Source organism: Aedes albopictus, chromosome 3, assembly GCF_035046485.1.
Source record: "Aedes albopictus strain Foshan chromosome 3, AalbF5, whole genome shotgun sequence".
NCBI lineage: Eukaryota > Metazoa > Arthropoda > Insecta > Diptera > Culicidae > Aedes > Aedes albopictus.
The window spans coordinates 338,863,866-338,989,262 of NC_085138.1; the positions used below are offsets into that span (position 1 = coordinate 338,863,866).

Sequence of the window (125,397 nt, forward strand, 5' to 3'; positions counted from 1 at the left end):
AAGCGCTTAGATAGATAGATAGATAGATATCGACGACTTGGTTCTTAGGCATTATTCAAGTAACTGTTATGGCAGGGATCAAACACCAAAATATTTTACTAAATTTCAGCGAGCAATTCAATTGCTCGACCGCTTATTCCATCCACCTATTGTTTTCTAGTTCTATCACTTCGCTTAGGGTAACCATCCGTAGTTACCGCGCCAACACATAACATGGCAGTACTTTGTAAATTATTAATGCATGAACGAAAACTACATCGGTCATCAATGTTAATAATAATCATATGCCAATTCCCACCGAGAAAAAGTCTGTTGATATGACGAAAAAATTCATGCCAAACAAGTTCACTGGTACATATAATGCAATAATACGTTGTCTTTTACGTTACGTTTTTTTTTCTCCTTGACCTGATAATAGGTATACAAATGTATCCAACAGGGTGTCGTAACTAATAAAATTACAATTACAATTACAATTACAATTACAAGAAGAAGCGCCACTTCATTTTGAGGTTTTTGTCGTATCGAAAATAACAATTTTAATCCCCTTGCAAAACCATGAATTTAAATCACAATCCAATTATCAACATGGCGCACCTACTTTGCACGCAGGAATTGATTATCGTGATGGAAAATATGGATGCCGTCAAGTTAAATCCTTCATCAAGTTTTGTTTAAGATTGTTTAGGAGCAGGATATCGCGCCACTTGGGCGGTGGCTTCTATATTCGTCTGTTTTCCACTATAACTCAGTCAATCTTGAACCAATTGACTTGAAATGTTGTACACGGGTAGATACTATACCTATCTCACCACATTCCAAAAGTTGTGTCAATTGGTTCAAATTTGACCGAGTTATAGTGGAAAACAGACGAATATAGAAGCCACCGCCCAAGTGGCGCGCAGTCTTGTGCATTATCACCATCATAACACAAAAAAGCCACAACATCAACATTGCCCTTCTTCCTCCATCAACGCTACAGCCGACCGTCTCTATGTTGCTAACGAACACATTCGAGACGACCGCATTGATACGGTGGCTGCCGCCGCCTCGCTCTTTCTCTGCAAATCTCTTGAGTAGCCGAACGCTTCTTAACCGTCGTTCCGACGCAGAGCTATGTCACTCACTGCTTGGTGACTCTCGTCTGAAAATGCCAGGATGAGGGTCAATTTGTTAAGTAGTATTGCATGGCGCAGCAAACACAAACATAGCACGCCCTATGAATAGAATGCAAAGCGTAGAACAAAAACTCACTTCGGTGTTTCATCATGTGGTTCGAAAACAAGAGACGATCGCTGCTGTTGGATGTGGTTGACTCTGCATTGAACGAGGGTTGGCTTGAGTGGCTTTTGCGTGAATCGATTATGTTTTGATGGACTGCGTTTGTCGTATGAAGTGATGGTTAGAGCGAGTGTCATTCGACATTGACCATCCTGAAACTGCACAACCCTGGGCGCGATTCCCCAGTTAGTGTAAACCCGGATAAAAAATTACCATTCTTTACATGGTAAATATTATTAACAAATGACTGGTTTTATTGTTCACAATAAAACACATAGTAGATATATTGTTACTTTTTACAATAGAAATCAAGCCCATATAGTTCGTACAATAAGTGAACATTAGCTTTATTAGTGACTGATTGATTCGATTGTTTTTCAATAGTTCTATAATAATTTAAAGTTACTATCAGTAAAAATTAATTTAAGTTGTTTTTAAATAGTTGCAAAAGTGCCTGCAAAGTTCTCATGGACTTTTTATTAAAAAAGAGTTTATTTCTCAATTATACTTAAAAACAATTTGTAACAAATGAATAACAATAAGTATTATTGTTGCTTGGATCATGTTTGTATAATCAAATACAAAATCACTTGACATATTTTTTATAGTTTTCGTTTTAAATTTGAGTACAGTAGATGTTTCGGTTATCGAATGTTATTCGCTGTAACTGACAGACGTCAAGCCGTGTTGGCAGAGGAAGCTCTCAATGAATAACTGAGGAAGTACTTATAGAAAACTAGCTGAAAAGCAGGTTTAGCCAAGTGAGGATGTTAAGACAAGAAAAAGATGAACAATGATCTTTCTGATGTTTTCCAATAAATTAAAGGAATCTAGTAAATAGTAAACTGCCATTGATAACAATACAAATACAATTAGTTTAATGGGGTCAATTGAACCGATGCTAAAATAAACATGCAATAATATTTGTTGTTATGTAAACAGATTTCGCCTTTGAAAAACCAAAGAATTCATATTTCTTGGTAACATTTTTCTCCAGCATTTACAGATACTAATGGCCACATGAATTGTGAACGATTTATGGTATGGATCATACGACCTGAGGTCTGACTTGTGATATTTGGCAGTTATTTGAAAAGATTGAAGATAGATCTTATTAACAGCTGCCAAGCAATACATACCAGACAGACATCAGAGTGTTTGATTCTTATCATAAAATGTGCATATCATTCTGGCGGACGTTAGTGCTCATAAATGTTGGATATAAATGTTAGCGGGAAATCTCGCGGGAAATATAAAATCTATGGATTTTCAAAAGCGAAAACTGCTTACAAATAACAACAAATATTATTGTATTTTTATTGTAACAACGATTCATTTGACGCCATTCAATTAAATGTATTTGTATTGTAAGAACAATGAAAAAACATTAAGATATATTGTTATCTTTTGAAAATTGCCCTAAAAATGTCTCATAAAAACACAATACATTCTATTGTTTTTCGCGAAAAAGTGTATGAAAATTTTCTCAAAATTTTATGGTTAAGATACATAACGACCACCATTTTTTATTGTAAAAGTGCCATTTACCATTCGCCGAATGGTATAGAACAATAGGGGTGATGGTGAGTGTGTTGTGTAAATTACAATATGTTTAATGGTGAATATTTTTCGAAAAAATGGTGTTGTAACAATAAAATTTATCGTATTTTTATGATACTTTTTATCAGGGAAAGCCTTGGTAAAAGCAACATGTTCTAGAGTTGCTGAAATTTATGAATACGCTGCAAAAACTAGCATACACCTATTTAATCCTAACGCATAAGTATATGCGCTTCTTAAACACTGTTAGGTTTTAAGGAAATGTAGGTTCAGATAGAATGCTCCTAAGAACTCTCCGCTTGGCCGATAGCCGTAGAAAACGTAAACAAACGAAAAACTTTTATATTTTTGTTAGATTTTTAAGGGTGGTGGTGTTTCGTATTTTTGAGGCTGTTTGAGTGGTAGAGTAATCAATCAGGATCTTATTACTCCGGCTGCTGCTGTGAGTAAAACAAGTGTTGCTTTTTTCACTGAAAATTTTCTTTGCTTCGCTGAGCAACATGACGTTTTCTTCCAGCGAAGGCTTACGCGATACAGAAAATCGCTGAATTTCACACTAACACTGCAGAAAATCTGTCAAAAATAACTCAATACACATGCATTTTCAGCGAAAAGATCTATTTGCGTGACAACAATCCACTCACATGACTACCGGGCGGCCGCCGTCAAATATCAGGATTGCCAACTGTCCGGCGACTGCTGTCAGTTTTCTTTGTCGCCGAATCTGGCGCTGGGTCTTCGGCGCGAAAACCCAAAGGTGGGAATAAAATTTTGGGGTTTGCGCGCAATAATTATTCGAGCACAGCTGTAATGCCGGTAACGATGCAATCCCCATCCATCAGGTGCTTCGGAAACCTCGATCACAATCGGACTCTAGAGAAAGAAGCTTAGTGTGGTCACAGACAAACAGACGTAACACTCTTCAAAACGGCTTGGCACATGCATTTAACGATCAATTCGAATTTAATTTGATTTGCGCGATCCTTCCATCAGAGGCGCTAGTGTTCGATCGCTTTGACGTTTGCCAGTGTACACGTTGCTGAATGATGCAAACGAAAATTACAGGCTATTTGTGTAGTAGTGTGCGTGTTATAGCAAATATCAAATCGAAATCCATTATGGCCGACATTGTCACGCGCGGTTATATTTACCAACAAGTGGCAGTGTGCTGATGAAAAAGACACCGCGGAAAAGTTTTCGATGATTTTTCATTAAGAGTTACGTCTGTTTGTCTGTGGTGTTCATTCATTTATTTAGTTAACATCAAATTCATGATAATACTGAATCAACAATTTGCCGCCATAATACTCGATTTGCAGCTGCAGCTCTCCAACGTCAGTCACGCCCAACACTCGCCAGATCACGCTCCACCTCCTCCCATCGTGCTCTCTGCGCTCCACGCCTTCTTGTACCAACCGGATGGTTAGCAAACACCAACTTTGCAGGGTTGTTGTCCGGCATTCTTGCAACATGCCCTGCCCATCGTATCCTTCCGGCTTTGGCCACTTTCTGGATGCTGGGTTCGCCGTAAAGTGCAGCGAGCTCGTGGTTCATCCTTCTCCGCCACACACTGTTCTCCTGCACGCCGCCGAAGATCGCCCTTAGCACCCGTCGCTTGAAAACTCCGAGTGCTTGCAGGTCCTCCTCGAGCATCGTCCATGTCTCGTGTCCGTAGAGAACCACCGGTCGTATTAGCGTCTTGTACATGGTACATTTCTAGGGCCCATATAGCCGAGGCGGTAAACGCACGGGTATTCAGCATGACCATGCTGAGGGTGACGGGTTCGATTCCCGGTCGGTCCAGGATCTTTTCGTAAAGGAAATTTCCTTGACTTCCTTGGGCATAGAGTATATTCGTGCCTGCCACACGATATACGCATGCAAAATGGTCATTGGCAGAGGAAGCTCTCAGTTAAAAACTGTGGAAGTGCTCATTGAACACTAAGCTGAGAAGCAGGCTTTGTCCCAGCGAGGACGTTACGCCAACAAGGGGAGAGGACATGGTACATTTGGTGCGGGGGTGAATCTTTTTTGACCGCAGTTTCTTCTGGAGCCCATAATAGGCACGACTTCCACTGATGATGCGCCTTCGTATTTCACGGCTCACGTTATTGTCAGCCGTTAGCAAGGAACCGAGGTAGACGAATTCTTCTACCACCTCGAAAGTATCCTCGTCTATCGTAACATTGCTGCCAAGGCTTGTCCTGTCTCGCTCAGTCCCACCTACCAGCATGTACTTTGTCTTAGCCGCATTCACCACCAGTCCGACCTTTGCTGCTTCGCGTTTCAGGCGGGTGTACAGTTCTGCCACCGTTCCAAATGTTCTAGCAATAATATCCATGTCATCCGCAAAACAGACAAATTGGCCGGATTTCGTGAAGATCGTACCCCGGCTGTTGAGCCCGGCTCGTCGCATAACACCTTCCAGGGCGATGTTGAATAGTAGGCAGGAAAGTCCGTCACCTTGTCGTAGTCCCCGTCGAGATTCAAATGAACTGGATAGTTCACCCGAAATTCTTATGCTGTTCTGCACACCGTCCATCGTTGCTCTTATCAGTCTAGTCAGCTTCTCGGGAAAGCTGTTCTCGTCCATAATTTTCCATAGCTCTGTGCGGTCGATACTGTCGTATGCCGCTTTGAAGTCGATGAACAGGTGATGCGTTGGGACCTGGTATTCACGGCATTTCTGGAGGATTTGCCGTACGGTGAAGATCTGGTCCGTTGTCGACTGGCCGTCGATGAAACCGGCTTGGTAACTTCCCACGAACTCATTTACTTTAGGTGAAAGACGACGGAAGATGATCTGGGATAGCACTTTGTAGGCGGCATTCAAAATGGTGATCGCTCGAAAGTTCTCATACATTAACTTGTCGCCTTTCTTGTGGATGGGACAGATTATCCCTTCCTTCCACTCTGTCTGTGGTGTGGTGATGGGAAATTAAACCCACCCGAAGTTTTTCTATTGACGTTTGCTTCAATAAGAATGAAGAATAATTATTCCTGATTAATTATCCTTTCGTTTATGTAGCTCATTGAATCTATTGATCAAAAGAAGATCGTATTTCAGTAACATTCTTAAGCTTGCTTTAATGCTTCCATTGGTACAAGGCTAAAGATAATTTTATTACGGATTTAGGTAATTTGACTGGTTTTAAGAGCGATATGATATAATATGCATGAGGCTTTGAAAAAAGTTTTTGGTTCAATTTCTGTATTAAACTTGAATATGTTTTATTCAACGGACTTCTAGGTATCTTCAGTACACACTGTTTTAAAGTTACTTATGTTGTTAATGCTGCTTTGCAACATAAATTTCTTCAGTAAATCTGAAAGAGCTTTCAAATTCCATGATAAAACCTCAATAAATAGTATCTAAAATCAAAAGGCATAGAAATTGTTACTTATATTATATTTGATTCGACTATGCTTAAATAGTTGTTTTCTGCAAAAAAAATACATTTATTTCTTTCTTGAAATACAATTCTACCGAACTGAACTTTTATGAACTTGAAAGTTTGGATACAGTTCCGAGTAGCATCTTAAGCAGCTTTCAAGCTGCTTAAGAGGATAGCAATGGGCCTTGACGGAACTTGTGTGCGAAGTTCCAGCAAGGGTTATCGTTAGCCTCTTAAGCAGGCAGAAAGTTCCATTTGGAACTTTATCTGAACTTCGGGGAACTTGAAAGTGCATTTTGTCATGGGAAGCTGAACTTTTGGTTACTTGGGCAGGAGGGTATAAGAAATAAAGAAATTTATCCATTCCGTGTCGGGAAAAATCTCCATGCGCAATCTTTTAACAAAAGAGTAAGTAAGCGTCTAACATAAAGACTTCCTACTTTTCATATAAAAATTATACACATAAATTTCAAGCGAGGGGCCACAAATCCAGAAGATGCATATTTGCTTCCGCAAGACGTGCATCAGATTTAAAGATAGCAAATATCTTTTTCAGATTTTCAAGCGATCTCCCTTTAAAAGAATTTATCTGGAAGATTCCTAGAAATTCCTCCAGGAATTTGTTTAAAAAAAATTATTAGTAGTTTCACTGTAAATTCATCTGCAAATTCTATCAGGAATTCTTTTTCAAATTCCTCAAGAAGTTTGTTTAAAAAATCCTCCAGGAATTCTTGAGGAATTTCCTTTGGATTTTCTACTATTAATGTGTCTGCACATTCCTAGAAATTTAGCCAGGATTTTTTACGGAAAACGCTTGGGAGTTTCACTGGGAATTCCTAAGGAGTTTTTCTAAGAATTCGTCCAGAAATTCCTGTGGAAATTTCTTCAGAAACTCCTTCGAATTTTCTTCCACAAATACTGCAGATTCCTACAGAAACGTTACCGGGAGTTTATCTAGATTTTTCTGTGAATTCCTCTAGAAATTCTGCCAGAAATTCTTATTAAAATTTAAATTGAAACTCCTTATAGGGAAATGCTCTAAAACCTTCTCTGAAAATACCCTGTTCTAGATGTTGCTTTGGAAATTGTACCAGTTATTTCTCTAGAAATACCACCACGAATTGTTTGGAAGTTTTTTAGGTACAGTAGATGTTCGATAACTGCAACATGTTTACATTCCACTTAGCGAACGAAAATCCGATACACGGAGACAAATTTCGTTCGTTTGAAACAAAAATATTCATGTTTATTCGGTAAACTGATAAAATATTTAAAACTTAAATATTAATTTTTAAAACAAACTCAATTACATATTGATTTCTACAATATCCATTGAAGAGCCCCCCGTTCCGCCGTCGAGAACATAAACAAAACTCTCAAGTTCCAGCTGCATCACCAAACAAGATTTCCTCTTGCAAAAAAGGCAAGTTTCACCAAAAGTTTTCACGAAATCCCATTGATTTCGGGAGCGTATGTTATCTACATGATGTTGGCATTGAAAGTGCCACGCGGGAAGTGGATTTTCCTAGAGAAGGAAATAATTTTGTAAATTTAATTGGAAAACAAATATTTCCGTAGGGCCGACCTGCCACAAAAAAAAACAAAAAAAATTACATTTGTTTCTAACATAACCAGTCAGAAGATACATGTTTGTTTCAAAAATGGATTGAATTTGCTTCAAATGTGACGTTTGATTTGCTCCAAACAGTTTTATTTTTGTTGCCAGAACAAATTGACAATTTATTTGAGTTTACCTGAAATATTTTTGATTTTACCATGCTTTTTTCTGCGTGATAGCTGCTACGCCTGACAGTGTCATCAAACCATCAACTGACGTAAAATGAACATGAACTTCATCCGACTGTTCATTTGGGCTAATTAACATGGTGCACCATTCTGACATTTGGCGGTGCGATAACTGCAAATTGGGAAATTCTCCTGAAAATCCTCCAGTTTCTCTGAATTTTTTTTTCCAACAAATATGTTGGAAATTGCTCCACGGAAGTCCTTTAATAATTCCTCCAGGAATAATTCTTCCATTCATTTTGAAATTTCTCCAGGAATTCGAACAGTAAATTTCTCCGAGAATTCTCCAACACTCTGGAAGTTCTACCCAGGAATTGTTTTGAAATTCCCTCAAGAGTTCCTTCAAAATAACCTGTTGAATTTCCATCCTCTGGAATCACCTCCTGGGTTTCCTGGGTATATTCTTACAGATATTTTGGAAGAGTTTCTTTAGATTTTATTCTACAATTTCCTCAATTCCTCAGCACACACCTCCAAAAACTGCTCTGAGAATAACTTCCTCTCGAATTTCCTCTGCAAACTCCTACAATTTGTTTCAGGAATTCATCTGGAAATTTCTCTAAAAATTCATCTCAAAATTCTTTCATGTTTTTTTTTTTTTTTTTTTATAGTGCTTCAGGGGTCTCTCTGAAGTTTCCTTCAAACATTCATCTGGAAAATCTACCAAGAATTATTTTGAAAATGCCTTACCCTCTGCTTCCCATGGTTGCTCTAGAGCACCCATCGATTTTCGACAAACTCGAGACAAACGAAATCAGGTGAGAGTTAGATGGATATGATACAATACTTCTAAAATTAGTACCTCAACTACTATCTACTTGTTTCAATAGTGGACCTATTGATAAAAATCAAAAACCTATTGATTTACAACAAAAAAGATTTCAAACAATTTTAGCAATTTTGCAATAATTTTTGTTCAAGCACTTTTTTGGAAACGCTTTTTTGGCATAGAAATAGTCGTTCAAAGTAGTGAATAAGTAGTATTCTTTTACAAATTCCTGTGGTAATTCCTTCAGGAACTCCTTTGATTTTTCCTCCACGAATTCCTCTCTAAATTTTCCCAGGAATTTGTTTGGAAATTTTCCAGTAATTCTTATAACATTTATCCAGGAATTCGAATTTAGAGGATCCTCTGAAAATGCTCTGAAGATTCCTCTGGAAATTTTGCCAGGAATTTATTTTAAAATGTCTGAGTGAGTTGTGAACTATACCGATACGCGGGATTCTTCCAACTTATAAAGAACTATAAAACACCAGTTCATCAGTTGATGTTCAAAATACTTCTGATCTATTTCCTCGATTGCGATACAATTTATACACTGAAACTTGTACATATCTTTAGCTCAAATCTCCGAAAGAGATAAACTCTCATTTCACCGAACTCAATGCAGAGGTTCTCAACTAGACATTACAACTTCTTCACCCTTTGAAAAAAGATAAAACCTAACAGTTTAAATACATGGATAAAATCTGACAGCAACGCTATCTATGCCCGTCTGCATTAGTTCTCTTTTTTTATTATACTTTTACATGCTTGAAGTTCATAGTGTTAAAGCTAATAATATAAATAATCCACTTTTCTTCGTTTCTTAATTTTTCTCTTGGTACTCCTGACTGGTTTCACTGAAGTTGAAGAACTTTCACGAAAAGCATCTTCGAATGCAGGAAATTGTTCGAAAATCAATGAATCCGCTGCGTATCCGTAAAAGTCGGAGTCCGAATCCGTTTCTCCGTTGTCCTCTTCTCTTTTCCTTTTGTGGAGCGCTTGTTCCCCCTTCGAACTCGTTGCTGGAGCCAAATCTTCTCCAAACAAAAAGGAGTCGGCTGCAAAACCGAGGTACTCCAAATCTGCTGCATCCTTCGCTTGTTCTTGGCCTTCTGGACTACTGTTGTTGTTGCTGTCAAAAGCCTGTACTGAGGCATCCGGAGTGTTCTCGTGGAAAACCAATCGGGTACTACATTTTCCACGAGTGCTTACCGGCACTTTAACTTGACGCCTGTGCGCCGAAAGGACACGACCACCAAGCGATATGCTTTATCTCTTCCATCGTTGCTTCCTCCGATAAGGCATTCACGTGTTGTCTGTGTACCGATGAACCAGTAAATGTGCTCCTCCAACCGTTATAGAAATGATCCAACCATGTTCGGCCCATGAGTGGGATGAAATCCTTTCCGCATCGCAACACCACCAAGAACAACTCCATCGTCATGCCATTCAGCTCCGCTACTACCTTTATTTTGCCTAGAACATCTAACTTGTTTCCGTCTATAACGAACAACCTTTTCCTGCATGATTCAATCGGGCATCTTCTAAAATGTCGCTGATAGAAATCCTCTGATATAACGCTCTCCGCGGAACCGCAATCTACCTCCATTGAAATTCTATGCTTCTCAACTACCACATCAGCATAACATGGCTCATTGACCCTATGTTTTGAGGAAATCATCATGCACGATGATTCTTCATCTTCCGAATCCGCACTCATTTCGTCCTTTAATCTTTTGAAAAGGCCAGATGTGTGCGCAACAATTGCAGGCTTTTGTGAGTCAATGAATTTTACATCGTGGTAGTTTTTTCGAATGCTTTTCCTTTTTAGTCTATAACAAAAATTTTTTGTATGCCCTTTTTTATTGCAATAGGAGCAAACAAAAACTTTACTGGAACTTCTATCACGACTCTTGCTTCTAGGAGAAAATGACCGATTGTGATCCCAATTCCTACTCCTACTTCTATTTCTGAAACTCGTCCTAACCGGTGAACGCACTTCCCTTCGACCCAATCTGGCAATCACGCTGTTTTTTCGCTCATCATCACGATCTATAATCCTTGTCCTGACAGAAAATAACTCTTGATTTACGATCAGCTTCTCTGCTCTTTCCGATGTCAATTCTTCCTCATCAAAAAGTTTCCTTTGTAGCTGACGATCATACACACCAATTACCAGAGCGTCACGAATGGCTCGCTCCTTAAAGGCACCAAAATCACAACGTTCAGCAAGCTGTTTTACCGAAAGCACAAAATCCTCAGATTTCTCGCTCTGAGCTTGCCTACGCGTCCAAAATTTGTAGGTATGGATCACATCAGAATCCTTTTTATCAAAGCGCTTTTTCAGCGCATCAGTTAATTGCTTGTAAGATAAGTCCTTGAAATCGCTCCGATGGAACAGAAGTTTGAGCTGAGTAAACACCTCAGTCCCACAAACAGCCAGAAAAGAAGTTTTATAACGATCAGCATTGTAATTATTGTGTAGAAACTGCCATTCTAGTTGTTCCAGGTATTGTGAAAACGGTATTGTACTCGGAACAAAAGTTTCTGTGGTGGTGGCCATCGCCATTTTCACTGATCAATATAAAGCACAAAACAAAAAAAAAACAATAAAATCAAAAAAAATGGATTCTCAACCAAATTCGTCTACACAGCTTTGAAAAAAAAATGATCGAAACAGAAAAATATAAACGTACCTTGTTGATCACAGCGGTGAAACAAAAATCGCTCTTCAATCCGGTCGCTAGTCCAAAATTACGGCCAAACAGCACAATATCCAACCGGCAGCAACAACAACAGCAACGGACACCGTCACAACAGCAGCAACACTTCAGAAATCCTCGCCTCCAGGGTTTTCTTCACTACCCAGGTCGCCAGCAGCAGCAGCAGCAGTAAATTCAAGCACTCCGCCAAGCTCCTTGTTTTGCTTCGAGGGCAATGACCCAAACAGTCAACACTTTTCTTCTACCACTATTTACGTAACGGCAAGGCGGCGGCTCAACTCAAGCTGACAAAAACAAATCACTTAATATCTTCTTCCTATTTTTTTATCGTGCGACAGCACAAGAATGTCAGATTTTCGGCTGCCACCAACACAAAGCCAAAACGGTATCTTCTATTTTACCGCCTTTAACCACAGTTGACTGTGATGTCGTCAAAAAAATGGCCACACTGAACGGTGCTTGCGTTGGTTAACAAAAGAAAATGCTGAACAAAGCACAAACCAAATGCAAACTCTTTTGAAATGCGAATTTGCATATGGCGTTTGAAGCAACTAATTTGTTTCACTTTTCTTTTTCTCCGCAGGGTATAGAAAGCACCTTCACGGTAACAATCAAAATCGGAAAAAAGATTTTCTTTTGAAAATCCGTTCCGACACTGTACTAAACGACACCTATTGTTACATAAAAGGAACAAATTCACTGCTTTGCACGCTTGCTAAAGGTTTCACAATTGTTTAACACCACTTACGCCGAAAAAATCTCGCCAAATGGCAATTTGTAACCGCGGTCGCGACAAAGTGAAATGGTGATGAACAAAACTACTAATATCACTTTTATCCTCGTACGTCACTGAACTATACCGATACGCGGGATTCTTCCAACTTATAAAGAACTATAAAACACCAGTTCATCAGTTGATGTTCAAAATACTTCTGATCTATTTCCTCGATTGCGATACAATTTATACACTGAAACTTGTACATATCTTTAGCTCAAATCTCCGAAAGAGATAAACTCTCATTTCACCGAACTCAATGCAGAGGTTCTCAACTAGACATTACAAGTTGCTTCAAAAAATCTTCAAGAAATTCTTTCGGGAGATGTGCTGAAACATTGGAAAGGAGTTGCTCTGAGAATTCTTTCATTTTTTCCAAAAAAATCATTCGTAAATTTATCTGTTAATTTCTCTATATCCTGTTCTAGATAATACTCCATGCATTCCCCCACGAATTTGTTGTGGAAATTCCATTAGAATTTCCACTGAGAATTCCTCTGAAAATCCGTAAGTTCCTATGACATTTTTTCCAAGAAAACTTTTGAGTCTCATTCCTATAGAAACATTTCTGGAAATCATCTAACTCTTCCAGGCATTCTTTAGAAATTCTTCAGTGCATTCCTTGGGAAATTCCTCTAAAAATTCTACAAATTCGTCCTGCAAATTCTAACAGAAATTCTTTTGAAAATACCCTTATGAGCTCCATTAAAAATTCTCTGGAAATTCCTTGCACGAGTTTCTCTGGAATCTCTTTCAGGAATTTCTCTACAAATTCTTACAGATATTTTGGTGGGGTTTCTCTAGATTTTTTTTTAGAAATTAACTCAGGAAGCTCCTCCAAAAATTGCTCTCTGGAATTTCCCACAGAAACTCCTGCAAATTCCTAAAATTTTTCAAGTAATTTGTCATGAAATTTCTGTAAGAATTCCTCAATAAATTCCTCAAGGGATTCATTCGGAAAATGCATGGGAAATTCTTCCAAAAATTCAAAGGAACTTCTTTGGAAATTCATATATCCCTAATTTTTTTTGTAAAAATTCCTTCGGAAAATCTTCCGGAAATTACTCCTGGAGTTTCTCTAGGGGTTCCTTTAGAATTTCCTTCAGGAATTCTATAAATTCCTGCATATTTTTGCTGTGCATTTATTTTCCGGTAGTGAATTTAATTCACCGGTGCACTCGTCTACAGGTTTGAACGCTATTTCTTAGCAGTGAGTTACTGTTTTGAGTTACTTCTCCAAAGACAGTTTGTTGTGTAAATGTTGTACAATGAAACACTACTTACTCGAATCCTTGTCGGACATCTGCGACGTTTGCATCTGCAGCACGCTCCTGGTGTCGGAGTGCTTCTCGTGATCGTGCTCCAGCCCACTGCCGGCATTGGCCAGCTGCACCTCGTACACCTCCCGCCAGATGGCGAGCATCTGCTGGACCGTTTCCAGCGCCGTTTCGACGTCTTTCAGATATAGTTCGAGGTGAGCTTTGACGTGCAGCAGATTCAGATTGTCCGGGAATTCTTCGGTCGCGTCCTGGACGACGGCTAGGGCCTCTTTGGGACGACGGTTGGCCGTTAGGAGAAGGCCAAACAGGTGCAAACTGGAGGCGTGTTCCGCCCGGAGGGACAATGCGTTTGTGATGTGGAGCAGAGCTTCGGTGATGTTATAGTTGAAGGCATGCTGACATGCCAGGTAGTATTCTGCCAGGTGATCATGGGGATCCAGGAAAACCGCTTTCTCTAGTGCTTCGAAGGCAAGCTTGTTATAACGATCTTTTTCTGAGACCAGAGTCGAAGAAACCGCCACCTGTTGCAGACCGATTCCTACGTAGAGCTGAGCACGAGAACGCCTCAATGCTTTAACCTCTTTGGCCAGTGCTTGTTCGGCAAAGGCCAGCCCTTCCTTGATTTGATCCAGATGTTCATAGCACAGTCGGGCAGCCATCAGGCAACTCAAGCTGTCCATCGGTTCCAGCTTGGAATGTTCCTTCAAGGCACAAACCGCGTGCTTGTACCGACCCATGGAAATCAAACAGACGGCGTACTGCTTCCAGACGTGGCTCTCCCCGAAGGCGAATTTCAATGCTTTTTCCAAGGAGTCATGCAGCAACCCGACCTGATTCCAGCGCACCGTGGCCAATGTCATTAGATCATAGATTGCCGTTGCGTTGCCCAGCGAATGGATTCTTGCTTCCTTGAACTCCGGACTCTGTGACAGGACAGCGTCTCTCACGGCCAGCGCTTCCGCAATCAGAAGCAACAGTATCGTCTCCTCGTGCTGGTTCCTCGGAATGAATTGCTGCCGGGCCAAGTACTTCTTCGGCTCCCACAAGCTCTTGTTCTTGTTTCCGCCTTTACCGGACCCCAACCCGGTCGGAGGAGTATAGATCGTTCCGGACACTCCCCTCAGCAGCACTTCGGCCAACTGCCTGGCCAGCGTCAGTCTCAGCGTCTGGGTTGCCTTCGTCTCCACTGCATTCAGCATAACCCTGTACCGATCGATCGCATTCTGCAGCTTTCCCGTCTTGATAAGGACAATTGGCGCCCGCTGCAGCCCCGTCTCCAGCACGGCACCCACCTGACGGACCTCCACCTGACTGCCGCCACTGTCCTGCTGTTGTAGCTGTTGTTGTTGTTGCTGCTGCTGTTGTTGCTGTTGCTGACCTTGCAGATATAAAATTCCCAAATCAGCCGCCCGCTCAAAACACGTGATCATCTCCGCTTCCTGTTCCGCTTGCTTGAATTTGGACGGTGCTTTGGCGCCTTTCTTCTCCAGGCACATGCCCTTGATGGCGTAGGATTCCGCCAGGATTCGAATGCTTCGTCTGAAATTGGATGCAAAAGATTAAACTTTCGTAGAAACTGTTCACTAAAATCCCACAATACTCACGGCGACAGATGCTTCTCCGACAGCGTATTCAACTCGGCCAGGACAAAGCTCTGCAGCGACTCGTCGTACTGGCCGCAGGCAAAGAACAGCTTCGCCAGCAACAGATGCGCATCCAGAGCAATCCCAGCCTTCTTTCCGCTTTCGCCAATCACCGAATTCAGATACCGTTTGGCGTCCGTCAGCCCCAGTCTCGCCTTCAGCACATTGTCCTCAATCGGCGGATGTTCCTCCAGATAGCTTTCCAGCTTACCTTCCCCCATTAGGAAGTTGGCCAAACTCTCTGAAAGAAGCGAAAACCATCATAAACTTTCATCTTGGTAAATATTCCAAATCGACCGTCGTCGTCGTGACTCACCAACTTGCGGGTAGCCCGATTTGAGCTCGTCGGCCAGTTCGATGACCCGGGACCATTTGCCTTCGCCGCGGCACTGCTCGATGGTGGTTTCGAGCTTCGTCACCTGGTTCCGATTCCGCCCGGTCATGATTTGCTCTTAATGCTGATTAAATTTTCGTGGAATATTGATTTTCGTTTTAGGTACGAGGTGTTTACGACTGAAAATTTTGATGGGATTACAAAACACTCTTTGGTGTTTTACTTTTAGCGATTTTTATCGACCTTTTGTTTTGTTTCACTGATTCGCTGGGTTGACATGTAAGGGGATTGGCCATGACTGGGCCAATGAACTTGTCCACGATGACGTCACACGCCAACTGACAGCATGCTGTGAAACGGTAACTGCGGGTCGTGTTTTACTAAACCCAACTAACAATTGCAAGTCACAAACAAGCAAGCTTGGGGAAGATTCTAGGGAAGATTCAAATATTACATCCATCATTTTTCATGATTTCTAGACCCCCCCTCCCCCCTCTGTCACGCTATTTTCCTCAACCTTATACACGTACTGTCACACTTTCGTAGACCCCCCCCCCCTGAATTGTTGCTTAATAATGGTAATGATAGCTGAACTAAAATTATGCTCTACACATTACTGTTTAAATGATTTTTCAATTGAGAAAATATTCAATGTTCGACTTTTCTCATCGGTATCAACAATGATAAATTAAAACACTTTTCAAAAGTTTAACAACAAATTTATTCGACAAGCATTGATTCCTTAACAAAAGAGTTTAACAAAACATTTGTCTGCATCTTATTAAGCTGATGTATCGATAAGCATATGCTCCTGAACAATGTGCTTTTCACTTGTCAAATAAACGCCTTCAGCCCGTCATAGTTTGACTCGGAACTTTGTTCGGATTAAGGGATAAATCATGGACAAAACTGTTTAGACAACCAAGTTATTCAAAAACCAAAATATTAAACGAATCACATAAAATAAAACAGAATAGAATTATGTAGTCAGAGCCGTAGCGTGGGGTTGGTCAGGTTGGCCCCCGCCAAGGGCGCCAGCATCTAAGGGGCGCCGAAAAGGTCTAAGGCTAGAAGGAATATTATGATGCTATTGTTTTCTTGTACCAAGACTTCAAAATATCTAAGATTGAACGAGAGTTTTTTACATCACGTTATTCTCAAAAATTCGTTCTCTAGATTATTTATCATGATGTTACCTGGGAATTTAGCTTGTTTTTTTTTAATTTGGGAAGTTTAGTTGTTTTTTAACGAGTAAAGCAAAATCAATAAGTTTTCAAAATTCTAGTGAAAATTTTTCTCTGAAAATTACTGGAAACTTATTTATTGACATATTTTAGAGTGTTTATAACAAGTATTTTAAATGAAAAATATTCAGACGATGCTGTTCATTCCCTTCAAACAAATGAAATATTTCGGAAATTTCTTCATAAGTTTCACCAGGTATTTCTTCGGATTTTTTGCTGGGCTTCTTTAAGAAAAACTTTCAAAAATTATTTCAGAAATTCCTCAAGGGATTTCTTTTAAAAAAATTCAATGAATTTCTCCAGAAATTCTCTTAAAATCATACATATATTAGAAATTATTAAAAACAAAAACAAATGAATAATTCTTCTGGAGATTCTTACTAAAAATTCTCGAAGTATCCCTTTAGAAATGCCTTCAGGGAGGTTTTCAAGAAGTTATCTAGGAATTTATTCAGAAATTAGTCAAAGGATTCCTCTCGACATTTCTACATGGATATTTAACAATTTCCTTCAATGGATTCCTGCAAAAACTGTCTATAAGGATTACTAAATAACCCTTCAATAGATTTCTTCAGTAATTCCTCCATGGATTCCTATGAAAAATCCTGTAGAGATTCCATTAGAAATCATTCCAGGGATTCCTTCAGAAGTCCCTCTGAGAATGAATTCTTTCAGAAATTCTTCTAGGGATTTTTGAAATAAAATTTTATATTAAACTGTACCGTGCTCACTAGGGATTGATCCATAAAATTCTGCTAGAATTTCACTAGAAAACTTTTCATGAATGTCTTCATAAATTCCTCCATAAAATTATAAATTTTGAATTAATTCAGAAAGTTCTACAGGTTTTCCGTTAGAAAATCTGCCATTGACTTCATCCAAGAAACATTCCTTAAGAAACTTTTTTCAGAGATTCCTTCAAAAATTCTGCCAAGTTTTTGTTTTAACTCTTCTAATGGTCCTCTACAAACTATTACGGGCATTTCATCAGGCATTTCTTAACGAATTGCTCCATTAATTTCTACTAAAAGTACTTCATGAATTCCATTTAGAATGCTTACTTAAATTTCTTGAAGATTTTAATCATTTATTCCTCCGGACAAATGCAGGAATTCCTTCACAATCTCTTTCCTAATTTCATTCAATGAATCCAGCAAAAATTCTTCCAGAGATTTCAACAAAAACTCATATAGAGATTCCTTCAGGAATTTCTCCTGGTATTACTTCATTTCCATTTTTGTCCAATGATTTCTGAAAATTTTCTAAGAAATATTTTGATTGAACTTCAGAAGAAACTTTTGGTGAAGTTATTAGAAAATTCTGGTAAAACCAGTTGAGGCTATAGCCATGAAATAGTAAAAACGTTTGAGGAAAAAAACGTTTTGAAATGCAAAATGTGTTCGTACTTCCCGCATAGAAAAATACTATTCATGGCATCGTTCATATTATACGATTTCCATTGGTGCAATAATAACTATACAAGGAGTAATCGTTTTATGATAATATGATACGGGTTGAAAAATTTCAACAATTCAGAATCGTTCAAGTATCATTGAACATATAATAATGATACGTTTAATAATATTTGAATAATATTTAATAATAGGATTTACCAAAATTGCAGCGACAAAAATAATGTTTTTAACTTTTTTTTTCACTATATTTAGTATTTAACGGTTAAAATAAGTGGCCATCACGTTAGTCTGCATTGTTGTCTGATTTTCAATGCCGTTGTTTGGCATTTTTGGCACAAAAAATGGGTTTACCACTTTGCATCTACCACCACCGACCACGAGCGGAACCTCAAAACAAAAGCCCCTGCGGTTGCATGATCCAGTTACTTTCGAATTAAATGCCACTTGCAAAGTATTTTGAAGTTTTGGGCGAGACATAGGAGAACGAAATCCGGCATTTATAAGCACAAAAAACTCAACTGTATAGTGTAGACCTTCTTCCGGCTCTTGTTACGACGGTTGGTGACTGCTGCACTGCTGCCTTAACGTTTCCAGCGAGCAGTTGCATCCAGCTAATCACTGCAGGTCACTTGAAAACTTACCTTCCGATGTGGTCAATACCAGTGGTCAAGGAAGATGTTCCTCGAATTCGACAGGGTTTCCACTTTTAGAACCATTACCACTTTTAATCACTCGCGACCGACGATTCAATTTGGTCCAGTACGGAGACACCGCGCGAGAAGGAGCAAGCGTATCAATAACACGGTTCGATTCCCGATCCTGCCTCAGATCCGGCAAACTGTTAAAAAAATCACCACAATGTAAACAACGATTCATATAATGATACAAAAACTTGACAGTGCCCAGCGAATGCTCGCAGGGGTGTATTTTTTCGAGTCGATGAAAAAACATTTCATGAAATATTTCCGTCTTGTTTTAATTATTCACTGTATCATAAAAAATACGATAAAGCGATTATAATATGAATAATATGGCTAAAATTTTGTTCGAGAAAATTGGCATTTTTGAATGGTAACGATACTTAACAACCCATTCGGTCTATCATTAAAACTCCATAAATGATAACAGGTAGCATCGATATGATTGATTGTATCATCGATTTATAATCCAGTTTATGATAACACGAATGATATGAAAATGATATCTCGTATGGCTTATGTATGATACCGTTTTATTCGGGTTATACTCTTTGAAAACTTCGAAAACGTACTCATAACTTTGAATAAACAAATTTAGCAAAATAATAATGTCTAATTGCCGTGGGGCGCCAATCTGGATGCTTGCCAAGGGCGCCGTGGGACCACGCTACGGCGCTACGGCTCTGTATGTAGTTTAACATTGAGTGCCAAGAGACGTAATCAACGTAAAAATGAGGCATTTATTTATTATTATTAGTCTGTAACAAGATATCTTGTACCTTAATTATTATATTTTTTATCTTCCGCAGCAGTTCGATTGTACGAGACGCTTGGATCAATGCATTTGACATTTCATTGCTGTCGTATTCGATACAAGTTTTCTCACTGTGCGATAAAAATACTGACAGCGAAACCAGAATGGAAAACACCTGAGACGAGACTCGCGAAGAGGAAAAAAAGCAACGTCAAGTGTAGCTCAACTGAGCTGTCAGTTGTAGCCCGTTTGATTACGTTACCTAAAATGAGGAAAGTATTGCTATACGAGATAAATTCTGAAGCCAAAATTCACTCCGAGCAGCATTTTTATCTCCTGCAGTGTCAAAAATAAATTGAAAACAAAATATTCCAATGATTACTTTGCTTGGCGATTGTTGGCGATGCAAAATTTCACCTCAACATGATTTTGTGCGTGAATGGAATTCAGTCACACTGCATGTGAGGTGATGCGGTCACGTACGTGTTTGAACCACCAGCCCAAAACATGATGTCAACACAAATAGGAAGAAGAAAAAAAATAACAAACTGGAGAAAAAGAAGACCGTCTTCGCGAGTCTCGTCTCAGGAAAACACGTGTTTTGGGCTGAACAGCTGTTGAGTATAAGGCGTTGTTCAATTGATTACCACGTGTTGTGCTAATTCACCACTGCTGAACACAAGTTCAGGAGTGATCATTATTGAGTCATGGGAAGATTATGTTTTGCTTGGGGTGCTGCATCTCACCATCTCTACGATGGCGCAGATAGGAAGGCATGCGGCTGGTAATCTACAGGTCTCGAGTTCTAATCCGGATTTAGGTAATTTTATATGTAATTCTTATTTCATAATAGGTGTTCTCAACATGAGAGCAAATAATTACTCTCGTGAGAGTTCAACATTTTTGCATTTTATTTATTTTCAGTCATTTTTGCCAAAGCTTAATAACAACTTTCTTGTCATTTGTAAAACGCTTTGAACAACAAAAAATTAAGTTGGTGCACAACATGATGCTTTATAACTTCTCCAAATTTGTGTGAACAAAACCCGAACATAGGTTGTAGGTGAAAATAATTCAAATGTTATTCAACATTATGCTGAATTAATTCGTCATAATGGTGCCTGTTAAATGAGTGATTGTTAGTTGGGAAATCACTGCTCACATCTTGCATCCGGCGAGATCCGGTGAACATTCAATGAACTTTCAGTCGCTGGATGTTCATGAATATGTCATTTTTTGTAAACAGTGCCCGCAGTTGCAGAAGAAAAGAAGAAGCAATCCAGTGGAAAAAGAAGACCGTAGATAAGTCCATGGATTTCTGCACGAATTTGTGCTGGCCTGCTTAAGGGTACGGCCAGAGTGGACGCATCATGCGACGCGACGCGGTTTTCCCATACGATTTGACAGCTCCTTGTACCTTATCGAGAAAAACATGTTAAATTTAAATTTATACGTTCAATAGTCCGTCCAAAGTCTAACGCTAACACTGTACATCAAACCGTTTTTAATTAGATTTTGTTTTAGATTTTATAGAGGCATTTTAAAATCTTCCCCTCTCGCTTCCCCTGTGTTATAGGGATAGGATTTTTTCAAAACACCATCGTTCTTCTTCTTCTTCTTCATGCAACATCAAATCACCAATAGAATTCTGCAAGGTGACGTCACGAATGAACGTTCGGTTCATTCTCGTTCGTCCCTTCCTTTTCCCTCTCACGCGAATTTTGACAATTTACGGTGGTTTGTTTTGATTCCCATTCGTTGCCGTTCTTTTCTCTCTCGGAGAGAAAATTGAGGTTAAATTTCGATGCAGCTTTGTTGGTGTAATGAAGAATTGGGTTGTTTAGTGAAAAAAAAAAATATTGCTATTTTCTATATCATAATCGAAAGCGCTCATTTTTCTGAGTATAACGCTTGGGGCAAGACATTGTGCTAGAGAGTACATTTCCCTTCACAGAGTTGTTTACAATTTCTCCAGATTGCTCCCGTTTTTGCTTGGGTGTTGCCTGATTCATCGCAAAATCAAAACAAGATTGCCCGGTATCCCGCTTTTCTTGCAGTTTTAGGGGTGTTCTTCGACAAATTTCGTCGATCATTGGTAAAAAGAGTTACTCAGAATTTCTCAGAGTTACACTCGTTTGCACAGTGTCTTGCCCCTAGCCCGCATAAATATTTGCCGTATTTGATACTGTGCGTACCATATCATGGAAATATGTACTATTGTTACCCATTGTGGCTATATTCGCAATACATTCCGGTACAAATGGTAGAACTACACTAGAAACTTCAATTATTAAGGTTACTATAGCAAATATGGTTAAAAAACAATTTATACCATAAGACTGTTACGTCACCGTAAGCAAATATTACCCAACCATTTTGATTGTGGTACCCTGTCTGATTGAGCTTGAAATTGTAAACATGGTTGCCGAAGTTGGAGCGTCGTGATCACGGTCGAGATTTTCGTGTGAAAACAGTTCTCCTCGGGATAAAAATACTCACGATTGGATTGAAAATAGTGACGGTAAGTTTTTTTGCTTGAGCATACTAAAAATGTGTCAGATAAAACAAAGAAATACAGCACGGAGAAGAATTGATGTAGTTTGAAACAACTAACACGCCTGTTGAATTTCAAACTAAATAATTAGTTGTTTTGAAATGAAATTTTGTTGCAATAAACCAGAAAATGTCGTTTGTAACAAACAGGCTAGTTGGTTGTTTTTACTTTCAGAAACTACCACAAAACAACAAACTTAGCCGGTTGATTTCAACCCAAAATTTGTTATTTCGAACTAACACTTCAGTATACATCTACTAAAGTTCGGGTTGTTTCGATGTCGAAAACAAATCAAAATACTAGTTTGATTCAACAAACTCGGTAGTAGATTCAAACTAATATATTATTTGGAGAAAAAACAACAACCAAATTGGTTTGAAAACAAACTGCAATTTTAGTTTGTTCCATTTTCTGCTTCACCATCACAAAGTCTACCATTCTCCGGTATTCAAAACATTTCTGGCGGGACGGAACAGATTTGCTCCGTGTGTTGGAAGTACTTTTAGTAACTTAAAAGTTCAAAATGTGCCTAAACTACACAGAAAAAAATGTTGTGTAATATTACATCTGAACTGCTGCAACCCGATCAATCCGTCGGTTGCATGAATATTACATAGGACGATGTACACATAAGAACAAAAGAATTTACATCAAAACGATGTAATAGTACATAGGAATCGTGATTACATTGATTATTTAGTACATCGGGATGGGTTACATCGGGCGGGTTGCATTTATTTTTTGCTGTGTATTAAATCAAGGTAAGTGGAATATATTTTGCATGCTACAGATCATGCTTTAAGGGTCGAAGATGGTTATTCCTATATATTTTTCAGATATTCATTGCTATCCCGTAAACACCTATTTTCGGCGGACTCACTGTCTTGGAGGATTCCAGGATTCACCCACAGGGCCGAATGAAAAATCACCAACGACGCTGCTCTTCACATGTGCAGAAAAACTGGTGCTGCGCACACGAAACTAAAGGGCCATGCATTTTTTGCGGTCCTTCCATACCACTAAACCCAGGAACCCACCGCCACCACGACACCAGCAGTGCTAGAAGAATCTCGAAAAAGTTCGCCGGCAAATCAAAGACCACATGATTCATTTGATCAGCCTTCCTGAACGACACCGCAGCGCAGTTGGTGATTTTGTGTGACTTGCATAAATAAAAGATGTTTCAAAAAATTACAAATTAGTTTATTAATATTTCGCAATAATTGTTTTAAAGAAAATTTCAGGAACACCAAAGAGGGAAGCGGGAGTGGTGAAGAGGGGGGGGGGGGGGTGAATGGTTTGTAATTTCAACTTAGTATTTGGGTTGTTCTAAACGGACATGACGAGTTAAATCAAACCAAAGTTTATTCAAAACAAACTGTAAGTGGCAGTTGAAAACAACAAACAAAACGTTTGTTTTTTCGACTGTCAAAATGAAACAACCGATGGAATGGTATTTTCAAACGGATGTTTGTAGAATTTAACGGCTGGATTGTCAGATAAACAACCCATAATGTTAGTTAGAAACAATTGCCCAAGGTAGTAAAATCAAACCAATGTTTTGTTTGTGTCTAATTCAACATAAGAATCCGGTTAAATCAAACTGAAATTTGTTTGTGTTTACTAATTATTTTTCTCCGTGAGTAAGGACCCGATTTTGTCAGCCCCATTTTGCGATGAACGTTTTATTAATATTTATCATCAAACTACAGCTAAGATGCAGAACATAGAGGAATAAAAAGTTTGAAAAACTGTTTAAGTTTTTGAAGAGAGCAAAATATGTGTTCCGAAAAGGGGCTGACAAAATCGGGTCACTTATGTATGTACATTTTGACGGTTAGTCACGGCTACGCAGCGGAAAAGTCAGCGAATGGATTCGGGAGAGAAAGTAAATCAAGGCACTCGCGATTACTTGAACGTGAACTTTTATTAATCAAAGAAATACAAAGTTTGTAGAAACACTTGTCGGTCGCACTACGATGGCGGTTGGAATGACTCGGTTCGATCGTCTTCGGTTGGTAGCACTGCGCGAGGGATCGCCAGCGCGCAGGGGTCACGGGTGTGGAAAAGCAAGGTGCTTAAGGTGGAACGGGTGTGCATTGCTCCTCTCCACACTCCTCCTCAATGGACTACCGGTTCACTTGCGTTTCCAAGTCCCAGCAATCCACAGAACAGCTTATGCTTCTTCGGCCCGAGGGGCTTCGTCATGACATCAGCTATCATCCGATCTGTCGGACAATAGACCAGCTTGATCTCCTGCTTCTCGCACAAATCCTTAACGAAATTCTCCCTCGTGTCGATATGTTTTGAGCGTCGGCTAGAGCGCTCCGTCTTCACAAATGCGAGACAACCTTGATTGTCCTCATGTAGCACTGTCGGGATCTTCTGTTCTTCGCCGAAGTCACGTAGGAGCTGCCTCAGCCATACGACCTCTTGACAGGCCTCGCTTAGGGCCACGTACTCCGCCTCCATAGACGAGAGTGTGACGGAAGCTTGACGACGGCTGGCCCAAGAGATTACGCCTCCACCAAACAGGAACACAGCGCCGGAAGTTGACTTTCGGCTGCCGACGTCGCCGGCCCAATCAGAATCAGAATAGCCGGTCAACGCCTGATTCGGTTCTCCTCCTAGTCGCAGACTGTATTCGGATGTTGCCTTCAAATATCTCAATATGCGCTTCGCCGCTGTCCAGTCGGCTTCTCCCGGAGCACTGAACTTGCGGCCGAGGATTGCAGTAGATGCCGCAATGTCCGGCCGAGCGTTTACGGCCAGGTACAATAGTCCTCCTACCAGGCTTCGATACTTCGTCGCATCCTCAAGAGCTTCTCCAGATTCAACCAATTTCAGGAACCCAGGGTCCATGGGAGACTTCGCCATTTTCGCCTGCTCCATCCCGAAATTCTCGATCAGCTTCTCAATGTACTTCTGTAGCCGGATGCTGTACACTCCACCTTCTCGCTGCACTTCAATACCGAGGAAGTGTCGGACTTCCCCGAGCGACGTCAGCTCGAACTCTTCCTTCAGCGACTCGAATATCTGCTTCACCTCTCGTTCATCCGTTGATCCGATCAGCATGTCATCGACATAAACAAGCAGGAATACCTTGACCTTGCCTACGCTGCGAATGTACAGGCACGGATCTGCAGCAGAGGGCTTGAACTCCAGTTTCGCCAACACTTCGTTGAGTCTACGGTGCCAGCAGCGCGCCGACTGCCGCAGTCCGTAAATACTCCGCTTGAGCCGACAGACATACTCCTCCTTGCCGGGTGTCGCGTATCCAGGGGGCTGACGCATCAGGATCTCCTCGTCCAACGATCCGTATAAATACGCGGTCTTTACGTCTAGGTGCCGCACGACCATGTTGAGCTTCGAAGCCACCGCGAGAAACGTCCTCAAAGTAGCTTGGCGTGTTACCGGTGCGAACACCTGATCGTAGTCGACTCCTTGCTGTTGGCTGTACCCCTGGGCGACAATTCTGGCTTTCAGCTTGACAACTTCGTTTTGCTCGTTGCGCTTGACCTTGAATACCCACCTAGACCCAACAGGTTTACATCCTTTGGGTGGTGGAACGAGCTCCCAGGTCTGCAGCCGCCGATGGGAGGCTAGCTCATCCTCCATCGCGCTCTTCCACTCCGGTTTCTTCAGGGCTTCTCGAAAGTTCGATGGTTCCTCGACAGCGCATGCCGCGATGCCGACAGCATAATCCAAGACAAAATCATCGTAACGTTTGGGTATCGCTCCACGATTTGGCCGATCCGATCGCCGGTTTGCCTCAGGAACCTCTTCATCCGGGACTTCGTGGTACTCCTCGCTTCCAGAATCTTCGTCCGGTGACTCAGCATCGCTTTCTTCCTTCTTCTCCACGAAAGGTCGCAGCTCAAATTCGTCTTCTTCATCCCGCTCAGGAACGGCTTCAACAGGGAAATCCATGGAGTTCGATCCGTTGCCGAGTTCAATGAACCTGGCGTCTCGGCTCACGGTTACTTGATCCGTTTCCCGGTCCACGAAGCGGAAGCCCTTATGCTCCATAGAATAGCCTACGAACGTAAGCTTACGCGCCTTCCCTTCCATTTTTCCTCGTTTGACCGCTGGAATGTGCACATACGCCTCGCTGCCGAACACTTTCAAGTGGCCGAGCTCCGGTTTTCGGCCCCACCAAAGCTCGTAAGGCGTCTTCGGGACAGATCTCGATGGTAGCCGGTTTTGCAGGTACGTTGCGGTAAGCGTCGCCTCACCCCAGTATCGCTGCTCGAGGCCCGAGTCCAGCAGCATACAGGTTGCCATTTCGGTGAGCGACCTGTTTTTGCGCTCAGCCACACCATTTTGCTGTGGTGTGTACGGGGTGGTAAATTGTGGTTTGATGCCTTCCGCTCGATAGAAGTTTCGCAGCTCTCTGTTATCGAATTCGCCTCCGCCGTCGGAGCGGATCACCTTCGGCTTGCGGTTGAACAGATTCTGCGCCCACCGCACATACTCCTTGATGGATTCAGCTGCTTCCCATTTGTTCTTGAGGAGATACGTCACCGTGAATCGACTAAAATCATCGATGATGTTCAGGACATATCGGTTACCGCTCGGGGTGGCGGTCTTCATCGGGCCACACAGGTCAGTGTGCACGATGTCAAGAATCCCAGTCGATTTTCGTTCGGCAACAGCAGGGAAGGGAGGCCGAGACGATTTCCCCTCCAAGCAACACTCACACACGACACGCATACCACAATCGCTTACCTTCATACCTGTGGCTAGGTTTTCCTTCAGCAGGCGCTCGCTGGCGGCCCAGTCGCGGTGGCCCAGGCGCCGATGCCATTGGTGCTGGCAGTTCTCCCGATGCTGTCCGGTGGTTACCTTCAGTGAAGTTTCAGCAAGCCTCAGACGGTACAGGCCGCCGTAACGACATCCAGTCGCCACAACGAGGCCTTTCGGATCGAGAATCCGACACTCATCTTCGTCGAAACACACTTGAAATTTCTTCTGTGCTAGCTTAGCAACCGAAATCAGATTGGTCGACAGACCAGGCACAAACTTCACTTCACTTATGTCAATCTTCATCACATCATCTTCACCGTCAATGCCATAGAGAACACCACTACCTTCACCTTTGATCTGCGTCTTCTTGCCGTCTGCCAGAGTTATCCAGCCACCGGCGAACTCCTTCAGCGCCGTGAAGAACGAGCGATCGTTCGTCATGTGGGCGCTGGCCCCGCTGTCGATAATCCAGCAGGCCGTCTCACCACCGACCGTGAAAGCAACTCCTTTGGTGTCACTTTGAGCGGCTTTCGCCTTCGCACTTTCTTCTTTTCGGAAACGCGGCGCACTATGACTTTCTTTCTTCGACGACAGGAACTTTCGGCAGTTCCGTCGAATATGCCCGGGCTTCTTACAGAAGTGGCATACTCGCTTCTCACTTTGTCCGTTTTCCGCGGAACGCATCGCTTTCTCACTTTTCGCGGCACCCCCACCGTCCCGTTCCAGCCGCCGATGGTATTCATCCATCAGCCTGGACTTGACAACATCCATCGAGATGTCATCATCTGAACGACTGTCGAGAGCCGTAACGAGATTGTCGAAAGACGGGGGAAGGCTTCGCAGTAACATACAAATCTTCGTATCAATGTCCAGTTCGGTGCCGGCATCATCGAGCCGATCAAAAAGCTCATCCACTTCACGCAAATGTTGTTCAAGGTCACCCCGTTCCGGCATATTCATCGCGCACAGTTTCTTTAAGAGAGACACTCGAACAGAACGCGTTGTTTTCTGGTGGTATTCTTTCAATGCCTCAAACGCGTCGCGGGCGTGCACACACTGCTTCACGAGTGACAGCTGGTTGTCCTCCAGCATCAGCATCAGCGTCGCCTTTGCACGGCGGTCGGCCGTCTTCCACTTTTCACTCATGTCATCCGGAATATCTTCGGCAATCGTGTGCCACACATCTTCACGGGAAAGCAGATTCTCAAGGCGGACTTTCCACGTCTGCCAGTTCGTGCCGTTTAATTTGGCAATCGCGAAACGCGGATCCATCTTCGCACCGACGAAACAGTTCACTTTTCCGACCCGATCGACTTTGTTTATGTTCGCTCACACCGATCACACACGGGGCCGTTCGCGGTTATGCTCTTCTTCTTCTTCACCTCTTCCTCACTCTCGGGGGGGCACACGAGGCGGAACACCGAACAAAATGGCTCTTCGACGCCAATTGTTTCCAGCACTTTTTCACTCCGATCCGGCTGGGCCCATCACCTGACGGTTAGTCACGGCTACGCAGCGGAAAAGTCAGCGAATGGATTCGGGAGAGAAAGTAAATCAAGGCACTCGCGATTACTTGAACGTGAACTTTTATTAATCAAAGAAATACAAAGTTTGTAGAAACACTTGTCGGTCGCACTACGATGGCGGTTGGAATGACTCGGTTCGATCGTCTTCGGTTGGTAGCACTGCGCGAGGGATCGCCAGCGCGCAGGGGTCACGGGTGTGGAAAAGCAAGGTGCTTAAGGTGGAACGGGTGTGCATTGCTCCTCTCCACACATTTCAGCAGTGCTAAACAGTTCCCCAGGAAACTATCCGCAGCGGCAATCATGGCGTTTACGAACTGCTGAAAATCCTACATCATTCATGCATTCATGCTACCGGCAGACCTAGCGGCGGACGTTTTAAGGGATATTTTGAACCAGGAATTCGCTGAGGATGAAATACATCAGCTGCCCGACCAGCCGTTTGGATAGTTTAAAACATTGAATTGTTCACATCTCATACAGTGTGCGATTCGTCCCAGCGCATAGGCCCGGATATAGAACCGGATGACGGTGATGGTTTTCGAGGTGAATTCAGTGATTGAGCTTGGGTGTCTTTTCTAAGTGCAGCAATATTATGTGATAGATATTGTCAGATTTCTTGAAACGTAAACACCGCGCGGTCGTTGAAATGTTTCAAAAAGGGGCTTTGCACAAAAGTTCACGCGGTCTATCGTTTTCGAAAGGAACAGCCGCACCGTAGGAAACGCCGCAATGTTATTTCCCATAAGGATGAAGTAAACAGGGAGTGAAAACCGCGGCTGTACCTTTCAGAAGCGATAGGCCGCGTGCACTTTTGTGCAAATCCCTCAATAAGACTTTTAAATAAACGAACATAATAAGAGACAACTGTTGAATTTAATTTTTTTATTGATATTAATACAAGAAAATTGGGATTCAAACCATACTCCCTACTGTATCATGATATTGTAGAACTATACCCGCACCATTTGGTCGTTTCACAGCAATGGATTTTTCAACCGTAATAAATATGGTTTCGTTATGTTCGTCTTACAAATTTTGTATGAGAAAAAATCGATTTTGGTACGGTAAACATTCTTAACGACCCGTTGTGGGTATGGTCGGATCTCCAAAAACATTAACCATTACTTTCGAAACTTTATCCAGATATGGTGCGATTATGGTCGAAGGTACTATAGGTACTATATATATTGGATATGGTTAGAAATGGAATGTACACCATATTGCTTGATGTTTTGTTGTGGTTCGGATCTATGCGGGAGGTATAACGTGATTTTATTGCGATCCAATTTATTGGTTTTGATGGTTAAATTAACAAAACAGTTTTAAGTTTTGTGGATAGAATGACAGTTCAATCGATAAAATGACAGTTTGACCCGAACAAAAAATTTTTTAGCTTAGCTTAGACTGACCCGAACAAAAAAATTTTTCCATACAAACTTTAAATGCACTTTAAAAATAGTTCCCGGACTCCAAAAATTGTGAAATTTTGAATTTTGACTAATTCTAGATTGAGTTTAAATAAGGGCGAAAGTAACATGAGAGAGTTCTCTTCATCGACTCTCTCTTCTTCAAATTAAAGTGACAAGATGCAAGTATGATTGCACTTTTTGGGCATAAATCGGTAGGTTGTGATGCAATCTAGCGTCTAAGTGTAAAAAAGTTCGATTGAATTTGCATCTTGTCACTTCAATTTGCAGAAGAGAGAGTCGATGAAGAGAACTCTCTCATGTTACTTTCGCCCTTATTTAAACTCAATCTAGAATTTTTGGACGGAGAATCCGATTATGGAATAAGGGAAGATTCAAATATTACGTCCATCGTTTTTCGGGTTTTCCAGACCCCCCCTCCCCCCTCTGTCACGCTATTTTCCTATACCCAATACACATACTGTCACACTTTTCTAGACCCCCCCCCCCCTCCCCCAAATGTTGGACGTAATTTTTGAACGTTCCCTAATCTGTATACCTCCAAAGAACCCAATTATTATTGCTTCAAATTTGATTGCGATTATCTAATGCGGCTCAGTAGTGTCCGAATCCCATGCGCTCTTCTTTATCGACGAGATAGCTGTTTCTCAACGAATTCCGGGAGCAAAACAAAACAGGAAAAATCAAAATAAAAGTTTGACAGTAAAGTTCCACCACGTTGCGTGTTGTGCAGTTTTTTTTCGAGTTTTCTGGTAAAATATTTCAATTTTGAAATATTTCAAGCATAATTTTTCAAATCGACGTATCTAACTTTTTCACTGATCTGAGTAAATTCATGGTCAATGTTGACGACCATTTCACTAAAATAGTTTTTTTATAAAAAGACTTTTCATAAGTTTTTTCGTGCTTAACATCACCAGGGATATAGCACGCATTAGGTAAGAAACAAAACCTACTCATTCCATACCATTTTCACAATGAATTTTGATAAAAATACACATACACCGGGTTGATAAGAGATACGTCATGCCAGATACGTCGCTTTTGTATGGTGCCAGTTTGGTGTATCTGTTACTTTTGATTTTGGCTAGATACGTCGTTTGGTTTTCTCATATATCAAAACGGTGTATCTATCAGTAAAGTTGTAAACATCAAAATGGTTAGATACGTCGTTTCGAATAATATGCTTAGTTAAACAAATTAAGCAATAAATCATCAAACAGTGATATGGATTCTTCAATTTGCTTTATGAATCATGCATGCATCAGTTAACCCGGATTTGTTTACATTCTCGAGTTACGTCGGATTGAAAAGTTATGCTTGATTTAGTTATTACCGAGCGTCTTTAACTACAACTTTTCCGATTCCAGCCGTTCCTGAATGCTGCACACCCGCTGCGCCCGGGTAGTTAGTTTAGTTTTCAACGGATCCTCGTTAATCAATCGTCGCTTGCCACCCGGCAGAATGAGTGCCCTCGAGCGGGTCATTTCCAACAACCAGGCCGCCGAAGAGTTGCTCCGGTCGCTCCAGGAGGAATTCAAAGCCCTTAAGAATGAGAAAGCTATCCGGAGGATTGAAGAGCTGAAGGTAGAAAACGATGCCCTGCGGAAACAGGTGGAAGCTGCCCGGCAGAAGTTGATCGCACTGGAAACCAAGAATGGAAAGAAGCAGATTCCGGTTCCGGGGCAGAAGGATGCGGTTGACGTCAGTCCAGTGGTTGTGAAAGTGGAGAAGGTTGAACAGCCGGCTGCGCCACAGAAAGCAGAAGGAAAACCGCAAAAGGAGAAGAAGCCCAAGAAGGAGAAGCCTGCTGCGGAGGGGAAGGCAGCAGCTGCCCCTGCGGGAGGCGCACCGGCAGCCGAGGAACCTCCGATCGACGTTGGTCGGTTGGATATGCGCGTGGGAAAGATTGTCGAGGTTTCTCGCCATCCAGACGCAGATGCTCTGTATCTGGAGAAGATCGACGTCGGAGAGCCGAACCCGCGGACCATCATTTCCGGCCTGGTACGGTTTGTCCCCATTGAGGAGATGCAGAACCGCATGGTGGTGGTCCTGTGCAATCTGAAACCGGCCAAGATGCGAGGCATTCTGTCCGAGGGAATGGTCATGTGTGCTTCCACTCCGGAGAAGGTGGAAGTGCTGGCACCGCCGGCCGGTTCCGTCCCGGGAGATTTGGTCCATGTCGAGGGATACCCTCGCGTTCCGGACGCGGTGATGAACCCCAAGAAGAAGATCTTTGAAACAGTGGCGCCCGATTTGCACACCGACGGGCAGTTGGTGGCGTGCTACAAGGAGGGCGCCTTCGTTGTCCCCGGTAAGGGACAAGTATTGAGCCAAACGTTGAAGAATGTTGCCGTCAAGTAATCGGATAGGTAAGATTTAAATTGTGTTTCAGTGAGGTATTCGTAGAGGACAATATACGCATTTTTGTAAATTAATCGAAGCTTCCTTCATGTGCCGAACATTTCTTAGTTTCAATTTTCAAACTGCATAGCAACTCATCATGGATCATCAGGAGAAACCTGAATTACATTTACATAGTTTTGCAACTGCAGCTCTCCAACGTCGCTCACACCCAACGCTCGCCAGATCACGGGGTACCTGGTCCGCCCATCGTGTTCTCTGCGTTCTACGCCTTCCAGTACCAACCGAATCTGTCGCCGAAGATCGTCCTTAGCACGCGTCACTCGAAAACTCCGAGTGCTTGCAGGTCCTCCTCGAGCATGGTCCGGTCCATGTCCGTGTCCGTAGATGACCACTGGTCTTATTAGCGTCTTGTACATGGTACATTTGGAGCGGAGGTAAATCTTTTTTGACCGCAATTTCTTCTGGGGCCCGTAACAGACATGACTAGCAATGATGGATGCGCCTTCGTTTTTCACGGCTCACTTTATTGTCAGCAGTAGTATAAGGAACCGAGATAGACTAGTTCTTCTACCAGACCACTTTTGCTGCTTCACGTTTAAGACGGGTGTGCAGTTCTGCCATCGTTCCAAATGATCTATCAATCATATCCATGTCATCATGAAGATCGGATAACCAACCCCGGTGGGCACTTTGGTCGTAGGCTGAGACGTCGTAGGCTGACAGGGAAGGGGGGGGGGGGGGGGGGTGGGCTTGCTTCGGCAAACCTGAGCGTCTGTTCTCCAGGAGGAGCGGCTCACAACAGCGTCTGATCTCCATGTTAGGGGCGGCTGATCTACATTCGAATGCCAGGGAAGGACACTAAGCTCAACTGTGCACTATGGTACTCCGGAAAGTAGGGGCTTGGTGTCAGGCCCTACGAGCCAGCCGTAATAAACCATTGTAACGGAAAATCAGCAACAGAATAATACGAACCGAGACCAACGGCAACGGATCCCGCGAACAAAAAGGACTTGCGATTGGAAACTCGGTACGTGGAACTGCCGTTCTCTCAACTTCATTGGGAGCACCCGCATACTCGCCGATCTACTGAAGGACCGCGGGTTCGGCATCGTAGCGCTGCAGGAGGTGTGTTGGACAGGATCCATGGTGCGAACGTTTAGAGGTAATCATACCATCTACCAGAGCTGCGGCAACACACGCGAGCTGGGAACAGCTTTCATCGTGATAGGTGATATGCAGAGGCGCGTGATCGGTTGGTGGTCGATCGACGAAAGAATGTGCAGGTTGAGGATCAAGGGCCGATTCTTCAACTTCAGCATAATAAACGTGCACAGCCCATACTCCGGCAGCACTGATGATGACAAGGACGCATTCTACGCGCAGCTCGAACGCGAGTACGACCCCTGCCTAAGCCACGACGTCAAGATTATCATAGGAGATTTAAACGCTCAGGTAGGTCAGGAGGAGGAATTCAGACCGACGATTGGTAAGTTCAGCGCCCACCAGCAGACGAACGAAAACGACTCATTGATTTCGCCGCCGTATGGCCATACGTAGCACCTTTTTCCAACACAGCCTCCCTTATCGTTACACCTGGTAGGTACCTGGAGATCACTACAGCAGACGGAATCTCAAATCGACCACGTTCTGATTGACGGACGGCACTTCTCCGACATTATCGACGTCAGGACCTATTGTGGCGCCAACACCGACTCCGACCACTATCTGGTGATGGTCAAACTGCACCCAAAACTCTCCGTCATCAACAATGTACGGTACCGGCGACCGCCACGGTACAACCTAGAGTGACTGAAACAACCGGATGTCGCCTCAGCATACGCGCAGAATCTCGAGGCCGCGTTGCCAGATGAAGGCGAGCTCGATGAGCAGCCATCAACGACGCAGCCGAGAGCACCGGAACGGAATCGACGGAACGAATGGTTCGACGAAGAGTGCAGAACGGTTTTGGAGGAGAAGAACGCAGCGAGGGCGGTAATGCTGCAGCAAAAGACTCGACAGAACGTGGAACGTTACAAAAAGAAGCAGAAACAGCAGACCCGCCTCTTTCGTGAGAAAGAAGAAGCGGAGTGTGAAGAAATGGAACTGCTGTGCACAAGAAACACGGAAGTTCTATCAGAAGCTCAACGCATCCCGCAACGGCTTCGTGCCGCGAGCCGAAATATGCAGGGATAAAGATGGAGGCCTCTCGACGGACGGACGTGAGGTGATCGAAAGGTGGAAGCAGCACTTCGATCAGCACCTGAACGGCGTGGAGAACGTAGGCACGGGAGTCCACGGCAACGGAGGAAACGACGACGCCAGTGCAGTGGAGGACGGAAATGAACCAACTCCCTCGCTGAGGGAAGTTAAGGATGCCATTCACCAGCTCAAAACCAATAAAGCAGCTGGTAAGGATGGTATCGCAGCAGAACTCATCAAGATGGGCCCAGAACAGTTAGCCACCTATCTGCATCGGCTGATAGTCAGGATATGGGAAACCGAACAGCCACCGGAGGAGTGAAAGGAAGGGGTAATCTGCCCCATTCACATGAAAGGCGACCATTTGGAATGTGAGAACTTCAGGGCGATCACTATTTTGAATGCTGCCTACAAAGTGCTATCCCAGATCATCTTCCGTCGTCTGTCACCTAGAACGAATGAGTTCGTGGGAATTTATCAAGTCGGCTTCATCGACGGCCGGTCGACAACGGACCAGATCTTTACCGTACGGCAAATCCTCCAAAAATGCCGTTAATACCAGGTCCCAACGCATCACATGTTCATCGACTTCAAAGCGGCATACGATAGTATCGGCCGCGCAGAGCTACGGAGAATCATGGACGAAAACGGCTTTTCTGGGAAGCTGACTAGACTGATTAAAGCAATTTCCATGGCTCTGCGCGGTCGATACTGTCGTATGCCGCTTTGAAGTCGATGAACAGATCATGCGTTGGGACCTGGTATTCACGGCGTTTTTAGAGGATTTGCTGTACGGTGAAGATCTGGTCCGTTGTCGACCGGTCGCCAACAAGCCGGCCACGAACTCAATAGTTTTAAGTAAAAGAACGGAAGATGATCTGGGATAGCACTTTGTAAGCGGCATTCAAGATGCTCGTCGAAGTGCTGCGTCCACCTTTCGATCACCTCACGTCCGTCCGTCAAGAGACTCAAGAGACCTCCGGCATCATCCTCGCGGCACGAAGCCGTTGCGGAGTGCGTTGAGCTGCTCGTAGAACTTCCGTGTTTCATGGGAACGGCATCGCACTTCGCTTTTTCCTCCGAAAGTGGCGGAGGACCTAACGTTGTATGTCCAAAAAGTGCAACCATACTTGCATCTTGTCACTTTATTTTTGAATAAGAGAGAGTCGATGAAGAGAAATCGTTACTTTCGCCCTTATTTAAATAAACTCAATAAATCTGGCGTTCGATTTGAATAAGTCGTATGTTTGCTGTGATTCCACGGTTCCTCGTATCTGCATAGGAATCACAGCAAACATACGACCTAGTTAATGACTTGCTTGTAATCTACATTTTGTAATTTGCCTACTCACTTTTGTATTGTCTTCTTCTTCTTGCTTCTGTGTGCTCTTTGTATTAACAAAGAGCGAAAAATGGCGCAGCGTACTAGCGCTATATTGCCAGTTAATTTTTGGTTTATACTCAATTAGAGTTTACTTTCTGGTGAGCACGCCGCGAACACGACCGAGCGTGTCGATCGCTGCAGTCGTACTGTTTTGTATTGTCAAACTCGTAATTCTGTTAATTTATTACTCTGTCACAATGTTTTAATATCCAAACTGCAATTTCCTTGACCTTACACAGTAAAACCGCTCAGCACTAAAATGTGTAAGCCCTACTCATAAGTGCATAATTTCCAGACCACACAAAAATGTGTTACAGTTACACATTCTCAAAAACAGCTCGTACACTCGCCTATAGATGCGAAATGTCGATATTTTTTTTTGTTTTCCAAGGTCACTAGTAAACCTAGCTAGATTGCTATACAATTTTTTTTTGCGAATTTAACGATTTTGCGACACAGGAGCTGATTTTGTGAATGTGCAAGGGTTACACATTTTTGGTGTAGTCTGGAAATAATGCACTTTAGTGCTGAGCGGCGTTAGCGTGTATATACACAGCAAAAAATAAATGCAACCCGCCCGATGTTATTCATTCCGATGTACAAATTAATCGATGTAATCACGATTCCTATGTACGATTACATCGTTTCGATGTAAAATCTTTTGTTCTTATGCGTGCATTGTCCTGTGTAATATTCATGCAACCGACGTATTGATCGGGTTGCAGCAGTTCAGATGTAATATTACACAACAGTTTTTTCTGTATGGTACACCCAATAGGTTATCGTTATGAATAAATAAAACAATTACAATTACGACCTATTCAAATCGAACGTTTGAAATATAGATTCACCTTAAAATGGCGCACAGCTCTTTCTATTTTGATTACCGCGGTTGCAAAATCTGCCACCGAGCCAAAGTATCTAAATACCAGCCACGATCAGCGATCTGTCACTTCAGTGTCAGAAAAAGCGAAAAAGACCCTCCCGCAGAGAAAAAGAAGAAGGAAGTGAAAAACCAACACTCGCCTTTCTCGGTTCGTCGGTCGATTTGATTCGATTCGGTTGGAGAAAAACATTTTCCTCGTAGCCGTGGTCTGCTTCGGACGGTCAGCAGTTGTTATTCGGAACGTGAATCATCCAGCAAACCGCGAGTGCGAAACGTCGTCGTCGAGGACAAGATGTAATCTGGGTGCGATCCGCGCGTATTGAGTGTTCCAGTAAAATTGAAACCATCGAAGGAACTCCTCCGTCTGACTTTTTTCGGATTCGTCGCCATCGTCATCGTCGGAATTCCGTCTATTTTCGCTAATGAACTCGCACACGACGGAGAGTGTCAAGCAGATTCCAATCTCTCGCTAATGTTGGTTGTGTAAAGAAAAAACTCGGTCGACGACTGGTTCCAGTGAAATCCGCATAGTGCCTGTCCCGGTCGAGACGGGATTCCTGCAGCGTAGCTAACAAGGGGGCCCTGAGTGGAGAAGGTGTGGTAAAAAAAACAGTGCGTAGTTTTTGTTGTGAAATGGAGCTCAAGTGTGCTGGAAGCAGTAGCCAGTCGGAATAGTTTCCGCAATCGAAGAAAGTCATCCCCGTGCCATTCGAGTCTCGGGTCTCGAAATGGAAGCAATCTATTGACCTTCGTCGCCGAAATACCACCAACTCGCAAGAAATTTTCTCAGTTTCGGTGTTTGTGTGCAAGGCAATCCGCGAAGGCGAATCTGACCCACGACGGTTCGGTTGTAGAAGAGGATGGTTCTCCCTTCTCGATCATTCAGTCGTCATCAGCAGCACAGTTGTTGGACGGAGAGGACAAGTGAAGAAGGGTGAGACGGGGTAGGAGAGTGCGGAGGTTGTTAGTTTCACAGTCAGCACAGCAGACGGAGGAACACCAGCAGGTCTAGAGATTGCAAACGTACATACAAAGGTATTGACTTGCATCTTTTGGGTTGGGGTTTGACAATGCACTGGCTGCTTGCTGCTGTTGAGGTCAGAGGTGAATCTAGGGTAGTGAGATAAAAAAGGGTGTACCAAAAGCGGCTACATCTGTGTAATAAAGCTCCGCTGGCTTAGCAGTGTTTTTGTATGAACAATTGAATAACTGTCTTGTTCCTGATCGTTTCTGATCAATTAATTTTGTTTTTAATTTAAATATGTACATTTTACCTCGATTTTATGTACATTTTTAAATGGATTTTTTTTAAATATTCAATCAGTTTAAAACTTTACAGTTCGTAGTATGATGACTTATAATGCAGGGGTGTTCAGCCTTTTGGCGGATGCATGCAAACTGCTAATTCGCCAGACTTTTCCTCAAAGCTTTCCAACAAACTTCTTTTGAAATTTCATAACTTCCTCACCGAAAATTGTAATATATTCCAGATATTTTAGTTAGTTAAGGGCCCATATAGCCGAGGCGGTAAACCGCACGGGTATTCAGCATGACCATGCTGAGGGTGACGGGTTCGATTCCCGGTCGGTCCAGGATCTTTTCGTAAAGGAAATTTCCTTGACTTCCTTGGGCATAGAGTATCTTCGTGCCTGCCACACGATATACGCATGCAAAATGGTCATTGGCAGAGGAAGCTCTCAGTTAATAACTGTGGAAGTGCTCATAGAACACTAAGCTGAGAAGCAGGCTTTGTCCCAGGAGGACGTTACGCCAAGAAGAGAGAGAGAGATATTTTAGTTAGATGCCTTATACTATCGTGGCGTGTAGCAAAACCCATAAAAATTTGTGATAAATGGAGATTTGTGATAAATTATTTCCAGTGCTGTCATGTTAAAATAAGAACTAATAAGTCAAGGTTCCCCAATTTCAGCGCCCCTTCGCTGGTACATTTCCATGGATAATTTCATGGAGGAATCTCTGAAGGAACCGCTTGAGCAATTTCTGAAGGAACTACTAGAACAACTTCTAAAAGAACTCATGGAACAACTTTTGAAGAAATCCCAAACATTTTTTTAAGGAATTTCTGGAGGAATCCATATAGAAAATCCAAGAGGTACGCTTGGAGAAATGCTGGAGTAATTTCTCAGAAAATTCATAGCGGAATACCCGGCAGAATTTATGATGAAATCTCTGTGTGAATTTCTGCCGAAATCTCTGCAAGAATATCTTCCAGCCTTTCCGTAAAAATCCTTATGAGAATCTGCAAGAATCTTTACAAACATTTCTGAAGGAGTCCTGGAGGATTTTGTAAGACCTTCTTAAGAAATTCTTAGAGCAATTTCTGGAAGAGAAATGTCTTGAAGGATTATTTAAAAGAATGTGAAAAAATCTTGAAAATTTCCTTAAAAATCTCTTGTACAATTTCCAAAGACATTTTTGAAAAAAAATCTTGAAAAAGGTTCTGAAAAAAAATTGAAGGACTTCTGAAGTTCGGAACATGGAGTATTTTTTGAGATAGTTCATGAAAGGTTTTCTAAGATGAATGCTTTGAAAAATGGCTGACTCCTCCATGAAAAAACAATCTGGAGAAGTTCGTGGATAAATTTCTGGAACAATCTATGCATGAATTTTTTAACAAAATTCATATTTCAAGAACCCAGGAAGGAATCCATGCAACATTTTTGAAAGCTATCCGTGCACAACTTTCTTAATGAGTTCATGGAGAAATTTCTGGAGGAGAATGAGCATGAGCGTTGGTGATCGTACACTTCGTAGTTGCTACTCCGTGATTGACCTGAGCTAGCGAAATTGCACAAAGAACCAATAGGCTTGGGGCTTGGGATTTGCCACCATCCTCAATGCAAACGTTTCGAGAACTCAAACTTTATTGGGTCAATAACGGCGCTGGCCACGTCCTTACGGTCTACCGGGGAAGGAAAGAAATGTTAGTTCCGTTAGTTCGACAACCGTTGCAACTAGGGGTTGTATGTACTACTGGACCCCCCACAGTTGTCACGGGATGGAGTTTTGTTAGTAGGGAGAGATTGATAGTTGCATAGATCAAGGATACACTTTGGTAAGAGATGCGGTTTATGAAACCTTACAGTATACACACAAATGTGACACCTCACAATTTGGAAAAATGGTGAGACCATTAAAATTTATGGAATGAACAAGATTTTGCGTCACCTCGGAATTGGGAGGACTGGTGAACCAATATGCTACTTGCCATGAAATCGATATATTGAAACAAAACAATGTGCCGACACTAACAAAAATACAGGAGAATTTATTTAAAATAAAACACAATTATACGAATATTGCTGAAAAACTATCATAATATGTTATTTGACAGTGAACTTTTTAAATTTTCACAGTAAAAAGTAGTATGAAACGAGCTCACCTATTTATTTGCCTCCATTTATCTCTCCATCGCTGGTTGTCTGGATTTCTTGCCGTCGGACGAAGCACAGCTGCGTAAGCAAAATTCAAAACAACCGACTGAGCAGCAGCAGCCTGGCGTCAGCACCTACGAGCGAAGCCGCTATCGGCAATAATTTCTTTTTCCTTCTATCACGCGAAACGAATACACACTCTCGGAGAAATTTCTGGAAGACATTCTGAAGTCTAAAAGAATCCCTAGAAGATTTTGTGAACAAAATCCTGACTGAATTTCTTCAGGATTTCCTGGAGGATTTAAAAAAAATCTCCTAGGTATTTCTAAAGGAATCCCTTACAGAATTTCTTTAGGAATCCCTGGGAATCCTTAGAGAACTTTATAGAGAAATCTCAGGAGAAAAATCTGAAAATATTTCTGAAGAAATAACTAGTCGAATTTATTTATAATAAAAGCCAAGGGTGATTTTCCCTGTCCAAGAGTGATGGGTTTGACGATGGCTTATCAAGCGTCGTCATATAGTGAAAATGTGTTTAAATATTTTCAATTTTAGTCTTTTATGATTATAGATTAGCTAAATTAAATATAGTAACGAAAATTAATGAAATAGTAAATGGAATAGTATTTGAAAGTAACTAGGTTTTGAATTAAAGCATTTCTTTACAAAATTAAACTAAAATAGAATCTGAATAATCATACCATTGCTTTATTGACTTTAATTTAAACGCTTGATTTGTCATGCCTCCAGCATACGCTTAATCGCTGTCGCATGATCTAACAACAGTTGATTACGCGCAGTGCTGGGGGGACCGACAGGGCTTATTACCAGTCTATACTAACCCTCTAACTACTAACAAGACTGGGAAGCCAACGATCACTCATTGCACTTTTGATAGTAGTATTAGTAGTAGTAGTTAGTAGTAGTAGTAAGAGTAGTAGTAATAGTAATAGTAGCAGCATTTTATTAACAAGTAGATTCGTACTATTCTTTTTCACTTCTTCGAAATTATTTTTATAGCAACTATAAACTCAGGAGTGGATAGCATAACGACATTGATTGCAGCAGGGTCCAACCTTATTATGTAATGCAAGAGTGCATGTGGGATGTCTCTGCATTACTTATATCTTCTACTTAAGACAGGGCAGGGTGATAAGAAAATCGCATTAGTGAATGAACAATTTAGAATCTAAATTTTAGATGTTGAATGCTGTTCACTCAAGAAGTTCACTGGTGCAGGTAGAAAAAAAACTTTTGAATCTCTCTATTTCTTAGCATAGTAACAAGAAACTATATTTAAAACTGAATATAAATTATGCTCTCTATGATGCTCAACAATGCTATAAACAGAATACTAAAATTTCCGGGCCGCCATTTTGTGGAGTTTGGCGGCCCACTGTCGTCTTGTCATTTCAGGTTTATTTTCTATAACGCGTGGCTACAAAGAGTGAACAATACCATCGCCTAGGGGGCATTTTGGAGCTAAATTCGGTGAGTCGGTTCCATAATATTTACGCTGTCATTATTTTCACCATGGATAGTTGCGGCCTTTTTTTACATGCATATTGTTATGCATCTGTTTGTGCACATTTGTTGTTACCCATCTTTCGTGTATTTACTCAACTAGCACTGTAAAGTTCGTCACTTCGAGTGTCGGCCTAAACTCTTAGTATTCATTTCATTAAAACTACTATTGTTGTACAGTCCACATATTTGATGTTGCCACTATGGGAGAGCACGTTGAGCACCGGTTTGTCCACATCTGCTACAGCTTTTGGCTGGGAGTGGGTCTGGTTTGCAGGTTTAGCGGGGGCCTACCACAATTTGGGAGTGTGAGGGGGGGGGGGGGTATCTCTGCATTGAACTCACTACTCATCAATTCCGTGGGGTATCTAGAAGACAATTGACGATAAGATTGGAAAAAAAGCTTGCAGTTGGGAACTAGACTAAAATAGTGGCCGATAGAAAACAACGCGCTAGACAGCATTATCACAGACAAACAGACGTAACACCTTGAACGATTTTCATGAAAATCCATCGCCCAGTTCACACTACCATCACCTGGTGGAAAAGTTGCACGAATCACTGTGTTGTGCAATATCGTCAACAGAAGGCGCTAGTGTGAAACGTCAAACGCTTAGAAAAACGAAGCGCGCGCCTCTAGTTGTGAAAGCCCAACTATGAAAATTTAAAATGATCGTTAAAAGCGTGGTCGATGGATATTTCGCAAGTGTTTCGTCTGTTTATCTGTGGCATTATTATTCATTTTTTTAATATTTACCCATAGGCTTTTCGCCGGTTGGCAGTATTTAGCTGTGTACGAAGATACGGATTAGTTGGTGTACAGATGACAGGGTTCTCACGGGAAGTGCTTCAAGCGAGGCTTACATAACAACTGACAATAAAGAAACCTATTTTCCTTGACTTTCTACGCAATGGACATCTGACCAAACACACGTGTTTTCGTTAATCTCCTAGGCATTATTAGTGCATGACGGAACAACTAGCAGGACACAGTTCCAGACGTCTCTTTTTAATAACGATATTCAGCATATTTCCAATAAAACTACACTTCAATAAAGCAAAGACTAAAGCTGCTATGATAGAACAGATCAGAATGACTTAATTGACTTATTGACTACATATTGGAGATCTACTTCGAATAACTGACAAATTGACAAGAACCTAACTAAATACATGGACCATACTACAAAAAAAAAACAATTGACAAAAAGAAAAAAGGGGAAACTTTTATTAAAACTATTTTTGTTCAACGCAGGCCAAACAGTGTCGACTTGGGCCACGATATGCCTACGTACTTCTGTGTGTTGAAACAAAAATAGAGGCTCATAGAAGCAAACGTAGGGAAAGGGTGCGGTGTTAGAACATAAGCACAGTGTGCTACCGCCGTAATCACTATGAAAAAAAAAAAAATAAATAAAAGCCAAGGGTGATTTTATGAAAGAATCTCTCGGAAAAAAAATGTAGGAATCCCTAGGGCAGTTTCTATAGGAATCCCTGCAGAAAATTCTCTGGAACACTGGATTGGGTTCTGAAGGCATTGCTGAAAAAAATATTGAAGGAATCTTTGTAGAAATTTCTGAATAAATGTCTAAAGAAATCTAAAATCTAAAGAATCTGAACAAGTTTTTGAAAGAATCCATGGAGGAATTTCAGGTCAAATTCATAAATATTTTTTTTGAAAAAAATGAGCAATTTCCGAATAAATCCATGGAAGGTTTTTTGAAATAATCAGTGAGGAAGTTTTTGGTTGAATACTCGGGAAAATTTCCGACAGATTTTTTTAGAAGAATTTCTGAAGAAATTGTTGCTAGATTTTTTAAAGATATCTCCAATAGATAAAACGAATGCCTAGAGAAATTTCTGAATAAATATCCAGAGGAATTTCTGAAGTAATTCCTGTGAGAATTTCTCGAACAATCACAGATTTTTCTTGTGAATAATTATGGAGGAATTGGTGAAGCAATTCATGCCGAAATTCGTAAAAGAATTCTTTGTGACACTTCTAGAAGAACACCTGGTAGATTTTTTGAAATAATCTGTAACATGATGATTTGATTTGGGAAGGATTCTTCGGAGACTTACTTTCATTTAACGCCGCAGAATTGCAGCGACCAAGCAGATAGCGGTACAAACCTATACTACTGGTACAGAAAGTTCGCTCGGCAAATACAGCACAACCAGTAATCTCGCTCTATCAAGTGCATGTCACGAAAAACTTTACGCGAAGTTTAGAAATCCACGACAAATAACTGACAACTTGAGAAGAACAACAAATAAAATGGACATTAATACAAAAAAACTGTTTTTCCAACTCCTCCCGTAACCTTCTGGATCTGGTTTGCAAAAGTAAATAAATTAATGATTACACACTTTTCAATAAATAAAAGACTAAAACTGTTATGGCAGAACAGATCCACATAACACAATTGACTCTTTTCGGACATCTACGTTCAATAATTGTTAAATTGACAAGAACCTAACAAAGTTGCACAAAAAAGGGGAAACTTCTATTTTCATTCAACGCAGGACAAAACAGTATCAACTTGCGCCACACACACCTACATACTTTTGCCTATATACAGGGGGTGGCCAAAATGTTTGGGATAGGCAACTTTTTTTCTTTCACAAAAAAAGTTCAACATGCTCTAGCTTATCATAGAGTACATCAAACATTCTCAAATTTTGACTGTTTGTTGACCTATTATATGTGCATTACTGGTACAGAATTGAGCCCAAACATTATTTTTAGACAACTAATTTTTGAACTGTCATATTTCAGAAACCATTGAACCGATTTGAATGAAATTTTGAACTTTTAACAACAACATATTGATACTTGATACGACCACAGACAAACAGACATACTACTCAAATCGAAATCATCGCACGATTTAACGGTCCTTTTGAAAATATAGTGTGGTTCGGACTGTGCTCGCAAGTGTCATGGAGGCGCTGCTGTGCCACCGTCACCTCTCAATTTTGGAGAGAAATGAACGCGACGCCGATCAATGTTTACATAAAATGACTCAATCATGAACCTTCATTCATGTTTTATGAATGGATGACGCCTGGGAGCCGTCACCTGCAAAATTGTTACATCGAGCCGAGGGAAACAACACCTGCAAATGAATGCTTCGGATTGAGCATTATAGAGGGTGCTAGTGAGATGCCAAACGATGTATTTGAAGCAATTTTCTTCTAAGTAATGTGTCTGTTTGTCTGTGATACGACCTTATGATTTTTTTTTTGTTCACGACGGATAAAGTTATACCGGTTTGACATTTTCGCCCATATAGAGGAAAATGAGTAAAAATTACAATACCACACAAAAGTTATCAAATGTGTTTTTCCGTTAATCCAAATAGGGTCTAATATATCTTATTAGAGATATTTTGAGAATAGAAGTAGAACATGTTTGGATATCAAAACTAAAATTTAATGTCATTGGTTTTAAAATATTACACCACAGAGAAACAGACGTCACACTCCGCTTGCTTCCCATCGATCACTGTTTTAACGGTTGATTCAAATATTCGGTAGTAGGTCGATTGACCACTCGCTGCGATGGCGTCGTTTCTGCTCCTGTTTGACGTTTGCTCACTACCACCACCTAGTGATGGCCCGGCCAAGCGCAGTACGTTTAGCATTGGGCGGTTATGTTTTGGTGACGATGTTTTTCAAAAAAAAAAAATGTTCTAAGAGTTACGTCTGTTTCTCTGTGATTACACTTTTTCGAGAAAAACCCTAAAAGTGTCAATGCATGATCACTTTTTTCACCGTTCAAAAAGTATCTATATTTAAAAGACTTGTGAAGCATTAATATATTGTTGATAAACGTTCAAAATTTCATTCAATTCGGTTCACTGACTTCGGAGATATAATTGTCTCAATACACAAGGTCAAATATTTGTCCAAGCAGAAATCAATGCTAAAACATCTTGTTTTACTCGATCGAATTTTCATTAATATCGAACAGATGTTGTTTCTTAAGTTCTTTCCTTGTCAAATATTTGACCCAGTGTACTTCAGGCCTTTGTCGGTGGCTTGGTCATATCAGCTTCGATATTTGGCTGCACATCTAGTTTGACGGCTCGAACATCACTGGACTTCTTCACCTCTTGTTCGTATGTCATCAGTACTTTCAGTTACCCGGATCAAAATTTTCAGCATACGGGAATTATTGCTCATTGAATTTAACATTTCGGGCAATAACGATTTGCCTCGTTATACCCAGATTCCGCGAGGGTTAGATTTCTTGGAAACGTTGCAGCCGGACTCCGGCTCATATTGGTCATGCCCGTCAAAAAGCCTCTCCGCAGGGTGACTTCCGATTGAATTGCTCCGCTACTCCGTTTAATTGCGGAGTATAGGCAACCGTATGTTCGATCTGAATTTCTTTGACTTCGTAGATTTTTCTTGGCTTCCAGAACTATACAGGCATCTTTCGTTCGTTGCACTAAGCTTTTTGCCCAGTTAGTGAAAGACTAAGGTTATAAGTACACAGGGTCAAATATTTGACGAGGAAAAAATTGAAGAAACAACGCCTGTTTGACACTAATGAAAATTCGATCGAGTCAAACAAGATGTTTACGAATTGGTTTCTTTTTGGACAAATATTTGACCTTGTGTAACAATTTAGATCTTGGGCTTGGCCCTGGGCTGAGTTTTTAGCTGTCAAATAACCTCCAACTATAGAAACTCAGCCTCCTCGACAATTCGTGTTTCACGCAAATTGTTGTTCTTTTCTGCGAGCCGTTGAAAGAATCTCTGCAGTGCTTACCGTGGACACAAACCTCACAAAAGTATAATTTCTGCGGTTGAACTTCACACCAGCCGCAAGATCTTCTCGAGCTAGTGACGTCATGCTTCCTTTATTTAGATGTTCGAGGTCGTGGTGCCACAACTTGATGTTTTCCACCATTCGGATGTTCATCGAAGTGCTGCCTTCACCTTTCTATCACCTGACGTCCGTCCGCCATGAGGCTCCCGTCTTATCCCTGCATATATTGGCTGGCGGCACCAAGCTGTTGCGGAATGCATTGAGTTTCTGGTAAAACTTTCGTTTTTTTGAAAACGACACAGCACTTTCATTTCCCTGAACTCCTCTTCTTTCAGACAGCGTTTCTTCTTCCTAATGAGGCGACTCTCTACTGTTTCTGTTTCTGTTGTGTAGTTCCTCGTTCTGCCGGATTCCTTGCTGCAGCATTACCGCTCGCACTACATTATTTTCCTCCAAAATTGCTATGCACTCCTCGTTGAACCATTCGTTTCGTCGACTTCGTTTCACGTGCCCAACGGTACTATCGGCTGCGTCGTTGATGACTGATTTTACTGTACTCCAGCACAAAAAGTTCGCCCTCGTTTGGCAACGCTGCCTCAAGAGGCTCTAAATAAGCGATCACCGGTACCATACATTGTCGATGACCAAGAGTTTTGGGCGCTGATTGACCTTCAACAAATAGTCATCTGTCTAGTTTATCATAACCCCTTGTCAAATGTCCAGAGAGACGCCTATGGCAACGAACGGCAGCCACCAACGTCATCTGATTTTTTGATTTTATTTTAAGCTTTAACTTTAATCCCATGCCTGGTAACTGACTGGAAGAGAGATGACGAAGTAGAAAACAACAGCCCAGAGGTATGAAGTTGAGAAAAAATGCCATGCACGTCAAGTTGTGAGAAAATGCAAACGAGAAAACACCAGGAAGGTTGGCTTGCTGGATAGTTTGCAAGCTTGAAGCTAAACGCGACGGACACCTCTTGCACCTGCACCTCTCTGCTAGCCCAGCAGCAATGTGATGGTTTATGTAAGGCAACCGTACGAGCCAGTGCAAGCGCAGCGAAAGGGACGACTATCGTAGTCGCGAGTACATTTGCAAATTTTTTACCTTACCCCCAGCTGAAGAAGCAGAAAGAAGGGACATCTGTTTCAGTCTACTAAATGGTCTGGTGATAGGTTAGTGAGCTTGATTTAAAAATGTTGTGTTTGGTTAGAGATAGAATACACCACACAACGATCCGCGAGCGAACGGAAGATTGCGTGGGTGGAATAAATAACAATCATCAGACGGACAACACAAAGCGCAGTAGTGTCGGATTACTGCGAGATTGTTTGTGTGACTTGTTATAGTAGCAGTAGGATTGTGTAAATAGTAAACAGGCGGTGTCGTATTCGTTCTGCATCTGCGACGCACGAGGAACATGCAATCTCAATGGGAAGTTATCAACGCTCAATGTGGGTTCGGGTTCTCTTTGTTTGAATTCTGATGAGTTTTCGTTTCTATTCTGAAATCAATTTTGAACACATTGTGGTCAAGTAGGTATTGATAGACAAACTGCAGACGTGCTTCATCCGAGGTGTCGAATGTTGCTTGCGGAGATAACGTGAGATTACTCATGCATCGGAGTAGATAAAGAAACACTTGTTTAACTGATAGTGACTGAGTGATAACGTGGAAGTGCAATTGCTTGAGATAATAACAATGAACTCTGGTTCGCTTGACCTTCTATAGGTATTTTTTTTTTAATAATGATGATCCTCCTGGAGTTACTTCTGGGAATTCTCCTTGAAGTACTTATAGGAATCCTCTAGGAGTTCCTTTTGGGAACTCTACAGGAAATTATCTAGATTTTTTTTGAGTTTATCCACAGATTCCTCCAAAAGTTTCTTCTGGAATTCTTGCAGGAGTTTTTGCTGGGAAGTTCGTTTCGGAAAAGTTTTATTCCACTCTATAAAAAATGGTCGTCAATTTTGTGAAACTTTCCAAACAACTAATCCATGCATCAATACCTTCCTCCAAAATTTTCCTATATCGACCAGGAGTTGCTTCTGGGGTTTATCCAAGAGCTCCTTCAAAGATTCCTCCTTCTGGGAATTTCAAATGTGATCTCTTTCGGTATTCCGGTTCTCTTTCCTTTTACAATTTCCTCAAGAGCCTTCTGGGATTTTTCAAGGAATTTCTTTTGAGATTCCGGAGTTTTTTTTTCCTGAGATTCCTAAAAAGGATCCATCTGGAATGCAATTAGAAGTAACAGGAATCCTCCAGCAATTATACTTGTGAATCTTCTGGGATTTTCATCTGAGATATATATAAAGGCTTAAGAGAATGGGGTTTCTTTTCGAATGTCTTTAGAACTACTTTTTCCGATATTCCCAGAAGGAATTCCTGGAGAAATGTAATCTAAGTAGGAGCTTTTGAGGGAAATCCAGATTGGGCATCTGGTGTAATTTAACTAAAACTGCTGGAGGAAAAATAATTCCGGAATAAGTTTCAGAAGGAATCCCTCAAGAATTTATTCCTGGATGAAACCAAGAAAGAATTCATGGAATTTCTGAAGCAATGCCTGGAAGGAACTTCTTAAGCAATTCCGGGATGAACTTCTGGAGGAAAGCTGGAAAATAGCGTAAAATTCCTGATGGGATCCCACAAGGAATTTCTGGTGTAATCTTCGGAGAAAATCCTGAAGGAATCCCAGAAGAAAGTTTGGGAGACTTTCATGTGTGTGTGGTCCAACTTATCCTCACTGTCCGGCAGTGATATTATGGAAGAAAGATTTCTGCAATACCATTTTAATGTTACTGCAGAAAGCTTTAATCCGGGAGTTAGAAGGTGAAGTATGGGGGACTTTCATGAAGAAATTCTAAAAGGTGTTCCTGGAGAAGTCCCGATAAGAGTTGATGAAAAAAAAAACCGCAAGAATTTCTTGGCGGAATCCAGAAAACGTCTCCTACTCCTACATCAATCCAAAAAAGAATTCAGAAGGAGCTTTTTAAGAAATCACAGAAAGAAACTCTTAGTGGAATCCAGGAAAGTATTTCTAGAAGAATCCTGGAAACAAATCCTGGAGAAATCTTGGAACTTTCAAAAAGAGGGATCAGAAAAAACTTCTTTAAAAATCCCAGAAGACTCTTAAAGAAATCCCTAAAAAGAAGAAGTGAATTTCGGAAGGAACTTTTGGAAGAATCATTCCTGAAGGAAAATCTTGGAAGGTGTTTCTGGAGAAGAAACCCAAGAAACTCCTGGCGAAATCTCAGAAAAAACTCCTCCAAAAAAGCTGCTGGAGGAATTATCAAAAAAAGAAATTCTAAAAGGAACTTCTTGACGAACTCAAGAAGAAACTTTTTGAGGGTTACCACAATTAATTCCTGGGGAAACACCAGAAAAAATCTTTGAGTTATTTGAAATTCATATTTCAGGGTCAGGGTTGCAAAAAAAAAAACGAAAGCATGCAACGAAGGTGAGTTTTTGTTTTTGTCTTTTCACCACACCGCTTCTGACGTTGAAGCCTCTTTCCTTCACGGAGGCGGGTGAGAAGAGAATAAAAATTCTCTCGTCGCTCACATCGTGGCGACGGTGAGGTTCAATAACAACATTTTCCTTGTCATTGGCACTCAAAAGAGAAAATTCACCACGCTTGCTTATGGGCCAGTCGCATTCATGCGGCCGTTGTTGACATCAAGCATCCATCAGCGCAGAGCGTGTGTTGATGAGTCATTACGTCCACAAAGTAGTTGAGTTTTTCTGAGTTCACTTTCAAGTATCTCACAGCGGAGCTGAAAATGAATGCCAAATTCAGCACAATTTCATTCAATTGAATGTGATTTTTTCAACCCTGGGTATTACCAAAAATTTGCACTTTGAGTGAGTCGTTTTCGAGCATCTACCTCTACGTAGTTATCCGTCGTATCAAACAGAATGCGAACGACGCGTTTGATCGCCTTCCAGGTAGCAATTGTTCTTCCTCTACAAGTGGTTGGGGAAGCGGTGCCTGTACGTTAGGCAAACAGTTTCGAACAATAAACCAATCGCTTTCGCTCTTCGTACATATGTACAACAGAGATGGTTATATTTGCGGTTTAGGAGAAGGTGATATAGATCGTTGAGATTAGAATTGAACCTTATGACAACTAAGTTACCGGGCCATTAATTGGCTCGGTAGCTTAGTTGGTAAAGCTATGTCTAGCGAATAAGGGTCGTGAGTTCAAATCTCACCTGAGCTGTGGATTTTTTTCCCAATTTAAGCTAAGTTTCCTGTTGCCAAGTAGAGCGCTCAAGTAAAATTTCACCTTTTTCCGTAAGTAATTTTGACAGTTGTTTAACTGACAGCATTTTGTCGAAATGATGCTGTAAGAAGGATGTGAAGAAAAGGGCACCAGGTTGTTTACGATTTGGACTTAGAGAAATTTCGTTCTTTTCCTCAGGAAATGTTATTGAAATTTAAATGTACTATTTCGCGCGCGTGTAGGGAAAATGATTCAATTTAAAACTTTTGAGTGGGCTTCTGGGGAAAATCCAGATAGTGAGATTCTAACGGAGTTGTAAACCTTTCAGGGAAAATACTGATTAGAGACATTGCGCTGGAATTCTGGGGGAACTTTTGATGGTATTACAGAGAGAACTAAGGTTAGATACTCATTAAAAATTCTGCAATTTAGGCGTTCGGACTACGATGGAAGGAATTCTGCTGGGACTCTGGCGGTTACTTTATGGAGTTGTTGAAGAAATACTGGGACAAAGCTTCACGGGAAATTTTATGAAGATTCACGAAGGATTCTTTGTGATGAATCTTCTGGCATTCCGTACGAAGGGTTTTCTCTGGGATTTCGCAGAGAAAATCCTTCCTTCAGCAACTTCTTCCAGGATTCCTCCAGAACCTCCTTCTAGATCTCCTCTAGGAGTAAATTTTTGGGTTCCTCCTATAGTTTCTTCTGGTATTACTCCAGGATTTTCTTTAAAGATTACACCAGGAGTGGCATCAGTGAGATTTCTCCAATAATTCCTCTAAAGATTCCTCCTGAAATTCCTCCGAAGATTCCTCCAGGTATCCATTCAGGGATTCCTCCGGAGATTCCTCCAGAAATCGCTCCAAAAATTCATCCGGAGATTCTTTCGGAATTCCTCCGGAGGTCCAGGAATTCCTCCGAGGATTCCTCGGAAGAATCTCTGGGAGGAATTCCTGAAGGAATCTCCGAAGTAATTCCTGGAGGAACCTCCAGAATTGGGGGAATTCCGGGAGGAATCTCCGGAGAAATTGCAGGAAGAATCCCCGGAGGTATTCCTTGATGAGGAATTCCTGGAAGAATTTCTGGAGGGATTCCTGGAGGAATCCCCGGAGGAATTTCTGGAGGAATCTCCGGAGAAATTTCCGGAGGAATCTCTGGAAGAATTCCCGAAGGAATCTCCAGAGGATTTTCCGAAGATATCTCTGGAGGAATTCCCGGAGAAATGTCTGGAAGAATTTCCGGAGGAATCACCGAAAGAATTTCCGTAGGAATCTCCGGAGGATTTTTTAGAAGAATCTCCGAAGGAATTATTGGAGAAATCTCAGAAGGAATTTCTGGAGATTTGCTCCAGAAGATGCTCTGATGATTGCTTGTAGGAATTCAGAAGGAATTTCAGAGGAACTCCCGGAAAATTCCTGGTGGAATTATTGGTGAACTTCTGGTGGAATTCCCGAGGTAATTTGAGATGAGTTCGTGGGAAACTCCTGGAGGAATTTCTTGGAAACTCATTGGGTGATTCCAAGGGAATTTCTGCAGGATATCCCTGGGAACTCCTACAAGAATTCACGGGGAACTCCTGGATATATTCACGGCAAACACCTGAAGGAATTAACGGGGAACTTCTGGAGGCATTCCCGGGGAACTCCCGGAAGTTTTATTGGGGGTTTCCTGGAAGTGGAACCTAATAATTTTTGGATGATTTCCCGGGGGAATCCCTGGAGGAATTTCCGGAACACTCCTTGAGGAATTCCTGGGGAACTCCTGGAGGAATTTCCGGGGAACTCCCACGAAAATATCCGGGAAAATCCGGAAGAATTCCTGATAATATCCTGGGGGAGAACTTCTAGAAGAATTTCCGTGAACTTCTGGGGGACATGCTAGTCCCAAACTTTTAGGAGGTATCGCCCCCTTAGAGCTTTAAAAATGCATTTTCGCCCCCTAGGTGGGATTTAATTTTCCTATAAAAGATGGCTGGAACTGTGCTTAGCTAAAACCCTTAAAAGCGCTAGTGTGGCAAAGCTAGTAGTGACTTTTATTGTATTGTATGCTAGTATTGAGCATTGCTTAATTCAAATATAACGGACATCTATGAACACTCGCTATTCTCAATCAAATGTTTTACCAGTAGTACTCTAAAAGGGACTCAATTAAGACTGATGGAGAACAATAAAAAATCCATGTTATGTATAAAAAGTTGAACTCAGAAAAATATTGATATATTTTCAAATGTAGTTGCTTTTCCCAGTAATAGAAAAAGCCAGTAATCCAAATCGATGTGCTTCGTATAAATTTGAATGCTTCCTGTGTTTTAATTAAATTGTCAAATAAGCTAAAACTGTAGCATTCTTGGTAAAAATTTGATGAAATTTGACTCTGAATTTTGAGAAAGTTTTCAAATTAACTCCTAGTAACGTTTGAAATTCCTCCGAGAATCTTCTCTAAAATATTGCCAGACACTATTTGAAGAATTTCATTAGAAAAGTGTTATAAAACTCGTCTGAACCACATGTTTTTGATTGACAATTCTATGAAGAAATCCACCTACGGATTACAAACTATGCTCATCCATTCGTGAAAAAAAAAACTCTGTTACTTTCATAATTTTGACTAAAATTTATCATGATAGACGAATAGTGAATATAATTCCTAATATATTTTTGAGATTTCCAGAATTTAAGAAATCCTTCACAAATACGTGTATCATTCATACTTGTTTTTTTTTTTAAACAATTTCACCAAAGAGTCCACATAAACACTAATAATTCTAATCAAGTCGATGTTTAAGTATGCTAATAACAACATTTTTTCAAAAATTCTAGAAAAAATCTTAAAATGTCAACTTTAATGTCAGGGAGTTTTTATGATTCAGTTGACATTCTCGACTTTCGTATTTTATAGAAGATTTCCAACCATTAAAAAATCGTCCCCTTTTTATAATTTTCGCTCCCCAATTTTTATTTTCCGAATTTTCGCCCCCCTGGGCTTGATTTTCGCCCCCAGGGGGGCGATTTCGCCCACTTTGGGAATCACAGTGCTAGACGAAATATCGAGAAACTTCTGAGAGAATTTTTTTTAGGAATTTTCGAGAACTAGAAAACCTCAGATTTCTTTTGATAGAGCAAAACAGAGCAAGAGCAATGCTGCAGATTCTCACATAATTCCTTTCTTCCAGGAAACAAACATATCCACCGAGCTGGAGTTGTTCTGAAATTAACCGCAGGATATCCGTGCTCATTGTGTTTCGCCGCGCATACGCGCCAACTTGTGACGTAGTTGGGGGGCAAGGACTTTCAAAACCAATCGAATGCGGAAAATATCGATGCAATTCATCTTATTCAGGCTTATTCAGGCATATCCACGTGAAAACTAGTGCATTGGACTGAAAAATGTTGAATTTTGTCCAATTTTGGAGAGCTTCGACCCCCCAACTACGTCACAAGTTGGCGCCTATGCCGCAGCGGCATACTTGCAGATTTTTTTAGTACGTACCGCAGTGCTTCCGCATTCCATTACCGAACCCATTGCGTTTTCCACAATCAAATAAATAAATAAAATATTTGACGCTGTGTACTACATGCCTAAGGCCCCTGTGTACTAACAGCTTAATGCACCCTGATGTCTTTGGTGCGAAAGAAGAAACAAAAACGAAAGAGAAATGCCACTTTAACTCACGGAATAATACATCGACATATTATTCCGTACGGAAAATTAACAACATGACTGACAGCATCGCATGACAGTGCCATCTGTTGGCAAATCTTTCTGGCTGCAAATTACTTATCAACTGCGAACGCTTAAGTAATTTTGATTGCAAAAGTTTTACGTGACCATTACTTGTCCTATCTTTTTACACAGTACTTACCAGGTGGAAACTAGCCATTAACCAATAATTTACCCATCTGTACATATGTACGTTGAGGTATTTGAAATTCAGAAAAAAATCTGTTGAAGTAATTTCAGTAGGAACTCCTGGTGGGCCCTCGAAGGAACCTCTGCAGAAATCTTAGAATGAACTCTTACCTAGATCAATCTCTGAAGGCACTCCTGGGGGAATTCCAGAAGAAACTCCTGAATGAGTCTCAGAAAGAACTCTAGAAGGAATCTGAGAAGAAACTTCCGTAGGAAAATCAGGAACAATTTTTGGAGGAATTCATAAGGAACGTAGCCGACGGTGGAGAAATTTGCTGAAAATTCGGAAAACCGTTTACTGGTTTTAAACAAAAACAATTTTGGGTTTATCAGTAAAAAATTCCCAAAAGGAACTCCGAGTGAATTCCTATAAGTACCTCAAGGAGAATTCTTGAAAAGTACCTCCAGGATTCCCCGAATATCTGGAGGATTCGATGAACACCTTGACGAGAAATTCTGGGGAAATTGTAAAGACGATTCTTAAGTCAACCTAGAAGAAACTCTTGAAAAAATACTAGAACGAATTTTATGACAAATTTAAGAAGAAATTCCTGCAGGAATTCCAAAAGAACTTGCCGGAATACAAGCAGAGTGCAGGAACTCCAGAAGGAACTTTTGGAGGAACAAATAAACTCCTGAAATTCCTGGAGAATTCCCATTTTTATCCTTTAAGAAATTTCTGGAGGAATCCCAGAAGTATCTCGAGACAGATTCCCAAAACAACTAGAGGATTCCATAAACACCTGAAGGATTACATAAAGCAAATCCTCGAGAAATTTGAATGACGATTCTGGAGGGAATTAAGCAGAAGCTCTTGGAAAAATTATATAACGAATTTATGCACAAATTCTTGAAGAAATTCCTGCTGGTATTCCAAAAAAAACTCCCGTGGAAATTCTCATAGGTACTTCCCAGAAGTACCTCCACGAAGATACCCAGATTACCTGGAGGTTCCAAAAAAACCTGAAGAATTCCCTAAAAGAACCTGGAAAATTTCTAAAAATGATTTGAAGAGGGAATCTAGCAGAAATCCCAAGCAGGAACTCTTCAAGGAATTACTGAAGAAACTACATACTACAGGATCTTAAAAAGTAACTTGTGGAAGAATCCCTAAAGAAATTTCTAGAGGAATGCCTTGAAAAAATAACAGAACTTCATCGTTTTTTCGGTCTTGCTGTCTTCGGTGCGCAATTCCAGAAGAACTTCCTAATGAAACTTTTTGAAGAATCTTAGAAGTAGTCCTTGGAGCAATCAATGAAGAAATTTTTGGAGAAATATAAAATTAAAAATTCCCGGAGAGATTTCAGGAGGAAAATGAATTTCTTGAATAATTCTAATTCCTGGTAGACTTTCTGAAGGAATTCCTGCAGGAACACCGGGAGAAATTTAAATAGGAGCATCTGGTTGTTTCTCAAAAGAAACTTGTGAAGAGTTTCTAGTGATTAGCAACAGTTTAGGTATCCAAACAATAAACAATAATTCTTATTCAATTTCAAGAGATAACCAAACTAAATCGTACGAGCAGATGTCTATAGGAATCCCATAAGGAATTCGTAACGGACACCTTAGAATAGTTCTGAAGAAAGTCCAAGATGTTACATTGAAAAAACGAACGTGCTCCTAAACGAATCTCAGAAGGAACTTGTGGATTAATATCTTCTCATGGACTTTAGAGACGAACCAGCCAAGGGCTGATAGTCTCTATAATAAAGACAAATCAATCAATCTTTTCATGGAAATCCCAATGGAATCGCTTGTAGTGAAAATCTCAAAAAAACAACTACGGGAGAATCCCCGAAGGAACTTATGATGGATTTTTCGCATGAACTTCTGCGGTATCTCAAAAAAGCCTTCTCAAAAAAAAAACCCACTTTTGACACTTTTGAAAGAATTTTCATTTTATGGCAGGCAAAGGAGCTCTTCAATCAGCTACTGTGGAAGTGCAGCAAGAATACTAAATTGAAGAGTGGCAGGTCATGTTCCAGCGGAAATGTAGAGCCAAGAAATAAGAAGAAATAGCAGAAATAAATGGTTTTGCAACCTCAGAAGCGTGTTCAATGGAATTGATGATGCATTCACTCGCCCATTGCAGACCGTATATGCAAAGAGCAATTTATTTTCAAGTTTCTATCTTTTAATTAGGAAATCTCTATCGGCTCCCCCTCATTACACATAGCTTGCTCACCTCATTACAACCGGTCTACCACGGTCTATATTGATAAACCAAAGAACAAATGACCTGGCGGCGGTGAAATTGAAACTCGGCAGCAAGTGCTTCCAGAGTGTTATCGCTCCCGTCCGACCCACTACTGGCAAGCGATAAACTTACGACGATTATTCACAGCATAGCAAACCATAATGCAAATTTTGTTCTAGTTGCACGCGCCATCATCCCATATGACAGCGACAGGCGAGCTAGCGAAGCAATGCAGTTAATTGAAGCCCCAGTCAGTGTTGCGATGCCTCCAGACAAAAAATAAAAGTAAAAATAACAGAGAAAGAAGAGAGCATATAGAAACAAAAGCGCGGAGTGGAGTAGAGCGCGCAGCTTTAATTAAATCCGAATCGCGCGCGCGCGTTCGCGAATGGGAAAAGTAGGTGCATGTGAGGCGCACAGTACAGCGGGAAAATAAATGTAGTGAAAAGCCGTGTTCCATTGTGTTGTATGGACGTATGGTGGTACCTCTAGCTTTGTCTGTTGGTTGGTGGACAGTTTGGCACTATGGTTGTGTTATAGGGGAGTTATGAAACCTAGCGTAACATGTGGGGAGGGTTCTGAAATGATTCTATAGAATCAATCTTGAAAAACGTGAAGAGTTTGAGCACAATCATGAGCATTAGGCTGGTCCAACTTTATACGAAATACCTTAACTTAAAAAAAACTCAGGAGTTCCTTTCCTTGAAAAAACAATAGATGTTTTACTCGGATTAACCTGAAGGCCATATTGTCGGCACCTACCCTCAACTACTTGAAAAGCGCTCTGAATCAGGTCGAAAAGGGTGGTGATGCACATACCAACTAACAATTTTAGCTAGTCGTCGGCAAAACCATAAGTAGAGATGCTTCAATAGCGTATCTGCTACACGATTCCACAGAAGCGGTGACAAGACTCCCCCTTGGGGGCATCCACAAACACTCAATTTCCTAATCGCTGCTTGACGCAATGTCGAGAAGAGATATCGTTTTTTTAGCATTTGATGAATCCAATTGGAAATCATTGGAGATATACCATGACTCTGTGCGGCTTCCAATATGGCATCGAAAGGCACATTGTCAAAGGCACCCTCGATATCTAAGAAAACACCCAAACAAGATTGCTTTTGAGTGAATGATTTCGCGATACCGTAAACAATCTTGTGAAAAGAGTCACAGTGGACTTACCAGATTGGTGGTTCACATGAAGAGGCACGTTGGCCAGATGAACATCACGGATGTGATGATCAACAATGCGTTCTAAACATTTCAGAAGAAAGGAGATCAAACTGATAGGTCTGAAACTCTTTGCTTTTTCATACGACGCACGACCCACTTTCGGAATAAACTTCACAGTAATATTTCGCCAGGATTTGGGAATATACCCTGTAGCAAAACTGCAAACAATTTTTTTTTTCAAAACATGTTTGAAATGATCAAATCCCTTCTGAAGCAAACTAGGATAAATCCCATCTGGCCCAGGAGCAAAGCCATTAAGTGCCCACTCAATCGATTCTATAGTTACAATGCTCCGAGCCGAAGTCAGGGAATCGTAACTACAAGAAAAGACATCAGGTTCATCCGAAGATGTAATATCCACACATCCAGGGAAGTGTGTGCTGAACAAGCATTCCAGAACTTCCTCATCAGAGGAAGTCAGATCGCCATTTGGCAAACGAAGTTCGATCTCTCGGAAATTCTTAGATTTAGCAAGGATTTTATTTAACCGACTGACTTCACTCAAACTGAAAACATTTGTACAAAGGTTTATCCAGTCGGATCGTTCAGCAGACCGAAGAGCTTTCCTGTAGGCCTTGCGAGCCGACCTGAAAGCCTCCGAACCAGCCAAACCTCGTCTGTTCCAACTTTTTCTACATTGTTTCCCGAGTTTCGCCAGATCAGAGTTCCACCAAGGGGTTCCTCTGTGATCTTCACAGACCGTAGAGGGCATGCTTCTTCAAAAGCTTCCATGATAAAGGTCGTTGTAGTATCAACGGCATCTTCTAAATCACTTGGAGTGTCAATGGATGGTGAGTATCCATGAAATTTGGCCGCAACCAAATCAGTAAAAAGATCAGAGTCAAATCCCAGTATGTTGACCGGGAATTCCTGAAACGCAATGTTTATGAAGTAACATTTAAATGTTCAAAAAAGATGTAGCGATGGTCAGATAAAGATTCTTCATCTGACACATGCCAATTGGTCAGCTCGTGACTAATTCTACTAGAGCAAAGCGTTATGTCTAACACTTCGTCTCTAGCAGATACCATGAAGGTTGAGCGGTTGCCTATGTTAAGTAATGCAAGATCTGTACTGTACTATCTGTACATCAAATTGGAGCCTCTCAAGTTAATGTTTGAGCTGCCCCAGATGATATGGTGAGCATTAGCATCACTGCCAACAATTAGCGGAAGGCCTTTTGAAATACAGTATGCTATGACTTGTTTGAAAACATTCGTAAGAAATGGTTCATCACGCGGTAGATAAACCGAACAATAGACGTATTTCCTTTAGGGGATTCCAACAGATACAGCAATTGTGACAACACATATACATCTCTGGTGATTAGTTCAGAGATCAGCACGGCAACGATTGCGTTGTTGTCAAGCACACATGCTCGAGGCATGACACACGAGTTTACCATTTCATTTTTACTGAAAGTATCCGGGTTTAGAAAGTTTCCTAGATAGAAATTTCCCTTACGAATATAAGATTCTTGGACTAAAGCCACTTCCAGAAATTCTTGGTTTGTTTCTTGTAGGTATTTTGCTAGTGTTTCTCTAAGAATTCCGCCGGAAATTATTCAAGGATATGTTCCGGGGATTCCATAACGATCCATTTAGATCTTTCCCTTTAAGATGTTTCCAACCATTCCTTCAGAAGCTTTTCTTGAGATTCTTTCAGGAATTGCTGCTGGGATTCATCCAAAAAATCATGCTGGTATTACTGCAGGACTTTTTTATTCAAAAAATTCTACATGAACTCCCTTAGTGATGTATCCAGGGGTTTATCTTAGGACCTCCAAAGAGCAGAGCTGAGAGCAGAGTGGAGCCGGTCGAGTGCGATACGGCCTCTTCGGGAAATAATGTATTTCTGCTGGTTTTCTATATATTTAAATAGTTTTCATTTTTCTTTAAAAAGTGTTAGTGCTTAATCTTGCAAATGAACAAATGTTTTGTAGATTATAGTGTCAAAATAGTGAAACAACGTTGATTTTTATGGGTCGGTTGGCGTCAGATTGCAAGGTGTATGCTATCTTCGCAGGCTGTTAACAGAGGTGAAACCTATATGTATGTGTGGCATTCAATTGCTTTCATATTATGAATCTCTAATGGTAAGGAAATTCACAGTTAAGTGCCTATTGCAACATGCAGAGCCGTAATTAAACCGTAAGTACAAATTCGTTTCTTTTAATAGAAAGTCCATTATATTCAATGCCGTGTTATTTGCACTGTTGGAAAGTTGCAGTGCCAATGTTCTCTTTTTTGTATTCCGTCACACCGATATCCATCATTAATTGTTTGTACATACAGTACTCATTTGATTTTGGCAACGCAAAATTTTTACTTTGCTTTAATTCGTTTTAACCATTATTGAATAAAACAATTTACATATGTCTATGACTTACAATTCAATTGAAACAAACAATTGCTTAGCAATATATTGCCTCAGCAGGCCATTTGATATCAGTTACAGTTTAAATGTTTCTGAAATCGAACAAGTTCTGTATATCGCATACCGATGCGCATTTCTGTATACCCATACTGCTATACACATTACTACACAATACACAAACAATTCCTCTGCTGCCTCGGAGGACAATACTTTCCTATTCGATCGATATCACACATTGCCGCTAATCCCTTGCTTGGCATTGTTTCGTCCAGTCAATTGTGTTTGACTCGTTTTCAAATCCATTGCTTTTGTCATAGTCCACACGTTCTTCGGTTCGGTGCCACGTTTTGTCGTCCTCGTGAAGGAGCTTTTGCATTAAGCATCTTATCTGCGAAACTGAACCCTTTTATGGATACTCCCGTCGGCGCAATTCAAATTATGGACATCAATTACGACACCGATGGACTGCTTGCATCAAGCGGTGATGAAGCTATTACAATAGCTTCCACGTCGCAATCCACAGTAACTTCTGTGCTCCCTGTGACCAACGTACCGCCGTTGGACAACAATATGAAAAACATACCTTCAACATCTAACGCCAGAATCATCGTCAATGACGGCAACGTACAACGTAACGGAAAACGGGCCGCAACCAGTTCGAAGATCAGCAAGGAAAAAAAGACCAAAAATGAAGGAAACCTCCGTCTTTTGGTCTGTCGCAATTCAGCGATTGATCAGGATTTCATGGACTTTCTGATGAGCGAGCTGGCCACTCTGCAAGACCTGATTCCTCCCAACACAGACCAGGCCAAATTTGTTGGGTTTGGGTTCTCCGGTGGCGATCTGTGGATCGAGGCGGCGGACACCTTCAGCCTGGAATGGTTGACGTGCTCGTTAAATCAACTGAGCTCAGCTTCGTTCAAGTTTAAGTTCACCGTGAAGAACTTTGTATCTCCTCCAGCACTCCAACGGTTTGTTGGAATTTTCCCTCGCTACATAAGGGAACGTCTACGTCCTGATGACGTACTGAGAAACATCGCTCGTCTTAATCCCGGGTTAAACACTCAGTTTTGGAGAATTTTTTCTCTTAATCGGGAACGATCCGATGGTCGTAGATTTATTGTCTTCGGGATAGATGATAATTCATCGCAATTATTAAGCAAAAGTGATTTCAAAATTTTCTACCGCTTCACACAAATTACACTGAAACTCTCAGAGCCTAAGAAAAAGGATTGTTAAAATAACATGCCAAATTTTCCACAAAATTGAATTGAATAAATAATGAACTATTACAAGCATTAAAACCGTATTATTATTATTATTATTATTCCCTTTTCCGTTCTGCTGGACATTGGATCTTCGTCTTCTCGATGATATCAGTTGTAAGCTTCTTTTCGTGGTTGTAAACCACGTCTCAAATCAATCTTGATTTGCATTGCAACACTCGTTGAATAACATTTTATATGTTTAACCTTAGTGGTTTTTTTGGTGTTGGCGTAACCCTGACAGCTATGCAGTACATAAACTGCATCAGCGTAATGCGTCTGATGTGACGCCTATAGAAAAGTGAAACTCATATCACTATTTCTTGTTGCTCTATGCTGCGGCAGGCAAAGCTGCTAATGCTTTAAAAAGCTGTTCAATCTGAATGAACTGATTTGCGTAGAATCATTTTTCTGTTAATATTAATCGGATATTTGACATTCGTGTTTTTAAGAGACGAACCAGCCCCAGGCTGAAAGTCTCTATAATAAAGACAAAAAAAAAAACATTCGTGTTTCTTTACGTCTTGGCGTTTTATGCCTTTCAAGGCTTTTTCCCAATTTCCTTACTTTTCCCTCTTCCCTTTTCCTTCCTCTTCTACTTTCCTTCAGGTAAGTGATGAGACAGGCTTTATATGGTGATGGCACAAATTTCCCATTTGGAGGAGAACGTGCCGCTTGAGCCGATGTTCTGATACCCTATGTCTAACACTTCGTCTCTAGCAGATACCATGAAGGTTGAGCGGTTGCCTATGTTAAGTAATGCAAGATCTGTACTGTACTATCTGTACATCAAATTGGAGCCTCTCAAGTTAATGTTTGAGCTGCCCCAGATGATATGGTGAGCATTAGCATCACTGCCAACAATTAGCGGAAGGCCTTTTGAAATACAGTATGCTATGACTTGTTTGAAAACATTCGTAAGAAATGGTTCATCACGCGGTAGATAAACCGAACAATAGACGTATTTCCTTTAGGGGATTCCAACAGATACAGCAATTGTGACAACACATATACATCTCTGGTGATTAGTTCAGAGATCAGCACGGCAACGATTGCGTTGTTGTCAAGCACACATGCTCGAGGCATGACACACGAGTTTACCATTTCATTTTTACTGAAAGTATCCGGGTTTAGAAAGTTTCCTAGATAGAAATTTCCCTTACGAATATAAGATTCTTGGACTAAAGCCACTTCCAGAAATTCTTGGTTTGTTTCTTGTAGGTATTTTGCTAGTGTTTCTCTAAGAATTCCGCCGGAAATTATTCAAGGATATGTTCCGGGGATTCCATAACGATCCATTTAGATATTTCCCTTTAAGATGTTTCCAACCATTCCTTCAGAAGCTTTTCTTGAGATTCTTTCAGGAATTGCTGCTGGGATTCATCCAAAAAATCATGCTGGTATTACTGCAGGACTTTTTTATTCAAAAAATTCTACATGAACTCCCTTAGTGATGTATCCAGGGGTTTATCTTAGGACCTCCAAAAATTCCTCCTAGAATTGCTACGTGAATTTATCCAGGGATTTTCATAGGGAATCTTTCAAGAAACCCTGCTGGGATTTCTCCATATATATCTGCTTTGATTAATCGAGCAACTTCTGCTGGAGTTCCTCCAAGTTTTTTTTTGGAAATTTCTATAAGAACCCTTTCTAATATTTTCCTAAGAATCGATCATGCATTCTTCCTATGGAATTCCTTCAGTAACTCCTACTGGGATTCCTCCAGAAATTCGCACTGGTATTCCTGCAGAACTTTATGCAGTAATTTCTACAAGAACACCTCTAGTGATGTACCGCCGGGGTGACATTGGGCCTGAAGGGTAACTTTGTTCCGTTTGTTTGTATGTGATCTTATTTAAAAGTGACTAGATACTGATGGTTTATCGCAAGTTTTGATTTGCAAGCGATATTTTCTCACATTGTACTTTTGACGTAGGACTACGTCTCTCTTTTCTATACCGGGTGTCATTCTAAATTTTCAGAAATCAGCCGCGTTACGTTTAAAGTGGAGATTTTGAGCGTTAATAGCTCAGCCATTTCTTGTTGAATTTTCAAAATTTTGGCACCAATCGATTGCAAATGTTTACACCAATTATGTCCAATAATAATATTTGCTGTTTTTCAATAACAAACTATTGAAAAATTGGGAAAAGTGAACCCATGTTTATTCCAGCCAATCACGATCGAGCACATTTTGGAGCACATTTTGGATGCTCCCGTCGAATATAAAAGCTACTGCTTCTTCGCATCTTCCCTCATTTGCCTTTGTCGTCTCGAGGTGAACGCATCGAACGAGAGCTGCCCACTTTCTTCGTTTGCGTTTTCGCTCATTATTCTTTGACGGCCGTGTTGGCTCGGCGTCGGTGGTTGTCGGCAAGGGTGCTGTTGCACATTCGCCTTCTAACCGTCTAACGCGGCAGACGAAGGAAAGAATACGTTTCATCGATTGCTCGGCGGTGGTGGCAGAGGCAGCAAAATCCACAGAAAGATCAGCGACATACGAATTTGCGAGTTGCGTCGCTGTCCTCGGGGCTCGGTCCTTTCGCCGATTGATTGGCGGTGGCGCATTGATGATAGCATCAGGAACATCCAGGGCAACAAGCGGCGGGCCAATTTTCGACGGCGTTCAGCATTCAGCACGGAGGAATCCAACACGCATTGCGTGGCATGATAAATTCATGTCATTTTTTGTCTAAAATCTTTCAATATTCAATCGGTTCTTTTCAGGACCATAGAAAATTATTCATCAAGAGTTGTGAATCAGATAATTATTTCATTCCATCATGGATCGGTAAAAGTGTGGTGCAACCGAAAAGTGAAAGATTGAATGCTTGGTGGCCCCGCAAGAATGATGATGCCGGCCACTAATGGTTCCATCCGGAATTTATCAACCCTATCCGAACCATTTTTCGTGAAACATCGATAAATTATAACGTTGTTCGAGTTAAAATGATCTTAACCTTACAATATTTTGATTACTTTATTCGTTAAATGGAAATTTTCTCATTTCTCGATTGATTAACCGTTTCAAGCGTCTGGTGCATGCGGGGCGGGTCATGCAAATAAAATATACTGAAAAGCCAGCCGAATGGGAGGAGCTTCATCTGCTAATCTAGGGCATAAAAGCTGCTCCCTCTGATTTCTTTCGTCATTTTCGTTGGATCAGTCAAGCAGGGTGGATGTCACCTCCACACCTGAGCACTACCCATCGGCGACTCTCGGCTATCGTGCTGATAGCGTCATGAATCTTATCCACGGCAGAAAGCGGCCTACCAATTTTCGGTGGCATCCTGCAGGATTAGCACGGAGAAAACCAACACGCATTGCGTGGCAAGGCGGTTTCATGCCATTTTCTTCCTGAAAACGTTACTTTATCAAACGGTCCTTATCAGGATCACCAAAAAATGATTCTTCAAGAGTTGTAAATCAGATAATTTTACTCCATCAATCGAGAAAAGTGTGGTTCACCCGAAAAATGAATGATTGAATTCCGGCCACTAATGGTTCCACCCAGAATTCAGCAACGCATTACCCTATCAGAACTATTTTCCGTAAAACATTGTTTAACTCTAACAATTTTCGAATTAAAATGATCTAAATCATCCAATATTTTGTTTACTTTAACGCTTAATGAATTTTTTTTCCATTTCTGGGTTGATTAATCGTTTGAAGCGTCTGAAGCAGGCGGGGCGGGCCATGCAAATGAAATATTCTGGAAAGCCAGCCGAATGGGAGGAGCTGCATCTGCTAATCTAGGGGTATAAAAGCTGTTCCCTCTGATTTCTTTCTGGATTCCGCCAGACTGAAAAAATGTCGAATGTCGGGTTAAAGTCGGGTCAATTTTTATCGAATGTTGGGCCACTGTTGGACCAACATCGATCAACTATTGGGTCTATGTTAGGTTTGGTGGCTAAAATCAAAATAGGTGAATGATAGGTTGATGTCGGGTTTGACGTCATCAACTATGGTAAAAGCTTTAAACCTACAACACCACAAATTTATGCTTCCTAGCTGGGGCTCAATTGAATGATGTGCCTTGACTGAGGCTGGAGCTGAAAATTAGTAAAAGCTCGAGATCAGTCTTACCCAACCAATCACAATCAAGCATAGTTCTGTGAGGCGACACGACGAAACTTATATAAGTGGTGCACACACTCATTTCGATCATTTCATCGGCACACACAGCAGCGGACGGACAGCGCCGAGCGGCAGCAAGATCCCAAAAAAGATCCGCTTCAACGGATGAGCAAGCGGGTGGCACCGCCCTCTGTCCAATGAAGCCTCGATTCTTTTCGGATCCATCGGCAGTGGAGGCAGTAGCGGAAGCAAGATCCAAAGAAAAATCCGCCTCGGCAAACGAAAATTCGATTGGCGTCACTTTTCGTTTGCCGGGGCCCCGATTCTTTCATGGATTGCCGGCGGCAGCAGCAGCGAGATCCCAAAAAGTTGGAGGGGTTGTATACTAGATACGACCGCAAGTCTGACGTTGAATAACGTCCGTTTATGCATTAGTTTCGACTATTGAATGCTGTATTGAAGTTGATATAGACTCTGATACGAAGTTTTGGGGTCCTTTGGTTTGATTGTAGATGTTTATTTATAGACCTTGATGTTAGTTTAGTGAAGGATGCCATGCGAACTCGAAAATCAACTCTTGAGTGGAATTTTCTGTGGCCCTGAAAAGGGCCGTTTGTTGGATTGAAGATGATGATTTATACATTTTGATGTTCATGTAGAATGATTTATCGTCATGTCATGCATCTTGATGCCGATGAAGGTTGAGAAGTTGGTTGAAGTCGGTTGGTGTGGCTGTTTGGAGGAATGTGAAATCATTATTACTGGCTAATCAGAGTTTATCCGGTAAACTACCTGTTTAACACTCAAATAGTGTCAGCATCGGTCGGTGGTGGAGGAAGTACGAATATCATCTCTTAGTCTCACACTTCACATTTCGCGTAAATGTCAGATCCCCTTGCAGTTGTTGCTTGAGCAGGGTCTGACGCCAGATCAAACCGAAGATACTTCTTCATGAAATCCACGAATTCCAAGTTTTCCTTCATGGATATGTCGATCCCAAAGTTATCGGTGACGACCATAGGCACCTCGTCATTGAAAAGAAGAATCAAGTTTCGTGCCAAAAATAGCTTCTTCTGCTTGATTGTGGTGTCTAGTTAAAGAAGCAAAATGTATAATGAGGAAAATAACGGAATGATCATGTTGACTATATACCTTTCGAAATGAAAATACAAATCAGCAACGCAGGACTCCCTTGAATATTTATCTCAACTGCGCAAATGTCGCCGTACTCATCTGCAAGATCCAGTTCTGGATCATAGCTAGCGCAAAGTTTACGCACTGAATACGGAATCGCCATGATAGTAGTTCTCTTCTGGTGAATTGCTACTCCACCTGCACTTAGATTTGGCCGTTTGGATTTTGCGATACAGATGAAATCATGTACTTCCGTAGTAGCTTCCTCCTCCTCACAAGTCTCACAAGTTTTGAAATGTTGACACTTAGGGTTCATTCACATATTACGCTACACAAAATTTGACAATTGCACACCCCCTCCCCCTCCCACGAAACACTTTTTGTATGGGAAATTTTGTTTGGAGCGTAACGCGGCGCTAGACCCCCTCCCTACCCCTTAGCGTTACGAAATATTTAATATTAATATTTAATATAACGAACCCTTACGTGTTTTCACTATCTAGGAGAATTTGCTAATAACTCTTGCAGAAAATTCAGAATTGTAGCCCTCACAAGGACTGTTTAAATTTGATTTCGCGAAACCAAAATATGGTCAACTTTCAGAAGGGATTTGTTCGACGAGGGTTGAAATTTCAATTCACGCGGGACCAGGTTAGCTCCGATGAAGTAAATAATTATTCCCAGTTGCTCCGCTACCGCACTGAGAAAATACGAATGAGCCACCACCACTGCTCGATTGCCAGCGGTGCGTCTACCGCGCTCGACGACGCTTTTGTAGTAGTTTGTTTCAAAATGTCAAGTGCCGACATAGGAAAATTCAGAATTAACTCCTGCAGAAAATTGGATTTCTAGCCCTGTTTAAATTCTAGGGCTGTTTAAATTGATTTTGGCAAAATCAAATCTGCTTGAAATCTTGGAGATCACTTCCTTCGTGCTGGCTCCGTTGTTGGAAGTGCAAATGAGGCGCGCTGCGATGATGAAAATTTGGTGGTTCTTCAATTCCACCGCCGCCGCTATCGCTCGGTTGGCAGTGGTACGTCCGTCCGTCCATCTACCGCGGTCGACAGTGTGGTGAAAGCGAAACGCAAAAGCGCTCTCGCCGACCCCACCGCATCCGACGACGCTTTTGTAGTAGTTGGTTTTAAAATGTCGATACTTGCTAGGAAAATTCTGAATTATCGCCTGCAGAAGATTCGATTTGTAGTCCTCCTAGTCTCCTCTCTTGTGGGATAGTTTAATAGCCCTTAAAAGGACTGCTTGGATTTGCAAAATAATTGCAAGTGCGTTTGGAGATGCAATTCCGTATGTTTCCAAATTCGGAATAGTAGCGGTGATGTTGTTCAATGATGAAAAGTCCTCTAATCTGGTTGGCGACTCCAATTGTCTGCCGCGCACCGTACGACCACACACAAACGTCGACAACCACCGCTGCGGTGGCACCGCGCTCTGCATGACAAAGAATGCAGAGCGAAAATGCAAACAGGGAAACCGAGCTGTGCTCCTCCGTCTCTAATCCGGTTGGCGACTCCACTCGTGCTGCCGCGAAGATGCGCACCGACCACCGCGCTCGGCTTGCAAAAGAACACTAAACGAAAACGCAAACGGAGCAAACTGCACAGCTCTCCGCCGATGCGTTCCCGTCGACGAATTGATGAATAATGAAGGAAGAGGAGAAGAAGATTATCTTTTATACTGCTCGGCGGTCGACGGAAAAATCCAAAACTGTGCTCGAACGTGATTGGCTGGATAAAACATGGGTTCACTTTTCTCAAATTTTCAATAGTTTACTATTGAAAATCAATATTTACCTAGCATGGATTCGACGCGTAAATAAATTTCTGATAGATTCATGCAAAAAGATTGAAAATCCATCAAGAATTGACAAAGTTATTAGCGGTCAAAACCTAACCACTTTTCGTTACATGCTCAAATTTTCTGTTTTCTGAATTGTACCCCCATATCTTGCCGAACGACGTTATTCAACGTCAAAAAGATCCGCTTCAACGGATGAGCAAGCGGGTGGCACCGCCCTCTGTCCAATGAAGCCTCGATTCTTTTCGGATCCATCGGAAGTGGAGGCAGCAGCGGAAGCAACATCCAAAGAAAAATCCGCCTCGGCAAACGAAAATTCGATTGGCGTCACTTTTCGTTTGCCGGGGCCCCGATTCTTTCATGGATTGTCGGTGGCAGCAGCAGCAAGATCCCAAAAAAGATCCGCTTCAACGGATGAGCAAGCGGGTGGCACCGCCCTCTGTCCAATGAAGCCTCGATTCTTTTCGGATCCATCGGCAGTGGAGGCAGTAGCGGAAGTAACATCCAAAGAAAAATCCGCCTCGGCAAACGAAAATTCGATTGGCGTCACTTTTCGTTTGCCGGGGCCCCGATTCTTTCATGGATTGCCGGCGGCAGCAGCAGCGAGATCCCAAAAAAGATCCGCTTCAACGGATGAGCAAGCGGGTGGCACCGCCCTCTGTCCAATGAAGCCTCGATTCTTTTCGGATCCATCGGCAGTGGAGGCAGCAGCGGAAGCAACATCCAAAGAAAAATCCGCCTCGGCAAACGAAAATTCGATTGACGTCACTTTTCGTTTGCCGGGGCCCCGATTCTTTCATGGATTGTAAGCGGCAGCAGCAGCAAGATCCCAAAAAAGATCCGCTTCAACGGATGAGCAAGCGGGTGGCACCGCCCTCTGTCCAATGAAGCCTCGATTCTTTTCGGATCCATCGGCAGTGGAGGCAGTAGCGGAAGCAAGATCCAAAGAAAAATCCGCCTCGGCAAACGAAAATTCGATTGGCGTCACTTTTTGTTTGCCGGGGCCCCGATTCTTTCATGGATTGTCGGTGGCAGCAGCAGCAAGATCCCAAAAAAGATCCGCTTCAACGGATGAGCAAGCGGGTGGCACCGCCCTCTGTCCAATGAAGCCTCGATTCTTTTCGGATCCATCGGCAGTGGAGACAGCAGCGGAAGCAACATCCAAAGAAAAATCCGCCTCGGCAAACGAAAATTCGATTGGCGTCACTTTTTGTTTGCCGGGGCCCCGATTCTTTCATGGATTGTCGGTGGCAGCAGCAGCAAGATCCCAAAAAAGATCCGCTTCAACGGATGAGCAAGCGGGTGGCACCGCCCTCTGTCCAATGAAGCCTCGATTCTTTTCGGATCCATCGGCAGTGGAGGCAGTAGCGGAAGCAAGATCCAAAGAAAAATCCGCCTCGGCAAACGAAAATTCGATTGGCGTCACTTTTTGTTTGCCGGGGCCCCGATTCTTTCATGGATTGTCGGTGGCAGCAGCAGCAAGATCCCAAAAAAGATCCGCTTCAACGGATGAGCAAGCGGGTGGCACCGCCCTCTGTCCAATGAAGCCTCGATTCTTTTCGGATCAATCGGTGGTGGCGGCATGGGTGGCAATGAATTATACCAAAATGGTTCTTTCAAGGGCCCCAAAGCTTCCGAAAGAGTTATTTGGAGCATTATTCAATTATTTCTAGAAATTCAACTAATTCTAATTTTTATAGTTTAGTTTATCGATAAAGTTTAATTTTTATACTAAATATACACCGCTGTATATTTGGTATTTGAAATTCCAAATTTACTGTCAATGTCATTCCAATCGAGTAGGATACCTGTCAAATGCGCTTTAAAGGCATTGCTCGGCAGCATCATCGTCATGATACGGGAATCATCATTACCAGCAACAATCGCCAGATTTTGAGTCTTTAGCATATAGTGATTTTACTCTGGCCGTTATTTTTGCTGAATAGATACACGTTTACTTCATCTGTGAGCCCCAAATTCTTTATTATGCGTTAAAAATTAGTCCTACGTCAACATTGCGGTTATGTCTCAGACATTACACACTCCTAGTTTTTTGTTCGAATTTTGATGTTTTTTGGGGGGTAGAAGGGGTGACATTAGGCCAATTTCAATAGGACAGATCGGTGAAGTACTAGATTTGTAGTAATGAGCTGAATTTTAGTATGGTGAGAAGGTCAATTCTCCGTTTCTGCAATGAAATGGTGCAAAAAGCGTGGGTATTATGATTCCTTGCCTAATTTGATGCTGTTTGAGCAAAACTTTGGGCAACAGTGTTGCTGTTTTCTCCATTTCTTGCAACATAAACAATATAGTTATCCAAAGTTTTGCTCAAACAACATACAATTAGGCAAGGAATCATAATACCCACGCTTTTTGCGCCATTTCTTAGCATAAACGGAGAATTGACCTTCTCACCATACACAAATTCAGCTCATTACTACAAATCTAGTACTACATCGAACGTGCCCCATTAAGCTATATCATTGTCAAAATTAATGTTGAAGAATTTATACTTTGTGGAATAGTTGGACATTTTGCCCGTTGCTGCCGTCAGATAAGGAAACATCGCAACTCTACCGAAACCACCAATTCTAACAGACCAAGCATCAGGAAGAAGCAGTACATTCGAGAAATTGAACGCACGGATGATGGAGCCCATACAATGGATGCAGAAGTGGAAACATTCGATCTTTTCCATCTGGACTCGAAGAAACGGACAGCGACTGTTTGCATCGGTGGAGCTGCCATGAAACTCATCATTGACACTGGAGAAGATTCTTGAAATGTTCCTCTATTAATGCCTTCAGTTATTACTCATATAAAAATTCCTCCAGAGTTTTCACTAGAATTCCTCTATAAGATTTCCCAATTGGACATCCTCTATGGAATTCCCCGGGTTACTCTTGGTATTTTTTCCAGGGTGATCTCTTGGTATTCCTATACGAATATCTTTTGGTATTTATTGCTTCTGAAATTCCTTTAGAAATTCTTTTTAGAAATTCCCCTGGAATTCATGCTAAAATTTATCAACCTATTTCTACTGTGATTCCTCCTAGAACTGCTTCAGATATTTCCCCAGTACTTTTTTCAGGAATTCTTCCATGGATTTCTCAATGAATTTCATCTGATATCCTAACAGAGATTCCTTTAAAGATTGCAATAGAAATTCCTTCAATGATTTTTCAGGAAATGCTTCAGACATTCCTCTAGGGATGCTTCTAGGGATTTCTACGGAGATTGCCAATGCAGGTAGTATGTGTTATGACACACTTGACAATCAAATGTTGGTTCATTTTCATTCGTTAACAGCTAAAGCTAGACGTTATGATTTAAGCTGCGCTAACCAAACCAGTTTCGCTTCCGCTGCCGTCAACTGTCTTCTGTAGGCCACAATTGCTTATAATCTGGTAGGCTGTGTTCTAGTAGGGATGTTATGACAAGAAGAAGAAGAAGAAGTAATAGATTAAACAGTTCTGCTGTAAAATGAAAAATAAACACACTAAACACACATTTATTAGCCAAGGCACTGAAGGTTTACTTTAAAATCCCATCACAAAGCAGACCCTCCCCTCCTAGGCGCTGTTCATAAACTACGTAGACTTTTTTTAGGCTATCTCAGACCCTCCCCTCCCCCCTCTATGGCACAAATTTCCCAAATGAAGGAGAACGTGCCACTAGAGCCGACCTACTGATACCCTCCCCCCTCGTAGACTTTCTTCCATACGAAATTTTCGAAATTTGTATGGAGCGTAGACTTTGGACAGACCCCCCTCCACCCCTTGAAAGTCTACGTAGTGTATGGACAGGCCCCTACCTCCGTAACTCCTCACTTCACTTGCTGCTCTGTCGCTGACGAACTCAGATCATTTTTTCATAAATAAAAAGCCCAAAATCGGGTCCTTACTGTACTACATGACGACCGTAACATGACAACCGGCTGTCCTATTGTATACGATTAATGGTTTTCGAAACGCAAATTACCATTGCCTTACTGATTCTAAAGTGCAAATTTCACATTTTATTAGATTTCCCAAAAGATTGCTTTTAGTAAGAACAAGATACAATATCTAGAATCGTTTATTTTCACAATCCCATCCTCTTATTCTAAGTGATTTTATTTTTGTTTTACGATAGCTTTGTCATAGCACTGCTTACTCTTATTAGTTTTATTAGTTTTATATCATTTAGTTAAAAAAAACTCTTCAAATGTATACTGCACATAAAACTAAGTTTCACACACGATCTTGTGAGCAGTTTTAAGAGACATTTGTAGATATATTCAGAAATATCTTCCTAAGTAAGAGCAAGTACTTTCAGGCGATAAAAGACTAAAAATGTAAATAAACAAATTTTAGTATTTGACGCTCAGACAAAACTTTCACGATTTAAAGTTTTCTATGCATCACAAATCAAAGTTTCTTGCTGCTCCTATTATCTCTGTGGAGCGCACTCCATTCTATTTTTTGAGTTTCAGATGACATATTCACAAAGTTTTTTATGTATTTTGTGCGACAGTTAACAAGCCATAAAGATGTTTAGAATTTCAATGTGAATTTGATAGGAATTTGACATAGTTTTTGATGATGCATGCAGTTTACTTCGATGAAGATTTATTTCAATTTGGTTTTCAGTTTAACAACAGCCAACTGGAACGGATAATTTTCTTATAATACAACTATAAAACCAGTCTTAGAATAGCGTATAAGGTTTTAAGAAATTCTTGTAATCCACTCTTTAATACCGTTACTAGTATGGGCCTCCATAGTCTTATGAAAGGTTTATGGTTGGGTTGTCCTAGTTATGGAGCTTAAATAGTTTTTACTTAGTTTTAAAGGACAGGATATGCTCTTAAAGAACTCTTCAAGAGCATTCCAAAATTAATTTTGCTGCTTGGGATATCTACTTGAAATTTACTCTTAATACCGTTTCCAGCACTTGAGCTCCATTTCACATGCTACGCTAGAAAAGCCATAAGTTTGGCTGCAAGCCTTCCAAAAGCAACAACAACAATAATAAATAATAACGATCATTCCAGCTCGATGTGGCCTGGCGGTTGATAGGAGGATCGGCAGCTAACAAGCAGCAGTGGTGCGAAAAACGCGAGGCGAGAAGTGTCAGTATAGGAGTGATTACGATGGGAAATGTGTAAATTTGATTCGATGGATCCCACCAGCAGTAGCAGCAGCAAGTTGAACGAAGAAGAAGTTACATAGCGAAAAGAACTGCGATAGGCGCACATGGTGCCTCCGGTGGTGGTGGTGGTGCAAAAGTGACGTTGAAGAAACGTGGGTGGCGAACGTGGTGGTGGGTTACCTTCGAAGCATCGACCCCGTGTAGGAAAGTGTCACGTTGTGGTCAACGTTAAGGAGCAAAGAAAAAAGTGGGACCACCCACGCCAGAAGATTTGTAAAAAAAAAAATCTGTACGAAGAAGTAGTGTAAAGAAAATTGGTGAATAATCCCGCAAGAAAGTAGTGCACACAGATCGCCCCCAAAATGAGCTGGCTTCGGTCTAGCCCGCTGCGGCAAAGTTTTAACAAAGCCGGGAGCGGTGCCGGCGCCAGTGGTCGCGGTGGTAGCTCCAGTAACGGAACCGTACGGGCGTTCGACGCGTCCGAGTGTGATCCGAAGGCGTGCTACGATAGTTTCTGCATACACTGGCAGCAGGCGTACGAGATCATTCAGCGGTCGGAGGTAAGATGATTCAGAAAATATATGTATTTTTAATTTATGATTATTGATATTGATAAATTTTGATCGATGAATGTAAGTATCAAAAATCTGATTTTATTTTGATCTCTCAGTTGAGAATTTTCAAAATTTACGTTGAATTTCACTCATTGAAAATGAAAATTTTAAACTCTGATGTAAATGTGTGAAAAAATACCAAATCATGAGCGACCCATATTGGAAGTACCCGCATAACAGTTCCATCATGGATTGTTGTACTCTAACACAAAACTGATAAATTTTGTAGTAAACATAATATTTTGTTATGTATTGAGGTGCAAAGCAATCTGCGAAGGTTTCGAGATGAACGAAATATTTTTTCAATTTTTAACGATTTTTCAAAATTGTTAATGGAATCGAGTTTTTAAACTTCAAATGCAGTTTTCTCAATTCCTACTTTTGTTCAAATGGAGCTGACTGTTATTCGAATAAGGTCAGTAAAGTTTTCTGAACTTTCTGAATTTGCTGATTCTTTCAGTAAACTCTACTGAACTCAAGCATTTTTTTGTTGAAATTCGGAAAATTTTGCTGAAAGTTTAGCATAACATTTTGCTGGACCCTTCAACCGGTAAAATTTAGCTGAAAGCGTCTGGTGTGTAAGAAAGACATCTCAAACTTGCGACGCTGGGGCAGAAATCACTGGTGCAGAGATGCCGAGATTTATATAGGGACTGGATCAAAATATCCAACATGGATATCTGTAGGGTAGTTTCTGCTTCCTCCAGGAATTTCTGCTGGTGTTGCTCCAAGAGTTTCTACTGGTGTTCCTCCAGGAATTCCTCCGAGACTTCATCGGAGAATTCTTAAAGAATCGGTTCAGATATTCCCATGAAGATTTTCTCAGGCATTCCTTCTTTAATACCTTCAGAATTTTTGTTGGGATTTCTTCAGGAACGACTTTTAGCGCGAATTTCTAAAGGAATTCCTCTAGAGATGTATCATGAAATTTCTTTATTGATTTTTTCAATAATTCCGTGTATTAGTTCAGGAATTTATCTAGTGATTCTCTCAAGAATTAAGCCTAAAATTCCTTCAAGAATTTCTGTTTCGATGCTCGAGAAATATCTGAACAAATCCCGGTGAAGTTTTGTGAAAAACTTCGCCGACTTATTGGACAGGTTCTTCGAAAGAACTCCTGATATATCTCGAAAAAAAAAAACTGTTGGAATAATCCCAGGAGGAAATATTAAAAAAAATGAAGGAGAAACTCTGAAAACCTCTAAGAAAAATCTCGGGAGGAAGTACGGACGAAATTCAAATGAAATATCGGAAAACTCTCTGGAAGAAACTGCAAAAATTCCAAGAGCAACTTTTGGAAAAATATCCCGAAACCACTAAGACAAATTCCTGAAAGAACTTTTTTACAAATGTTTGCAGTATCTCCGGGAGCAATCAAGCGAGAAACTATGGAAGAAATCCCGCATACTCTTGCAGAGCCCCCGTGGAAAACTTCTGCTGAAATACTGAGAGGAGGAACTGTGGTAGAAATACCCGGAATAACATTGGGAATAACTATCTGAAATCCCGACAGAACACCGGAAAATCTCATAAGAAACTATTTATAGAAGCAAAAACCTCAGGATATACTTGGGAAAACTAAAGAAAGCCAGGAAAAAAACCTTCTATTATTTAAAGGACGAGCTCGCGGGAAGTCGAGCTTCAATATCAACACTTGAAAAACAATACGCGCACACTTGTTGTTCGTAGGCCGCGAGAGTGCGGGAGATTGGCATTGATTTGATTGATTTGTCTTTATTTAAGAGACTTTCAGTCCTTGGCTGGTTCGTCTCTAGAGATTGCCATCTAAGAACCGAAAGAGAGATAAAGTTGTGAAAAACAGACCCGGTTAGAGTGGTGCTTTGAACCCACTTTGGCTTTCTATTCCGCAGAATTGTAACTTGTTCTGTGGCTTAGTTGGTTAAAGCGCCGGACTAGCGATACGGAGTTGTGGGTTCGAATCCTACCAAAACAAGTGGTAATTTATCTCTCAATTTGTCAATTAAACATACTTTGCCCAAAAATACTTCAAGTTTTTACGTCAGAACTGGGGAGGAATTGCGATTACGACACATTTGAATAGTTGTTGAACTGATATTCTGCCACGCTCTGCAAAACCCCCCCTCCCCCCGAAAAGCGTGACGTGTGCACGGCCCCCTTTTTCTATCTTTTTGAGTTTAGGTTTGAAAGTTTTTTGACATTTAGGGGGGAAGGAGTGGGCACCACTACTTTTCCTGGAGTTTTGTGCTTCGGAATAGGTATTTGTCGTTTACTTAGAAGTCACTACTGAATTGCGTCCGTTTTTTTGCTCGTACATGTACACTATGCGGGGAATTGTCCAGTATATCTCCGCGGATCCCACTAGGGGTTTCTTAAAAAATCTCAGTAGATGCCTTCAGTCATTTCTCCAGGAGTTACCCAAACAGCGTTTTCTTTAGAATTTCTCTATAGATTTTCATATAGGGCTTTTTCTATAGATTCCAAGCGTGTTCCTTTTGAAATTCGTCCAGGATTTCATCTTGATATTTCTACAGGAATATCCCTTGGTATAACTTTAGGCATTTCTCTTGTGATTTCTTCCGGAATTTTCTCAGAGATTGTTTTTAGACGTTTTTGCATGGAATTCGCTTGTAATTCAGAATAATGAAGCTATTTCTACTAGGATTCTTTCTGGAACTGCTCCAGCTACTCCCACGAAAGTTTTTTTTCAGAAATTCCTCCTGGATTCATCTGCCAATGACTATTTTGAATGTGTATTGTATATCGTGTGGCAGGCACAAAAATACTGTATGGCAAGAAAGTCAAGGCAATTTACTTTACGAAAAGATCCTAGATCGACCAGGAATCGAACCTATCACCCGCTGGATACCCAAGCCTTTACAGCTGTGGCTACATATGGGCCCAAGAATAAAAACCCATTCCCCGGTGGTGGAGGAAACACAGGAGAAAATCTTTAAAAAATGAGTATAAATCCCTGCAAAAATTTCTAGTGAAAACATTGTGACAAAAAATCCTGGAGAATGTTTGCAGGGATTCCTGGGGATTCCTGAAGAAAGAATGAATCTATGATGAAATTTTAAACTGATTTTGTGGAAAAACGCTTGAAAGGGCTTCAGTAAGAACATCTTGAAAAAAACTAGGGATGGGTAATGTCTGAGACATAACCGCATTGTTGACGTAGGACAAAGGCTGGAATGAGGTTCCGACTTTTATATATTGAAATGGGCCCTTTAATTTGAAGTCTTAAATCAGCTGATTTTTCGTGTCATTGTTGTCCGACCTTCGTAAATAAATGCATAACGAATTTATCACATAACGTCGGTTTCCTGCAATAGGGGCACAACTCAAAATATGTCATTTTTGAGATTTTGATGGCAAATGATGAAAAACTATGTAAAATTTCATCTCACAAAGACCCGTTCCAAAATTCGATGAGAAACGCGAGATTTGGGCATTTTCACCAATTTTCCGCAGTAAGGGCACAACTCAAAATCAGTCAATTTTTTCAATAGTCGTTGAAAAATAGTTGTCAAAAATTCATGAAACAGATAGTCCTTCAGCCCCTTTCAATGATACAACAATCAAAATTTGTTTACTTTTGTCAAATGATGAGAGAAATAAGTGAATTTGCAGGAGGTGCTTCATGATTGCCAATTTTCAAACGCTTATTCTGAAAATTCACATTTTTTGAGTTGTGCCCCTATTGCAGGAAACCGACGATAAAAGGCCTACACAATGTATGCTGGCAAAATTCAAATCGGCGGAGTGATGTGTTGATTAAAGTTGTTACCTATGTGATCCATTTCACTGAACGCATTCATAAGATGTTAATTAGTTAAACCTTCCGTAACTCGCGCGGTTGGTCATCACTTGAGGGTTGAGTATTATTTTATTTTGAAGATAAATGTTCAACCGTAGTTTGAAAGAATTTTCGTCGAAAGGAAAGAATGATTATAATATTGAAAGGCGTTAAGCCATAGCTTCCCAAACATCATATTGCGATCGCAACAATCATTAAAATAACTAAAATTGCCGCTATGAAATTAACAGATGGAGCCACCGTAGCCATGTGTATTTGACACAACTCAATTGCTAGATTCAACAATACGTTGTATAGTTACGCGAACAACAATTAGAGGCCGGCTATGCTGTTGCTAAGTTTTCAGTCTGTCGCTTTTAATTATCCGATTCATAACTCTGGAGGAATAATTTTCACTGGTCCTGAAAAGAACCTTTTAAATAACAAGAGATTTCGGCAAGACAATTGAAAATTATCCGCACTGAATGCTGGAAGCCATCGAAAACTGCCATCGCTTACTGCCGTGGATGAGATTCCTGGTTCTTCTTCTTCTTCTTCTTGGCGTAACGTCCTCACTGGGACAAAGCCTGCTTCTCAGCTTAGTGTTCTATGAGCACTTCCAAAGTAATTAACTGAGAGCTTCCTCTGCCAATGACCATTTTGCATGTGCATATCGTGTGGCAGGCACGAAGATACTCTATGCCCAAGGAAGTCAAGGAAATTTCCTTTACGAAAAGATCCTGGACCGACCGGGAATCGAACCCGTTACCCTCAGCATGGTCATGCTGAATACCCGTGTGTTTACCGCCTCGGCTATATGGGCCCTGTTCCATATAGCCTGAGATTCCTGGTTCCAGATTCTAGAGATTCCTGGTTCTATCAGCTAAATAGCCGAGAGTCATCGCAGGATTGGTGCGCAGCTGCGGAGGTGACATCCATTCCCTTTGACTGATTCAACGAAAATGACGGAAGAAAACAGAGGTCACTGCTTTTATTCCCCTTGATTAGTAGATTAGGCTCCTCCCATTTGGCTGGCTTTCCAGTTTATTCCGTTTGCATGACCCGCCCCGAATGCTCCAGACGCATCAAGCAACTAACCAACCGAGAAATGAGCAAATTTTCATTGAACGGATTGGATCATTTCGATTCACCACCAGCGGGTAACCAAACGATCAACTTTTAAGCGCAAACCGACATTCGGTTCTTCAGATTTGTGCTCTAGAAAATTCTAGGTGTGGCTTCGTCATATATTCACCTTCGAACATTTTCGAAAAATGTTTAAACTTAATTTTAATTAAACAATGTTTCACGCAAAATAGTTCGGATAGAATAATGCGTTGTTAAATTCCGGGTGGAACCATTAGGCCATTAGTGACCGGCTTCATCATTATTGCTGAGCCACCAAGTATTCAATCTTTCACTTCTCAATTGCACCACACTTTTCTCGTTCGATGGAATGAAATTAGCTGATTCACAAACTCTTAAGGAATAATTTACGGTGGTCCTAAACCGTTTGATTAATTGACGATTTTAGGAACGAAATGTCATGAATTCACCATGTCACGCAATGCGTGTTGGTTTTCTCCGTGCTGAATGATAAACGCCACCGAAAACTGGACCGCCGTGGATTACAATAATGACCAGTTTCACTATTGCTGGCAACGATGCTCTGTCTTTTGCTTTTTGGTTGCACTACATCTCGATCGATGTTGGAAATTATCCAATTAACTCTTGAGGAATCATTTTCGATGGTCCTGAAAAGGACCGGTTTGAATAATGGACGATTTTGATGCATTCACCATGGCATGCAATGCATGTTGGTTTTCGCTGCGGAGTGCGGAGAATGCTGGACGCCGTCGAAAATTGGCCCACCGCCGCTGTCATGGATGCGATTCCAAGTGCTATCATCAGCACGATATCCGAGAGTAGTCGCTGGGTTGTTTTGCTGCTGCCTTGCTGGAGGTGACATCCACCTTCAACCTCCTTGACTGATCCAACGAAAATGACGAAAGAAAACAGAGAACACTGCTTTTATACCCCTAGATTGGCAGATGAAGCTCCTCCCATTCGGCTGGCTTTTCAGTTAATTTCGTTTGCATGACCCGCCCCTTATGCTCCAGACGCATCAAACGATTAATCAACCGAGAAATGAGAAAATTTCCATTGAACGGATAATGTAACCAAAATATTAGATGATTTAGATCATTTTAATTTGGAAAATGTTAGAATTGAAACATTTTTCACGCAAAATGGCCCGGATATGATAATGCGTTGCCAAAGTCCGGGTGGAACAATTAGACGTCATAATTGTTGCTGGCTGAGTCACAGCATTCAAAATCATTCACTTTTCGGTTGTATTACACTTTTCCTGTTCGTTGGAATGGAATTATCCGATTCACAGCTCTTGAAAAATCATTTTCGATGGTCCTTAAATTAGGAGGAAAATTAAATGAATTCACTATGCCACTATGCGTGTTTGTTTTCTCCGCACTAAATGCTGAACGCCACCGAAAACTGGCCCGCCGCTTGCTGCCGTGCATGCGATTAATGACCGGCTTTGCTTTTGCTGAGAAACGCCGCTCTGGCCTTGCTTTGCACTACACCTTTCTCGATCGAGGGTGGAGATTAATCCAATTAACTCTTGAGAAATCTTTTTCGATGGTCCTGAAAAGAACCGTTTGAATAATGGACGATTTTGATGCATTTACAATGCCACGCAATTCGTGTTGGTTTTCTCCGCGCTCAACGCTAGACGCAATCGAAAACTGGCCCGCCGCTTGCTGTTGTGAATGAGATTCCTGGTGCTATCAATACAATAGCCAAGTGTCGTCGCTGAGTCGATGTGCCGCTGCCCAGCTCGAGGTGTCACCTCGACGGTGGTCGAAATGGAACTGACGATCAGCTCTCGCATGATCGCATTCCTTCCTGCATCGTAGTTGCCCCCACGATGCGCACCAATCAGAGAGCGTTGGTATACTGAACGAGAAAATTTGTCCGCTACCCATATTTATAGATTTCAGCGATTTCAATGTCTTACTTTAAAACAACTTTTCAACTATTTATCAATGATTTTCAGGTTCACCGAATATTACAAATTAAACGCGGGAGTTTCATCTCTCGGATAACGGGATTTGTTTATCATTTCGTTCAGTGGGAAAGGTACTGTGAGCGTTTAAAATCTTTCACTCAAACGTAACGCTCTTGGTTTCATAAATTTTGAAATAACACCGGGTATAGAAAACAGAGACGTAGTCCTACGTCAAAAATAACATTGGCCTCCTGGAATTTTTGGATTCCTTTAGGCATTATTTGAAAACTTGTTAAAGTCGTCTTCTCAGAACTCCTCCACAGTCTTCTATTCCAAATTTGTTTGATTATTTTAAGAATCCTTACAATAATTTTGTATTATTATCTCAAAAAAATGTTCCTCGCATGAAAATCAAAGATGTTTTGACTCACCTGGCAATCGTTTGACTCATTTGTATCAAATTTTGTCCATAACCCATAACAGAAGCCTAATATTTAAATATGGCGTTCCCAATTTTGTTGGGTAGTATTTTTTCTACATTTATCACCACCCAAGTAACATTCTTGATTCTATTTGCGTTTAATTGTTTTTATGATAGTTTTATCATACTTGTATCATTGATTTTCATGTAGTTTTTTCTCGAGTCAATTTTACTTTTCCTGCAACATTAAAACTGCAGCAGCAACAAAGGCTGTCAGAAGCAGTCAATTTTATTATCGTTTTATGATACACTCGAAGAGTTCTCGAAGACTAACATAAGATGGGCCTCTTTCGTTTTATGGCGAGTTTATGATTGTTGAAGAACTCTTCAAAAGCAAGATTAAATTAATTTTGTTACTCGGGCAAGGACGTTCCTGCTCTCATATTTTTGGTATGAGATTGATAGTGTTGTGGTACCACCCTGCCCTTCAGTTCAGAGAGGGTTTGGGCAGCGTCCTGCCAACTCGGTCGAGGCAGGATTCTTGGGAGAACAAGTAAGAGGTTGTTGAAAGATTATGTAATGTTATTTATTTTGTGTAATTAAAATCTAATCTTTCCTAAGCATGTTACGTAATATTTGAACAGCTTCATCAACGCTGATATTCTAAAGGGCTAGAATGATGCATTGAGCTTGTAGTGATCCCTTGAAGATGGGATGTAAATCATTATCTCGCGATCGCGTGTTTTCGTACTTTATGGAAAGGGTACATTACATAAACGAACCATTTTAAAAACACATCCGATATGTTACAATATTTAATGATTTGCTATCCATGTCCGTGGAACCATTCTGAATAGCCATTGAGTGAATACACTGGATTGTTATATATTTTCATCTTGCGAATCGACCAGCCATATAGAAACTGAATCCAGTGTATCACCACAGCCTCTCAAACTACTGTACTGAATAACAACTACTAATCATATCCTTTCCTTTCCTTCTTTTCTTTTCCCTTCCTTTTACATGAGCAAAATTACTACTCCGAGTATTTCTATCACCACGCCCGAAGGCAAAACACTATGCATAATAAACAGCGGAATCGAATGAAGAGGAATCGTGAGTAAAAATCATAAAACACTATTCTGTTTCCAACGTATGATTAACCATCAAATAGATTCACTGGTCACGTGTAAGAAGGATTTTTGACACCGGAACGTCGCGACGTGACTAAATTCGACAGAAATGGTTCACTACTTGACTAGGTTGACATCGTAACAGGTTCTATACGTTGACGTTTTCAATGTAGTTGGCATTATAAAAATAAGACAAGTTTGCTTACAGTTGAAGCTTTTATGTTAACATTCAAATTAATTGCTATTGGAAGATTATGAAGAAAATCATTGTTTTAAAATGAGTTAATTTCTCATTTTTATAGAATCCGTTAGGGATGAGTACACCATAGTTGATGAATGATCTGTATTAGTTTTAATTGCTAATACAATAACCAACTAACCGACCTTGCCTTACGACCTTACTTAGACGACATTATGACAATAAAAGCAAAAGAGCAGGAGTTATGTTGCTTTAAACAATGGTGTGATCAGAATTAAAACTTAATCTTGTTCTTTTGTCAGGATCTAGAAACATGGAAAACTGTAGTAATTTGAATGTAATATAAACCATGTTATAATACGGTGGACATAAGGATAATAGGACGCAATCAGTGAAGTACTAGATTGAAAGTAGTGAGCTGGATTTTTGTATGGTGAGATGATCAGTTCTCCATTTCTGCGATGAAAGGGTGCAAACAGCGTGGGTTATATGGTTTCTTTCTTGCCTAATTTGATGCTGTTTGAGCAAAGCTTTGGGTAACTGTGTTGTTGAAGTTGCTAGAAATAAATAATACAACAACACAGTTACCCAAACTTTTGCTCAAATAGCATCAAATTAGTCAAAAAATCATATAACCCACATTTTGTACCATTTCATTACAGAAATGGAGAACTGATCATCTCACCATACAAAAATCTAGCTACTACTTTCAATCTAGTACTTCACTGATTGCTTCCTATTCAGACTTCATAGGGATACAAGAGATGAACACAGAGAAGCAGAAGACGACTAGCGACGACATAAGATACATTAACTGTATATTAACATAAGGCGTTCGACTGATAAGTTTTCTGTCCACAACATCGAATGGAAGCTCACAAAGAGAGTTATTTGAAGATGATTCCAGTGCTGTAGATGACCAACATCGGTTCATCATAACAAAATTGGTATTTAACTTGAAATAACTTTCAGAATGCACTATGTAACTTGGGATATTTTTTGATTATTGTTTGGAGATGATGTCAGAAAAACTAGTTGCCCATACCGGCTAAAACGCTAGTTCTGATAATTATCACTGAGTAGTCTTCAAAAGTATCAAAACATTACATTTTTAGAGCTTCCACAAAATACGGGTGGGATGGGAACAGTAAGCGACACTGTATCGTTACTCCATCGTGAGTATTGGTCATAGTAGGGGGAAAGTAGGGAAAGGGTCCAGGCTTTGCTTTCAGCTGTCCTGCAGCTCCACCTGGCCACTCTTAAAAAAAAAAAAAATAATAAAAAAAAAAAAATAAAAAAAAAAATAAAAAAAAAAACACTATCACTACACTATCTAACACTACACTATCAATGGTACCAATCATTAACAGCAGCATTCATGTTTGCAGCTGCAATTGATAGTATAAGCTACTCACTTATACTATACGATCAAAAAAATCGATCGTTCAGTATCATTAGGTGATAGTAACCCTTTTGTGTCATAAATATGAGAGTTAGAACATAGCGTCCTTGATAATAATTGTAGAAAATACACTACCCTACAAGTTTTCCGAACAACACAGTGTAGTAATAAGTTTTGAACTGAGCTATGAACAAATGAGTCAAAACGTCTTTGATGAAAACACGAAATTCACTTATATTTCTATGCTTTTTCAAGGATACTGAATTTCAAATTTGATATTTGTTTATGCTTCTTCTTGTGTCGTAAAACTGGTACAGGATTTTTCCGAAAAAATCCTTCCTTTAGTGAATATATCAACGACATCAATAATTTACGTCCCTTGCTATTGAAATCCTTGCTACTTCCTCATTTCATGTATGGCCCAGAACTCATATTACACGTCTCTAATCGAAATTACTCGGATGTTCGTTTTATCAGTTCTTCAAATTACGGTATTTGCTCATTGTCTTCAAAATAATTAATTGTACCTCTCCTCAATATTTGAAAGATAAATTGCAGCCTTGTAGAAGCAAAAGAAATAGAAATTGTGTGCTTCCTATCAGGGTTGCAAAAAAATGAAAGCATGCAACGAACGTGAGTTTTTGTTTTTGTCTTTTCACCACACCGCTTCTGACGTTGCAGTCTCTTTCCTTCACGGAGGCGGGTGGGAAGAAAATAAAAATTCTCTCGTCGCTCACATCGTGGCGACGGCGAGATTCAATAACAACATTTTCCCTGTCTTTGGCACTCAAAAGAGAAAATTCACCACGCTTGCTTATGGGCCACTCGCATTCGCCCGGCCGTTGTTGACATGAAGCATCCATCAGCGCAGAGCGTGTGTTGATGATGGTGGAGTCATTACGTCCACAAAGTAGTTGAGTTTTTCTGTGTTTACTTTCAAGTATCTCACAGCGGAGCTGAAAATGAATGCCTGATGCATTCAGTTTAGCACAATTTCATTCAATTGAATATGACTTTTTCAACCCTGCTTCCTATACATGATACATCGCATTATGGAATATATTTTTCATATGTTGCGTCAAATTTTAAAAAGACAATTGAGGGGGTCAGAAGCAGAGGGGTGTAAGTGACCAAAACTCGATTTTGAGATATTGAACGAAAACTTTGACATCTTATAAAAAAATCAACAATATTCGAAAAAAATTGGATTCGCTCCGAACACTCTACTATCAAGTAACTCCACCATCTGAGATGGAAACAGACATTATATACGCTGTTTTTTTGCAGATAGGAAAATTTGATTTTTTGGGTTAGTGTCACTTACACCCCTTTACCACCAAACTGTTGACTTACACCCCTTTGGCACCAAACAAGTTCTCAATAGGCCATATACTCTACATGTAGACTCAAGTATTACTATGAATAAAATTGTCCCTAAAATGTTTAAGGGCCTGTTCATAAACTACGTAGACTTTGAGGGGGACGGGGAAGTCTGGTGGAAGTCTACGGTCCTTACAAATTTCGAAAATTTTGTATGAACAAAAGTCTACGAGGGGGGAGGGGGGAGGCTCTAAGGTTGCCAAAATCAAGTCTACGTAGTTTATGGACAGCGTCTAATTTCGTTTTAAATGAATAATGCAAGCAACCATGATGATGTGGAAGAATTATTACTTTTCTGAATTCAAAAATCAGATGAAGTATTGAGAAATTAAGAAAAAGGCCTAAATTTAACCCTAGTGGGATGTTGGGATTATGACCCAGGCTTTCTGAACGAACACTGCGCTATCGTGATGCGTCTAGCGTAACATAAAACCTTAGTGACCATTTTGTCGGATCATTGTTACGTCAGTAAGGACCTACAATTTAATCATCATAGTATTTTCAAAAATGTAAGTTTATTTTATTTTTAAATGTAAATAAAAATACATTTAAACCTGATATATTGAAAAGCTAAAAATTATAGTAAACCGGCTGTGCGGCTTTTTGATACACAGCTCCATAGAGAAGTCCCCCGTTATGTGTATTGGGGCCTCTTTTGCCAGTTAATTTGTCAAGTTGTTTAGAATCTTCCCCGGCTCGAAAAAAAAATTGGCATGCAAATGTTCACGCCAATCGTTTCAGATATTTCCGAGTCTATAAGGATAATACAGACAGACAGAAGCTCATTATTAACCCAGGAGCGGTCGTGTCGTGTACTGAGTACACGCGCCATGAAAAATACACGCTTGTGGTATACAACGTGAGCGTGACTTCGCTGCAGGTAGTCGAAGACGCGACTGCTCGAGGGTTAAATGTATAAATTGATAGGCGTGCGCTACTAATACATGTTTTATCCTTCCAAATTATGGAAATCGCCAACAATACGATTTAAAATCTAATGATTAATCATACGGATTCTAAAACAGAGCCTCAACGACACCATACACGACGTAATGATGTACTTTTAGTGTAATACTGCGTATGTAAACTTGTCCCTGACAGTGGTTTCCAACGAGTATATACTGAAATTTGGAGTTTAGACGTCTCACGATTTCAAAAGGTAATTTGTTAACTGCCCTTCGTTTCATCCGTGTTTGGCAGCCTTCTTTTAGGAGAAATAGACCTAATTTTCCATAGAAGAAGACTGCCAAACACAGACGAAACGTCGGCTAGTTAGCAAAGCACAGCTTGAATTCGTGAGACTGTACAAAATTTTGATAATCAAATTGATAACCTAATTCTGATCTTCACGATCGTCATAAAATCCTAAATTTGGGAATGAATAATTGTGAATAAAATGCAGTGTTGTAATTTTAATTGGTACATTATCGTCATTCGTACTCACGATGTGCAACGAAAAGAAGGTGATATTGTCACTTTTTTGTGTGAAAAGTTCAGCAAAAATATCAGTAAATTAATTTACTATCGATGTTTGCGGCTAAGCCAGTCGAGTGAAAGTTTTACCTTATTCCAAAAGCTAGACTTTGCAAATACTGGCGTGAGTGAGAAATGGATAATGAGAAGGGTAAATGACGAAAAGGTAACTTCCCCTCTCAGTAAGACTCGAAATAGTACAATATCATCACTGCCATTATTAACTTGAGAATTTAAATTGATTGAAACAATGTTGAGCAATACTTCATGAAAATATAATAAATTACTTACACCCCTCTGCCTCCAAACAAATCTCCTCAACGGTTAAGCGTCATATTTTCAATCAATGTTTAAATATGCTCAAACATTTTTAAAAATTATGGGTCTTTGGCAACAAACAAAGCTGATCTCGTTGAATCACGTGCGATATTTATCTCAATTTTGAATTTTTGGTCACTTACACCCCTCTGCCTCTAACCCCCTCAATTACACCGTCTTCAGCCAGAGGCCGCACAGACTACACATTATACTAACATTAGACAACGGATAGCACATATAACACCCAGTGGCCCAGTGGGGAGTTTTCCGTTTGACGAAAAGTTTTCCCCGACTGGAGCGGGAATCGAACCCACACTCCGAGGCTTACGAGACACCTAAACGACTGACGCCGCTAACCACTTGACCACGAAGCCCACATTGGGATCGTTCAGGAGTTTTCGACATGAATGTACTGAAAGGTTGAATGGGGAATCAGCAAATGTAAAATATCATCAGAAACTTTGTATTTTTTAGATAAGTTGAGTAATCATTGCAACCTTAAGATTGAAAAGTGTAAGCTACATGTTTCAGTAATAAATAAAATAAAAGTAATATATAAAAATTCCTTAGATAAAGGATAATTTTGAAATTTGTCGCATAGTTAACTACTATTTCACTGTTGCTACTTAAGCAAATTGACCACAATTAGCACAAAAACTTAAGGAAACACTACTGCCTCTAACAGCATCAAATTAACTTCCTGTGATGACTGGCATTTGTCCGATCCATTAGGGATACCGTAAACGTTTTTTTTGTCACCAAAAATTCAATTATTTGTCGTCAGTTTAGTGGAGGTTTCACTTCCAGCTATGTAGTGCGTCACTTACAGATCCATGGAGATAATCCATCACTCACGTCATGTCACATGGGCTGACTAGAGTTGAACTACTTACATATTATGTAAAGAGACGGACGCAGTAACAGTGAAACAACAATGTTGCTTTTCAATATTTAATGCCAATTATCGACATTCCAAGGAGTGGTGAAATTTGTTCTATACGTTTCGTTTGAAGGTCATGGGATTTTCAATGGAACGGGGTTCTGGAATTAAAGTAAAATGTTTTCATTTTGATTCGAAAAACTCTCTACTAAGGGTTCATATAATCACAGCTGGAAAGGTGTAGGTATCCAGCATGACCATGCTGGGGGTGATTAACTGATCAATTCCCGATCGGCCCAGGAACTTTTGGAAAAGAAAATTTCCTTGACTTCCTTGGGTATAGAGTACTTTGTGTCTGCCGCTTGATATACACATTTTGGTCATTAGCAAAGTAAGCTCTCAGTTAATAACTGTGGAAGTGCTCATAGATCACTGAGCTGAGAAGCAGCCTTTGTCCCGGTAGAGACGTTGTGCCAAGAAGAAGAACTCTACTTTCTGGCAGTACATTTAGTAAACGTGATGATTGAAAGGAAAAACGAGTTACAAAAGTTTTCTCATATTATGTTACTATTTCCAGCAATATCTATATCGCATCTTTTCATTTAGTGATATCGCTTAAGTATTAAAAAATAATTTGAAATGAAACGCGTGTTATGATACCTACCAATAAATTTCCAGACAAAAAAAAAACAAACACACTGCCCGAGTATTCAATCAAGTTATTCACTGTGAAAATCATAACCGCAAAAAAACTGCTGCCACAACCGTCAATCAAATTTGTGTAATGACACACATTCGATTCATTATTGCCTTTTAATTTTTGACGCACACTTTGTGACGGTAGGTGCCGCCCATGAATGGCTCGATGAACGCCTTCGTTTCAAGCAGGCCTTCAGAGGAAAGTGTAAATTTCGCCTTTCGTTGGCCGCATATTTCAAAGGCTCGTTTGGGCGTCGTCGCCTTCTTCGTGTCCAGTTAATAAACCTGTTAATTCGAAGTTGAAAAAAATCAAGACTGTCAATAATGAATTTAACTGCTCATTGCGTTGTAAACTTCTACAGGTTGTTGATCATCTAGAAAAACGAAAAAGAAAACTGTGCTGTCATGAAAGTCTTTACGAGGAGCGCAGTTGAAATCTTGAAAATTAATGTGAGAAGCAATTTCGCTGGCCTTGCATCCATTTGTTCAAGGCATTTGTGTGCAATCACAATACACCATTACAACGACCCAAACTGTAAAATTTGCATCTCAGCAATATACAGTCAAGTTGAATGATGCGCGGTTGTGACCTCCATCCTACATCACATGAATGGTTTTCAATTATAATGTGTAGGGCCTATAAGTGGCATTTTACGACGTCTAATTCAAGGCATCATTTCCACACTTTCCAACACATACGACAATACGGGTCCCACTTTTGAGGGAATCAGTTCCATGCCTCTCTCTCCATATCAAGGTGCATTGAACGACAATGACGGCGAAGTTTTATTCATGCATACTTTTTTTTCACATCCATCAATAACCCATGATGAATATGGATGGAGACACCACTGTGTTGGATAGCGCGTGCGGTTGTAAGTCAGGCCAACAAACCAAGCAAGCATTTTACTTTATGGCAGTGAAAGAACTTTGAATAATCCATCTAGCACTGATGATATGGCTTTTCTTATAGCCAAAGCGGTTACATCCAAGATAAGATATACTGTTTTCATACTTAGTTTAATAGACTAGAGACTACTAATAACTGAGTCACTTATTAGAATCATGCAATATTTCCAAATTAATAAACTTTTTTAATTCAATTTTCGGTTATGTTAGGTTTTAATATTTTAGGCCATAGAGATGTCATGTGTGTTTTTTATTTTTCCAACATAAAAAGGTCAAACAATTCAGTTTTGACAATTTTATAAAAAAAAATCGAAGAAACTGAATTAAGAAATATTGACACCTTTCTGTGCAACTGTTTGTGCAAGAAAGGTGCAGCAGTATGCGACTGTAGCCGGTCAGTCAGAGTTATGCTGCCAAGTTGTTTCTGAAGGCTTCAAATTATTCATGCAGAAATTGGCCCGCTTTGGGGTCTCTGACAATGAATGAGACTTTTTGAATGGCCAGCGATGAATAGCTCGTGGAATGTCATTTTTGGCCATAGGCTTTGCCGTTGACGTTGTCAGATATGCCCTGGGTTGATTTCAAATTGATATAACTTATTTCTGTTACATTCATGTCTCTATCTCTAGCATTAGTTGGGGTCTTTTTCCAAACAAAATCCTTTCAATCCCCTCAATTTGGACCTGTGTCGTGGGTGTAGCGGGCACTATAGAGAGTCATTTAAGTAGGTGAAAATCCCCATAACGACGACGGCACGGCTTTGTGAAGGTGCCTGCATAACCATTTCGCGCATTATAAGTGTGCGATATTTTTTTTTCTTCTGCATTTATGTTTTGGGTCGCTGCTTCCAATGACTGAGCGAACGTTCCTTTTATTGTTGGTTGCCCTCAGGGCGATTGACCGTGGAGGCGCGCAGTGGGTCTAATACGTTCCAAATGTTGTTATTCCAAGTTTAAATAAACCTGATTTAATCCACCTTTGGTGAACAGAACTCTTCTTACACTTATCAAAATTATTCCTTTAGTATTCAAATTTAATATTCATATATGTGAATTTTGAATTGGGTTATTATTAAATATAAATTCGTATTTTTGTATTTAAGAATATGTTATAAAGAAAGTACTGTTCTAAGAAATTAGCATATCTTTGATGCTTGTCTAAGGACACGTTTTATCGAGATAAAAATAACAATCATAGTACAAATAGATTCTAACATTTATTTGCTGCCAAGTAATTCCAAATCCGTTAGAGCAAGTATGAGAAATCGATCGGATAAAACATTATTGATATATTTAGTATTTTTAGCTATAGGTACATAGATCTTACGTGATTCATACCTTTAAATAAATGACTCACTAAAATGGAGTGTCGCTTACATATTCTAGAATATCATCAAATGATATTCCCACTATTAGAATATCGTTGTTTTGAATTGGTGCTAAAAGAACCCAAATAGGTTGGCAAACATTTTGTTAAAAATCTCTCACAAAATTACTCTTAAGTACTTTTTGAAAGATATCTCGGTAACCAAATATCCACGTTCTACTAGAATACTGTAGCTTCCATTTGGTGCTAAGAGATCACAAATCGGTTGATAAACGACGAAAAAAAATTATTGTGATACATTTTTAAAAATCTCTTGGGAAGTTAAGTTGTATTACTCCCTAGTACCCTTTGAAAGATATCTCGGTAATCAAAAGTCAAATCAAAATGAAATTTTAAAGGCTTCTACTAGGATATTGTAGTTTCAATTTGATTCCAAGGAATTCGAAATCGGTTGATAAACCGCAGAGAAATTTACAATATTACATTTTATCAAAAATCTCTCAAAAATTAAATTGTATTATTCCCAAGTACTCTTCGAGAGATATCATTACATATGAGGGGGTTAGAAGCAAAGGGGTGTAAGTGACAAAAACCAACTTTCGAGTAAATTAGGTTTGAAGTTTTTCACCAATTTTTCATCCCATACAAAATGTATGGAGTTGTAAAATCGACCAAATTTTCTCCGATTTATTGTAATTTTTCTAATCATCGTAAAAACAAAATTAAAAAAGTTCCTGAAAGCTTGAAATCTGAAGAATTTTATGATATGCTCAGCTCAAAATCGACAAAATGGTCACTTACACCCCTTGGCATCTGGGGCCCTCATATATCAATCAATCAATCTTCGAGAGATAGCTCGGTAACTCAATGTTCAATAGAAATTAACTCAATAGCGTTCTACTAGGATGTTTTAGTTTTTATTTGGTGCTAAGAGAACCTAAATCGGTGGTCAGACGGCTGAGAAATGTATTAGAATATATTTTGTCAAAAATCTCTTGAAAAGTTAAGTTGTATTACTCCCAAAAACTCTTCAAAAGATATCTAGGTAACCAAATTTCCAATCGAAATAAAATTCAATAGCGTTCTACTAGGATGTTGTAGCTTTCATTCGTGCTAAGAGAACCCAAATCGGTTGACAGACGGCTGAGAAACGTTAGTGACTTTTTTGACACACATACACCCATACAGACATTTGCTCAGTTCATCGAGTTGAGTTGATTGGTATATGAGACTCGGCTCTCCGGGCCGTTTTTTATACCTTCTTATCATTTTTTTGCATTGATTCACCATAAAGACAAAACACTAGGTTGATGATATCATATTGAAAGTTGTATATTTTCGATATCTTCAGTTTTTTTTTACTCTGGGTGTAAGAAGAGTAAAAAAGCTGAAGATATCGTAAATATACAACTTTCAATATGATATCATCAACCTAGTGTTTTGTCTTTATGGTGAATCACTGCAAAAACTGAGTGGGTGATATCATGTTGACACAATTTTAAGAAAAAATGTCAAAATATCCAAGCATGGCCACCACAATATCCGACATTAATCACTAATCACGTTTTCAAGAGCACTGGTTTCAATGATCCGTACCAACGTACTTGTTTTTTTTTGTCAGATTTGTGCTTTGGAATAAAACCCAAATCAAATTAGAACAATCATGATCTACCACAATAAAATAGGGACCACGATTATAAACATAGAGCAGAGCGACAATGTTTATCAGTATAACGAAGCAAAACCTATGCGGATGAGTGGGACTCGACTGACGTTGAGCAGCCTGATAAAATAAACAATCTGACGCGACACCCGATGGAAATCATACCATCGATAGCATTCCAAATGTTATCAAAATCTATCATTGAACTTGATCTTGAAAATAAGTTCAGATCGTCATCAGGATCATACAAAATATGAATGGTAGACGTGATTCTGTACAAACACCATCAAATCATTTAGCTAGAAATTGCTCAAATTCAAGAAAGATCGATTCAATTTTCTCTTATTCATGTTCTCAAATATTCATGTTAATGCACGTACCAAAAGTGTTAAATGTGTAGATCGTAGCGAGAGCCACTATTTCATCATTCTTTCGGGAAAGATCATTTGTAATTTTTGGTAGGCGGCTATAAAAAAGGATCAATAAAGACGACAGCCAGCTTTGTTTTTGGACTCCACACTGAATACCTCCCGGTTAAGTAGTTTTATACTCAAATTCCGGATCCTGAACTAGCACTTGTAAAGCTTAAGTTATTCTGATCACTTGATTGGATTATTGAAGCCTTCAAAAGTGTTAATATTGATACTTAGAATCGTGGAAGTCAAAAATCATTGAATCGAACAAACTTTTTCTCACTCTGGTAAGCTAAGGTTACGAATACGAAAACGTTGGCATGAGTCTAGAAAAGGCCAGATTGATTTAGATCCAAGTGTCGAAGGCATTTATTTCTAACTCTGGGGAGCATTTATTAAGTACGTCACGCTAAAATTGAGAATTTTCGAACCCCCCCCCCCCCTTCGTACGGGTTTTTCCTATACCTAATACATTGCTTGTCACACTTTCACAACCCCCCCCTCCTCCTCCCTAGGACCGTGACGTACTTAATGGATGGCCCCTAAGCTAAGGTTGCAAATGCGAGAACGTTGGCATGAGTCTTGAAAGGCCTAAGTATTGCGCGCAAACCCCAAAATGTTATTCCCACCTTCGGGTTTCCGCGCCGAAGACCCAGCGCCAGATTCGGCGACACAGAGACATGACAGCACTGTCGCCGGACAGTTGGTAACCCTGATATTTGACGGCGGTCATCCGTTAGTTGTGAGAGTGGATTGTTTTCATGCAAATAGAGCATTTCGCTGAAAATGCACGTGTATTAAGTAAATATTGACAGATTTCTTGCTGTGTTAGTGTGGAACTTAGCGTTTTGCTGTATCGCGGAACCCATCGCTGGAAGAAAACGTCATTAAATTCAACGAAGCATCGAAAATTTTCAGGGAGAAAAGCAATACTATTACACACGATTCAGACGAGTCCCCTATCATTGAATTTATCGATTTTTTTTTGTCACTCTGGCAAGCTAAGGTTCCGAATGCGAGAAAGTTAGCATGAGTCTAGAAAAGGCTAGTTTGATCAAGATTCAAGTGTGAAAGGTATTTATTTCTCAATCTGGCAAGCTAAAGTTCCAAATGCGAGAACGTTGGCACGAGTCTAGAAAGGTCTAAATGTTATCACACACGATTTGGACGTACGATTTTAACTATTCTCCTTCTTGAACCTCCTACCCTGAGTGAGTAGTATCGGTGTTCGAAAGGAACGCGTTCCGTCAGGGGTTGGTTGGTTAGCACACACGGAATGTAATACCGTATCCGTTTGGAACGGTACCGTGAAACGATTGTGGGTTTGGTCACACCTGATCATCGTCGATTCATCATCGCGATAGCTGTGGAGTGCTGCTGGATTCAGTAAGTATTTGGTCTAGTCCCACCGCAAGAGGAACACTACACCAATCGTGCTGCCAATTTTAAGATTGGTGGCTCTAGAGAGGAGCAGACACTGCTACACTGCTGGTGGCTCCAGAGAGGAGAAACTACTGCCGCTAATATAGATATTATACCACAGACAAACAGGCATAAAACTCACAAATGAAATCTTTGCACGCTTTTAGTCAACGGCGAAGTCATTTTGGATAATATGTAGTTCGGATTGCCAAATGTGAAGGCATGGTGAAGCTATTGCACCTACGTACTTTTGAAAAATAGAACAATGACTTGTTCCTTTACACTTATGCATTAAAAGTTTTGCATAAAAGTCAACGGTTTCGGCAAATAAAACAGGGGTGTCCATTTCGCCCCGGGTGTCCATTATGCCCCTAATACCCCTATGCTTTGAATTCCAAGAATTTTTCCTTTATTGAACCATGGTTCCTGCAAAAGGGCCATGTCCAGTCCCTCCTTTTTGAACCTCCGGCTTAATACGGTAGAAACGCCTTTAGCGTGCTTTCCCATGGGGTAACCCACCGAGTAACCTCCTTCAACCACTATTTAGTTGTTTGATCCTTGCAAGCAAGCATCAAATACCATTGTTTGTAACTACATTTGGAAAACTTCGGTTCTACCGTTGCATGTCTTTGCTCGTCAACTTTTAGGAGCAGACCCATGGAGCCGTATATAGAGCATCAATTTCACCCTATAGTGTATTATATGACATGCGTTATAAAGTTATTTTGTTGTGTAGGTACTTTTAAAGTAGGTTTAAAGTCGAAAGTGGTGCTACTATTGTGGATATAATGCTTCATAAACAAACTTTACTGTAGTCATAGCTAAAGTATATAAAAAGCTCGTACCATATAGAAGTTGCTAATCGATTATAGCTAATGCAATAAAATCATATGAAGTGTATATTTAAGGCAGCTTTAAAACAAAATTAAAATTGATTTTCACTCCTCTATCTTTTTTGGCGCTGTCCATAAACTACGTAGACTCATTTTGGGCCATCTCAGAACCCTAGCCCCCCCCCCCTCCGTAGACTTATGCTCATACAAAATTTTCGAAATTTGTATGGAGCGTAGACTTTGACCAGACCCCCCGTCCCCTCCTAAGTGTCTACGTAGTTTATGGACAGGCTCTTTCTACCTACTCTCTCGCTCTGATGAGCCTTTTTTGTATGTCTCGGGAATCGAACCAAGTTTGTTGATGCTGTGCCACGATCCGTGCGCGTTTACGCTGTGTGCTTCGTCTGCCATACATTTGCATCAGGAAAATAGCGCAATATAAAGCAAAATGTAGTCAGATTATACCTTACGGTGTTGTGTTGTAAACATATAAGCATACATAAGCATCACCTTCAATTTCATAATACTTCCCTGAAATGGAAAGGAAAATTTGTTTTTATGCAGTCTAATATTTGCTAAAGTATCTTTTTCAGTTCTGTGCTATGCATTTTCAACCTTATTGTCTGCTTTGTTTATAGTTTCTTACATTTAAGTATTTAAAGAAAGCAGTGCATGAATTCAACGTGGTTGGTTGTGGTATCATCATCATTCAAGGCAGAACATTTGTGATTTTAAGAAATCATATATGTGCTAAGATTGATCACGTAAAATCTAAGTTTGATGCAATTCCTGAAAACATGCTTTCATGCTTTTCTCCTCTGTTAAATAATTATTCGTTTATTCGCTTGCAAAATATTCTGCACTTTTTATCGGATTGAGAATTCATTTTGTTTACATAAGATAGCTCTGAAAAAAATGCAAACTTTAATAATGGTATATATAAATCAATTAATGCCTGCATTATTGTTTGCTATAAGGCTTTTAAGATGGTAATGCAATGAAGCATTAAACAACGGCTCTTTAGAACTATTTTGATCTGTCGAAAACTCTAAATGCTTCAGTGCATTCATAATGTAGGTTAAATGCTTCATTACTTGACAGATGTTGAATAAAAGTTATATTGCATTAGCTATACTAAAATGCGGTAGAATTATGGTAATGATATAATGCTTGTGATTGCTTGGGGAGTATCTTGTACAGCACCAAGTTCAGCTGTCCACATTTGCTTGCCAGCAAACCCGTTCAGCATTATTCTAACTTTAACCAGGCTTGCCACATCCCTGCAACAACGACCTCCTGAGTTCCAATCAGCCTTTGAACTCCTAGGAACTCCTTTTGTTCTTTCAGATTTATTTACACTTAGGTCATTCTGCTTTATGGACGTAGCCTGGTTATCATGGTTGGTTAAACCAGCACGTTCCCTCGGACAGAGATGCAACTTTGATCTTCCGCTACTGCCGCCTTGAACGCCATTGTGAATTTGTCGGGAGTGGGATTCGATCCCAGGTCCTCTGCGATAGTTAAGTGTTCTAACCATAACACCAGGTCCGATCCACACTCTACTGCTGTTGTTGGAAAATAATAACATTTGACAGCTGCTCGGTGGGGCAGTCGAATAATTGCGATGCTGCCCACTCCTGCTTTTAATAAGTATAGTATCCGCCAAAAGAAGCCAATGAAAGTTAAATACGATACGTCCCAAATTATTTTGGACGCAGACTAGGTTTTACCCCACTGTGTATTGGGGGTGCTTTCCTGCCACCATCAACCCACGACTCCACGTGGTAAACGTAAGCAGTTCGATGCATTACGGATTAAATGCCAAAGTCAGTTCACCACCATCGCACCGGTTTTAATGCATTTTGCATTTCAACCAGTACATAGTGGAGAAAAATCGTTGTGCTACCTATTGTTATTATTAGTAGCGCCCGAAGGCGATGCCAATCACCGACTGTTACGCAGACTACGTGTGCAGTTGGAATCCCCCTCAACTTACTGGCTGTAGCAACATGTTGCCTTTCAGTCTGAGATCTAATAATGTTCGGTTGATGATGTTCTTCTAGCATTGCCACCACCAATTACCCTGACTCATGGTTCGCAAACAGTGGATTCGTTCAGGTGAATGGCATGAACTGCACTTTGCTGAAACCTGCAAGATGTCTGTATGCTGTGGAAGGGAATGGTGTAACCTTCGCCTTTTGCTTTGAATCGATAGATCCAGTTTTTTTTTCTTCGGCAACAAAATTTACAATGGGTGTCAGCAAACAATCGACAATATTCAAACGATTGCAATTTACTACTCCCCATTGACAAACCGTCGCGTCGTCGCGTTTGGGTGGTGGTTTCTGATGATTCAAGCTTTTTTTTTTTGCACCATATCGTGGGCCATATCGCGCCCCATTCATTCCGAATGGGTGTTTGGATGTGTGTGACGACGATGGCGAACAGGGAATGAAAACAAACAAAAAACGGCAACACTTGAATGTCGGTTACTGTGTGATGGTCATATCGACGTGGGTCGCTCGGTTTGTTGGGGTGACCGATTTATGTGATGCAGCTGACTGCGCTGCGGACTGAGAAGAGAGCAATCAATAATCGAGTAAATTGAGCAAAGCGGCTCCAAAGCAGTATCACAACACTGGTCGACAGAATCGAAAAACCTCGAGTTGGCAAAACGTTAAAAGGTTAAGAAACGAGTTTTGGATCACAGAAGTTCAATGCTGTTCTGATGTATCGCTGAAATACATCTGGTTCGCAAGAGCAGGTCTTGTTCCTGGGTATTTGAGATGGGGCCAAGGGGGTTTTCAGATAGTTCCCAGAGAGCCCGAAAAAGAGGGTTCCAAAGGGCTACAGATTCGTTGACGTATTAATAAGATTACGGGGATTTCAGGAACGTTTCAATAGTATTAAAGGGGGGGGGGGTTCATGGACGTTTAAAGGGGCTTTAAAGAGGGTCTTTTAGGCGGGTTACAAGGATTTCGGGGCGTTTCAAATCATTTCAGAGAGTTTCAGGGGGTTTTAGGAACGTTTAAAGTACGATCCGAGAGGTTTCAGGGGCGTTTTAAGGGGGGTTTCCGTAGCTTTTTAATGGTGTTCCATGGAGTTTCAGGGAAATTTCTACTTGATTATGATGGTTTCATTTCCTTTTCAATGGGATTATAGAGGTTTCAGGAACGTTTCAAGGAGTTTCAAGAGTTTTGTGAAAGGGTCTTCGAAAAGCCTCTGAAACTTATTGATATGTTCCCCTATATCAGTGGTGCTCATCCTGCGGCCCTCCAAGCCTTAAGATGCGGCCCGCGGAGTACTTTAAGACGAATCGAAATTTTTGAACGATTATTTGAAATAACTCGTTAAATTTATTAAGAAATCAAGCAAAAAAAATGCAGATCAATTTTCACAGTTTTAAACACAAATTAAATTTCAGCTAAGTCACGAAGCTAGCTTATAGTTATTTATAAGTGGTACGAATCAGATAAAAGTTTGTTAACAATGTAATCTTGAATCATTTAAAAATTAGTTGCAGTTTTTGAGTGCAGCTAATGCAACGCTGAGCAAGAGCAAATATTTCACATTAGGCCTTTCCGAAGAACATAAAAATACAAGGCACAAAGTTTTTGACAAAATTCCCAACAAATCTCAACTTGGTTGCCAATATTGTTTAATTTTCACTGTTTGTTTAAATTTCTATCATAAGACTCACACATTTTTTGAAACAACACTTACGAATCCAATTCGAATTGTCCAAGCGAAACTCCTGAACGAACTTAAAGAAAAAAAATCTCAGGCGAAATTCATAAAGCATCTCCTGTGCCCTTTTGGAGAAACTTTTTGATACATTTTTGGAGAAACTCCAGGAAACATTATTGGAGAAAAATTTTAAGCAACTCTAAGCGAAATATATGGAGAAACTCAAATCATCCTGGAGAAAATAAACCTGAAGAAACTCAATGAGAAAGTTGTGGCGATACTGCATGGAAATTATTCCTATAATATCCTAGAAAAATGTTCTGGTGCCACTCTAACAGAGATTTCTTAAACAACTTTAGAATAAATTCCTCGAGCAACAAAAAGAGAATTTTCAGGAGTAACTACAAACAAGATTCCAGGACCAACTGCATCAAGACACAAAAGATGCCTAGAACGCCTGAGGAAAATTTGAACAATAAATTTGAAGCAACTTATGCAGCAATTTTAGAAGATAATGTTGAAGAAACTTCCGGAAACAATTGTTAAAAATCTAATTGTTGAAGAAATTTAATGATGAAGTATTTCATCAACTTTAGAAGAGACTTATGGAAAGAATTTACAAAAATCTTCAAGAAACTCCTGGAAAATTTTCGGAAAAATTCGGAAGATATTCTAGGAGAAATTATTGGAAACGATTAATGAGGAATTCCTGAAGTAACTTCAGGGCAGTTCCAAAGGCAAATCTAACAGGAGTTCTTGGAGGTGTTCCAAGAAATTCTAGAAAAACTTAAAGAAACTTCAGAAAATTTCAAAAACCTTCTGGAGCAACTCCACAAAAAATTTCAGGAGAAAATCTAGCAAACCTTTTTGGAGCGATTCAAAAGAAATTCTTGTAAAAGCTGTTTGACAAGTTCTTGAAGTGGCTTCAAGGTAATTCTAGGGGCAACTTCTAAATTGTTTGTTTGCATTTCAATGTGAAGCTCAAACGTTTTTCTCAACCAAACTTATGAATCTAAATTGAACTCCTCGAAGGGCAATAGATTATAAAGTTTGACCCTTACACAAGTTCTGAACAGTTCAGATTTTTAATAAATAAGCTTTAGAAATGTTCTTTTTGTTGATTCTTTGCATCAATGTTTCATGCGGCCCGCAGGTCGATCCCGAATTGCAAATTTGGCCCGCGGTATCCTCCAGCCTGAGCACCACTGCGCCTATATCACCCTCGGACTCCATGTAACGCACTTGAGACCCTCCGAAAACCCCTCCATAACGCCTCTAAAACCTGTTGAAAATACTCTGAAACTTCCTAAAATGCCTCCGAAATCTCCATTAAACCCTGTAACTATCGGGTTAGCCAATCTGGAGCGTGCTAGAGATTCCCCGACTCAACTGACTGAGGGTCGGCACGCCTACCGTTAATCTACCGCGGGCCAGAGAAACTTCGCACTAGACTTATAAGCACTTCATTAGTCAAAACTCCCACTTTATTCTACCCTCCTAACTTTTATTCTGACACAAGTTTGGCTTACTCCTTATCCTTCACTTTTTTCCACTTTCTTACTACTTTTTCAATCCGACCTTTTCTTTGTCTCTTCGGGCCTCTCAACTAAAGGCCGTTCACACCTAAATCCGGACAAAGACAAAATATTCTAGAAAAACAACAACATGTTTTTGATCCATTTTTTTTAATTCATATATAGACAAATATAATATCTACTCAACACCACAGCATATAGACTTATATGGATTTGATTCCATTAGCTGCTGCGCGCACTTTCTTGTTTACACCTTTCGTGAAGCTTTGCACGGTGAACTTGTCGATTTACTTCCTAAGCAATATGTCACTGAGAACGAAATTATTGGATCGTTGACACCTCTACATTGAGTTTTGAGGTCTCTCTTCACCATAGACCAGTAATAGAGCAGTATGATTCAATTGGTCGCAGGCTGCGACTCGCAGCTGTGGACGGTTTGGTGAATAACAATTCTTAGTTACATAAGCAACGTTGTTTTGATCGTACCAAGTCATTGTATCGGGCTGCAAAACGGTGAGTCGATAAGGAGAGCGTCCAACATAGCTCTGGTCCTCACAAGTTCCTACCTCATGCTTCCACGGGTCAAACGATGACAAAGACCGCCAGCTAAGAGTTGTGTGCTTAGCTGGTAGTGCAGCCTGGGCACTGTTGTCCTTCTGACTTCAGCTAGATTGAGGAGGTACGATCCGAGTGTCTGTTCACCAAGGAGGTGCGGCTCAAACAGCGTCTGTTCTGGCATCCAGCGGCTGAGTAAGAAACGCTGCACCACGCCCAGCTAGATCCAAGGTGGTAGCCCCATCAGCGTGGTCGTCCCAGTGTTGGTTGGGACGTTAAACAGAACTGGCACGATGGCCCTCCGGCGAGACAGGAGTGTTGGCGTAGGCCCAATAAGCCACCCGTAAAAATCCCCATTGCGAATAACATAGGAGAAAATACGACTCGATACAATCGGCAAAGACCCACGCGACGAAATAAGGACTACGATTGGAAACTTGGAACATGGAATTGCAAGTCACTAGGTTTCACAGGATGTGACAGGATAATCTACGACGAACTACATCCTCGCAACTTCGACATCGTGGCGTTGCAGGAACTTTGTTGGACTGGACAGAAAGTGTGGAAAAGCGGGCATCGAGCGGCTACCTTCTACCAAAGCTGTGGCACCACTAATGAACTGGGAACAGGATTTATAGTGTTGGGCAAAATGCGACAACGTGTGATCGGGTGGCAGCCGATCAACGCAAGGATGTGCATGTTGAGAGTTAAGGGCCGTTTCTTCAACTACAGCATCGTCAACGTCCACTGCCCACACGAAGGGAGACCCGATGACGAGAAAGAAGCGTTCTACGCGCAGTTAGAGCAAACATACGATGGTTGCTCGCCGCGTGACGTGAAAATCGTTGTCGGCGACATGAACGCGCAGGTAGGAAGGGAGGAAATGTACAGACCGGTAATCGGGCGAAACAGCCTGCACGCCGTATCGAATGATAACGGCCAGCGATGCGTAAACTTTGCAGCCTCCCGTGGGATGGTAGTCCGAAGCACCTTCTTCCCCCGCAAAGATATCCACAAAGCCACCTGGAGATCACCCGACCATCAAACAGAAAACCAAATCGACCACGTTCTAATCGACGGTAAATTCTTCTCAGATATAACCAACGTCCGCACATACCGCAGTGCGAATATAGATTCGGATCACTACTTAGTCGCTGTATGCATGCGCTCAAAACTTTCGACAGTTATATCACCACGCGTCGAAGTCGAACGCCGCGGCTTAACATCGAGCAACTTCGTAACGTAGAAGTGGCTCAAGACTACGCGCAGCAGTTAGCAGTGGCCCTACCAACGGAAGAGCAGCTTGGCGCAGCTACACTTGAAGATGGCTGGAGGGACATCCGATCTGCCATAGGTAGTACCTCGGCTACAGCACTAGGCTTCGCGACTCCGAATCATAGAAACGACTGGTACGACGGCGAATGTGAACAGTTGAAAAACGAGAAGAATGCAGCATGGGCGAGAATGCTGCAACACCGTACGAGAGCGAATGAGGCACGTTACAAACAGGCGCGGAACAGGCAGAACTCAGTCTTCCGGATGAAGAAGCGCCAGCAGGAAGAACGAGATCGCGAAGCGATGGAAGAGCTGTATCGCGCTAAGGACACACGAAAGTTCTACGAGAAGCTGAACCGCTCGCGCAGAGGCTTTGTGCCACAAGCCGACATGTGCCGAGATAATCACGGGAATTTTCTCACGAGCGAGCGTGAGGTGGTCGAGAGGTGGCGGCAGCATTACGATGAGCACCTCAATGGCGACATTGCAAGTACCGAAGGTGGCGTGGTAACAGATCTAGGAGTATGTGCACAGGACGAAAGACTTCCGGCCCCTGACCTTCAAGAGATTGAGGAGGAGGTTGGCCGGTTGAAAAACAACAAAGCCGCTGGAGCAGATAAACTACCAAGCGAGCTTCTAAAATACGGTGGAGAAGCGCTGGTGAGAGCACTACACTGGGTCATTACCAAGATTTGGGAGGAGGAAGTATTACCGGAGGAATGGATGGAAGGTATCGTTTGTCCCATCTACAAAAAGGGCGACAAGTTGGATTGCGGGAACTACCGCGGGATCACACTACTGAGCGCTGCCTACAAGATACTCTCTCAAATTTTATGCCGCCGTCTATCACCGATTGCAAGAGAGTTCGTGGGGCAATATCAGGCTGGATTCATGGGTGAACGCGCTACAACGGACCAGATGTTCGCCATCCGCCAGGTGTTGCAGAAATGCCGCGAATACAACGTGCCCACACATCATTTGTTCATCGATTTCAAATCGGCGTATGATACAATCGATCGAGAACAGCTATGGCAGATTATGCACGAATACGGATTCCCGGATAAACTGATACGGTTGATCAAGGCGACGATGGATCGAGTGATGTGCGTAGTTCGAGTATCAGGGACACTCTCGAGTCCCTTCGAATCTCGCATAGGGTTACGGCAAGGTGAGGGTCTTTCGTGCTTGCTGTTCAACATTGCTTTGGAGGGTGTAATACGAAGAGCGGGGATAAACACGAGTGGGACGATTTTCACGAAGTCCGTTCAGCTGCTTGGTTTCGCCGATGATATTGATATTATTGCTCGTAAACTTGAGACGATGGCAGAAACGTACATCCGACTGAAGAGTGAAGCCAGGCGAATCGGATTAGTCATAAATGTGTCGAAGACAAAGTACATGATGGCAAAGGGCTCCAGGGAGGAATCATCGCGCCCGCCACCCCGAATTCATATCGACGGTGATGAAATCGAGGCGGTTGAAGAATTCGTGTACTTGGGCTCACTGGTGACCGACGACAACGACACCAGCAGAGAAATTCAGAGGCGCATTGTGGCAGGAAATCGTGCCTACTTTGGACTCCGCAGAACTCTACGATCGAATAAAGTTCGCCGTAACACGAAGTTAACTATCTACAAAACGTTGATTAGACCGGTCGTCCTCTATGGGCACGAAACATGGACCCTACGTGCAGAGGACCAACGCGCCCTTGGAGTTTTCGAACGGAAGGTGTTGCGTACCATCTACGGCGGAGTGCAGATGGAAGACGGGACGTGGAGAAGGCTAATGAACCACGAGCTACATCAGCTGCTGGGAGAACCAACCATCGTCCATACCGCGAAAATCGGGAGGCTACGGTGGGCGGGTCACGTCATCAGGATGTCGGATAGCAACCCGACTAAAATGGTTCTCGAGAGTCATCCGACCGGTGCAAGAAGACGTGGAGCGCAGCGAGCTAGGTGGGTCGACCAAGTAGAGGACGATCTGCGGACCCTACGCAGAGTGCGGAACTGGAGACAAACAGCCATGGACCGAGTGGAATGGAGGCGGCTACTATGTACAGCAGAGGCCACCCCGGCCTTAGCCTGACCGGTAAGGTAAGTAAGTCATTGTATCTTTAACATTTCATTCATTTATTTAGTTAACATCAAATTCATGATAATACTGAATCAACAATTTGCCGCCATAATACTCGATTTGCAGCTGCAGCTCTCCAACGTCGGTCACGCCCAACACTCGCCAGATCACGCTCCATCTGGTCCGCCCATCGTGCTCTCTGTGCTCCACGCCTTCTTGCACCAACCGGATGGTTAGCAAACACCAACTTTGCAGGGTTGTTGTCCGGCATTCTTGCAATATGCCCTGCCCATCGTATCCTTCCGGCTTTGGCCACTTTCTGAATGCTGGGTTCGCCGTAAAGTGCAGCGAGCTCGTGGTTCATCCTTCTCCGCCACACACCGTTCTCCTGCACGCCGCCGAAGATCGTCCTTAGCAACCGTCGCTCGAAAAATCCGAGTGCTTGCAGGTCCTCCTCGAGCATCGTCCATGTCTCGTGTCCGTAGAGAACCACCGGTCTTATTAACGTCTTGTACATGGTACATTTGGTGCGGGGGTGAATCTTTTTTGACCGCAGTTTCTTCTGGAGCCCATAGTAGGCACGACTTCCACTGATGATGCGCCTTCGTATTTCACGGCTCACGTTATTGTCAGCCGGTAGCAAGGATCCGAGGTAGACGAATTCTTCTACCACCTCGAAAGTATCCCCGTCTATCGTAACATTGCTGCCAAGGCTTGTCCTGTCTCGCTCAGTCCCACCTACCAGCATGTACTTTGTCTTAGCCGCATTCACCACCAGTCCGACCTTTGCTGCTTCACGTTTCAGGCGGGTGTACTGTTCTGCCACCGTTCCAAATGTTCTAGCAATAATATCCATGTCATCCGCAAAACAGACAAATTGGCTGGATTTCGTGAAGATCGTACCTCGGCTGTTGAGCCCGGCTCGTCGCATAACACCTTCCAGGGCGATGTTGAATAGTAGGCAGGAGAGTCCATCACCTTGTCGTAGTCCCCGTCGAGATTCAAATGAACTAGATAGTTCACCCGAAATCCTTACGCTGTTCTGCACACCGTCCATCGTTGCTCTTATCAGTCTAGTGAGCTTCCCGGGAAAGCTGTTCTTGTCCATAATTTTCCATAGCTCTGTGCGGTCGATACTGTCGTATGCCGCTTTGAAGTCGATGAACAGGTGATGCGTTGGGACCTGGTATTCACGGCATTTCTGGAGGATTTGCCGTACGGTGAAGATCTGGTCCGTTGTCGACTGGCCGTCGATGAAACCGGCTTGGTAACTTCCCACGAACTCATTTACTTTAGGTGAAAGACGACGGAAGATGATCTGGGATAGCACTTTGTAGGCGGCATTCAAAATGGTGATCGCTCGAAAGTTCTCACACATTAACTTGTCACCTTCCTTCCACTCCTCCGGTAGCTGTTCGGTTTCCCAGATCTTGACTACTAACTGGTGCAGACAGGTGGCCAACTTTTCCGGGCCCATCTTGATGAGTTCTGCTGCGATACCGTCCTTACCAGCCGCTTTGTTGTTTTTGAGCTGGTGGATGGCATCCTTAACTTCCCTCAGCGTGGGAGTTGGTTCATTTCCGTCCTCCGCTGTGCTGGCGTCGTCGTTTCCTCCGTTCCACGCCGTTCAGGTGCTGATCGAAGTGCTGCTTCCACCTTTCTATCACCTCACGTCCGTCCATCAAGAGGACTCCGTCTTTATCCCTGCATATTCCGGCTCGCGGCACGAAGCCGTTGCGGGATGCGTTGAGCTTCTGATAGAACTTCCGTGTTTCTTGGGAACGGCACAGCAGCTCCATTTCTTCACACTCCGCTTCTTCCAGGCGGCGCTTTTTCTCCCGAAAGAGGCGGGTCTGCTGTTTCCGCTTCTGTTTGTAACGTTCCACGTTCTGTCAAGTCCCTTGCTGCAGCATTACCGCCCTCGCTGCGTTCTTCTCCTCCAAAACCGTTCTGCACTCTTCGTCGAACCATTCGTTCCGTCGATTCCGTTCCACATACCCGATAGTGCTCTCGACTGCGTCGTTGATGGCTGCTTTCACTGTACTGCAGCAGTCCTCTAGAGGGGCCTCATCGAGCTCGCCCTCGTCTGGCAACGCGGCCTCGAGATTCTGCGCGTATGCTGATGCGACATCCGGTTGCTTCAGTCGCTCTAGGTTGTACCGTGGCGGTCGCCGGTACCGTACATTGCAATGTTGATGACGGAGATTTTTGGGCGCAGTTTGACCATCACCAGATAGTGGTCGGAGTCGATATTGGCGCCACGATAGGTCCCTAATAACTAGCGATGATGCTGATGATTGGGAGAAACTATACTTATTTGTAATCCACACGCGGCGTCGGACCTGTCCTGCTGTCTCGTCACAAACGCATAACGTTTATAGACCTGAACGGATAGACACACAACACAAATTGGCATGGATTATCCGGCACTGGGGCAGCAGTGTGTGTTTACGAATAGCTATATGCTGAGCTGCAGTTTTCTTTCTTTCTCCACTACTGGCTTGCACGCGGCCGATGCAGATGGGCCCTCGGCATAACCATAAGCGCGCGGACACGGTTCGACGATCAGCAGCACGTTGTGGTGGCAGCCGAAGAAGCCATTCAACGCGTCAGTGAAACAATAACAATGCCCATGCTGCATCACAGACGGCGTGGCGTGCGCAAAACACACACTCGATCGCCGCGCCGCCGCCGGGTGGTTCCTCCGAAAGGCTCTCAATGAAGGTGCAATTTTATTTGGCCGAACAGCCAGGAGGAAGTACAGAAGCGTGACTAATGTTTTTGAAATTATATCAGATGAGATGAGATGTTAATGCCGAAGATCCTCATTGTAGATGAATATAAATAGACATTGGAAATTGATTTTGAATAGAGAAACTAGAAGCTCGTAAATAACAGGTGAGATTCGCGTATAGGCATATAGGGAAAATGAAGCGATAAATCTCTTCCTATTGAATAGTTGTATTTTCTATGTCCAACTATATACAGGAATATGTAGTTTATACAGCACATGGGGATAGCCGGGAAACTTTGTCAAGTGGGTGATATGAGCAGCTATTAATAACTATATATGTACATTGTACAAACAAGCATTTTTTAAGGTAAATTTTTTATACACAGTCCCAATATCTGCTAAATATTGAAGTCATTTAAATGTTTTACACAAAATAAATCCGCTCTTGAAACCATTAACTGTAGTCACGGAATCATGAACTACATCACGTTCACATGAAACTGAGCCCTGGCTCCGGGAACATTCGTGAGAACATGATTATAGTGTATGGGGTAAGGAAGTACATAATAAATATGGGCACATTAGTCAAACGCACGCTGAACAAAATAAACATAACTAGGGTACGAGCACCGGTACGGCCAGTCTAAGGGAAATCATTTTTATAAAAATAACCAAGAATCCTATGATTACTACCAATGTGTCAAATGAAAGGTTTCAATAAAGGGTCTGGGACCATTTTGGCAGCAGTGCCTATTTTGGGCACTTGCTGCTGTAACTCAGTCAATTTTGAACCGATTGACTTGATTTTTGAGGCACGATCAGATACGCACAGTATCTAGCCATGTGTAAAAAATCAAGTCAATTGGTTTGAAATTGACTGAGTTATAGCAGCAAGTGCCCAAAATGGGTGCTCCTGCCCAAATGGTCCCAGACCCTATATTTTGTAGGAAAAATGCAGAAATCAAACTAATACTTGATGTTTGTATTAAAAGTGGCACTAACCAAAATAGAAGCTCAGCGTAAGATTTGGCCCTATTCTCAGCTTTGGTTTCTATTTTGGTCAATCATGTGTATTTCTTATGGGAGTGGCCAAAATAAACGTATGGGAGCCGATTTTTTAGGATCTAGTAGTAAAAAATAAAATTATGCTGATTTAGATTGCAACAGACTGAATAACGCACTATGGCCCTAACACCCGACTGGCCTAAACTGATGCCTCTACCCTATGAGACTTCTCATCTCTTTGGGCATTTTGGCCGTCATGTTAGCGGTGTCAGTTGTGCAGGTATTTCGTAAGTCTCGGAGTGTGAATACGATTCCCGCTCTAGTCGGGGAAAACTTTTCGTCAAAACAGAAAATTCTCTTCTGTAGCACTATTCTTTGTACAACCGAATGTGATGTGTGGTACATTTAGTCTTGCCTATGTCGCTCACATTTCCATTGGGAGCGATGCTTTAAGTAAGCGTTTGTAGCCGTCACCTATTATCAGTGATACCAATCAATCAATTTCGAACACACGGTCTAACTACATTTGTAATTTAATCATACCTAGTGGCATTCAATATACCTATATGCGCAATTGATTACAATGCCAAATGACCATCAACCGCAAGACGACTCTGCATATAAGAAAAGGACATTTATTGATTCAGCTACGATCGTACCTCCACCCCACTCAAATATTATCAAACTGAAAGTAAAATCAGTCGGAACCCATAGTGGAACTATACACTTGCTAATTCAATGAGACAACACTACAGGCTGAATGTTTTTGGACAGCTACGAATAATTCTTTGTAAGTTCATGTTATATGTAAAAATACTATTGATTATTGTTTTTTTAAATATTATTTCTGTCTGTCATCACTCAAACAAAAATAGATCCCTGATGAAGATCCAAATTGGGATCGAAACGTTGGAACCAAGAAAATAAATTTGTAGGCCAATTATTAAGACTGCAAGCCAGAACAAATCATTCGAAATGTATTAACCGGCACTACACAATGAATCATCTAACATACCAAATTTTAAACATCCTCAACATTAGGACGACACTGACATCTACAGTATCCGTTAGTTTCTGAAAGATTCTTTGAAACAATGTCTGATTTAGGCTCAGTGTATCAGTTATGGCTATAATACCTCAAATTCGCCATAGTCGATTTTCAACCTTTAATGATGCAAATCAACAAGAAAAAATTGTGAACAACAGATCACGTTCACAAAAGATGGTTGCAATCATTCAAACTTCACAATTTGCTCAAATTATGATAGAAATAAATCATTTTCCTTAGATTTTCTGTTTCCTTGCACCCTATTTCGCCATAGTGTACCAGTTATGGCTAATCCCATAAGGAATGCATGTGAATAGTGCGTAGTGGAATACAAATTAAAAAATGTATCCATAATTGGTACAGGGTTCCTATCATTGGTACACCGTACACGCCGTAATAAATACTAAAAGTAGTTTTGGACCCGTTTGTATATTTTTCCTGTAAAGTATGAAAACTAATTAAACATTTGACGTATCAATGACATTCGACGGCCTTCTTATTTTTGCAGACAATTTTTTTCTTAGGTAGTGCGATAACTGGTACAGGCACCCTAATCCTAGTACGAATTTGTAAAAGAAAAGCAATTCCTGAAAAAGTCTATGGATAGGAGAATTTCTGGAGAATTCCCTAGATACACTTCTGAAGGAATATGTGAGAAAAATTTAGTAAGATGCTATGGAGATATTCCTGCTAATATTTCTTAAGAATTCCCGCAAGATCCTCTAGAAAAAAACAATGCCTGAATGAATACCTGAAGTTGTTTGTTAAGACATCTTTGAACAAAGATAATCTATAAGAATTCTTGATTGGATGTTAATGCAATTGATACCAGTTCAGATTAATTGCGGAGGAGCAATCATTGACATGTACAATCACTATAAGCTAAGCTACATCTAGAATTGCGGATGAATCTCTGGAGGAGAATTGGGATTCTGTGTGAATCATGGTAGGAATTTTTGTAGTCATTCTTTTTGGTCACATTTTCAAGTATAACTCATGAATACATACCGTAAGCCTAATATTTTTGCATATTTGGATTCTTTGTGAAATTTTCAGTAAATTGGATCTATTGAACATTTAGTTTTCAAAAGTTTGTTAAAAATAGGAAACAGTAGCGTGACGTTACAACGTTGTAACGTCACGCTACTAATTTTCATTTTTAGCATATTTTTCCAATGAAAACTAAATATTCAACAAATCATATTTGTTGCAAGTTTTGCAAGGAATCCGAATATGCAAAAATATTTCAGGTCTACAGTACAGGGGGTGGCCAAAATGTTTGGAATAGGCACCTTTTTTTTCTCTAAAAAAAGTTCAACATGCTGTAACTTTTCCTAGAGTGCATCAAACATTCTCAAATTTTGACTGTATTATATGTGAATTTTTGCTATAAATTTGAGCTCGATTGGTTAATGTTTCGCGAAGCTACAACCGTTCTCGTAAAACACTATTTTTTAACAACTATTTTTTTAACTGGCATATCTCGGAGACCAGTGAACCGAATTGAATGAAGTTTTGAACGTTTATCAACAATATATTGAATATACTTCGAAACATAAGTACCGTAATCCGGGGTAACATTGATCAGCAATTTCGATCTTTCTTGAATAATTCTCATGTTAAAGCAAACTTTACATGTTTTATATTTTTAAAACAAGTACTGGCCCTCTGAGTATGTGTAAAGTTACTCGAAAAGGAGTATAAAACTTTAAAACATGTTTAATTGGCTTTTCAATTTTATTTTTGATTTTGTTTATTTGGGGTAACATTGATCATGTCAGTGATCAATGTTTGTTTTTATTGAAAATACCCTTACTTACTAAATTCGGGGTCGCTGATTTCGAATATGTTGTCCAAATTCTTACAAGTTATGTTCTTTTTGAGTTAGTTATTTTATGATTAAAATCCTCCAAACCGCGAATAACACCTAAAGGTAGGCAATTGCTTTAGGAATTGATAGCCTACTTTTAATAACTCGTGTATTTCATGGAAAAGAGCATTTTCATAAAAAAATGTTTATGCAATCCAACTCTAGGATATCATATTGAAGTTATACAGTGATTTCTAACCTCACATTGTATCTAGTATTCACGCCAAGCATGAATGTTTGGCAATGTATGTGATTGTGAGTTATAGTTGAAAATCTGATAAAAATAAATAAAAAAAGCCGCCAAAACGTTGTAACGTCACGATAAAATGTGTCAGAAGAAGACATGCAGCAATATATGCAGAAATCTTTGTAGAAATTCCTGAAGAACTTTGATATTCATGCGAGAAACTCTGGAGGTACCCATGCAAAAATTTCCAGAGGAATCCCTCAATGAATTTCTATATCCATGCCTTGAGAATTAGCTTTGGAAATTCACGAAAAAAATTATGAATGAGACTTTGGAGGAGTTACTCCAGGAATCCCTACAGAAATGATGGCAGAAAAAAACCCCTGGAGGAATTTTTGAAGGTATCTTTGGCGGAATATTTAGAGGAACTCTTGATAGAACTTCAGATATCTCTGTAGGAGTTCCTAGAAGATTTTCGTTAGAAATTTAGCAAATCTAACAAAATTTTGTTGTGAAGTTTCTAGAGAAAAATATCTATAGAAATGTCAAGGAGTAATTCCTGGACGAATTTCTAAAGGAATTTCTGATATAATTTTGTGGATGACTTTTCTTAAATATTTCCTTGATTAAAAGCATACAAGCTTTTGAATTTCATTGACATTTTCAATGCCAAAGTGACCTAAGTCATAAAATTCAAAAATGAACCATTCGAAAAAAGTGAAATAATAATATTTTGAGAATGGAATATATTTTTTATGTTATCTAGCATATGAAAGCTTGTTCAAACCATCCAATGTTTGAATGCACGTATGGTACAAATTTATTATGTCACAAAACGTTTCAAATTTTCATACATATATTATACCTTAGAAATGTTGGTTGTTTTGTTTGTTTATTTTCGACACTTGGCACCAGGGTACATTCGTATCCCATCTTACATACTATAATTTGATTATACAATCATTGTTTCTATTAATGCGTTTGAAAATTATCTCCTCATCTACCATACAACAATCTTATTTTCCATGATTGATTTTGTTTAGCTTAAAGTTGCTTGAATAATCCTGTTTCGCGCAGGAAATTCAACAGTTTTGTTGTTTTTCCTTCAGAGTTGTCTAGAGCGTCATGTAGACTTGTTGTGCTGATGTCGTTATTCGCTTTTTCTTCATTGTACTTTCTACAGTGCAATATCAAATGCCGCACGTCCATAATAACTCCACAACATTCACAGCATGGCCGGGGCCCATAGCGTAGTGGCTACACGTGCACGTCATAAGTGGATGGTCATGGGTTCAATCCCAGCCCCGGCTCTTCGTCAGTTGCTCTCTAACGAAACCCGAGAAATGGATGACTGAGCCCCGCTCACGTAGTGTCCAAGTGGACAAAAAGGCTGTAAAATTAAAAAAAAATCCATTAAATTTCTGATTTCTGATGGAATTAGAGAGGAAATAGGGAAGACATAATCCAAATTCCTTGAAAAATTTCTCGAGAAATTACTGGAGGGATGATGATAAAAAACTCCTGTACAAAAATCCCTGAAGCAATTTCTGAAGTAAACCTTGAAGGAATTCCTGGAGATAACCGTAAAAAATTATCAGAAAAAAATCCTGGAGAAATTCTTGAAGGAATGTCTGATGAAATTTCTGAAGAATTTTATGTAGAAAATAGCTTGAAAAACCAGAAACTTCCGGAGGAATTTCTAGTAGAAGTTCTAGAAAACTTCTTTTGGGGATTCCTGAAGAATTGCCGAAGAATAACTCCTGAGAAATAAATCTCAGAAGGAACTATCCCTCGAAGATTACTCTTTTCCAAATAAAAATTCATTGAGATAATCTTTATAATATGAACGAAAGAATTCCAGGATAAACTTCTACAGGTAAACATGGAGAAATATGTCGACAATGATTTTTCATAAGGGCCTAACTGACTTGATCGATTTCTCTTCGTCGACTCTCTCTTTCGCTAATAACTTGATCAAAACAAACAAAATCATTGTTCTTTTTGTTTCTATAGCAAAATGTAATCGTCTTCTTCGCATTTCAACCAAAAAATCTTTGCAAAACTCATTACACATTCTAGGATAACACAAAGAGAGGATCGATGAAGAGTACTCGAAAATGTCAGTTAGGCCCAAATGAAAAATCAGTGTCGATGTATGAATTTTTGATTGCAGGAATTTTGAAGAATCCCTGAAAGAGCACTAATAATAAAACGCAACGCGAGACAGGAAACACTACTTATTATTTTTACAACGTTGTAAGAATAATAAGTGGTGTGTCCTGTCACGCGTCGCGTCTTATTAGTGTTGTCGAGGTTCTTACGTTAGCGCAAATCCCAAGAATTGAAGTCCCTGAAAGAGTTTCTGGAATTTTCGGAAAAATTTCTGAAGAAACCCTAAAGGGGATATTTTTTTTTTAATTTCTAGAGGAATTCTTGGTAAAATCTCATGGTAAAATGCTTGGAGGCATTCCCGGATAATTTACTAAAATAAATACACTCTAAAGGAAGTCTTTGAGGAATTTTTGTAGGATTTTCTGTTGAAATTATAGAATAAATTTCCGCAAGAATGTTTTTTCGGTAATAATTCCACATTTCAGAATATACTTTTACACAATCAGATACAAACATTCGAACAGAGTATCTTATCCACTTTACTAAATTTTCCCTTTTTTCTCGTTTACCCTTGCAGAACAATCGTGGCCAATCGCATGATGACGTCCTCGGGGTGGTCACCCATCTGGATCACATGGTCACGTTGCTGCTGGTGGAGTTACATCACTGCAATAAGCTAAGCCTACCGGGAGCTCCGACACCTCCCGCGCCCTGTTTGGAGCACTTGCTGAGCGAGAACCTGCTGGACAAACTCTACGAATGGGGCATGAAAACCGGAAGGTAAAAAAGTTATTTGATATGGTACAAACAAGAGAAAACAAATAGCAAGTATAACACATTCTCGTATTTCTCTACTCCGCCAGATACGCCAATGCCGTCCGGTTAGAGCAGCTCAAACTGTACGAGCAGCTAGTCAGTCACAGCCGGCACCAGTTGCTGGTGCATGAACCGTTTCTGCGGCCCCTGCTCAAGATATTGGCCTCCAGTCAGAACGAGATCTACCCGCCGGACGTGGAGAAACGGCTGGTGATTCTGCTCAACCAGCTCTGCGTGGTACTGATGCAGAACGTGCACCTGTTGGATTTGTTCTTCTTTTCGACGGCGCAGCAGAACGGGAGCGGGGGTCATGCAAAGTGAGTATCTTTTAATGGTGGTTTCTATTTCAGAGATGTTTAACTTTTAGGCAGCTTTGAATAAGGGGTATGCTTTTTAATGGGTCTATTTGAAAGATTTTGTCGAGGGGGTTTCCAGACCATTCAGGGGGTTCATAAAGTTTTAGTGCAGGCGGATTTATAAAAGGTTCTAGGGAGGCCGCAGGGGGTTTACATGATCTCAGTCGCGTTAGGATGTTTTAGGGATATTAGGGGACTGTAGAGCGGTTTCAAGAAATATCAAGAAGGTTTCGGAAGTTTTTTTTTTAATTTTTATTATTGTGTACTTTAACTTATGCTAATTCTGCACTTAAAGATTTCAGAAGTGTCGTAGGGGGTTTTGAAGGGTCTCAGGAGATATCAGAGGGTTTCAAAGAGCTTCGGGGGTTTTCAGGGCGCTTCAGAGGATCTCAGTGAAATCTAAAGGTAATTTAACCTTCTTCGTGCATTAGCTTGCGCTCACCTCGCTGACCTAGTGCACGTTTAGGGGTCATAATGACCCCAATGCACGACGAGGGTTAAGGAGGGTTTGAAGCGTATTGAAAGGTTTTGAGTGTTTCTGGAAGATTTCTGGAAACTTCGAAAAGTGTTTCAGGGGGTTTCGGGAAGATGCAGATGGGCTTGATGAGGCTTTAGGGGGTTTCAGTCAGTCTAAAGTTTTGCATGGTTTCAGAGTGTTAAGAAAGTTTCTGGGAGGCTCCAGTAGTGTTTCAGGGAAATTTTAAGAGCCTTTAAAAGGTGTTAGTGGGGTCATATGTAAGACTTTGAGAGATCACTATTAACGCAATTAGATACGAACACCTATGCTCAATTAGATTTCTGTGTACACTTAAACAATCTCACAGACAATTATATGTGAAACATACTTAAGTTGTCCATTCGTTATATCGAATTGTCATTACTTTTATCTTTACAGCTTCATAATCTTCTCCCTTCTAATACCGTACGTCCACCGGGAGGGTTCCCTGGGCCATCAGGCTCGAGACGCGCTCCTCCTGTGCATGGCCCTGTCCCAGAAGAACTCCAACGTGGGAACGTACATCGCAACATACTCATCGATCTGTCCCGTGCTGGTTACCGGCTTGGGAGGATTGTACTCGCGCTTGCCAAACCAAATCGACATCAAAACCATCGATTGGTACCGGATAACAACGGACGACGTGACGGAACTGCAGGAACTGACACTGTTCATGAACTCGTTGGAGTTTTGTAACGCAGTGGTGCAGGTGGCTCACAGCATGATCCGACAGCAGTTGTTGGACTTTTTGTACCAAGGGTTTTTGGTGCCAGTGCTGGGACCGGCCATCCTTCAGGTAGGTCGTGATGTAGTCCGTTTTTTTTATTCATTGTCGTAAAAAATGTACACATTAGTGGGTACTCCATACATACACTTTCCCATCGTAAAAGAAGTCTGCATTTCAAGAAACACGGGTGGTCATCTGCAGCTGTAACAAGCTATAGGAGATATACCAGTCTTCTTCATCTGATGACTTCTGTTATAGCGTAATACATTTTCCTACCACCTGTAATATATGACTCCTCAACCTATATAGTAAACAGGCGACTAAAATCGCTTATACATTGATGGTGATGGTGCATTACCTGATTCGATTACAAGTTGTGGTAAAGGCTAATATTTCCATGAAGGTCATCCATATTCCCCGACTAGAGCATCAACCTCAGTATGACACTGGTGATGGCTGGTAGATCGCAAGTATCTCACTTATCGCTCGTCAAGTAGACATCAGAGTAACACGGGGATTCATCGGTAAACTACGGCTCACCGGGTGTTGGATCGTTAATGAAGGCTGCAATAACTAATATTGAATTTACAATTTTTCTCTTCCCTCTTCCTATGCAATCCTGTCCTTGATCCTACCGCAAACAAATTAAACAAACTGTAAACAATGACACTCTGCTATCCCTCTTAACACTATATCCCCTTCCACAAATATTTAAACAAACCAACCGAACAAACAAATACCCACCTTCGCGAGAATTTGTTCCCCGCGTGAACAGACATTTAAAGGTCGAGGTCATTTCCAGACGAACGTGGAGTCGCAGATTTCGGCCATGGCCTATCTGGATCTGATCGTACGCTCGGTAACCGAACCGGGCCTGATACAGATCGTCGTTAAGTTTCTGCTGGACGAGGAAAAGTTCGACGGCCAGCGGATATTGGACGTCCTGGTGGAGCGACTCAATAGCAACGACTCAAGGGTAAGTTTTATGGGGATTTCGGCGTGATCATTAGTAGGGACTGGATAGTGAAAAGTTGCGATTTCGCGATTCCGCGAAAATGTGCCACAAATATTATCTGGGGGAATAAATATTTAACGGGGTTTGGAACGTATTTTATTTGTTTTGGTGGATTTTTCTGAAACAAACTAGGGTCTGGGACCATTTGGGCAGGAGCACCTATTTTGGGCACTTGCTGCTATAACTCAGTCAATTTTGAACCGATTGACCTGATTTTCGAAACACGATCAGATACGCACAGTATCTAGCCATGTGCAAAAATTCAAGTCAATCGGTTTGAAATTGACTGAGTTATAGCAGCAAGTGCCCAAAATAGGTGCTCCTGCCCAAATGGTCCCAGACCCTACATGATTTTTTTTTAATGTGTGTAATTAGCTTTGTACCTTTTTTTATTATGCCCAGTTATGCTTATCCTTTTACATATAGGCGTATTTCGACTACCGCTTGTGATCTTCTTCAGTGTCATGTCAGTGCATAACTGACACTGAGGAAGATTACAAGTGGTATTTAGTCGAAATACGCCTATCTGTCAAAGGATTAGCATAACAGGGCGTAATCAAAAGGTACAATACTGATTACACTAATTTGAAAAGGGTATTCTGCTCAGAGGGTTCGAAAAGACGGTACAAGAAAACAACAGGATTTCATTGAAAAAAGTTGGGGATTCTAGCGAACAAGCTTGAGATGCTAAGTAAGATTAGAAATTGATGGAAGAAGCTTGCGAATTGAGCAAAAGTCACATAACACTAGCAACGAATTAGAGATTCTGGGAAGAAGTAGGTAGTGAATTACAGAGATATCGAGAAGGATATAGGAACTTCGAAAAAGTGGGCATTAATTCCAAAAGCAACTGAGAATTCTAAGAGCATGCTATTGATTCCAAGGAGAAGGGTGTTTCCGGGAGAAATTGGAGAAATGATAAGGTTTCAAAAAAGATCTGCGAATCCCGTCAATACAGGGTGCGGCAGGAAAAAATGCGAAGGAGTTTCTGAAACTCCTGGAGTACTTCTTGGTGCAATCTCTGGAGAAATTCCTGGAAGATTCTTTGGAGAAATTGAAATAAATGAGTTCCAGGAATCTCTGCAGCAATTCCTGAAGGAATCTCTGAAGCAGTTTCGGAAAAGTTTCGAAGAGTTTCTTCAGAGATACTATCACTCAGGAATTCTTTTAGAAATTCACAAGTACAAGTCCTCCACTACCTCTATTTGCAAAACAATCCCATTTTTCCTTGATATTGTAGTCATATGGGATTGTTGTGCGAATGGGGGCATTCCATTTCTCACCAGAGACTACCCAACCCCAGCAGTTCATCCAGAAAGGCAATAAAAAAAATCTGCCAGGGTGAAGGAAAAGAACATTTATAAAGAAATTCTCACAGTTCCTTTAGAAGTTCCTCCAGAGTTTTCTCTAAAAATTGCTTCAAGAAAATGTTACTCCACATATTCTCCCAGATACATATTACTTAAGGAATTCTAAAAATGTTCTTCCATAAATTCTTACAGAGGTAAGATTTCCCTTCTTGCAGAATCTTCTATAAAGATTTCTTCATGAAGTCCTCCAGGAGATCCACCTGCGATACCATACCAGGTATTCCTCCATGAGTTTCTCACGAGTTGCTTTTACGAATTCTTCCAGAAATACTTCTTCGAACTAATTCAGAGATTCTTACTGGAATTCCTCTAGAGTTTTCTCCAACAAATGCTTCAGATTTTTTTCCAGAAACCACTTCAGATATTCTATTAATTCTTAAAAAATCTTCCTTCAGGATTTTTTTTCGGAGATTTATCTTGGTTTTTTTAAGAGTTCATCTAGAAGTTCCGCCAGAATATTAAGGAATTTCTGATTGAATCTCTGCAAGAAAACCAAGAGAAATCGCAAGAGAAATTCGTGGAACCATTTCTGAAAGTATTCTTGAAAGATTTTTTGGAATAACCCCCTGGTGTAATCTCTAGGGTGCGGGCACCGGTTTTGGTCAAGGGAAATCATTTTTATAAAAATAATCAATAATCCTATGATATCTACCAAGGTGTCAAATGAAAGGTTTCAATCTATATTTTGAAGGAAAAATTCAGAAATCAAGCTAATACTCGATTTTTGCTTTTAAAGTGGCACTGGCCAATATAGAAACTTTACATCAGTTTTGGCCATATTCTTAACTTTGATTTCTATTTTGGCCAATCCCGTGTATTTCTCCATTAAGGCGAAACTGGAAGCATTTCCTCATTATTTTGGTTTTTGATTTTTCATAAAATAACGAAACAATATTTTCAAAATCGGTTTTCGTGCATATGTAGAGTATGGATCAAGGTATCTCCTGATTTTTTTTCTACATGTGCACGAAACCCGATTTTGAAAATATTGCTTCGTTATTTTATAAAAAATCATAAACCAAAAAGTGAGGAAATGGATCCAGTTTCGCCTTAAGAGTTCTTCTAGAACTTCGGCCAAAAGTTTTTCTTAAAACAAGCTAGAGATACCCCCTTTTCTTCAGATATTCTGAGGGGGACGTTCATAAACCACGTAGACATTTGGGGAGATATGTCCAAAGTCTATGATCCATATAAATACATTTTAGAATTTTTGTTTGGACAAAAGTCTACGAGGATGGGGATAATTTTATCTACGTGGTTTATGAACAGCCCCTAGTGAAATCTCTGAATTCCTAGTGAATTCCTGATAAAAGAATTTCCTGAAGTTATGTCTTCATACATTCTAAGAAGAACTTTGCACCAATGACTTGAAATACACTTGAAATAATTCCACCTTCTGGACAAATCAATGAAGCAAACTCTGTCGAAGTCTTCGGGTAAGTATCTGAGTAAATCCTGAGAGATTCTTTGGACGAATTTACATACAAAACTAAATTCTGAAAAAAAAAATCCTGAACGAGTCTCTAGAAGAACTCCTGGAGAAATCTCTGAAGTAATTTCCGAACATCCTAGAGAAACCTAAGGAATTCTAGTTGCAATATTTCATATTTTCGGAATAATTTCTGCAAGAATCTCTGACACAGCACATAAAGAAAACTGTGAAGGAATTCCAGTTGGAATTTTCGTAGGAATCCCTGAAGGAGCTCTTGGAATTCCTGGAAGATTTTGTTAGAGGAATTCATGGAGAAAATCCTAAAGGAAATATTGTGCAAATCTTGGAAGAACCGCTAAATGGATTGCTAGACAAACTATTGAAAGGACTATTGATAGCATATGTAAGGGAACTGTGGTAGAATTCTTGGAAAAATCTCGATAGAGTTTCAAAAGAAATCTCTGGAAGAATTCGATAAGAGATATCGAGAATGACACTTGAAGTAACTCATGAACGAATTGCCAATCTTTTTCTACTAGAAGCGTTAGAAAAATTCATAGATGATTTTTTATAGAAATTTGGGGGTGTTCTCAAAATTGCGGATGAGTTCAAAAAAAATATGGAATTCCTGAAAGCTTCTCTGGGAGAACTCTTGCAAGAGTTCCCGGAAAAATCTTTGGAGACATTCCTAGAAAACTCAAGAGGAATTCCGAGAGTATTCTTCAGATATTGGATCTATGGAAGATTTTTTGAGAGAATCTTTGAATAATTTCTAGAATACAAAAATGCTTTCACTCACCTGGCAACCGTTTATTTTTAATTCATTTATTTATAACTCAGTTCAGAAGCTTGTTACACTCAATGCTGTTTTTTACGCGATTTTATTTTGCACGATTTTTTTACACGGTTTTCTTGAAATTAAGCGATCTTTTTTAACGCTATTTTGGCCATTTGCGGAGAGCTAATCGTGTAACAAAAATTTCCTTTGGATTTTTTTGCGTGATTTCTCGATATTATGCGATTTTTTTTTACACGATCTTTTTTTTGCGTGGACCCATATATCGTGTAAAACAGAATTGAGTGACAATGTGATGTTCGGCAAACTTGTAAGGTAGTGTTTTTCCAACAATTATCATTAAGGACGTCATATTCTAACTCTTATATTTACGGCGTAAAAGTGTTAGTACACACTTAATTTAGATTACCGAGTTCGGTAATTTTTTGACGAGATTAGAACTACTGAGCATCGAGCTCGTTCAGTAAAAATGTATTGTTTATCTTTTCCATACGATTTTGACAGTTGTTTGCTGTGATTCCTATACTGATAGGACCTATTCAAATAGAACGCCAGAAATATTTCTGATTTTATTACTTCAGCAATTGTGGATACGTTCAGTAATGGTTTAACAGTAAGCTATATAAACGGATTTATGATTAATTTGTTCGATTATCACTCTTCGATTGAACAACAGATTAAATATTTCCAACCAAGATGTTTCGCTCTCAGCGACCGACTTCTCAGTTCCAGGATGGCGTAGACGGCAAGGCATGATTGGGAGATCATGAGTTCAAATCCCAAGTTGAGCTAATTTTTAGAAGAGCTGGTGTGATACAAATGTGTTTGGATGGGACAAAAAACATGATTGGACAGAATTGCACCTCGCACGTTTTTTTTTTGTTTTCAATAGGTTATCATAGCTGAATAAAAGTTTAATATGAGGCTGATATAACGCAGGTTACTTCCGACTGTAAAGCCTGTATTGCGCTTGGAGAGAAGAATGCTGAATAACTTCTCCACATTTGTTTGAACAAGGCTTGATTACAAGCTGTGATGAAATAATGTTAAACTGTAATTCAATCAAATGTGGAATACAAATATACCTACAGGCTGCGGCAGGAAAAAATGCGAAAATTTCAAGGCTAAATATGGGAGATGTAGTATCATATACTGGATAAAATCAAAACACATATATGCTGCCCCTCTTCGCATGTCAGTCCCATGTTGTTTTTCAAAGAGCCTGCCTTCATCTGTATAAAAGCCCAACGTTGTCTGTCTGTCTGTCCGTAACACTTTGAAATGTTTCGTTGAAATGTTTCACCATAGTTGTATTAAATGTATACAAATAACGAGAACTTTCTGGATGTGTTTTAACTTTCCAGAAATAATAAGAAGAACCTTCTGGAATGTTCTACAACATGAATATTCTATAGATTCCAAGAATTTTCTGGAAGTTGCTGAAGGTTCCAGAAAAAAAGAGAATGTTCTGGAGTATTGAACTTCTTAAAGTTTCGAGAATCTCCTTGAAGTTTCTGGACGCTTCAAAAGAAGGGCAAGAACCTTCTGTAGCATTATGGAACATCTTTTTCTTGGAGTAACATCTCAACTGGGAAAAACTGCTTCTCAGCTATGAGCTTCTGCCTATGAGCTCTACCACAGTTATTAACTGAGAACTTCCTCTTCTAATGACCTCCTCTAAGTTTTTTAAACTTTTCAGAAAAGAATCTTCTAGAATGTTCTCCACATCAAACCTAATAAAATTTAGAAAACTTTATGGAAGTTAGGAAACAAGCAAAAAAAAACCTTCTCGAATATTCTGGAACATAAAAATCTATAAAAAATTCCAGAAACTGAATGCTCCAAAAGTAAAACAATCTGAGATATTCTGGAATATCACACTTTCTTAAATACGGAAAACTTTCTGTAAGCTACTAAAATAAGAAGAACCTTATGGAATGTTCTGTTACACATTTTGTTTTTTAATTTCGAGAACTTTCTGGAAGTTGTCAATCGTTCAAGAAAGAATAAAGCTTTTGGGATGTTCTGAAACATCAAATTACATAGAATTTCGAGAACTTTCTGAAGATTACTTAATGGTTAAAAAAGAAGAATAATAATCTACGGGTATGTTCTAGATCATCAAAATTCTTAAAATTCTAAGACATGTTACTGGACGTCCCAAAACAAGACTAAGAACCTTTTGCATTTTTTTTTATATTTAACAAAAAGTGTCAGGAAGTTCGTGAACGTTCCAGAAAAAAAATAAACGTTCTGAAACAAAATTCATAAATTTTTTGAGATATTTCTGGAAGCTACTGAACGTTCCAAAAAAAAACAGTAAAATCCTCAAGAATATTCTGGAACATCAAGCTGCTTTGAATACCTGGAACTTTCAAAAAGCTGCTGAAACGTTAAAAACAGCAGAAAGAATAAGAAACGAATCTTTTGGGATTTCCTGGAACATATTTTTTAATGCCGAGAATGTTTGAGGAGTTGGCGAGCGTTCATGAAAAAAAAAAATAAAATTAACCTTCTCAAAAGTTCTGGGACATCAAAATTTTTTAAATTTCGAAAACTTTCTGGAGATTAGTAAACGTTCAAGAGAGAGATCCAGTCAGCATCGTGTTCGGGTCACGCGCGGTTGTTGGGATTTTGCGAAGGAAAAGCGCTTTTTTTTCGGCTACAGTACCAGCAGCAGGCCATCCAGTCAGCATCGTGTTCGGGTCACGCGTGATCGTTGGGAGTGTTGAGATTTGCGGGGGAAAAAGTGTTTTTTTTTCGACTACAGTGCCAGAAGCAGAATGGCCATAGATTCGGCATCGCGTTCGGGTCGATTGCGGTCGTTGGGAATGTGTGCGATTTTGGCTGCCAGAAAAGAGGAGATCGAGTGAGTGGTTTGAACGAGTGAACATGCATGAGTCTTCTGGCGTGCTGCAGTCGAGAGTGAACAGGGAGAGTGAGCTGAATTGGATCATCCGGTGAGTTTGTTCCCTGTTGTTTCCTTTTTGTATGTGAACTCCATGTTTATTAGTTTCTTGATTTATCATAGATGATAGCCTGTGTCTAATTTTAGTACATGTGTGTATGTATCTTTTCAATATTCTTTCACCGAATTTGTATAGTTCACCACCATGAGTGTTGACTTAAGTTTTGTTTTTGTCATTGTCCAAGGTTGCATCTTACAAACTTACAATCTTCCACGGTATCTGTTCGTGTATACTACCTATACCCATTTTTAGTATATTTACGCAACAAGCATTTCAAAGTTCGTCACTTCTAGTGTCGGCCTAAATCTCGGTATTGATTTAGTTTTCAATGAAATTTTCCTATATTATTGTACAGCTCGCCACTATAAGCTGCTGACCACAGTATTGTGTTTTAAGGTGTGTTACAGTATTTTTCCCCTAATTTGCGCGGTCCGACATAGATGGTGTCGGCACATATTTTTGCTACAATATATCGTGTAGCGGGAGGCGTTACAACCGTTAGTGCGACGAAGAAAATATTCAATAGGGATGGCGGATATTTGACGGAACGATCCGTCACCGAACGCCATCGTTTGTCATCCGACAATTGTCACGGCATGAGTGGGGAAAATGAAGAGAAAAAAAAACAGATGATGGAATGTAGTGATGCAAATTGTGCTAGAGCGGGAATTTGATTAAATATTGAACTAGTCGATATCTCACGTGAATTTACTAGTGGCAACTTGACCAAATGAACTCTCTTAATAGTTACTAGTTAGATTCCATGCACTAATTCCCTGCTAGGGCCTTATATTTGCGCTAAAATTAGAACTTAAACTATATTTGCCATGCAACAGTCCATGGTACTAGAAGCGAGTACATTACATTGCATATTGGTTCACCAGTCCTCTCAATTGCGTGGTGACGCAGTATCTCTTTCATTTCATAAGACAATATCTTAATTCCTACTTAGAGTTTTCAAGGTCTCACCATTCTTCCAAACTGTGAGGTGACACAATTGAATGTATGTATGTGTTTTGTGTATGCTCACGGTTGCATGGATCACATCGCTTACCAAAGTGAATCCTGATCTATGTAACGATCCCACCCTACTAACAAAACCTCCTTCCCGTGATAACTGTGGAGGGTCCAGTAGTACATACAACCTCTAGAAGCAACGGTTGTCAAACAAACATTCCTTCCCTTCCCCGGTTGACCGTAAGGACGTGGCCGGCGCCGTTATTGACCCAAAAAAATTGAGTTCTCGGAACGTGTACATTGAGGAAGGTGTGCTAATCCCAAGCCCCATCCGTTGGTTCTCTGTGCAATTCCGCCAGCTCTGGTCAATCACGGAGTAGCAACTACGAAGTGTACGGTCACCAATGCTCAATGCTCATGCTCATTAGTAAACGTTCAAGAGAGAAGCATTTTGGAGAGAGATTCTGGGATGTTTTCGAGAATTTTACAGAAATAGCTGAACATTCTAGAAATCTCTGGAACTCTCCTTTATACTATTTATACTTTACACAATCTTTCCCTAGCAAACGTGGCTAGCCACGTCGGGTCAGCTAGTTTATAATATAACTTTAACTATTTTCATAAAAATGTATTCACTACATGCATACCCTTTTCGTAGCATAT

General features: G+C 40.7%; 4 protein-coding genes and 1 long non-coding RNA gene across 7 annotated transcripts in view; 2 read left to right on the forward strand and 3 right to left on the reverse strand.

The window, feature by feature from the left end:
• Positions 1–15,786, reverse strand: part of LOC109424722 (tetratricopeptide repeat protein 7B) — a 16,878-nt gene extending 1,092 nt beyond the window's left edge. The window contains exons 1-3 of the mRNA XM_062843064.1: positions 15,546–15,786; positions 15,191–15,470; positions 13,591–15,125 (exon numbers count right to left, since the gene is read on the reverse strand). Coding sequence (XP_062699048.1) covers positions 13,591–15,125; positions 15,191–15,470; positions 15,546–15,672 — 1,942 coding nt within the window. The 5' untranslated portion in view covers positions 15,673–15,786. The remainder of the gene's footprint in view (positions 1–13,590; positions 15,126–15,190; positions 15,471–15,545) is intronic.
• Positions 8,459–13,582, reverse strand: LOC115254665 (uncharacterized). The gene is made up of 2 exons (XM_062843065.1): positions 11,505–13,582; positions 8,459–11,382 (listed from the first exon to the last, which is right to left on the reverse strand). The coding sequence occupies exon 2, from the start codon at positions 11,375–11,377 to the stop codon at positions 10,028–10,030; it is 1,350 nt and encodes a 449-aa protein (XP_062699049.1). The 5' UTR covers positions 11,378–11,382; positions 11,505–13,582; the 3' UTR covers positions 8,459–10,027.
• A 15,468-nt stretch (positions 15,787–31,254) lies between the features above and the next one.
• Positions 31,255–32,365, forward strand: LOC109424721 (aminoacyl tRNA synthase complex-interacting multifunctional protein 1). Its single transcript, XM_019699879.3, has one exon. The coding sequence runs from the start codon at positions 31,308–31,310 to the stop codon at positions 32,289–32,291; it is 984 nt and encodes a 327-aa protein (XP_019555424.3). The 5' UTR covers positions 31,255–31,307; the 3' UTR covers positions 32,292–32,365.
• Positions 32,366–36,852: 4,487 nt separating this feature from the next.
• On the forward strand, positions 36,853–117,155 carry LOC109424719 (FHIP family protein AAEL005291; the record flags this gene model as incomplete). Of its 3 annotated transcripts, none has more annotated exon segments than XM_029865242.2 (6): positions 36,853–37,358; positions 73,728–74,385; positions 114,378–114,580; positions 114,664–114,933; positions 115,868–116,264; positions 116,971–117,155. In XM_029865242.2, coding segments are annotated over 5 exon segments (1,253 nt in total), but the record flags the coding sequence as incomplete, so codon positions are not given.
• Positions 82,569–92,673, reverse strand: LOC134284286 (uncharacterized). The gene is made up of 2 exons (XR_009995732.1): positions 86,009–92,673; positions 82,569–85,851 (listed from the first exon to the last, which is right to left on the reverse strand). It is a non-coding gene; the product is annotated as an uncharacterized LOC134284286 (long non-coding RNA).
• Positions 117,156–125,397: the final 8,242 nt, after the last annotated feature.

Excerpts from the sequence above, each read along its gene's own strand:
- LOC115254665 (XM_062843065.1), bottom strand. The coding sequence starts at position 11,377 with ATGGCGATGGCCACCACCACAGAAACTTTTGTTCCGAGTACAATACCG.
- LOC109424721 (XM_019699879.3), top strand. The coding sequence starts at position 31,308 with ATGCTGCACACCCGCTGCGCCCGGGTAGTTAGTTTAGTTTTCAACGGA.